The 144,179-nt window shown below is 32.8% G+C and overlaps 3 protein-coding genes and 1 long non-coding RNA gene across 8 annotated transcripts in view; 3 read left to right on the forward strand and 1 right to left on the reverse strand.

Annotated features, from left to right (window-relative positions):
* Positions 1-10,068: 10,068 nt before the first annotated feature.
* LOC126740286 (corticotropin-releasing factor receptor 2-like) lies at positions 10,069-39,105 on the forward strand. Of its 3 annotated transcripts, none has more exons than XM_050446241.1 (9): positions 10,069-10,276; positions 23,081-23,131; positions 23,292-23,471; positions 23,536-23,701; positions 23,754-23,876; positions 24,300-24,788; positions 24,848-25,055; positions 38,588-38,771; positions 38,821-39,105. In XM_050446241.1, the coding sequence occupies exons 1-9, from the start codon at positions 10,202-10,204 to the stop codon at positions 38,971-38,973; spliced, it is 1,629 nt and encodes a 542-aa protein (XP_050302198.1). In that variant the 5' UTR covers positions 10,069-10,201; the 3' UTR covers positions 38,974-39,105. The 3 variants fall into 3 exon arrangements, with proteins under 3 accessions (XP_050302198.1, XP_050302199.1, XP_050302200.1); XM_050446242.1 differs by lacking the exon at positions 10,069-10,276 and adding an exon at positions 18,186-18,322; XM_050446243.1 differs by lacking the exon at positions 10,069-10,276 and adding an exon at positions 20,744-22,421.
* A 340-nt stretch (positions 39,106-39,445) lies between these two features.
* On the forward strand, positions 39,446-80,500 carry LOC126740287 (cis,cis-muconate transport protein). Of its 2 annotated transcripts, none has more exons than XM_050446246.1 (9): positions 39,446-39,638; positions 48,380-48,541; positions 74,783-75,020; positions 75,076-75,296; positions 75,425-75,623; positions 75,684-75,811; positions 75,880-76,092; positions 79,992-80,189; positions 80,252-80,500. In XM_050446246.1, the coding sequence occupies exons 2-9, from the start codon at positions 48,397-48,399 to the stop codon at positions 80,431-80,433; spliced, it is 1,524 nt and encodes a 507-aa protein (XP_050302203.1). In that variant the 5' UTR covers positions 39,446-39,638; positions 48,380-48,396; the 3' UTR covers positions 80,434-80,500. The 2 variants fall into 2 exon arrangements, with proteins under 2 accessions (XP_050302203.1, XP_050302202.1); XM_050446245.1 differs by having other exon boundaries at positions 48,395-48,541.
* Positions 80,501-100,684: 20,184 nt separating this feature from the next.
* LOC126740234 (ubiquitin carboxyl-terminal hydrolase isozyme L5) overlaps positions 100,685-144,179 on the reverse strand; it is a 53,430-nt gene continuing 9,935 nt past the window's right edge. For both annotated transcript variants that reach the window (XM_050446168.1, XM_050446167.1), the window contains 3 exons: positions 142,901-142,964; positions 129,038-129,532; positions 100,685-101,167 (listed from right to left, as the gene is read on the reverse strand). In XM_050446168.1, the coding sequence (XP_050302125.1) occupies positions 100,831-101,167; positions 129,038-129,532; positions 142,901-142,964 (896 nt within the window). In that variant the 3' untranslated portion in view covers positions 100,685-100,830. The remainder of the gene's footprint in view (positions 101,168-129,037; positions 129,533-142,900; positions 142,965-144,179) is intronic.
* On the forward strand, positions 113,074-117,870 carry LOC126740235 (uncharacterized). Its single transcript, XR_007661848.1, has 3 exons — positions 113,074-113,319; positions 113,890-114,385; positions 117,488-117,870. It is a non-coding gene; the product is annotated as an uncharacterized LOC126740235 (long non-coding RNA).

Consider the following 144,179-nt stretch of genomic DNA (forward strand, 5'->3'; position numbering starts at 1 on the left):
TAACGCACAACAAAGTATAGAGCTAGAGGTAATTCCAGGCAGTTAATAAAAAGAAAAAGCGAACCAACATAATTAGTTTGCTGGTGAAAGAAATCATTTTTAATTTGCTGAGTAACAAGTGCTGACCGTATTTTACCGTACCCTTCTTTGGATTCTGCTTATTCGGGAATATATTTCAGAAATTTACGTTGAACAATTTCTGACAAGGTAAACAATATAGTTTTAATACCAAAGTGGAGCCGATTTTATTAGGGCATGTAGCTAATTTAATTTTTCAGCAAGGAAATTGACATCTTTTTACACTTTTGAATATTAAAAGAAAGCCTAATAATCTTGCACCAGTTGAAGATTAAATTAGGATCAATTTGGAGAAGCAAACAATTCTTAAATAGTTACAATACTAAATAGTTTAAAGTTTCAGCAGGCATAAGACTATTGTTTAAAATGTTAACAGATATGTCATTGATAATATAAATAATAATAAAGATTAGAATAAAAACCCAGCCTGTAAAGTTTTTAATTAAGAAGTCGAGGGTCCATCTTATAAAAGGCTTTCGCTAAATTCGTGTAAATTACGTCTAGTTGACATAATAACAAATTTTATAATTTAGCCTCATATACAGTCTGAATAAATGATGTTAAGTTAGTTACTGTTGCTTGGAGTAAAAGAAACCTTTTTAAAATTATCCATCTTTTTTTTAACCGAGATATCGCTTGACGAGGAATATCGTTTACACTCCGCAGTATAATTCCTAATTTCGGTTGTTACGTGTGAAGTTCATTTTATAATATTTAATGCTAAACATTTTTTACTTAAATAAGTTTTTTATGCATTTACTCCAATTTGTGCTATGTAATGACGCATAGCTCCGCCTTTGTTATATTTATATCATAAATATTTTTCTAATAATTTAGCTGAAAAAAAATATTTTAAGAATTTTTTATTTGCTTATTGCGGGAAGTAAAGAACCATACTCTCCAAAAAATAGGAAAGGTTGGATATAAATAGCTTCTCTCTATAAAAAAACTTCCTGAAAAGAATATTGTACAGCATTACAATACAGTTTAAATTTACTCTTTACAACTTAATATTTAAACATTTTTAAAGTTATTTCATAATTAAGAAAGATAAAGTTTAATTTTTTTACGGGATTCAGCCTGTAAAGTAGCAAGAACCTGCGCAACCAAGTAAATTTTACTCAAAATTATCAACGTAAGAAAAATACATGATTATTATTAATGCTACCTATGTGTTTTTAAAATTTTTAATTATTATTAATTAGTTGATAGATATATAATAGTATTCATATCACGTCCTAGCCTAGGGTTGCTTTTAGCACCATGTGGTCTTACTTTGGGTACTGGTCTGTAGTTTACAATTTTGTTCGAAATTTGTGAAAAGAAAATTGTCACTCAAAGTCAAAATGGTTAGCCCCAAAAAGCCTATTTCTATTAGCTAATAAGTTACCACTGTCTCTCGCTAGTACCATGCGCTTGAGAAAATCTTTACGTCGGCCGGCCCCAGAACGGTCGGAAGGAGAACATCACGAAATGTGTAGGATCGCTCCGGATGCCTCTTTGGTAGTTCAATAATAATTTGCTATTTTTAGATGGCTTTTAGTGAGATTTTCTCTTTGCAGTAATAATTTTAAATTTTATTTTCTATTTTTACCTAATAGTTTATTACTAAGTCTAGGAATTTTAAATTGAAAGAGCTCGTCCATTATCTCAAAGAGACCTACGTAACTAGGGAAAAAATGAAAACTAACTAAGTCTCAGTCTCAAAATGTCTTTTTAATTAATCAGGTGACATGTTTCGCTAATAAAGCATCATCAGACCTTATAGCTAGATGACTACTTCTAGATGAGTACTTAGCAGGTCATCTAGCTATAAGGTCTGATGATGCTTTATTAGCGAAACATGTCACCTGATTAATTAAAAAGACATTTTGAGACTGAGACTTAGAGTTTTCATTTTTTCTCTAGGAATTTTAAGCTTCACTAATGTTGCTTAAAGCGCTCTATAAAGAATATAATAAGCCTTTAATGTTTGAATTTCTCATCGCTAAAAAACCTAAATACAAAAATTCGTAATATTTGATTCAACTTCATCATTTGGATTATCATTAAATGCATTTTTCTCGAAAATGGTTGCTTTTAGGACCATCTAAATAGGTATTTTTAAGTCTGTCAATTTTTAAATCTGTCTGCCTTTTAAAAAATCTGTAAAAAAATATTTTTCCAATCGACAAGTGACATACAGCGAGTCATAAAAAGTTTTAGCCATTCAACTGTATTTCAATATCCGCTTGTCGCGCTCTCTAGAATATACATCTAAACCGTTAATAAATGTGAATTTCTTACCCAAAAAAAAAACCCAAATAGCAAAATTTGTGAAATTTGATAAGGCTATCGAAATATATTATTTATTTTTTAAAGTTTGACACCCTGTATCTCGCTTATTATTGAGTTTTGGACTAAGAAAAGTTAGGTTAAATCGATTTTTTCTCTTGTATACGATACCTAGTAGAAAGTTGTACGGACTCTTTTGGAATACTCTGCATTTATCATAAACCTCTTCAAATTAAAAAAAAATTAAACACGAAAATAACATGTTCTGCATCATCTTGGATATACAAGAGTTATATTAGAGATTCTTTGGATATTAGTCTTTGTCCATTACTCCTTTTACTATAATGACTTTAGAGGGCAATTAGGACATAGATTAATTAAAATAATGACATCTAAAGGTAAATTAGGGTGTATACGGGTTTTAAGGTACATCAAATGCTACCCTAACATGAAATCTCACGCATGGAGCTTAGATATTGTACAAAGAAGTTTTCAGAATGCGGTAAATTTAACTTTCGGTAAAATTATTAAGGTTTGGACCCGCCTTTCCACTTTACTTCACTCATTTACACTTAGCTAAAAAAACATATGTCGCATCCTCACGACTTAGTAGCATTGTCGTATGTACCGCCGTGATGGTTCCATCTAGTGTGAATTTTCAACCATCTAAGCCTGATATATCTTTAAGAAAAATTTGTGCTACTAGTTGTCATCTTCAAGAAGTTATTTTGGAACAAAATAATGTAATTATTTTATTAGAAATAAATACAGCGACGTGGCTGCGTATGGCCGAGGCATCCTGGTTTCGTCTTATTTATATTGTTTTTTATTTATATTTGTTCCCTCCGATCTGAACAATAAGGCAACGTTGTAAAATTAGGTATCTGACGATCGAATATAGGCTGACTAAACTTTCCACCATCACGTGTGTGGTGGGGATCTGAGCAATTTAAAGGTGCTTTAAGATTTATTAATCATTTAAAAACAGGTAATAGGGATTATCGCAACTCAATATTTATTTTGACTGGTAAATGTTTGTTCCTCTTTTTGATAAGTTTACTTAAAATATTTTGTTGACTACGTCATAAATAACCATATTTTGACGTGTTTTTTGAGATTATACGTCATTCTGTGGTTGCCTGGGTAAACTCGAGAATTTATTTAAAAACATAAAAACCAAAAAGGCAGTAGTTACCGTGAGCCCGTTAGCCATACTGTGTTGCGATAAACGGTTTTAATTGGTCGGCGCAAATTCCTATTCGCAAAAACCATTTACCAAGAGCTAGCGGTGGAGCTGACGGAATTCTTTTCGTTTCCTTTTAAATGTTAATTTGCTTTTAAGTTGGGTTAAGTCACATATATTTCATATATCACTTTTTTATTATTTTATTATATTATTGATACTTTAAACAAACAAAAGTGTGAAAGATCTTTTTTTTAACACTCTTTTTTCAACTATGAAATAAAAAAACTTGATTCATGAAAAAAAATTTATAAAATAATTTGGAATCGAACCATGTTATAGTTCAGTTCAGAGATCTATTAGAATCTTTGATGTACCGCAAATAGTCCGTGTGCCGGTGTTGCTTGTATTGTCACATGACATGCTCGTTTAAATCCCAAAATTTTATGCGGAAAGAGTCATAAAGTAATATTCTAAGCGATATTTAATCATTTCATTAAATAAATAAATGTTTTAAGCATTTTTTTAAGAATTTATACATTTGATTCGTAAAATGTGACTACATGCGCCCACGTACTATTTTGTTAAACGCCTGACCTTAGTCACAGCCACTCAAGCAAGGAAAGTTGCACAGGTTCGGCCTTAAAATTTATTTGTATTTAAAACTTTATTATTCGGGATTTTTGGGTTTAGTTTTATTAAGTTAGAAATTCAGGATAGTTGATAGCAAGATAATATTTAATTTAAATATAAGATTTAAGTACGTTAAACGAGTTTAACCAAAAATTTTAATTTCATAAGTTTAGTTTTTAGCGCCATCAGTCCCTTATAACAAGTCAAGTCTCTTTGCTTTGCAATATGTCAAGTTGGAATAATGTATTGACTACTGTTAACCCACTGTATAGCTTTCATCAAATAGTATTAAATAATTTTAACACTGCTTTTCCTGTTGTCAATATTAAGAAACGAAATAGAAAACCTTGATATACTAAGGGTTTACGAGTATCTGGGAAAAATATGCGCTCCCTTTTTTACATTAGGAAATACGCTATGAACAATGCAACATTTTTAAATTATTATAACAGATACCGCAAGATTTACAGAAACTCAATCAGAATGGCTAAGTGGACCTACTTTCAAAGGAGGATAAATAATTCCTCCAACAGAGCAAACGAGTCTTGGAAGATTTTAAATGAGCTTAGGGGTAAAAATAATGTCTTGGTTATTCCAAGTACCTTAGATTCCAATGTTCTCAATTCCTTCTACTGTGATATTGCTAGTAACCTTGCAGCCAATCTCTCACAAAAAATAGATCCCAGGAGCTATCTCAGCAATGTGGTAGTAGCCGAATCTCTCTTTTTTGCCCCCACAAGTGTAGAAGAGCTTAAACAGTTAATGGTTAATATTAAGAATAAGAGTTCATCAGGTTGGGATGGGCTTTCTCTTAAAATATTTTCTGTTTTACCTCTTGTTGCTTTGCAAGTCTTGGCCGAGTCAATTAACTTTTCATTTATGTCTGGAGTTTTCCCAGAGTGCTTAAAAAGAGCAATGATTGTTAAAACTCTTTGAAAGGGTGGCGATCGCGACTGTCCTTCTAACTTTAGACCTATAGCGTTATTGCCTACTTTAGCCAAGATAGTGGAACGGCTCGTTAAGGTGAGGATGGTTTCATTTTTAAATAGATTTGGCCTATTGAGTCTTCAGCAGTTTGGCTTTCGTGAGTGTGTGAGCACAAATGATGCTATCTTTAGCTTTCTAGAGCACCTGTACAACCGACTGAATGTTGGTGAAGTTGCAGCAGCGGCATTCTGTGACTTGTCCAAGGCATTTGACTGCATGAGTCACAGAGTGCTGCTGATAAAACTAGAGCTCTATGGTTCCAGAGGAACTGCCCTTGAGTGGTTTCGTTCCTACTTATCAAATCGTGTCCAGACTGTCAAATTTAATGGTGGTATCTCTAAGGAACTTAATATAAATGTGGGTGTTCCGCAAGGATCAGTACTTGGTCCTTTACTTTTTCTCATTTATGTGAACGATCTGCCACAACTGCAGGTAATTGGCAAATTTACATTGTTTGCCAATGATACCACCATCCTCTGGCACGACTCTTGTTGTTCTCGATGTTTCTCAAATGGAGGCCAATATACGTGCAGATTTGTTAATAATAAAAGACTGGTGTGATGTCAATTTTTTGACATTTAACATTTCCAAAACAAATATCCTTAATTTTAAATGTAATACAAATGATATATGTTTAAATAATGAAGCCATCAACATGCCACCGTTCAGTAAGTTTTTGGGTCTTTCCATAGACAAGTTCCTTAAATTTGAAGACCATATTGTGAATGTATGTAGAAAAGTCTCATCAGGCTGCTACGCCCTAAGGGTTATTGCCACCAGTCTTAATTTCTCCATCGCCAGATCTGCATACTTCGCGATTATCGAGTCGCACCTTCGATATGGAATTTGCTTTTGGGGTTTATGTTCAAATTCACTTTTTAGTTCAGTGTTTGTACTCCAGAAAAGAGCCATTAGATATCTATGTGGGGCCAAGCCTCGTGATTCATGTCGCCCGCTTTTTGTAAGTCATAATATTTTAACCCTGTGTTGTATTTTTATTTTGGAAACAGTTTGCTTAGTTTTTAGAAAATATAAACAGGAACTCCACTTAGGAAGCCACTATAATACGCGACAAAATTATTTGTTGAGGCTACCCATTCCTCATTTTGAACTTGTCCGTAGCTCTATCATATATGGAGGTAGAAAGCTGTTTAATAAACTTCCACTAGAAATAAGACAACTTAAGATTGAAACAAGCCTACGTACAAGGACGAAAATATTTCTTGCTAGTAAAGCGTACAAAACTATGTAGCACCTAAACTATGGTGAATTTTTTAATTATTAGCTTTTAAGCATTTTTCAAAGTTTTATATAATTTTATTTATTTTAAATTAGTTTCTCGTTTTTATTCCTTTAGTGTACAGTCTATTGGCTTTGTCTACAACTTTATTGTTTATATTGACAATAAAGCATTTTTGAGTTTAATGAGACAATAGGTGACAAATTACTTAGGCCCATTTATTCTGTGGATTAACGCATTAAATAGTTACTTTTTGACACAAAAGTGTAAAATATTTTGGTTTGTTTTCAAATTTTATATATTTCCTTTTTTTGGGAATTGAGATTTATTTTTACATGGTGGTGATTATTAATGGGGATTGTGGCTGCCATATTCAATGTCCTTTATTATAGTTTTTTTTTTAATTAATACATATTATGATATATTATTATAATAATATACTCATGAAAACCCCCCATCTCTATATTTAGTACCAACTTCTTTTGATAAAAAGTAATTATGTAGTCAGAAAATTGGAAGTATATTTTTGTAAAATAAACTTTTACATTAAAAATCATCTAGCTGTCTATACTTTATGCCTTTAAAAGACACAAGTTTTACTTATAAAAAAAACACACTTTACATCCTGACTGTAATATTTATTAATTTGGTTGCCTCGTATTTAGTTATTATGCATATTAGGAGAGATTAGATAAAAATTAACAAAAATAAATGCTTATACTAAAAACTAAAAATCTTATACAAAACACTACATTTTTAGTATACTGGATCCTAAAACTACAGTGAGGATACTAAATAGTTTTATAAATTTAACCACTCTTTTGAATCTGGCCCAACAAGTTAATACAAATTTTGTAAATTCTGTTTTTTTGCCATTGTTCTTTAGCAGTTTCTTCCATTAAGGAAGAAAACAGTTTCTCTGTTGCCGCCATGGATTCCAATTTCATCTCGCACATCAGCATATGGATACTAAAGCATTACATTATATATACTTTATTGTGTCGCTGAAGAACAAACAGGGGCAGTAAGCTGAAAAAAACAAAACTTTAAACTTGTTTAATTAATAAAAATAGGATTTTCTTACTAAAAAAGGGACTTTTTTCCAGAGAATGGAGGAAGAAGCAGTCTTCATTGTGTCGCTGAAGGACAACAGGGGTAGTAAGCTGTATAAAACAAAATTTTAGACTTGTTTTTTTAATAAAAACAGTGTTTTTCTTACCATATCAAAAAAGAGATTTTCCAGAGAATGGTGGAAGAAGCAGTCTTTATTGTGTCACTGAAGGACAAACAGGGGTAGTAAGCTGTAAAAAACAAAATTTTAAACTTGTTTTATTAATAAAAAATATGGTTTTCTTACTATGGCAAAAAAGGGACTTTTTTCCCAGAGAATGGAAATCATATATCAATCATAAATGTATCGTACCATGTTTCGGCTAAATAATATATGGATCTTTCTTGCTCCCAAATTTTTTTAATTTTCCTTAAATATTCTATACACCACCTGACAATTCCATTACAGCTATGGATCTTTCTTCCTCCCAATTTTTTTTAATTTTCCTTAAATATTCTCATATAGCTCTTTTGTTAACCACCTTAAGCTTAAATCCAAGTTTTATCAGGTATCTCCGCAAGGTTGAGACTGAGAAATGTTTGTCCCTTGCCGATAAGGTGTCTCTATGGTCAGAACCTCATTGTTTTTGTATTTAGAATACACACCTTTCCTTAGCAATTTGGCAATATCCATGTCAAGTGCCTTTGATTGTCCTGCATCTTTCCTTTTTATTCTGCCTTTAATCCTTTTTTTTACAGGCATATTGTACTATAGGGAACCCCTGTTCTGCAAAGCACTACAATCATTTGTGAACTGAGGATCATTCCTTAGATTGTTATAGATATTTAGATAAATTTGTTCTTTTAAAACTGCTTGATTTCCTCTGTAGCTTCTACTTCCCTTGCTTCTTTTTGCTTCCTCAATACTGGAAAATGAACTATCAGAACTATGTAAGTCTAAATCACTGTCCAGATCACTCTTATTGTTTTTATCACAAATGTTATTGTCTTTCTTGTACACCCACGGTCTCTCTAAGCCCGCACAAACACTTTCCTCTTCATTTGCCAAATTTTCCTGTCTATTTTTCCAGGGTCGAAACATTTTAAGGTCTTTAGGTATAATACCAAAACAAATCCACAAACACAAATAAAAAAACACAGTTCCTCACAGCAAAAACTGTAAAAAATTTAGACGAATACAGGCCAAATTCTAAATTCTTTACTTTCATAAACGTGTAAAAAGCATAACCGGCAAAACACATCAAATAATAACCTCACATGGCCCTCCCTCCGAACTATTAAAGGCGATAGACCCATCCTTAAAGATCTCTTTAAAAACAAGTCGAAAGTAATACAAAAACTGCTCAAAAATTTATTTGAGTACAGCCCCGTAATTCTTAAAATCAGTGGAATAGAGAGAGATACACAATCACTTGCACAGCCTAAAATAGGAATCGTCAGAACGCAGGTGTTTTATCTTTGTTTAATAGACTGGCTAAAAAGAGGTGACAAGTCTGTGAGTGCTGGAAGTGTTTAAAATATTTTGTAAGTTGCTTGGATTTTAGTCCGCGGTCAATTTTTTGATATTATTTTCTTTCTAAAAATTGACATTTTCGAAAGAAACATAAAAAATAGTATAAAACATGGGGTTTTACGTATATTTAAAATGATTTCATAGATAGACAATATAAAATTTTGCCATTTAAACATATATATCATGCAACAATAAATATGACATAGGCGCACGGACTAGTTAGTGCGGCATCTGCGACACATCAAAGATTCTAATAGATCTGTGAACTGGACTTTAAAGATGGCAATTGATAGTTTAACGGAAAGGTCAGTCTATTTAGCATACTGTGGAATGCCACGGAATGCATGTATTACTTCATGATTTAGAGGTAATTAAGTTTCTGGCTGGCTTTATGTATTGTTTTTCTATAAAAAAAAGTTTATCAAAAAAATAATATTTTTATTTATTACAGGATGGTTTGTGTCGGACTGTGGTTGGGTTTGTTTGGAGTATTTAAGAAAAAAACATAATAACAATTATTCTGGTGTCTGAAATGATACCTGATGATGTTCAGGTAATTATATGTTTGCCAAAATTACCCTTAATTATCTTAAGAGTAAGGCCTAATGTTTTACTTCATATTTTACAAAAGGCCTTAACTTATTTTTGTCGCCCTAAAGAAGGCGTAATATAGGCTGAAACGTTGGCATCACAAAAATTTAAAAGGCTTAGGATTTCATTTTGAAACTAAAACTGAAACCTCCATATTTAACTAAATTCACATATTAGATTTGTTTTATATTTAATAAAGTTAATTGTATTATAACATAATATAGACTATTTATTATTCTTTATTATTCTTTTATCATTCGCGTATTTTAAACTTCACATAATTATTATAAATTCTATCAAAGTCCTCGCCGAAACATTTTATTATATGCCATCAGTACTATAAACAATCATGGTGGGTAAGCTTGTTTCATTCGAGAAGTGTAAATACAGTACACCAAAAACAAATATACAACTATAAATCGTTCTTATTTAGATAAAGTAAACTTATTAATCTAAAAATAAGATGCTTAGTATACTGACTTCATTTTAGTAATTACTCAGTCGCGAAGGTTTTTACCTGTCATGCAAGTGTGTTACAAATAATTTTTGTTAAAATGTCTTAACGTTGGCAGAAACGACACGTGTTCAGTAGTGACCATTGAATAATATTTTCTTTTATACCAAAGAGACTATGGTTAATTTTTGTATTGCTATAAAATACATTAAGGTTTTTGTGCTAATATTATTGCAACTTTTTGATTTTGTGGTAAGTATTAGATATGTAGTTATATTCTATAAATATATATGAAAAATAATTATACGGTAAGCGCCAAAGCTACTTTTCCTACATTTAAATATGTACAAATGAAATTAATTTTTTGTTTCTCAAAGTAGAAAGTAATCTCTTATAATTAATTTTTCATATACATTATATAGCCTTTCGATTATTTGATAAGTTTTATTGAAGGTTTAATAGAGAGTATCAGAAGCTTAATTTCCTAGATTATAGTTTTAATGATAAGTCTGGAACTATATCTTGTTAGTATAAAAAATTACTTTTTGTTTAGACAAATACAGGGTAAGTCTCCAGGAACCGGATCGACCGATTGTCTGTAAATCTGTCCGAAAATCTGTAATTAAGAAAAATCTGAAAATCACCTCCAACCAGCAACCTAAATTAATTAGCAACTTAAATACTTCTTTTTGGTCGTTAGCTCATTTTGCAAACGACAAACGTCATTTTAAAAAATAAAATTAAATAGAAAGGGGGTCATGCGATACATCGTTTGAAAGCTCCCACTAATGTACTGTATGGTACTTATGGTCCTAAAATATTAAGTTATTACTTTTACCCGTAGCATAATGGCATATTATGCTACGGGTTCGGATATGGATATGTTCTATGTGGGGATTCACATCGATCTAATAACGAACATTTTGTCTATGAACATTACCATTCAGAAGAAACACATTCATCACTAAAACAAATGTTCTTCACACAAGCAGGCTGACGTCCCTCTCGGTCATTACTTGATAGAATTCCATACGTCGATCAGGATCATCTGTCAATTAATGAACCATGAACCAGCAGCAGAAGTTACATCAAATGTGGTACAATATTCATCTGTTTTTCTTCTGGATAGCTGGACGCCCTGGGTTCTTCCTACTGGCAACACTACCCGTCTCGGTAAATTTCTGAATTAGGTCGCGAATGTACTTTCGATATACTGGACGGTCAGGAAACCAAACATTAAAAATTCTTTCCGTCTCATGTACTTTGTGTCCCATTTTGCATGAGATTGCACGGTATCTCTGTAATTTCTTAAGATATGGCTTTGCGGTTTTCGCGACCCTATATCACTTTTTTTTGAAACTTTTAAAGCCACAAGCAGAAATATTCCTACTACTAACTACTTTTTTTCCTAACTACTTTTGTTCCTGAAATACAGGGCGAAAACGAAAATGTCCACTTTTCAAGATTTTATTATTTCTCAGTCCCTGTATAAGATAGAATAAAAATGAAAACTGCTTATAATAGATATTTTTACCTAAAAGTCAGTCGCGTATTTAACATTTTTTTTTAGAATCGTTTTTTTAAGATTGGGCACAAACTTGGTATTTCTTAAACGGAACACCCTATATATTCTAACGTCAGATTTTTGCATTTTTTTTTCTGAATACATTGATGTATTACAATCTAATCTTTAGTAAAATTTAGCTTCAATAATCAGTAAAATCCATATTTATGTTTCTTTTTTTAATGGTAGGCCATGAATTTTTTCACACATGCATAAAACTTGAACGTGAATAAAAAACGTTTTGTTTATTGCATTCATGGACACTAAGTCACAGTTAAGAGAAATCAATAATAATGACTGAATAACTCAAAATTTTTTAAAAATATGATATTATAAAATGTTTAAGCCTTGCTAACAAAAAACTCGCATCGCAGCAATTTTATTTAAACATGTAAATAATCGACTTATTTTATTTTCTTAAAAAATAAAATAAATAAAAAAGATCTTATTAGGTTTTCAGAAAGATGTAAGCCCATCTCGGGCTACAATATTCCGGTTAAAATCCAATCCAGAGTTTCAAAAACAAAAGTGCAAAAAATAAAAATAAGTAAATTTAAACCATATAAGGTAAATATTGTTCGAGAATTGCATTCTGACGATCGACTTAAACGATTGGAATTTTCTTATTGGTTTGTGACCAAATCTAACCAAGATCTGGATTTTGCAAGACAAATAATATGATCTGACGAAGCCCATATAAGCAGCAGCAGCATATTTAGTAGTCAAAATACAAGATATTGGTATCAAGAAAACCAACATATTACTTTTGAATGGCAGCAGTAAGGCCGATTTGGTTTTAGTGTTTTATGTTTTCTATTGGGCATTAAAATTATATATACAATTTTTGAGGGTAGCTTAACTGCCCCACGATACCTAAGTATATTACAAAATAATATGCCAGAGTTGATGGAGGACATACCTTCAACGAGCCTCAACCGAAGAAGCATTCAGAAACTTACAAAGGCAACCCTTTATAATTTTCAATGTCTTAAAGCGAATTGAAACTGTATGTGCTTCATGTATAAGACAAAATGTCTATATTGTAATTACAGTTTGTTAGATCTGCACCGATATATTTTTTTCAATATTTTTAAGTTTATGTTAAAGAGTAATATTTTGAGTGTATATTTAAAATATTATTAAATAAATAGGTTTAAATTAGATGGCATTTTAAAAAGTAATAATTAAATGCATGTGTGAAATAATACATGGCCTACTATTAAAAAACAAACATAAATATGGATTCTTCTAATTTTTAAAGCTAATATTTATTAAAGATTAGATTGTGATACATTAATGTATTCAGAAAAAAAATTGACGTTAAAATATACAGGGTATCCCATTTAAAAAATACCAAGCTTGTGCTCAATCTGAAAAACAGTGTTCTTAAATTTTTTTAAAAATACGTCACTGATTTATATATAAAAATATCTATTATAAACAGTTTTAATTTTTTTTCTATATTATACAGGGCTTCAGAAATAATAACATCTCCAAAAGTGAAACTTTTCGCCCTGTATTTCAGGAACAAAAGTAGTTATAAAAAAGAGAATATTTCTGTTTGTGGCTTTAAAAGTAAAAAAAAAAGTGATACAGGGCCGCGAAAACTATATCTTAAAAAATTAGAGAGATACAGTGCAATCTCATTTAAAATGGACGTAGTGTACATAACGATTTCCACCAAATAATTTAATTTTTTTCAACAAAGAGACGTGGATCATGCATTCTCGATTAAATCAAGGTACAAAGAAAATTGCAAAAATATTTTTTCCTTTCGGAATTATTAGCTTTTAAAAGTCTTAATTGGTAAACCAAATAAGTTTTTGTGTGGAACTGTAACCTTTATAATAATAATGTGACATTGACATTGACAAAAAATACAAACTCTACAAACACCAACACATCTACAAACAAATTACACCTGCACAGGTGTAGTAAAGAAAATACAAATAAATAAAAATGCAAAAAATAAGATTTCGAAAGACTGCCATTATGCTACGGGTAAAAGTAATAACTTAATATTTTGGGACCATAAGTACCATACAGTATATTAGTGGGAGCTTTCAAACGATCTATCGCATGACCCCCTTCTATTTAATTTTATTTTTTAAAATGACGTTTGTCGTTTGCAAAATAAGCTAACGACCAAAAAGAAGTATTTAAGTTGCTAATTGAATTAGGTTGCTGGTTGGAGGTGATTCTCAGATTTTTCTTAATTACAGATTTTCGGACAGATTTACAGACAATCGATCGATCCGGTTCCTGGAGACTTACCCTGTATTTGTCTAAACGATAATTTGTTAGTCGGTCCCAAGCCTCAACGGGCTATATTTCACTGATAAGCATTATTAGTTAGTAGTCAGGATTCCTGGATTGTGTTAATTAGTCTTAATTATTTGTTCGCTTTGAATTGCAAAAAAAAACAAGTAATAGGAGTTAACTGAGTCATTTAGATACCTCTTTGGATACCTCCTTTCTGTTTAAAATTTTAGGCTTACAATAGAAACATAGTAAGTATTTTTTAGTCTTTAAAATACGAACACTCAAAACGTGTACGAAAAAAAAAACATTTTATTCGATTTCGCTTGTATTTTTCACCCTTTAGAAATTGTTTAAATAGGTTTTTTGCCAGAAATATGCAAACCAATTTTTTGAAATGTGCGGAACAGAGTATAATAATTTTTAAGCTCAACACACGGTAAAACGTTTATAAAGATTTTTCCTATGTGAGTACACTTTAATGAAACTTTATATACATGTAAATGCCTTGAATTTGGTAGATTTACAAATTAATTCCCAATTAATCGCAAAACAGTGAAAACCGGTGAAGCAAAATACTGCTTACCAGGAAATCCCAAGTTTTTTTTAACTAAAAATTAGGCAGCGGACACATTTTGTGCACCGGACGTTGGAATATACACAGAGGCTCAAAATCTATGGATATTGAAATATTTTAAATACTAAGTGGTTTTAAATTTTCAAATAAAATATTTTTTTGTAACTATTATAAGTAGAGATACCCTAACCCCAAATTAATTATGACGTGATATCAAAGTACTAATTTTTGTGAGAAAAATTAAAATTTATTTACAATACATACAAAACAACAAAAACTTTATAATTAAAATTTTAGAGACAAATAGAAAATAAAAAAATTAATATAGGATGTGATCTACTCGGTTATTGATTGTGTCTCTACAATGCCTTTGCATGCTAAGGATTAAGTTATCCAGATTGTGGGGAACTGCGATCTCACAATGTTAAAGAGCTTAAAACAGCTGATCTCGGTTTTGAAGCTGATTCTGACCCCAAAGAACTCTTTGCTGAAGTATATTCTATGCTTGTGCTGGCCAGTCTAAGACACGAATGTTCTGGTCTTCCAAAAAATGTGTGATTCTAGCTGAGTGTGGAGTGGCATTCTACATGTACTCTTCGAGGATCTGAATGCAAGCCAAAGCAAGATTCATCAGTAAATAAAACATTTTGCTAATAATTTTGCTCTCAAGTCACATGTTTCTAAACCTCGAACCTGAAGTTAGTCTACTGGCGCGATTCGCTCAATTTAATCTATATATCTTTTATATAATATATTTAGGATTGGTATCTACAAAGCCTAGTAGATAACCTTTTCTCAACCTGTAGATAGTATGTTTTGAAACATCACAATATGAGCTCTGTGCAGATGACTTACTAATTGCGGATCCGTTATTGTGTCATTTCTTCACTTGACAAACAATTCGAGCCAAATCTGTTTCAAAGAAGCCTTGTCTACCAAAGTGTGGAGCAGAACTAAGATTATAAGTGCTTTTTAAAGGATAAATCTGCTTCGAACTCAAATGAATAGTTTTGGTGGTCCTGAGGATAAACAAGATAGGCCTTAGTATTTTTTGCCAGTCCTGTGTGAAGAAAAACGTTATAACGTTTAGTTTAGTGTTAAACGTGAGTAAAGACACTCATGGAGGTGGAGAATCGCCCACTAAAGTGGTAGTATGGTTGAGGGATTTGTTCTTCAGTCAAAAATTGTCCAAAAATAATGTGTATCGTTTGGATTCCAATACGTAATTATTTTTAACGAATAAACATAATTAAACGTTCGGTAAATAAACAACGACTAGGAAGTAAAAAGTTTATTTACGATCTGTTTTACGGAATGTTATGAAAAGCTTTAAGAGATTCTGATCAGTTAAGTCAAATGAATAAGCACCTATATACAGATAGTCGACAGAAATGCACCAAATAATAATCCTCTATAATTAAAATCATGTTCATGTAGGAAATTTTGTTTGTTTATAATTACGCTATATTTTAAAAACAAATGAGAATCGCAGGTTATTTTGCCTTTTTAAAATTATTTTTACATGTTGTTACAACAATTACATAGAGTTCCATTCATTCCTCCTCACTCACCCTGTCTATAGATAAGTAAAAGACGATCTAAGGGCAAGCTGAGATCGTTACTTTACTATTTTCTCAGATGTCCTCTTCGATAAAATTAACATTATTTGTAACTTTCTATCAAAAGCCTCCTCTTTTGGGGAGCGCGAATATGCTACATCAATTATCAGGATATCAAGTCATGTATGTACACTCCTGTGCGTATGGAATTATGTGTTGCTATTAAGACAAATACTATTGAATGGGTTTACCTGGAGTAAATCTTCAAATTATACGTTGATAAACACGCTTATACCCCGTTGAGTAAATTCCGATGGTAATGAACTACAAAACAAAGTAGTATGACAGGCAGAACATTCATTTTTCAGAGAGTTATATTTACCTATAAAAATGTTACTAAAAATTGTGTTAGATGCCTTTAACTTAGTCCCAGTATGCATAATATCGTTATTTTAAATGAAAGATCACCTAATAAAAGATCAATATTTCTGGGTTTGTTAAAAACAGAATCTGTAAAAAAAGGTGAGAAAAGGTGCTACGTTTATTACTAGGAACGAATTAAGGAGGTATATTATCACGGATTTGACTAATAACAATAGTCTCAACAAACAAAATATAGGATGAAAATTTTCTGCAGAGGGTAGAGACAAAGAAACCTCACTATATTTTGCCATGGACTTAGTTGGACCGATGCTTTTATTAGGAATACTAGATATAAAAGAGTGTAAACTTAAAAGATTAATGCAAAAATCTTTAATATCCATAGCAAAGAATATGAAAGATCATGCGGCCGGTTATTTCTGGCCGAAATGCTACTATCAAGAATCTGGTTGAATATCTAGGAAGTACGTTCGAGTTGGTTAAAAAAATTTACAGTCTAAAGAGTTTTTGCGAAATGGGTAAAACTTAAATAATTAATGCAGGCACTCTTAGCTTAAATAATAGAATATATCTTACATTTGTTAACCTTATTTGAAATATTTGCGGTCTATACAAGTAAGGACGCAACAGACCTCTGTTGATACATAGTTCTATTTTTTTAAATTGAAATATTAAACTTATCCAAGTATTTGAAAGTGCGCAACTATTGCAATATTTTAATTTTACTTTAATCCTTTTTTTTAAAGTAGTCAAAATGAAATCTCAGTGATTTGTGGCAAATCCAACTTTAGTTTTAATTCACAATTTTTATTAATGATGCTTTAAATGCTCAAAAATACCGTGAGTTGCTGCCAAATCAAGTTATTCTTCCTATTCAAATGCTCCCTGATTTAGACCTAATACCAATATTATTAGAGAAGGCGATATACGGTGCGCTCTTAATTGTTACCCCCTTCCCCTCTTATCTCTTGAATGCGTTTTATATAGACGCATTCAAAATAGTAAGTAAAGCTACCGAAACCGAGTTGATGGGTCATTGTAGTGAACGTTACCGTGTTCAGTGTAGTCGACGCGCAAAAAGAGAATGAAAATTCTATGTTTTGCAAATTAAATAATGACTGATTCGATCAGTGGATTTATGTTCCACTGATGGCTGCAGAATTGTGATACGCGCGACTTTTCTCGGTCAAAGAATGAGGTTGTCTTATTGTGGCGCGGTAAATAACGCCGCAAGAATTTTAGTGTTAAAAAAATCATCATTTTGAGTAAGATAAAAAAGTAACCTTAGACATATTGAAAAAGAAGTAGCGACGAAGTGAGCCTCGTGTTAATTATATAACATATTTTTCATTATATAATTAGTTAAATATTAAAAAAATAAATAAATAAATGACTATTTCAATTTCACGAAACATACCGCCCATCTAAAATATTTTACTTTAATTTAGAAAGAAAGATAAAATAAAAAATAATGCAAATATTATATAAGTAAAGTGAAGTAGATGGAATAACTTTTCTAAATTAGAAAAATTATTTACTGTAAAAAACATCTGCTAAATCAAGATTAAATCTTGATAAACCCTATGAAGTTTAATACTAAGTATAAATTTTAGAGGCGTCGTAAATCTAAGTAATCGCATAAATATGTATAAGTTAGACTGCTCTTATCCTGTGGTTCTACTAGTATCAATAATAAACATTTTAATTATTTTTTTTACGTTATAATGTTCAAAATTATCAAATTTTCTGACAAAACTTGGGAAATATTTTTAAGATAGAAAAAAGATAAGATTAACCAAATTTAGATCGTAATTCAGGTATTATACATGAGATTAGTTAATACAATTGAGAAGTTAGTTGGATTACACTTTGATTTTTAGCTGTTTAATATGTTTACGAATATTTTGCTATCAGTTTTTATGATTTTTGTAATTAAGTGTACCTTATTTTTACAAACAGTGAGTAATTTATTTTAATTAATATGTTCATCGTTATGCCTTTAAAATACCTCGGTAAATTATGTGTCTTTTATTAAATGAAGTTAGGAATGAATTTATTTTCAGCTTTGATTTCTCAGTCGATTTTTAAAATAACAAATATATATATACAGTGGTTACAGAATAAGATCATATTCCTTAGTTGCTTTTAAGAACATCTCTGGGATCAGAAAATAAAAATAATATAGAAGTTTCCTATTAAAAAAATTCTATAGGCCCTCTCTACGACGATACGACCCTTTAAAGACTTACTGGAAATCGGTTTGAATATTTTAATTTTTGAACAACTTTTACTTCATTTATTTTACCAGGGGTGGACTAGGTTGTATATTATAATGCTTAAATATTTAATATTTTGTATGATAGAGTCTCTAAAATTATAAATATGGATAGCTTGAACCTTAAACTAAAGAAATGACACTTTTGTTCATCATCGATAAAGTGAACCGTTTTGGAGAAAAAAAAGTAATCACTGTTTTATTTTAATTAAAAGAACCATGATATATTATTTTTTCAGCGATGCGACAGTTGTATAATCTAAAAAAGTACATGTTTTTTAAAATGCAGCGTGCTTCTTAAAAAAACAACCTAAAAAGAACGTTTTAAAAAACATTTATTTTGACAAGCTGCAATACAGTGTACTCTATGCAAGAACGAAGAACCTTAATTTTAATATTACAATTGAATGTATAAATTAAATCTGCAAATAAAGCATGAAATATGATAATACAATAGTAAGCATATACATAGGCAAAATAATATATATAGGATGGCATAATTGTGTACAAAACTAATTATTTTTGCATCTTTTAATCGGCGTTTTGTTTTTCTAAACTCACCATTCTTGCAAACGTTTCTATGGTACACAATAAACAAATCTATGTTTCAAAATTTGCCATTTTCACATTATTAATGATCCTTTATTTCGATACTAGGGAAAAGATTTCCTAATGGCACTATTCCAAATAAAAGACATTCCAAGGAATTTTCCAACGTCTAAAGGAAACTGGTAGGCGATTCCACTTATTAAGGTGATATTATTGACTTTCTTTATTGTGATTTTAGGAAGTTTTTGGAAAAAAGTACTAGTGCTGATCAGAAAAGAACAGTACATACAGTACAATTGAAGAAAAATATTTTGGATGCTCTAGCTGATACTCCTTCAACGAGTACTCGAAAATTAACCGGTCAGCTTAATACACCAAAAACAATAACACATAAAGAACTCCAGGAACAGCTGCAGGAACTGCTCTAGCTGATACTCCTTCAACGAGTACTCGAAAATTAACCGGTCAGCTTAATACACCAAAAACAATAACACATAAAGAACTCCAGGAACAGCTGTTGTACCCATATAATATGTAGATTATAGTTTGCGAACTGGGTATTAGATCAGCAGCGAACTAATCCAAACTTCATTAGCATTATTCTTTTTTTTACCGATGGAGCACGGGCATATATGGGCTGATGAAACTCCTCATGCCACTGTTTCTCATTATCAACATCAGTTCCAATCCATTAATATCTCAGCAGAAAACATGGCAATTCTTTGATTGGGCTATTCGTATTAGCGCCATAATTAAATGAAGAACTTTATTTGGAGTTCCTTCAAAACAATATTCTGGATTTAATAGAGGATTTTCCACATGCGAACCGCCGAAACAGCGGTATTTTACGCATGATGAAGCCCCACCTCATTTCAGCGTTGCTGTGAGGAACCACATGAATAACGTTTTTCCAAACCGTTGGATAGGTAGAGGAGGAACATTGCCTGGTTTCATGATCTAACGCCATTGGATTTTTATTTATGGCGTCAACTTAAAACCTGGTTGTATTCAACTCCTATCGATACTCGGGAGGAACTTTTACAGAGAAACAAGATTCATTGTGGTGCGATAAGGAACAATTTAGGGTTGTTGTCGCAAGTACAATAGTCTCCGATTCGTCGTATCCGCGAGTGTATCAGACGTTACGGAGCCCAAGCTGAACCTACTTATTAAGTTTTTAATTAATTGTTCCAAATTATTACCTTCTTGATTACATTCTTTTATCATGTTCTTTTTTCGTTGCAAGAAAAACATAGGTTTTTCTTTTTTTTAAGGTTAGGTTTAGATTTTTTTAAGGTTATAGGTTTACTTTTTCAGATAAAACAACTTAAAATCGAACTTCTCTACTGTTTGAATAACTGTCGCATCACTGGAAAAAAAACATATAATTCTTATAATAAAAATAAAGCAGTGATTCTTTTTCTTCCCCAAAACAATTCGTTTTATCGATAATGAACAAAAGTTAATTTTCTTTGGTTTAAGATACATGCTATTTGTTACTTCAGAGTTTTTATTACAATGTTCAACCTAGTCTGCCCCTGGTAAAAAAAACAAGATAAATGTGTTAAGGATTCTGTTTTAAGAGGTCCTTAGTAGTGTTGATCACGTAAAATTTATATTAAATTGTAATAAGTACTCAATTATATTCCATTCCATTCTATTCCAAATTATTTTAAAGAACATTGGTATAAAATATTTTTTAATGGATACCTGTCAATTTTAATATACAACACCGATATATCTTCTTATAATTTATAACTAAGAGACAGAAAATCTTTAAAATGATATCATACACGATATTACCTATTTTTTTAGCTTCTTTTTAGAAACACGTTTTTTCCAGTCTGTCGACCAATTAAATACAAACATTTCGTACAAATCTTCTTTAAAAGATACGAGCGCCGAGAGACTATTTAATGGTTGTTCGTGGGTTATGATCAATTTTGGATTTTTTCTACTTTATCTGTATAAGCATTGACACCACTTTCTGATATAACAGGGCCGAGATATTAAAAAAAAATTGGGGCATACTTTGGATTGGCGAAGCCTAGCGAATATCTCTTAAACATTCTTTAAATGTTACGTAAATATTTTTTTTCCTAGAAGACTGACGTCAACCAGTCCAACGGTGAACGAAGCAATAAAAAGTCCAAGAGATCATGTTTCTTGGACTTGTAAACTGCCAAAGTCTTGTTTCTGTCATTCATTTGCCAATAGTCCACAAAAAATCTTGTATTATTCTTTTCTCTACTAATACAACTAGAGGTGTACAAGACCTCTGAGATTGTTGTAGCATTCGTTGTATCTTTATGTCTTGTAGCACTAAATAAACTTTACCTTATTTAACAAAAGGAACTTTTCGAGGTGCTTGTCTTAACGGGGCATGTGTTATTACGGTGTTGCAACAAATCAATACTTCCCAGGTCATTATTGTGTAACAAAATACATCTTAATATTCTTCAAGAAGACTTCGGAACTTAGATTCAGTATCTTTCCATATTTTTCTTTAATTCTGCCATTAATCACCACCTTTAAATTAGCTGATATTGTTATATCTCTAGATAACTTAACAACTTTGGCGTTATCTTTATCTTCATAGATGGCGACCATGAGGACTTTTCACTTCCCGTTAGCAATATCGGATATTACACATCATACATAACTTTTGCAGTTACGTATCATTCTGCTCGAATGTTTTGAAGCCAGTGGATGCTTTTATCATTCACTGACTTCAGAAATAAATTTGGTGGTGGTGAAATTCAACGTTGATCTACCACAATTACACATTTTTTTGCGTCACTACTACGTTCGTTCCAGGATCAAATTTTCTCAAAGGTCAAAATTCAAATCAGTCAAACAGTCAAGTTTCAAAAGGTCAGATGTATTAGGAGAGGAAATATCGATCTTAAACTGTTGAAGGCCCTCATCAGGTGCTTGTCATCGAGATTTTCAAATGAGCATGGTATATATGTTTTGACTTTAAAACTCGATTTCGCTTTTTAAAAAAAAAAGTTTTTTTTAATAAGATAATTATTATTTAATTAAACTAATTATTAAAACTTCAAAATTCAAATGGACATAGATTAAATATACAACTTAAAACTAATCTTACAGAACTAACTTAAAATTATTATGCGTGCTGTATTTATAGAAAATAGGACAGCGGTGTCAGCGGTTCCCATGGTAGGAGCATCGGGCGTAGACAATGGTAGAGTTTATGTAGTAGTATAATGGTAGGTTTGCTAATCGGCGGAAATAGTAATGTTAAAAAAATTCCTAGAACTGCTGACTCTGGTTCGTTGCGAAATAACACGTGTGTGGTTTTGTATTTCAACATATAACATATATGCTATAGATGATCTTTGCCCTATCTGATCTCTAGGGTACGTCATAGTTAAGAATCAGACAAAGTAGTTTAGACTCAAAGTATTTTTTATACTCTCTAAGGTTTATAAAGTTCCTAAGTTTCCTTCTAGCAAGTTTTAATAAAATATTTAAACTAGTATGATTGTAAATAAATAAAAATAATAAATATTTTATAAAATTTTTAGTTTTTTGCATGCAAAAATTGCGAGTCACACGAAGAAGTTAAAAATAAATTATAAACATCGACTGTAAATTTTAATCATCTATACCATTTAATTTAGTCGATATTAAATTTTTAATAGAAAAGGGCTGCTGATATTTAGAGGGCGTGTCATAAATTCAAAAAAATGTTAAGAAAATTATAAAAGTTTAGCATATGTTAATATATTAAACTTATGAGATTATTTATTTTTTTTAAGTAACCTAAGAATTCACAATCTTAAAGATAAGTATTTTATTTTAAAACATTAAATATAAAATATTTCGGAAGGCATTTTTAATAATACTATGAAATTTTTATTTTCAGGAAGCTCTTCCCAATCAACCTTATCAAGAATATTGCCCACCAGAAGGTTACGTATGTATCTATATTAAAATTATTGCATATAATATTTTTGCGTGCAAACATATAAGATCTTCATCTGATATGTTTGCATGCAATATAGAATCTTCATCTACGTAAACTATTAAATTTTATAACTTTAAGCATTTACTGTATAATCTTAAGTTGTTTTTAGGATTCTTCTAAAAAATGTTCTGTTAGAGGAAATTATGTTTCACAGCCCATCTGGAATCACATAAGCGGATTTTACTGTTACATTTACACAAACAAAGCTAGATTTTCAAAAAAATACACATACTACACTAATTATCTATTTAATTGTAACGGAACTAATCTGAGCTTACCGGTTGCAATTGTAAGTTAATGTTTTCCATCAATTATTATAATATTTCGGTTCTTAAACAATTAAATAACACTAGGTGAATGATTATACGATAGCCTTGTACGACTACAAAAATACAGCTTCAGCGGAATTGCTAAGAAATTCTTTCAAAACACAGGACTTCTTTGACAATTACATAAAATGTTGCAAAGATGCGGAAAAGTGCTGTGCAAAGTTAATGACAAATGAAAACATTATTTCAGGTAAGTCCCCTACATCCAATTTTGTATTGATGTCGTAATAGAACCTTTGCAGATCAATTCAGATGTCCAGTTGTATGGGATGCATGGTCCTGCTTTCCTCTTACCCCAGTTGGTACAACAGCCACTTTGCCATGTAGCAGTCAAGCATATCAATCACCTGATAAGGTGTGTACATGTAAGTAAGCTAAAAAATTTTCTTTACTTTCTTATGTATTGTTCCTGTATGGTGCAGAAAAATATTTGGGACCACTGGTCACAGAAATATTTCGTAGCCTCACCTCGGCTATATCAGTAGATCTTGAGTACAATTTTCTTTTTACATAAACCTTATAATTTTGCTCAATAATTTAAACAAAAAAATTGAGCTAGAGCTGGTTATTTTTCTTAGGTTAGTTACAAAGTCTGAATGATAGTAATTTCCATGGCATCTTATCTATTTTTTATTTTTTGTGTCAAAAAGACGCGCTGATGCAGGTAACTTAAAGTATATTCTATTATTATAATATAATTCTCTTTACCTATTTATAATGAGGTATTAATAATTTAGTAGTATGAGGTATTATTAAGCTAGTAATGTTATTAATGATTTTTTTTCTAGTAGAAAGTAATAAAGTCTGTTACAAAAACCAGACCACAGGTTTAGCAGAATGGAACCAACAAACCGATTATTCAACATGCACAATAGCACCTGTATACCTCAGAAGGCACAACTACCATGTGACCGCCCTCTACGTCTGCACTGCATTTTCCTTTCCCGCCATTGTAATATTTTTGGTTATTCCAGTATTTCGAGAGACAACACGAGTGATTCTGCATAGAAATCTTCTCGTTGCAATTGTAGTAAGAAATATTTTTACAATACTGGCGAAAAAAATCGTAATCATTGATGCTTTATTATCGAGCTCTCTTAGTAACCACGTGATGGAGAGTAACTCTGTTTTATGTCGAATACTATCATTTTTTATGTCAGCTGCTACAAATGCAACATATGCCTGTATGCTAGTCGATGGATACTATTTACATAAAGTTATTGTAAGAACGTTTGCTAGAGAGCCTTCCCTGGTTACACTTTATATTGTTGTCACTGGTAAGAAATAACGATAAATATTATCTTTAAATCAATCCAATTATAATTTATTATTTAAGTATTGACCTTTCTTCCGTCAATAATCTGGGCTAGCATAGTAGCAGCTAATGAGCGCACTTCTTGTTGGATGGTGGATACAAATGGAGAACAATGGTCAGTAGACAGCTTTCGAGTAGCAATTTTAAGCATCAACACTGTACTCCTACTAGATATTATTAGAATCATGATTTCGAAAATGAAGCAGGGTGGACCAACCAGACAAACAAAGTAAGTAAAAGAATACTCATTTATAGATTTAAAAAAATCTTATATATACTCGGAAGTGATGTTTGAAGTACGGAAATCAATTCAATTACTATTATTATCTTACAATCATATAAGATTTAAGTAAGTTAAAAAGAGTATGATAGCATTTTTGCTACTTCTCCTAAACCAACTAGATTTGAACCCAAATTGAACATAAAAAAGCCGAGACATGTATATTCCATTTCTGATAGTGAATGATTGCCGTTCTCTTTTTAACTTAAGGCTTTGCCTATGAATATTTGACGTTTACCATGTATGCCTATAAAAACTTCTTGAAAAATTTTCGAATAATTTATTCATGGATCCTTGGACATTATCCCTGTCCAAGGGGTTGCAGATAACAGTAGGATAATATGCTTGTTTTTATTTCCTGTTCGTTTTATAAAAAAACATTTTCAACATTTTTTATTCTGTCTTTCGTTCCTAATATATAGCTATTTAATTTTTTTTTAAATTGTCACTCAGTATTCTAGTATTCTTATGATAAAAAAATATTACATTATTGTTTCATTTGAGAAAAGTCACTTAAAACGGTTTATTACATTTTATTTATATTCATTTTTTAACCACCAAGGAAACCAAGGAACTCAAGGAAAATTATTGAAATTTTATATAAAGTCTATTAAAATTGATTCTTCTCTATAAGGAACACTAACAAAACATAATGGTTAAGGTTTTCCTATCAAAAAAATTGATAGTTATTGTATGGTCTGCAAACTGGTCACTTTTTGAACCAAAACTTAAATATGTCAAAAACTTCCTTACGTCATGTTATGTCAGACTTACATAAATACAGTGGGAGTCTGTAACTTGGAATAAATTCGACAATAAATAAATAGCGTGTTCGGAAAAACGCTCGGACACGTCAATTGAGATTGTAAGTTTTTATACAGGGTGTGTCATGAGGGGCAGGGCTAATACCGACTTTCTTATTTTAAATGGCACACCCTATATGTTATTATATTTTTGGATTTTCCACAAAATTTTAAACATTTTGATGTATTACATGCATTACATTACCTTCGATTTTTATACGTATTCCGTACCATTACCGTATTCGATTGTTTTTCAAGATACAAGGCGGATTATAGGGATGAAATTTTCCTGCTTCAAAAACCCTTACTACTAAAAACTTCCAATTCGCACGCTACCTGCCTAGTGGAAGTATTAGGACTTTCTTCAATGGCTAATAACACGTTAGTTTTGGTGTCTTCATTAAGCGCTGATCGACTAGGACTACTTATTGTTCTTACATGATCATTTTCCCGAAACTGTTTTTCATTCTTACTTATAGTACTTTCAGATATAAGTGGTAAATCAGTATACTTTTATCTGAATATATGCAAAACTTCATTTTAACTTCTTGTTTTCCGCACCCAATCATCTTTAAGATTTCAATCTTGTGCTTTTCACTTAAATAGCGCATTTCGTAGAAAAATTAAAACAAACTTAAATTTGATTATCCGACAGTAAAGGCACGTCTTGTAGCAATGTCAAAATTTATAAAATGTCAAAATTATAAAAATATCACATTTTTATAGGACATTTATAAAATACATTACGAATAAAACTGCTTTTTACTGAAACGCATATTTTTTGAATTTAAAGCATTTTTAAAATAAATACTCAAAACTTAAAAACAGGTGAATAAAGGTATGGGATGTGATACATCAGAATGTTTGGAATTTTGTGCAGAATCCAAAAATATAATAACTATAATAACTTATATAAACTAATGTCACATTTAAAATAAGAAAGTTGAGTCAGTGAAATTCAAAACTTACCTTATTCAAAAATCTACATTTTGGGAAATCGCATAAAAACTGTATCTTTTGATCTGTTGGGAAAATGTCTAGCTAATTCTATGAAAATAGAAAACTAATCACAAATTAATTATTTAATGGTAAAAATTAATTCATCCAAATTTATTATTTAAATAATATATCTAAATAAAATTCATAAGAATAGTTTAACTACAAAAGCATTAATATAGAAAAAGGCACTAATAAACTAAGACGTTAAAACAACAATTAAAATAACGAAATTTAAAGATTTAAATTTCGAAAGTGTCTTTCTTCATGTCAATTCTATCAACTTCAAGAGGTATTTCATTTAAGTCTTTCTCATTTATTCCGATCTTAAGTTCCTCCTTGTAGTATTGCAATTTATTGAGTTCTTTCCAAATCACTCCAAAATGTTACTACTACTAAATGTTTTATTTAAGAGAATCATTCTTTTTCACATTTGCTATAACAGAAGATTTAAAATAAAATACTGAAACATCTTGCCCCAAAAAGTTACATTTTTCTGTATTTGTAAAAAACGTGTAAGCATTCCCGTTATTCAATGATTGTGTCTTTTTTTCTTAATTCTTATTTTATTTTATTAATACAGATATCGGGTAGCCTGGACAGCTATGAAGTTTCTAAGCATTTTTATTTCGTAAATTTCGTCTTCCTTGCCGTTCATTTAATATAGGAGTACTAATTTCACAAACTGAACAATATAAATATTTAAAAAAAATCAATATCTAAGGATGTCCTTCTCACAACCTTTTATTATTAAAAAAACGTTTTTATGTTCAACACTTGCAACACCGGACAACGAAATTAGCGTTAAGTTTTGACAGATAGGATAAGGCGAGTTTTGCTGCAAACGCCTACTATGATAAAAAAAATGTTTGTAAATATAAAATTTAATAATGCCCTCTATAAGGGATAAAATATGTTTTGGTACCAATAAGGTTTTAGGGTTATGCAGAGATAATAAACGATCACAAATGTAATAGGCTACTTTTGGAACTCACTGCTTAAATTATAGTTTTTCCACATTACTTTTTTTTCCTAGTACATTTTTATAGAGTATGGTTTTACATTTTTAAGAAACTGTGGAGAAATTTAGTTTTTACAGAATTTAGAATAAACATAAGTAATATAAAAAAATAAGAACAAACAATGGAAAAAGTATTAATTTAATTGATTTAACTAGCTTTTTGGATATCCATTTTAATTTTCTTCCCTAAGTCATTCATTACTTTTCGACTCGCTGGTTCGTTCTACATTAAAAGAAGACTGCTCAGCTTGAATCCTGAACCTAATCTTTCTTATTCCTCTATTTTTTCGTCGACTCAGTGCTATGCTTTAAACTTCACTTTTCCGTTTGGTATAAATTTTGGTATTATCGGTTGGAATCATAGTTAAATAAATTTTTGTCAAGGATCTTAGTTTGAGAATAATTGGGTTTGAACTTAAAAAACTTTCTCAAATTTATTTCTGCATTTAACTCAGCAAATAATGTCTATTTTCGATTCCTTCGGTATTGTCATGCATATTGACTCACCTACAAGAATACCTAAGAGCAGTTCTACTACAAAAGACTATGTCGTGTTGAATTCTCTAACTGTACTGTTTTTAATTCTGGTTTCTCTGATCATAAAGCAGCACTAACTAAATTTTGTATAAAATCAAAAAAAAGAAATAGAAACACGCAAATTACGACGTATTTTCGCAGATAAAAATTTAACTAGTAACACTTATGACAAACCACCAATTTGGGACTTCTTTCTGGTGATGTATGTTTTCTAGGTTTTCCAAGTCCTGAGAACATTAAAATACTAGAATTAGTAAGCAACAACTGTTTGAGTTCCATATATTCTCAGAGGCAAAGAAGTAATTTGTTTACAGATAAGTTATGGCCGCAATATTAACCACTCTGTATATATATTAGCTTACTATTATGTTAACGTTGCTTTGTATTATCTTTCGCTGTATTTGCTAGTTTAAGTCTATATAATATCATGTAACGGCCTTATGCCTCAATCTTCGTTGTACCATACTTGCTGCTTGTACTGATTGTCAAATAAAAACTGTTTTTTTAAAACGTGCTTCGCGATAAGAAACATAACTGGCGCAGTCGGGTAGGATTGGAGCAGTTTGTGTGATCCAGTATTCACGTCATCCGAACGCGGTGGTCACCGCAATCCTGAGTTTTAACTCTTCAGCTCCAAACGAACGTCGGAGCTGTGAATCAACCCTGAAGTGGTCTACCACGTGAAGAAGAACAGTCAAGGCACCATTTGGTAATCAAATTACAAAGAAGAGGTGGCTGAGACGGAGATTCACCTTGAGTAGGAAAAGGTTGACATCTCCCGTCGAGAGGTAAGTGCCCAATCCTCTCAGATCCTTTCCCTTTCTCCGGTTGAGCAAGTGGAAAGTAGTTTTAAGTTTATATTTATTTATTCAATTGTCTAAAATACAAAATGTATGATAATTTATGATATTTGAATTTGAAAAATATATTTTTGATTTATTAAGGGCTAGGTTTGCTGAAACTTTAAATTTAGAAACTATTCAAGAAGAGTCAACAATTATAAATAATTCTAGCCAAATGCCGAACATCACTGTAAATTACAACCTTTTAAAAATATATGTAGACACCATTCTACCATACAACGGTGATATTAACACTTTAAACAGTTTTATCAGTGCAGCTGATTTTTTTTTTAAACTTACAATAATGATAGTGATCCTATTTTAAAACATTATTTATTAAGGACCATAAGAATGAAGCTCATAGACCGGGCTCAAGTTTTAGTAGGTAGTCGCATGGAATTAACAGATTGGCTATCCATTAAGAATGCACTAATTACTTACTTTAGCGATAAAAGAAATTTAGAATACTTAGAACAAGATCTTTTTGTGGCTTCGCCCATACGTAATGAACATCCACTTGAAGTTGCTAAAAGATTACAAGTTATAAGAAGTAACTTAGCTCAAAAAATTAATAACTTTGAATCCCGCGAAATGGATGCAGCTACAAAATTAATACATTTACGTCAATATGATACCATTTGCTTAAGAATATTCATTAGAGGTTTAGCAAACCCTTTGCAAAGTTTTATAAGACTAAAAAACCCCGACTGTATTGAAACAGCTATGGCCATGATCACAGAAGAAGAAAACTTTCAATATACACAGAATTTATATAAACCTTATTCACAGCAATTCTCACAAATACAAAAACAACCACAACATAAACATAAAAAAACTATAATAATTCTAAACAGAATCAATATATTCATTCAAATCAGTTTACAAATTCACATAAACATCAAAACCATTCTTATAACCAACAACAGACAAAATAACCTCCAAAATAATCAAAATTCATGTCAACTCGTACAAGTTATACGATACCCAGAGATCCTTCTAACAGAAACTTTAGGTCTCAAGAAATCTTCTAAATAGATAACTCAAATCACGATGACTTCCAAAACCACGAATATGATGACCCCCAATACGATCCATCAGATTATCAGTCAGATTACCCTCATGAAAACGCTACTTGTCTAGGTTATAACGATCCAATTGAAAATTGCGATTTAGAAGAACATCAAACATCTTGTGAAAATAAAAATTTTCATACAAACCCGATTTTAGATCCTCAAAAATTACCTATGAAATAAACACTAGAATAACCAATAATAGTTTACCTTATATAGAAATAAAAAATTCTCCTATGAAATTATTAATTGAGACTGGATGTTATCCTTCCATTTTAAGACCCTCAATTGCTGAAAAATATTTCCCAGACAGAATTTATCAATTTTCCTCAAAATTAAAAACAGATGTAGGAGAAAAAAATACTTTTTTCAAAGCAGATATACCAGCATTTAACGATTTAAAAACAAATAAACCAATTTCATTTATTTTGTATGATTTTCATGAATTTCATGATGGAATAATAGGATTAAAAGAAATAACTCGATTTCATCTCAATATCGACCTGACTTATAAACAACTCATTAATCTAACTCGAAACCTTATATTACCCTTTAAATATCGCGAACCTGGGTCAAGTTTCAAGATAACGATAAATGCACATGAAATCGTTAGTGCAAAAATTCCTGTTATTCCTTAAGGTACTCTTGATAAATTATACGTGCCCGAAACGATATGTACCGCAGAAAACGGTTTTGCCCGCGAAGACATTTACAATAATACAGATGACAACATATCCGTTGATTTAAACAAACCTTTTAATTGTTATCCTTTCCCCGAAATTATAAAAGAAAATTATGACTTTTTACATGTAAACAAGTTTAGAAAAAAGAAAAATCTCATTTTTGTAATAATCTTTCAAAAAATAATTTCAACATAAAATCCCAAACAAGACACTCTCATCTAAATAATAAACTACAGTATGAAAAAGAAATCCATATGATAGAAAATGACTTAATAATTGGCAGCCCTGGAGATATTTCCAACGATATAGATTAATACCTCCCTAATAAAAATGTTACACTAGAAGAGTTATATCAACTAACTGAAGTATTTGATTCATCTTTAACACAAACTAATCCTCCAGAAAAAGAAAGTAAAATCGAAATTTTTACAAAATATTTAAATAAGACCCCCTAGTCCATTAACAAGTGGAGAAACTACACACCCTGCAATAGAAGACTCAATTCTAAATATACCTCTTACAGAAATATGTTTTAACACCTATACAAATCAAATTTTAATAACTCATGGCTTTAATAAAAAATATTATGCTTTTAAAACTACTCATTTTGGAAATCGATATCATTTAACCTTAACTGAAAACTATAAAAATAAAATAATTTACTTCTTTAAAGAATATATAAACCCCAAAGTTGTACATTGTTTATTTATTAAACAAACTGAAATCAATAATCTAGAAAATAAAATAGCTACTATTTTATCGAACACATTCAGACACAATTCTTATAAATTAGTGATATCTAACATCTTTTTAAATGATATAGTCGATACTCAACATCAAAGAAGCTTAATAGCAAACCACCATGAAAAATCATGTCATAAAGGTATTAATGAATGCTTAATGTCTCTAAAGAAAATGTATTACTAGCCTAACATAAAAAATGATCTAACTAAATATATTAATAATTGTGATATTTGTCAACAGGTAAAATACGATCGTCATCCCTTAAAATTAAAGTTTTCATTAACCCAAAGTTAATTAATTCAAAAGAACCTTTAGAATCAATTCACACAGATACTTTTCAAATATCCAATATTAAATTCTAAACAGTAATCGATGTATTTTCACGATATGCACAAGCATACCCACTAGAGCCTACCAATAATGCAATAACTGTTTTAGATAATCTATCGATATTTATTAGTCATCATGGAATACCCTAATTAATCACTTGTGACAATGCTACTGAGTTTTAAACATCTTTTATAATAGATTTTTGTAAACTTCATAATATCAAAATCCACTATACTCTACCAGGCAACTCTAATAGTAATAGCCCTGCGGAACGTTTATATTCAACCCTTTTTGATTCCATTCGAGTCTTAGTTAAAACACCCAAATACGACAACAAAACAACTCATGCTTTATGTCATTATGGGATACAATTGTTCTGTACACAGCGTAACAAAACAAAAACCCTTTGACATAATAAACGGACGTTTAAATGCTTTAGATCCCTTTGATTTGACAGACGAAATTATTATCAATAAATATGTTAATGATCGAAAAGAATTCATGAACAAATTTATAATCAGTCAGTCAATACAAAAACCAGATTAAATGAAAAGCAAAACAAAAATTGCGAAATACCACCCGAATTAAACCCTGGAAAGAAAATATATATAACGGACAAAACAGCCTTAAGAACCAAGGACAAACCCCGTAAAAGAATTGAATATGTAAAACAAGATGTAGGTAACAAAATAATAACACAAAAAGAGAAAGTCATTCATAAAGCTTTAATTCAAAAGCCTAAAACCTTTCCTAAGAAAGATTTTCTTCTCCCCAGGAAAAATGAACCTCCTGACGAGCCTCGCCATCATCCTACAGATGACAGCAGCGATAGCGAATGACCGTAACCTATTAATAAATCCTATCGAAACTCAAATACTCCCATTTCACTTAGGAAATGCCAAAGTTATAGAAAATAAACTTACCTTTATACATTATATAGAGTTAAAATCTCTACAACTAAAAATAGAAAACATAGAAAACGCTTTTAGAATTTTAGAAGCTTCATGCAATGAAAATAACATCATTAACTCTCTGCTTATGCATCATATTAGCACTATTGACCTGCTTACTCATGCTAAATATTTCATTAAGGAAGTTAAAATTAATCTTAACAATATTAAACCTCACAATATAGCTAAACGTGGCTTAATTAACATATTAGGAAATACATCAAAATAGCTTTTTGGTACCTTAGATTCAAACGATGGAGAAAGATATGAACAAGCAATAAATGAGCTTAAACTTTCTCAAAACTCTTATAAGAAGGAGCTTAACTTGCAAATATCTTTAACAAAAGACTTAATTAATAATTACAATAGCACTATCACTATTCTAAGCAAAAATCAAAACTCTTTGATCAAACATGTTGCTTTACTTGAAAAACATATGAACAAAACTGTTAATGTTCTTTCAATTTTATTAAAACTTCAAAATACAATAAATCAGCTAATAATAAATTGTCAAAGTTTCATAACATTTTTAGACAACTTAGAAGACGCAATAATGTTTGCAAAGCTCAATACGCTTCATAGTGCAGTAATTTCAGCTAGTCAATTAGAACAGATAATTTTTTAATTTAATTACTCTTTATGGTGAAGAAAAAGTTATAAAGTTTATAGATTTAAATTATTATTATCAAACTGCAGGATTACAGGTAAATCTCTCAAAAGACAAAATTATATTTGCCATACATTTTTCTTTATTTATAAAAGAAAATTTTAATATTTACCACTTGTTCACCATCCCTATAATCAATTCAATTATTGTTCCCGAATTACCTTACCTTATACTTGGGCCTTACTCGCACCAATATCAAGAAGAAGCTTGTCCTATCGTCCAAGATTAATACGTTTGCCAGAACAATTTAGGACCACCAAAAGCTGATTGCTCAACAGCTCTGATCCAGAAAGCTGAGAACTCACCCTGCAAGATCCTCAAAGTCAATGTGTCTACTCCTATTATACAAGCCATTACCAATGAATTTGTATTGGTAATCCCAACTTCCTCAAAAGTAAAAATCCAGATGCTCTGCGATTCGAGAAGAATTTTTTTCGCAACTAGACCCGGTTTGGTCCAGATACCATACAAATGTGGAATCCCAATTTTGGAATGCAGAAAGAATCTTAGATTATGTACCCTTCCAGTTACTAGAAATATCGTTTACTAACATTGAATTCCAATTACCCGTGGAAACGATCCAGCTCGACTCTATCGATCCGATCTTAATAAAAGCTCTTCAAGACCAGGCAAGAGTTATCAAAACCCTTCCAGAAGAAGATGACCAAATCCATCCACCTACATGGAGTTTTGCCACAACCCTTGGAGTCATACTGATACTGTGCTGCAAAGCCTTTGCAGTATACGAGTTATTCTTCAAGAAAAGAATAGTTCCAGAAGATCCGGAGGATCCAGAACAAAAAGAAGATACATTCAAGAATGTTAAAATAAACATGACATCCCTGTTGTTTCAATCTTAGGAGGGAGTTATGGCCACAATATTGACCACTCTGTATATATATTTGCTTACTATTATGTTAACGTAGCTTTGTATTATCTTTCGCTGCTTTAGTCTATATAATATCATGTAACGGCCTTTTGCGTCAATCTTCGTTGTACCATACTTGCTGCTTGTACTTATTATCAAATAAAAACTAACGACGTAAGAAACATAACTAATATATTCACAAATTTTTTGTTGTCAAGTTTACACACATTTTCAAAAGAGGAAATTTTCAGCTATATATTAACACATATAATAATGTTAATTTAACTTATTTGTGTTAGGTTTTAGATTAAAAAAAAACTAGAAATAGATAAATTCTAGTCTAAGCGCAAAAATAATAGCTTCAAATTCTTCAAACAAATTTGGAATGACAACACCGCAAGCAAATGTTCAGTGATGAGTAAAATGTCATCTTGTCAAACGGATTAATGTTTACATTTGACATTTGTGAAGTACTGTTTTTTTTTTAGTTTCTGGTTAAAAAAGGAAAAATATTGAGTCATTTCAGTGTTTTTGGAACTGTTACGACGGTCAAAACTTGTGCCGTTTGTACGGCACGATAGGAAAAAAGTGATTTAAGCCGATTTTTAAGTAATAACCGGTACTGCCATATCACCATATGATGGGAGAACCGTCATCATAAACGTAGAGTAGGGGATCAAAAAAATAAATCTAAATAAAAACTTGAAAGTGAAGTATGTGTAAAATACAAGAATTTTTAAATTCAGGTATCTTTTCGAAAAAACTTATCTATTAATAAAGAAAGAATATTCTTCCAGAATGCACCTTAAACCATCTTACGAATTTAATAAATGAGTCATTTCAAAATAGAGCTTTTCCAACCTGCCTGAACACTGGCAGTTATTCTTCTCCTATATAAAGAAGATGATAAAGAACCAATTTCGAATTATCGTCCAATTGCACTACTGCCCACGTTATCTAAGATCATTGAACAATAAGTTAAAAAAAGGCTTCTCTTTTCCGTTTAAATATAAAATACTTACTGCCCATTAATTTGAATTCTTGAGTAACAAATGCACTCCAGACTATACAGAATCAAAAGACCTAGTCACCATTAAGTCGTGGTGCAATTCTAATCTTCTGTGCCTTAACGTTTCTAAAATAAAAGGTTTGTCTTACAAAAGCATATTGGAACCTTTTGTACTTTATAACACCAGTTTAGACGTCGTTGATTCTATGAAGTTTTTGAGACACAATTTGAGCCAATTTTTAACTAAAAAAATAACTATTCGTTATTCACTGAGATTAAGTAGTAGAACTTCCTGTCAAGAATTCTTTAAATAATATAAAATATTAGCTCTTTCTTTTTTATTAATATTTTAATTCATTTGCTTAATTCGCAAGCATGTATCAACAAATCCCGAAAGGCCATCTCACAATTTGTCTTTAAAATTTGTAATTTTTTTTGACACTAAAGCAGATTATTGTTTATTTTTTGGTGTTTCTTCCAGAGTTACATTTAGGTTGAAATTTTCATTTATGTTATCTCCTATCGCAATTTTTGCTAATGATATATAGCATATTTTCTAATCAAACAACAGCAAACATCTGCATCTGCGCCGACGGTATAAAAAGTATTTAGAACTGTCTGATTTCACACTATACTCGTCCTCGTATAATCGTTAACCCTACCAATAATTTTATTATTTTTTGAAGTCGTTATGAACATTGTATACATGGAATTATTGGACTTTCTTGTGTTTACATTTCTTTCTGACGCATCATTTCTTTGTTAAGAAATGATGCGTCATTGAAAATAATTTTCAGAAATAGAAGTTATGAAATCTACTAATTCGCACACAATAAACACTTTACAGAACTGTATGCTTACTTTACAGCAATGTCTTTGAGAATGCGTATTGATGCTTGTTATATTGTTAGTGTTATTTTATTAAGTTAGTCTATCTAAAGGTGCGACGAACCATTCAACATGCCGATTTCATAAATGGTTTGTTTACTCGTTATTTTATCATACAATTTGGTTGCTTTATTTGTATGGGTTGTAAAAAGAACGTTACAAAATCGATTCATCTTTGAATATCTTTTCATTATGTTAGATTTATAATCTGTTATAAAAAGCCAAAACGCATTCTGTTCTACCGTAAAATCGCCGAACTGTTCTGGCCACATGATGATGTTATGTCTACAAATACCATATTCGCAGTAAGTACTACCCGTTTGATTATACATTAAAGATAGAAGTAACTATAATGATAATCCTGAGATTTTGTTTTCAGCAATATCAAGTAGCCTTTGGTTTTTAATTTTCCTTTCCATAATTTCGGGGAGATTTCCTTCATTACGATCGCCATACTTTTCGGAATTCATCTGTTCTACATGTAGTACACAGATTTTCAGAGAGATTTATTTGAAAATCTGATCTCTAAAATCCATTTATATCAGTACTTTTAAACGAGTCCAATATGTTTAATTTATTGTAGTTTTTGGCTGCGCAGGAAGTCATTTTACCGTTGAAGGGTATCTTGAAAGTTTCTTCGGTTTCCTAACTGCTTTTTAATAAACTTATAGCCTCTGCCACATAAACATAATAGCAATATTTAAAAACTATAGTCACTAACACATTATAAGACCTCCAACAATGTTTGTCATATCGAATAGTGCCGTTATCGTTAATTTTTTTAATTGCAAAGTCTATTTTTGCTTTCCAGTCTTTTTTACTAGAAGTTTTGCTCTTAATTATTTTTTATTAAACGATAAGTGCATATATATATATTTCGGAACTTAAGACGCTTTAACAAAGAAAATGTCTTGCGAACTATCCAAATGAAGTAGTAGTAGTTCATATGTTTTATTTGATTTTTTTAAGTAACCTGCAGTTTTAATTGCAAGAAATTTTCTAAACTGGCTTTGTCTACTTTTCTAAAATCTTTTGCCACTTGTAGAAACGCTGTTTGTTCCTTTATATGAGTAATATTATTTGCATTCTACCTTCTACTTTTCACAATATATTAACTCTTTTTAATTTTTAAAATAACTCAATATTTTACAGAAACCGTTAGTAGCAACTGACAAAGTATGGCAAGTTATATTATTTGAAATTATACCCGACGTCAATATAACATAGATTAGAACATATATAATATAGATTCAAAAATAAACTTGCGCCATCGGTTGCAAAATTTTTAAGCTAGAAATCAAATATGGCCGTTGGTTTATGCCGCGCCGCCTAGCTACTACAAACTACACTAGTTTAATGGCGCGTAAAAAGTTTTTCAACAGAATTTAAAGGTTTTTTAAAACATTTTCCCTAAAAGAAATAAAAATCATTTTTTTCTCTTATTTATGGCCGTCAATACTTGGAAAATGGTTCAAAACTTGAATCCTTCATATTTAATATTTGCTTATAATAACTAATAACTAATAACTAATAACTAATAACTAATAACTAATAACAACTAATAACAACTAATAACTAATAACTAATAACTAATAACTAATAACTAATAACTAATAACTTTTATTACCATTAAATCGAAAATTTTGTATAGTAGAAGTAGATTGTGTGTATTTATGCTTAAGAATCATAACGATAAAATGCTATTTTTCCTTTTTTGTCTGGTCTAATCTGTATTTTTTTACCAAACATTACTAAACTTCTGACAAAATTTGCATTCAGCAGCTAATGCATGAGTTCTTGAATTTGTAATGACGTAGACAGAACGGCTGTTGTTAATTTGAAAACTTGAAATTAAAGGTCTAATTTTTTTCTAGTTTTTATCGTTTCGTAAAATTTTTTTTCTAATTGAACGACCTAAGTACTGGAAATTATTGAAAACGGTATAAACACTTCAAAACTAAATTAAAACAACATACCATCAATTAACCATTGAAAAGGAAAATATGTTTAATTATGTTCCTTTAATATATGTTGTCAATTTTTCTGGTTTCTTCTTTAAAACTTTATTTCTAGGGCAGCATTTAGAGCAACGCTTTTTCTTATACCCTTATTTGGTCTCCATATTTTCATAACGGCAAAAAAGGTGGTGGTAAATGATAGTTGCCTAGCAGAAGACGTTTACGATTATTTCCGATATACTATGGAAGCTAGCCAAGGAATCTTTGTAGCTTTGCTCTTTTGTTATGCCAATTCAGAGGTAGGTTTAACGATTTTATAATTTTTTCAATAAACTTCATTTTTGATAGGTACATACCGAACTCAAAAACGCTTTTAGAAAAATAGCCATAAGATTGAACCAAAGGTTTGGATGGGAGTTTGGTCGCTTTACAAAATCCACCAAAAGAAGAACGACCACTGCTACATATGTAGCACCAAGAGGATCTATAAATGAATTTTAATTTTAACATAAAATGTCGTTTTTACACTAATTTATATAGAACTATATTTTCTGTAAGTTATCTTTAGACCTTGCAATTTTCAATAATTGCCATTATTTCCCAGAATTAGCTAATAAGTAAATTTTAATTAGATATTGTGTTTTATTCTCTTTACGTTGATCAAGTACGAACGGAAAAGTTCGCAAATAATTATACCGGCCTGAAGTAAAATAAGATTTCATTCAATAAAAAATACTTTTCTTGACGTTTTTATTTTTTAAATTATCTGATAATGTGGACTGGATTTTTACTGAAATATAGAATTAATAATTTTTTTTAAAAATATGTCTTATAGTACAAGGAACGCGATTAGTTAAGTCGCGGTTCTGAAAATAACAAGCGCTCTCAAGGACTCTTTAAGGTACTTTCTTTTAAATCTATGAAAAATTGCCGGCTAGGAGGGGATTTTATTAGCGAGGCAAAGATTTGCATGAAAGAGAAGTAGTAAAAAATGAGAAATGTTCAATAGAGTATATGTCCTGGGAAGCAATTTATTTCATTATCAATTTTTTCCTTTGCTTCTCCTAATATGTTAAACCGCATATAAATGTTTTATTTTAGTGAATACATACCATTATTAACGTAATTATTTTGTCATTTTAGTATTGCGGCTGTATTTGTTAAAGGTAAGCTTTTAAATTTAGTTTGTGAATATGAATAAATAATATTTAGAATTTGCTAATAAAAAATATGCTACTAGATGATTTAACATTGAATAATTAGATCTCAAAATATTAAATATTAAACATTGCTTTTTTAATGTCATACAAAAGTATAATTAAAATAGAGTTTAGAAATGTAATATTTTTTACAAATAATTGAAATTAAAATTATTTTTTGTACTACCGTGCGTAAAGCACTTTCACACTACACACTTTCCAGGGTTTATAAAATTTAACTTTTTAGGCACTAGTGTCTAAAAAAGCCTTTTTACGTACTAGTGCGTAAGGTAATTTGGTATTTTTTATTTTTTCTTTGTTTTCTGCGGTAGTAGAAAAAATTTTGTTTTCAAATATACATAATTTTATTCAATTATGCATAAGCTCTGTACAACGTTATTCCAAGTCAATTTTAAGCAACTTACTACACTTTATTTGCTTCGTTTAGGAGAAACAGCCTGGTGAAGGTTAAAAAAAATAGTTTTTTAGTTAATTTAAATTTTTACTATAAAAATTGGTATTTAGACGTTTTTTGAGATGCAAAATCCAAGTACATGGACAGCTTTTTGTTGTGGTCAACATAGAGCACCTCACACTATCCTTCTGATAGTTTAAAACAGCTAGAATATTTTTAAAAGCAATGTAAATCAAACTAATATTTAATCGGTTAATTTTTAACAGGCAAATAATTCTTATGTTGGTAATACTTCTAGGAAATTGTCAATCAGTTCCGCCCACATATTAACCGTAATCTCATGTTAATAATAAAATCCCTTTATAGCATGAAGATTAAGTTGGTTACACCACTTACTTTAGTTACACCAAAAAAAAACATGCTTTATCATTAAACAAGGACATGTTTTTGAAATTTTGCATAAACAAAAAACCTGCAGAGCTTTCAAGATCAAGACTACGTAAGACTTTCAGGAGACAATCTAAGAATAAATGTAGCCACCTTATGACACCTAAATACAATTTTAATTGCTGTATATAAAGGAGATTCGAGTTGTCATCTTTACAAAAAGAAAATCAAAAATTGTCTGACACACAATCTGCGCTTGCTAGGCACTGTGTCACAGAACGCACAAATATTTAAATTAGTGAAAATGAGGCACATAACTATGTAAAAAAGAAATAACAAAAAAATGCTAAGATAAATTCTCACTCTGTTGTCTTTGTTCGGTAATGAATATGAGACATATAACATAGGAGATCAATTGATTTTGTATATCCCTACATTTCTAGACCGCCAATATTTACTCTACAGAAACATATCTGTCTGCAGAAGTGCATTTTTCAGCTATTTTAATAAACAATAAATTAAAGTTAATAATATGCCATCTTTAGTATTCAATTTACAAATATCCTTCTTTTCTGTGAGTTATATGTGCGCCATCGTAGCCTTCCAAGCCTATCAAAATTTATCATTGACTCTTCAAATTTTCTGATAACAATTTCGACATTTTAAGAACGGAATACATGGGTGATTTATCTTTATGTATTGGGCTACAAATACCAAAAAAACAAAACTATAGAAACAATTTTGTTTGTACTAAATGTTATGAATATATTTTGAAATTTCTCCTTAATAAAATAAAGATAAAATATAATATTACATTAGGTTCCTTTTTGTTGTTTTTTACAGCAGATATTTGTCTCTTTTTGTTATCTTTTTCATTATCTGCTGCAAAAGATAACAAAAAGAGATGCTTTTCAAGATGTTTTTTAAGGTCACATTCCATTAAGTACTTTCAATGTGGAAAATAATGCATCCTAAGAACACACAAGCTATCTGGGTGATATAGCCTTAACCAGAACCAGTGTGTAACTTAGGTACTGGACATATGCCTAAAACAGTTTTAATTAGATTTTTTTAGCAGAACCTATAAAAATACCTTGTCAATATTAAAGGCGTCATTTACAATTACCACTCTCTAGAAAATTATTTAAACGTCAGTATTTTTTATATATCACGCACGTTAGCATCTGTCCTAAATTTCAAATTATTGCTTACTTCGTCGCTCCAAATATTATTATACAGTTTAAATATTATCATTTGCTTCATATGCATTACGTAACCAGTTGCAAAAAGCAAGTTGATACTTATATCGCACAAATTTGTGTTTCTTTAAAACCCACCATATAGATTACTGAGCTCATACCTTAAACTCTTGCTAAATCTCTAGTTGAGTTTTCCATAAGAGCTTCAAAATATGCCAAAATAGAAATTTCAACTTACTCGCTTACTATAAATTGGTTCCTTTTAAACACGTTTTCGTTATTTCTAAATTTTCTGTAAAGAATTAAAAAGTATCTTCGGTTTGAAAAGTTACGAGTGTTAAATCTCTGGCAGTACTCTTTTAGCGCTTTGTCACTATTTTTTCGGTATACAAGGTAACATTCTAACATATCTTAGTTTTCAATATGCGTAAAACGCATTAAACTAATTTAAATTTTGCAAAAATTATAAACTTTTAACTGTCAAAATTTATTTATTTTATTAAATTTCTATTGGTACTGTCATTTTATTACTCAAACAATAATTTATTTATTTTGGTAGGTATATAAAAGTTCAAAGCCATATTAATAAGAAACATTGCCCGAGTAAATACGAATAAGGCGAGATTTTTTTTTTTTTGAAAAATATGCGAATTTATACGAATATAAAGAGGGCTATGAAAATTTTCTGCCACACGCAAGAAGTACATTATAAAGTAGTATATTATACAATATCTTACATAAGTATAATATAACAGTAAAAATTGATTTATTCCTTAAGCACGTGATGGTCATTTATGCTGTATAATTATGAATTATTTTGCTACTTGCATATTATTGTTGAAGCAACTGATGAGTAATATACAAGATTAGAAACAAAAGAATCTTGTACATAATTAAATATGTCGATAAACGAAAAAAAAATTTTTAAAAGAAAAAAAGTTTGAAATCGGTGTCCAAATGAATATTTATAATTAAAATCGTATTAACCAAACCCACAAATCAAATAAAATTTATTTTTTAAATTTCCGTAATTCCATGAACTTGCCACGATTTAAAATATATACCAAGGTCTTGGTTTTACGCTTCACTTAGCGTAATATTTACTTCTAAAATTTGGAAGAAGGATGTATTGTTGTAATTGCTTAAGCAAGGCCAGGAAAATACTCGATATCTCGATCTGCATAATTAATACGTTGATATCGAGAGGAATTTATACAAAAAATATTTTCAGAAAACAATTAGAATTATTAGTTTAGAATTTTATCTGGAGGACCGTTAAACATAATGGCGACAAAGAATGTCTCGCTGTAGTGAACAATAACGTGGTTCGAACAAAATAAACATAATATGTGGTTTTAAGCGAATTGGTTTATAATCTACATAATTAAAATGCATTTGCATGAGATTTTATGTCATGGAATTGATAATTTTATTATCAAGAGAACTACTGATTATCTTTCTCTACAACTTGAATGTGACCTTAATTGCCATTGAATAATCAAGACTCCTTGAGTAGTGAATTTAGTTGTTGCAAGGAACTAGGACATTAAGGCTTAGCAGATTGGTTTAAATTAAAACCTTCTTTGAATTATTTTAATTCAATGCCTGTAGCCAAATTTCTCTATATTGATGCATAATCATAAATATCTTAGGATAGTATTCCAATTAAAAGAAGGTTTTTTTTGGTCTATTAAAGCAAAGATATGCTTTCTATATTTATATTGTTCAAAACTTATCATCATACCTTTTCGCAAAATAAGCAGCCCCAAAACTCGTATAAGTAAGAGAACTTATTAAGCTGCAGTTAATACAGCAATATACATCAAACATTTTTATCATTATCTTTTTTATGTATACCATAAATCCTTTCTATCATAAATAGTACATGGCTGTAATGTTGAAAACAAAATTTCTTTTAATTTTCAGAAGTGTTTTGAAAAAGATATTAAAATCTCTATTGGATATCTAATTTTAGAAATATATTTTTTAGGCTTTTGTGTAAACAAAAGTATAGGGTCCTTGCCCATATATTGAGCCTCCTCAAAAAGGTTAGGTGAAAAGTAAAAAAAATTATTTTATACAAAACTTTTGAGGTTTTACTTAAAATTTTTGAATCAGATGTGAAAAAAAATTTCTCTTTGATGTCAAATTTTTACAGAAGATCAGTTTTTTCTTATAAAATAGACTATATACGACCTCATAGTTAAAAAGAGCCAAATTTTCGGATTTCAAATATATACCTATACTGCCCAACTATGGAAAAAGGCAGTATCTGCTAATTAGCAAATTTGTGGGAAAAGGGCAAAAACTTTAAGATCATTTGCCAAGCTATTTTTAAAGGAAACTTTAAACAAAAATGTGTTCTTATATTAAAGACAATATCAGAAATGTTTTTTCAATAAGCAAAAACGATTTTTAGTTCTACAGTAATTAATAATTAAACAAATTACTGCTTTTCTTCGTTGTATTAAATATCCTTCTGAGGCAACCATAATGCAGTAAGTGTCACATACTGCTTTTCTGCATTGATTTTTTATTATACTGCTTTTAAGTGTTGGGTAATAATGAAAAATAATACAGGTAAACTTTGAACATTTTTATTTATTGAGTCACTCTTTTTTTGTTACATTTCTTTTTAATATTTTGTGTTTTTTGTGGAGCGGTAAACACAGGTAATTTAAGCCAGAATTCTTTTCGATTTTCGGTCATTAGGCTAAACAAATTTTTTAAAATAGTTGCTTTTTTTTCCTCACTAATTCCACATGGAATAGTAAACTTATTTTATATACATCACTCCGAAGAAAATTAAGTGTTTTAAAGTTTTCACTTTCTAGATCACATTGGACCATCAAGTCAAAAGATTCTCGTGTTGCTTTTACATGGACAATATTCGATAGCAATATCTTTTCTTTGTTAGTTGTCATGTTTCTTTTATTAACTGATGACAAGTCTTTAAACTCATAAAAATCAGTTATCATAATTTCTTTTGTTTCAATTTTTCCTCCGTTTGCTTTTTGAATAGCGGTGACGAAATCATTAGTCACAAGTTTTTTTTTGACGCTTAAGTGATAGTTCAATTTAATGGTGTAGGAAGTCGGCTGACATAAACGTATGACCGGCCTCAAAATAAAAAAAACCAATAGTCTGAGCTGCCACTCTTAAAGAATTGACAATGTAAACAAGAAATGTCATTATTGCCCAATTTTTAATTTGGGAAGAGCAGTTATCGAGCCAAAATATAAAATTTTTAGCGACTCTATGTCGAAGTATGAACTGAAAGAAACAACTTATCAACTCTTCTTTCCCTCTTCCTCGTATGGCTTCATGCCAAGTAACTGCAAATGGTAATACTTTTTTGGCATTAGATTTTTTTGAACCAAGGGGTGCAAAAGTTTCGTTGTAAGCTACTAACCTTTGAGTAAACAAAACTTTTTTAAAACTTTCCATCCTTGGAAGCATGATGATTTTTTCTAAATCTGCTGAAACGCAAACTGTTTTACAATCGTAGTCAGTGTTTGCATGTGCTTTATATAGATTTCTGGCGATTTTGGCCTTATTTATGTGATCTGACCATTTCTTGCAAACTGAGCACTCTGGGTTTAAATTTTCACTTTGGTGCTCATGAAGATTCATAACTTCGCAACTTTCACATTCTTCATGGCCCAGTTTTGTAAATCTAATGTTTTCTGCAAATAATATTTTTCTATATGCTTCATATCCACATTTGTGTTCTGGGTGTTTTTCTATAAAATCTTGATGCATAGATTAATATAATTATAATTATAATAGATAATTATAAAATCTTGATGGTTACATCGCTGGGCAGGTATTTCACGTAAGGAGCATGCTCACGTCGGTAGTGGGAAATGCTTGGATGAAACATTTCGATATGATTTAAAATCAATTGCTTATCAATTTTATTGGCTGGAGGATTATGTCCCCTGCGGTCTTTATTTGGTAATATTGATCCTGGTCCAGTTTTGTGCAAAACATTAAAAATAACTCTGTCATTTTTTGGATGGTATCCCAGTGTTGTTAAATAAAAATCTTACATACATCCACTGACATTCCACTGTCTTAAGTTAATTTGTAAAAAAAAGTTAAATTTCGTTGAGAATATCCAGCAGTTATAGTTCTCTTTTTAACTGACACTCGGCTACATGAATTAAGGATAAATTTTCTTTGATCATACCATGTTAAAGACCAAAAACTGTCATGAATTGGTTGTCTTTTTTCTTTTATTAATTTCTTGCACTTTTTGCTGCATGAATCTTTGCAGGCTTCTCTAAGTGGATGTTTTGTTATATTTTTAAGTTTAGACCTTTCTTTCCGTGATATTTTGTTTTTCTTCTTTTTCGTATTTCTCTTTCTCTGTATTTCTTTTAAATTAGCCAAAGGAATATTTTCATCTGGACTGCTAGAGTCTTCTTCATTTTCTGTTTGAGTAATTTCCATACCTTGCTCATCTTGAAATACATCTTGTAAAGAGTCATGCGATTGAATTTCTTCTGGATTCTCCACAACTTGCAAGTCGTGTATTATGTCCGAAATCTCATTATTACCGTCACTACGTTTATAAAGTACATTTTCCAATTGAGTCAAATTATTCTGGAGAATGGGTTCCTGAATTTCTTGAAAATCATTCCCCAGTGCCAAATCTGAATGATCTTCAATCGTATAAAGAGCAGGTACTGTAAAAGATTAGTTAAATAAAAAAACAGTTTAACCAGTTATTTTTACGTCGAATTTAAAAATAAAAAAATGTTACATCCATTTTTAAATATGCAGCTGAACATTCATTGAAAAGTGTTAATATTTCTTATACACTACTTACCAAGGTTCTCTTCAAAATTAATAACTCCGTTTTCAAATATATTTCCCAAATTTTGTGTCCACATTTCATCTCTGTTATTATAGGATTCCCCAATTTCGTCTGCATCTAATCCTACCAGTTCCGTCTGCATAGTATTTACTGAAAATTTTTTGTAAGAATACATAATCATAATTTAAACCTATTTTTTAATGCTTTTAGCGGACATAATATACTTAATTTAAAACATTTTTACAAGATTTTTAACTATGTCAGTACTTTCATTCTGCAAAATTATAAAGCTATGTTGAGACGTTTCTTCGATAATATTGTCAGGCTCCTCATGACATATTTCTTCCCCCATATTACTGGAATTTTTATTCATCGCCATTTGTAGAATCAATTCTGTTATTGTCAAGCTAAAAATAGCATTAATTATATTAACTTGTGTGCGAAATTTGGTTAGGATTGATTAAATATTTTAAAAGCTATGACAAAAAAAAAACAATTATTATTTGTAACTTTGACACCCTGTACCCTTGCTATAAATCATTTTTGAAAAAAATTTTTATTTATTTGACAACGCTCGTTGTCACTGTGCAAGTATGACTGATTGAACACGAGGTATTATTTTTGCAAGGGCCGCAGACACTAAATAGTAAGGTTACAAACTGAACAAAACCACCTGATGCATTGCAAGAAAACAGCATCTATTTGTTTACCCAAAGAAACTGCCCACTTGTGTTGTATTATACACTTACTGCTTTTTTCTGTCGTCACAAAAGTCACTTAATCCAACACAACAAAGCAGCAACTATTTTTTTACAAAAAGATACTGCCTATTTGCTTTGTATTATATATTTACTGCTTTCTTCTGTTGTAAATGCTTTACTTATTTAAAAGGCAATAAGTATTTTTCATATTTTTCTTATTAAGTAAATGATTTTACTGCTTTTTTTGCATTGGTTTAGGATGTAAAATTTGCATATCTTTCCAGCAAAGCAAAAATACGATTTTTACATTTTTTGGCAGTTACTGCCTTTCTCCATAGTTGAGCAGTATATTGGGTATAGTTGACCTATTTTTAGTTCGTTTTGGAATTATCGGGTGCCAAACTTAAAAAAAAAAATTAAGATCTCGGTAGGCGGCGCACTGTAAGTGTTGTTTGACGTTTATTAGAAAACAAATGATTCAGAAGAAATTATAATTTTTGCCGTTTTATAAGATAAGTTAAACAAGTAGAAGCAATAAAACTTTAAGATTAATTATTTATTAGGCGATATTTAGTTTTTTTTTGACAAAAATACTATAGTTTAATAATTGTTTAACGTTAAATTTAATTCAAATAATTATAACTGCTCTATATGACTACCACCATTATTAATCCAATTTATATAATCTTGTTTAATTTTTTGTATGGTAATAATTATAAATTGCCTATGAATTTGGTTAATATAGTTTTAATAGAATTATTTGTTCCTTACTAAATGTCAAATAATAATAATGCACCGCCTACCAAGATCTTCGAGATGGAAATTGGGGCATATTTTTGCTAAAAAAAATTACTTTTATTTAAAAAAGTAATTAGAAAATAAGTACATTAAAGGAAAGGACTATTATTATAAATAATATATTGTGTTAGTAAACACAGAGAACATTGAATGGTACATTTAGTGACCCGTTTATGTTAAAAATAAATGTTTATGGAAAATTTGAATATATGCATGCAATGTTCCCAACAAGACATTTTATGTCTTAAAATCTTAATTTCGTTTTTTAATCGGCGAAAAAAAATTAAATCATCTGCAGCATCATTTGCAAAAGTTTCTAGATGATTTCTTTGACTTATTTTCTATATATTTTATTTAATTGTCCGTACATGTAATTTATGTTTTAGTTTTTTTGTTAATAGCCATGATGCTCCGCATTCGAAAAAAGCTGGCTTCTCTCTACCCTGCATATGTCCTTGCTATAGTCTCTATAGGTTACGTACTAGGAGAATTGGGTCATTATATGATAGGAGTGACAAGTAAAGCTATAGCTATGGATCTTCATTATGGTAAGTATTATATTTCATAAGAATTTAAAGTAAATGAATTTTAGTATTTTAATTGTTATACGCTTAAAATATTCACTCTTATTCATGTATTACAAATTTAAATATAATTTTTACAGCATGATACACGTGCATTCGCGATAAATCTAATGCTTTATTAATTATTAATAAGGAACTAATTAAATTATAAAAACAGTCCGCTCACCCAATTGTTATGCATTTCAATGTAATTATAAAATGGAAAACATACATCAGCCTCGTATTTGATTCTGATAGATTTATTTTTATTATTATTTGCAATGTTTTACAATAAAATCTTTATAGTAAACTACAATAAAACGCAAACTGTAAAAACAAGCTATCCAGTCACTCATCACGCTAATTACATTATAATTTGCGTCAAAAACTAAATTATATAAAAAAACATAAAAAGGCAATGCTTTTGATATAAATTAAGTACTTAATTCCAAATTAACGGCCTTTAAAACCACTGCTGAGATAAAGGTATACCTTCAAGGTATTAAGCGAAATATTAATTCGTTCCGGATTAGTAATTTTAAAATAATAATAATTTTAATGAATTAATAATTTGTCACTTTTCACTCATTCATTATGAGGATATTTATTAATTATAAATTTCTAAATTCATTTCATGAGTATTTAAAATCCCTTTGAATTTCCTAATGTATGTCGATACCCTCAGCAAATTTCAGGGTATACTTATGATAATGAATATCAACGACAGATTCTGCTTTGGTGTCTGTTTATCTAAGGCGGTTTAAACGGCAGTCAGGTTTTAAAATTTGCCACACAAACACCGAAAAGATTTTTTTTAAAGATTTTTGTAAACACCACAAAGCTAGACTTAACCATGTGTAGAAATAAGCTCGACACTACGGAATTAATAAAGTCCCTATCCTCAGCTTTAAAAGGTGAAGCCGAATTGATTAGTATCAACAACCGAGAAAGATTGATTGGTTGGATCAGACTTTTTGGAAGTTCTTACAAAATGACCACTTCCAATATCCATTCCATTTATCTGGTAATACAAAGCAAGAGAAATTTAGCTACGTATAGATCTTTGATTAAAAAAATGCTCCATGGGGAATACTTTATCACTTAAAAAAAGATAAACTAATTATTCTTTTACTATTCTGCTTTTTTGGCTCGATTGGTGAAAAATATGTAAGAAGGCGTTACGCTAAAAATATTGTCTAAAAGATGCCAGAGACAAGTATTAATAGTAGTTTTTTAGTATGTACCAGTCAAATCTTAACTTTAGTTGAAGTTGAAATAGTTTTTATTGACCTTTTATTTTATTTGGTATTAGATGGTTTTGTATTGGCTAATGTTATTATTACAAAATATTTATTCTTACCTAATATTGCAGATGAAATTAACTCTAACATATTTTTTTTCTCGGGGCTAATTCATCTAACAGAGACAGACTTTATTTACCTATTGTCTAAATAAGAAATAGGTTTTTCATCTGTTTTCCCATAAAAAACTGTACCTATTGTAAATATCAAACTCATTTAAATTTACCACTGTTTCACCCAAATAAACTAGTCCATTAGACGTACCTATTGATTGAAACCCAAAAACGGGAAGAAAAAGTCAGATGACCGATTGATGATCATTAAAAGCCCATATAAGAAGATCTCGTTATTCTCCTATTTCTAACCCAGTTAGTTTGGTTAAGAAGAACGATACAAAAAGGCTGTCTTGTGATCTTTGTGGATTAAATTCTACATAATTTCGTTGCCAAAAAAAAATATTTTAAGTGCCCAAGTCAGCTGATTAATTAATTCGTATTGTTTTTCATCGCTTGGTATTCTAGCACGTTTTAATCCACTCGAATACTATAGAGAGCAATTTATAAGACCTTGGGAGAGTTACCAAATACTTTTGTTACTGCCTATATTGAAAATACCTTCCGCCTCATTACCTGATCTGTTACGTCTACAAATTGTTCTCATATTTTATTTAGTATTACAAAAGGTAGGTTTTTTAAGACAAAAATCGAAAAATAAGTGTACGAGCGGTTAATTACGACCTAATCCAAGCAAAGTATTGGCACTAATTAATTCATGAACACATTCTATCAGTCTCTTGGTTTGACTTCTCATTTTCGCCAACTTATGAACTAATGTCGTCATGTGCAATACAACACTTTGGACATTGCAACTCCTAAAATTCTTAAGTGTCAAACTTGATTACAAGCTTTCGAGTTTTAAATTATTTACAGGGTGTTTCAGAACTATGGGATCAAACTTCTGGGGGTTGTTCAGTGCAACAGAAAAACCCCTAAGACGCGTTAAAATTTATAAAAAACATTAATTACCTAAATAAGATCTGCCGCATTTATTTTACGACTAATTAACTTGATCTGTATGTGGCAAAAGCATATAATATATATTTCCCTCAATTTATTTATTTAAGTCGATAATTTGGAACGTGATAAGTCATGTACATACATATCTAAAACATTTAGAATTGGAGAATCCTGATAAAACGTATCAACTTTATTGGTCCTCAAGATAGTTATAACTTATTGGTGGCCGAAATGAGTAATAAAATAGACGTTTTAATGCTACATTAACATATTCTTGTAAATACAGTTTTTCAATTTTTAGTCGTATGTGCATCAAAAAAATTAAGTCTAAGAGCTAATGTTCAGATTAGGATTTAATTAGTCGATAACATACTCTAAATAATATATTCGTTTCTATAGAAACTTTTTAAAAAAACAGTTGCTGCATACGGAAAAAATTGAGTATTCAATGTTATAATTAATAAAATAATAAATAACTAATTAATTATAATCCCATGTGTTTATAATTATAACAACAATATTATAGGTCTATAATTAATTAGTTTTTAGATAAATAATAATAAAAAACTGTTTAAATTTATATTATTCATAAAAGGTATATTATCAGAATTGCTTAAACATACAATTATGAGGGGTGTATCAAATTCAACCCTCAACATAAGGATCTCCAAATATATAAGAAATAAGAAGATGGTTAAGTTGGGGCAAAGTTGAGAATTTTTGAGCTTAACAATTTGCCGTTTAAAAAGTTTTTAAAATTCCGAATATTTACGACGATATTCGAAAAAAAACAAAATTTTGAAAAATTGATTTTATTTTTTTAAGCTTATTTCTTAACTGATTTTAAAATAATTTGCACTTTTACACTATCACTTTTTTCCAGATACATGATGGTGTCTTAAGATTTTTAATACGACGTTTCTTTTTTTGCCAACGATCATCAACTTAGTTTTTTCTTATGGACACCGTAATGAATTTTTAAAATCTCTGCCGAAATAGCTTTTCAACAATGTATCATAAGTAATATTTCTTATTTTTAAAAACATGAATTTTTGGAGAAAATTAAATTTGCCGCAGTAGGCCGTGATAAACTGACAAGACAATATTTAAACTGTCATAAAAATCATATGTTTTCAATATTTGTATGAGTATTGTAGTATAAAGTGACATATATTTTATTAATAATTTAAGCAATTAAGGTTTTACGAAATAATCAAACCAGACATAATCAAAGCAAAATGTTTATTATTATCTTAGCAAAGCGCTTTCGGCGTCTGAGCCATCATCTAACTGAAAGTAAGTTAGTTGAACGTGTTTTTTTATTTTTTATAAAGGAAAAAGCATTTAAAAATTAAAGGTAAAGAGATAAAATATACCCTCTTGTCAGTTAAGAACATACTCTGCTTAAGTGGCAACCTGCCATCCATCAATATGCATCATCAGAGTTAATGTAAAGATGGCGCTACATGTATTAAAATTATCCTTTTGTTGACACTTTACAACACCTCCACTTATCAAGAAAAATCTAATATAAACCTAGTCTAAATTTAGAATTTTTTACACTTTTTAACCCTTTATTAAGGATTTCGGCCATCATTTCATCTGTACTTAAATACTTTCAAATCAATGACATTATTCTGAACAGCCTCTTTGATAAAATGGTGACGGATATCAATGTGTTTGGTTTTTTCATATATTATTAGATTTATACATAATTTCTGAGTCCCTTAATTGTTTTTAAATAAAAAAACAGAATCCAGTCTTCCTTGAATATCTGACAACAAATTTCGTAAGTAGATGGCTTCCTTAGTAGTCTCCCCTAAAGCTACATACTTCGCTTCAGTGCTAGAAAGTGCCACTGATCTTTGTTTAACACTTTTCCAAGAAATCGCACTTCCCGAAAGTTTAAAAACAAATCCCATGTAAGATATCCTATCTAACTTGTTTTAAGCCCAATTGGCATCAGCAATTATCGTTAAATCCAAATTATCTCTTTAATAAGTCAAACAAATATCTTTAGTCCTCTTCAAGTTCCTTAATATCTTTTTAGGCCACTTCCAGTAGATATTCATTATGACCCTTGGTAAAGAGACACCAAAAACTTACACTGAATGCAATGTCTGGTCTTATTAAAACCGCTAAAAACATTAAGCTACCAATTAATTTTTTATACAAAAGATACAAAAGATTTTCATCTTTTTCTGAACAACTACTTTTCTCAATTTACTCTGCAAAATCAAAATTATCATTATAATATTATATTATTAATTATATATATATATATATAGATAGATAGTAGATTATATATATATATATATATATAATATATATAATCTATATATATATATATATATATATATATAGATTATATATATATATATATATATATATATATAAAATTATATTATTATAATTAATAATATAATTTTGATTTTGCAGAGTAAATTGAGAAAAGTAGTTGTTCAGAAAAAGATGAAAATCTTTTGTATCAAAAATTAATTGGTAGCTTAATGTTTTTTCTAATATATATATAATATATTAGCCTAATATAATATATATAATATATATAATATATAGCCATCTTCACGTCCAAGTGAATAACATCCAAATCTAATTTCATAGATAAGGCTAATAACAATCGTAAACTTGAATACCTTATTACAGGAGAAAAAATGTCTTATCATAGTCCACACCTTCAGGGTGTACCCTTTCGCCACTAAACGAGCCCGATAACACACCTGATCCTCACAATCAACTTTGGTTTTAAAAACCCACTTGCAATCTACCAAAGTTCCACTTTTTGGAGTATCAACCCCTAATCCCATGCTTCATTTTCTGCAAAAGACAACATCTCTTCATGCATGGCCCTCTTCTATCTTGCTGAGTCTGGTCTGGATAAAGCTTCTGATACACTGGATGAAATATCTTCCAGATTCACATCTTGCTGCTTATGACATGCGAATGTCACATTATCTTTGTAAACCTTAGGTTTCTTCGTTCTGTTGAATCGTTTTGATGTGCTAGGTAGTTCTATTGTCACCACTGCCTCTGGAACATACTCTGGGTCACTTCTGTCATCTTCGAAGTCATTTATTAGAACTTCATAAAATTCTTCCTTTTCTGAATTTTGACCTTGGTCTGGATCCCTCACTTGAGGTAGCACCTCTGGTGTTGTAACCGTCAGAATTTGGTGATTCTAGAAAATCAAATTTTTTTAATAACTTTGACTTTTCGTTAATGACAACATCTCTACTGGTAATTACAGCTCGTTTGTTGGGATTATAGAGCCTATAGCCCTTTACATTTTGACCATACCCCACCAAAAACATCTTCTCTGTCTTCTTGTCAAATTTTAATCTCTTTTCTTTGGGTATGTGAACCATTGCCTTAGTAACAAAGACTCGAACATGACTAACATCAGGCTTCTTACTATAGACGACTTCATATGGTGTTTTACCCTTAAGACCTCTGACCACAGACCGGTTTCTTAAATAGCCAGCACTATTATTAATGACCTCTGCCCAAAACTGCTTAGAAAAATCTGCATCAAACAGTTAGCACCTAGCCTTTTCTACCAGGATACGATTCATTCTCTCCGAAGTACCATTCTACTGCGATATGTAAGGATTAGTTTTCTGGTGTGTATGCTATTCCTACTCAAAAAAGATTCAAACTCAACACTACAGAATTCTCCTTCATTGTCAGACCTAAAACATTTTACTTTGTCTCCTTTTTGATTCTCAACTAACAATTTAATTATTATTCCTTAAATTTATTTAGAGCTTCACTTTTGTTTTTTAAAACATAAATAAATACCATCTTACTCAGATCATCTTCTAGAACCAAAAACATATCTGGACATCACCTTCATAAGACCACACAAATCACCATGCACAACCTCCAGCAGTTCTGTAGCATTATTCACACTAGTTTTGAAGTCGAGCCTGCTTTCCCTCACAGCACACTTGACACAGATTATCCGAACTGGCCTTCCCTTTATAATTCAAGGCTACAGTTCCTCAACCCAAATCTTTTTAGTTGATGTGACCAAAACGTCCATGCCACAATTTACAACGATCTTGACCATTCTACAATATACATAGAGAACGCCACTGGCTGAGACTTGATGAAATTTAGTTTATAAACCTGATTTACCAAATCAGCTGTAGCCACACTTGTACCTTTATTATTACAAATTTCAAAGCCTCTCTGGTTAAGAAAAACCTTGTTATCGTTTAAAATCAACTGGCTAACTGATCGTAAATTGGTTGTGAGATTTGGTACACAATGAACATTTTTGACGTATCAAAGTTTTTATTGTTATTTACTGTGGTTAATTCTACTTCTCCAGCACACAACACAGGCATTTTCTCGTTGTTGACAACCAAAATTTCTTTGAGCTCCATATCCTGGGATGCATTTTTTATCCAGTCATTTCTTGACGTTAAATGCAGACTAGCCCCCGAGTCAACATACCAATCTGAATGATTAAACTCGTCATTTAGAAAAACAGTGCTTAAAGCATTCTTAACATCTGGTTTTTTTCTGCAGTTTACGAAAACTTTAAGAATTCCGTTTCAAAACTGGACACTTATGATAGTAAAAAGAAAAGTAAGGGTAACCAGTCCACTCACTGGTAATTTCGAAACCACTGCGTGTTAATTTCTGGGCTGTTTCGATCATTTACCCTAAATGTTAAAGTTTCATGCTTTGATAATTATCCAGCCGCAAGTTTATGAGTGTCCGGACTAATCCGATTTTTCGTGTGAAGCTTTTCTTACCAAAGAGTTTTTTAAGTGTTACCCATACATGCGTTGGATGCGTTGTCGCCTCTCGAATATGGACATAAATAGATGGATCAATGGCTAAACAAAGCGCTGCTCTAGCTTTATTCAGCTTTTCCACATTTATTTGACCATTTTCTTTCAGGCATTTCGATAAGCCATCAAGCACAAAAACGTTTTCGATTTCAAAATACGAATCATCATAGTTCTCGTGACTCATTAATTTTGGCACACTAGCTAATTAATTCTCCGCCACCATTATTACGTTTGTGTTTTTCTGTCCACCGAAGAACTGCGAATTTCACTAGAGTAGTAGTAGTAGACCCGACGCGACTACGTTATCAAAAACTTAAAATGTTTTATATTATTATAGTTGTGTTTTTTCTATTTTGCATTGTTAAATCTCGCAATCCAGCTCAGCTCTACTTTACTCAGACGTCGCATGGGCAGCGCGGCAGTTTGTTATCACGAGCGAAACCCATTTTTTATTCTGTATCAAACTTTCAAAATAAATACCACACAAATAATACCTAAAACGAATATATCAATTCAGTTTATAAAGTGCAACAAATAACGTTTGATTTGTATAAAAACTAATTTCATTGTTGGCCATACACGTCTATATCCAATTCGTTGCATCCATAAGTGATAGATGGTTATTAAAATATTAGCATATTTGGTAATAATTATAAGAAAGCAATTACAACATTGTGCTGTTATATTGTAAGAGGCCAATAACACCCGAATCGATGTCAAAATGACCAGATTATAGGATTTAAAAACTTGAGTCCTGGGCCCATAACCTGTTAAAAATTATGGTAGAAGTGAGGTTTTTTGGGGCACAAGATGAAATGACACAACGCTTATTTGTGCAATAGCAGGGACTGACTACCACAGATGTAAATAGCTCCGCACGAGCTATTACCTTGGAGATGATAAGGAGATATATGTGGAGCTATTTACATCTGTGCTGACTACTTTATTTTTAAGGTTAAGAACGTACTCTGCGTAACTGGAAACCTACCATATATCAATATGCATTATCAGAGTTTATATAAAGATGGCGCTACATATATTAAAATCATCCTTTTTTTGCTACAACACAAATAACAGACTACACAAAGGACGTACAATATTTAACAAAGGGGGAGACGTTAGTAACCTTCCATGTTTTTGGTTTAAATTGTGATAAAAGACAGGAAATACAACGTTAAAATATGTTAGAGCCATCCTACTGTAAACTTCACTTTAGAATCAGTGTCAAACCTGTCAAAAGGATAGTGACAATAGATCGGTCCCGAAACATTGACCACCAAATTGTCACAAAAGTTGGATGTTAAAACAAAATGGTGGAACAAATTAGATTTCAACAATGAATGTGTGTTGGGATAAAAATCCTGAAAATAGTTGGTGATCTATTAAACGGTGTAAAGGAATTACAACAGCATCAATCAGAAAAGATGTTGATTATAAAATTGTTAATTATGCATCTATTAGTAGCGAATCGTTGGAGGCTAAATAATAAAAAAATTCAATCACGCTCGAGTATTTCAAGATTATGTTTTTTTTACAACTTTGTGACTTGCTATTGATAGGCTATAAGGTTTCTTCTCATATGATTCTGACGCGCTTGAGTAACGCACAAAATCCACGCTTGGGCTCCCCTACTATGTGTAACGGAAGGTCTATTGAGTTGTTGAACATAAGGTCTATTGAGGTTTACTTGTATATTGAAACAAGAGGGATTATTATTGCAATTAGTGATATAACTATCTCACGAAATCCAATCGGATATAATTTTTAGAAGTAACTTGCTAAGTGGATTTTGGAATTGGACTAAAATTATAGTTACTAGATCTTTTATCATTACCTACATTCAGAAAAGAGTTTACTTAAGTGCTCAGCTATATGTGTTTTTAAGGGTCTATAAGTATTAATAATATCTTAAATTTTAAAATCCTGTTTACACCATAAATAAAAAACATATTCAACTCATTTTCGTAAGCATTGATGATGGCTCATAGCCGAAAGCGCTCTGCTAAGATAACAATAAACATTTTGCTCTGAATTTATCTGGTTTAAATATTTTCTACTCTCTTGCGAGCAACTTCCCTCTTTTAACTAAGCGAGACGAGGCTGCTAAATATAGGAGGCTCTCCATCCAAAGACCAACCATAGGTGTGGATATTTGGTTTATATAACTGCATTAAAGAATAAGTCACTCCAGTTTTTTCCACTTTAAAAAATGTTCCTGTTTAACATAAATCCTCTCGAGAAATTAAGATGATCAAACTTGAAGTCTGCAAACATTATGCTAGACTTGACTTCATAAATTGTAAAGGCTACAATATTAGAAACTTTTTTTTTAATTTTTGATGTGTAGAACCCGATTGCCGCTAAAAAGTAAATGATATATATTGAGACAAAAATTGGATAATCTCATCAGTCATAAGAAGATCATTCAACACAGGAAGGAACAGAAGGTAGGTATTTCATGGTAGGGTTAAGAACTTGTCTAACGTTAATTTTGATGAATTGATAGCTCTGCTTAAAACACTGTTTGAATAAAAAAAATTCCGACAGTGATTTACTTTAATTTTTAGTTGATCTTGATATAGTTATTGAGCAGATTTTTAATAGCATCAATTTAAAAATGTCTCTTCAGAATAATATGGTAAGTATATTAATTAAATTTAAATCTAATTTAAATAAATCAAAGTCTTAAACATAAATACCTAAACTCTTTATACAAGGTCCTAAAATCTATTGATAATAAAAATTTAAATATTATTAAAAATATTTTAAAATACAAAATTAATATCAATAATCTAGTTTTCTTAAGTACATTACTTAATTATTACTTTGCTGTGCCATCATGTTTTTATGAATAATTTGAAATCAAATTTTATAATAACTGACAACAAAGAGATTGAATTGGTATAGATACGTTGACGATATTCTTTGCTTCTTAAATTGTGACATATTGGGAGCTCAAATATTTCTTTTACACTAGAACTAATAATTTACAGTTTTTAGATTTAACTATAGATAAGTTACCAAAAAAATTTTAATTTTCATTCAAACAGACCACAGCATTTCAAATTATTTCAGCTACCTTCATTCACCTTCTTTCAAACGTTTCCCTAACTCCTCAAAATAAATATTTTTAAATAAATCGCTTATAATAACAACTATCACGCCAGCCTAATGAAGGTATTCATCAATCAAGAAAATCGAAGCTAAATTAAAAAAAATACATTTTTCCTCATGTTAAGAAAGACAACATATTAATTTCTTTACCATTGATTAATTCATATCTAAATAAGAAAATTAACAATGCTTTCATTAAACACCAGTCAGAATTAGAAATTTCTTATAAATTTAAAAACACCTTAGTTTTGATTTTGGTTAATACCAAGGATAAAATTGGTACATTATCAATAAAATAGTGGTATTTACCGGCTACAGTGTGATTCTTGTGACGATTCATACGTGAGATGTACGTGTAGACCATTAAAAAGACGCATAGCTGAGCATTAGTTACCACACACATTTTTTTGGCTCTACTATCCCATTCGCATAAAAAGCAGCAGAATTTAGTAGACCCTAATTGCAGACCAAGTAATAATAAGTTTTAAATTTTCGCAGATTTTAAAACAATATGTGTTATTAACTGAAGGTTTCCGTCTTGAAGCAGAACTGCTTTTAAGCTCCTTTTAGACGGTTAATAAACACCACTGAGAAGGATCGAAATCTAGGCCACGGCTATACATAACTGAGTTTATATCATTGCAATACACCAAGTCCCCGTCCTGAGAAAAGAAACTTTTAAAGTTTTCATCCCGATATAGAAAATAGCATATTTTGGTTTCAGGATCTCATTGGCGGCTTGCTAATAGGGGCGCAAGGGCGCCCCCCCCCAGTAATTTCATTAAAAATTACTTATTTTAAATTTAAAACTCGTATGCAGTAATTATTAATTATAGTAATTATTAATTATTAGATATATTTTTTATCAACCCGCGTTTAAACGTTTAACACAAGCGCCCGTACTATAGGAGATAATGCGATATTCAAATCAACAACCAAAGTGGTCCTGGCATCCTACGTATACCGCTCTCTGTCTCGCGCAAGGTACAGCTCATCTATCTTCCTCTATTTGTGGTGGGGCGCGCTCACATCTGCGTCCATAATTTGACCGAAAAGCTACTCTCGACGACCCATCTTCTCGGCTTTTATCACGCTCGTTACCGATAGCGAGGCGCGCAAAAATTTAGCGCCCCAGTTTTATGGTAGATTCGGCTTTTGTTTTAATGTTTTGTAAATCGGACCGCAGGCGGCAGGAAGACGTTTTTTGTTGTTTATTCGGCAAAATTTTGTTTTTAATCGGTTCCGTGTTCGGTGGTTTGTGTGTGTCTGAGTATTTCGAGAGTGAACAATACAAATAATTATTATTGAAATTTAATAATAAATCGTGTAAGCTTTTTAATTAATTGTAATTTTTCAAATCTTTCACTGGAAGAAAAAGTAAACATTAAGACTTTAGGCAGACCTTTGCCGGATTTAAATATTACTCTCTAAGATCTGTCGATATTTGAATCAACTTTGAAAGTGTCAAAAGAAGAAGAACTGACGATAACTTGAGAAGTATTATTGCAAAAGAGGTATGTGATACTGTTGTTACCCAAGCGAAGGACAGATTTTCCTATCGAGGCTATCTTCAAGCAGCTAACTTGTTCGATAAAGAAGCGTATCCAAAATATAACAAGACCTTTCCAGTGGATATTTTAGATAATGTAGTTACTTTTTATCCAATGTTATGTAAAATTAGATTAAGAACTGAACTAGAAGTCATTTACTCAAGACCAGTTTTCTCACAAAATATTGGAGCTATGAACTTGCTTTCATTTATTTTAGAAAATAATCTTGGCGAAACATTTGCCGAAACAATAAAATTATTAAATATCATTGTGACGACTCCAATGACAACTGCAGAGGCCGAGCGCAATTTTTCCACCCTTACGTGAATAAAAACCTTCCTGCGAAGTACTATCACAGAATAAACGATCTCATGAGATCGTTTATTCTGTGGTACTATGCTTAATAAAAGACTTAATGCTCTAGCCATGATGTCCATCAATAGAAATTTAGTGATGGAAATAAACAATTTTGATGAAAAAGTAATGGAAAGATTTATAAATATGAAAGACCGTCGAGCAGATTTTACTTTTAAGAAGTAGCTTAAGTACCTATTGAATATTTATTAATAAGTATAATTTTTCTTCACGTTTTAAAGTTACTTGTTATTGTTTTTAAAACCGCAGAGAGGTGGCAAAAATATTTTCGTGCGAGGTTCCGTGATGTGTAAATGCGATTGTTTTGTAACAATGTTCTTTATTTTTGATTGCCAAATTAAGACATTTATGTGCAAACTTTTTGTGATTGTACCATGATGACTGCAAACCGTCATGTCTAAGATATTATAACATATACTTAGGTACGTCCAGTTATATTTTTTTATTTATTATTAAGTATATATTTATTTGGATTTGCGCGCCCCTCCATAGTCAAATGTCACGAGCCGCCTTGCAGGATCTAATGAATTCCATCTTTTTAGATGAGACCCTAACAGCTCTGCTTGCTTTTTTGATAAATCCGAATCACGAACGAGACCACTTAAATCTCCTTGAGTTATCAAATGCTCATCTAAAATTTCTTCTTGAAAACTATCAGTGGCATCACAACTAATGGTCGAAGTGGAGGATTGTTCATCATCAAACAAAATAGATTGAACGGCTGGGATCGACAAACTTTCACTATAAGGGACTGGTTTTGTTGCTAAACGTATATTAGGATTTTTAATATTGTACTTCGACTTTGAATTTATGCCTTTTACGTTACTAAGACCAAAATAGCAGTCCGAAACATGATCCGTGATCCTTTTTTACAATCAGTTAAATTTTTTACACTTGTTATACAACAAATATCTGGGGCCCAAGTTTTGCCTTGATAAACCACTTCAAATCCATGTTCGTAGATGTACGAAGACTAATATTCCAACTCCAATTCATTTATTGGTGTAAACTTGCCAAAAGCCTAATACACGTCAAAGATAAACAATAGTTCTACTGAAAAACATTTAAATGCTAGTTACAAATAGATAAAGAAAAAAAAAATATATATATATATGTGTTTTTATTTATTTATATATATATATATATAAATAAATAAAAACACACAGATCAAAATTGAGATTTCAGATATTTTTCACTACTATAAAATACATTTCTTACTAAAATTTCCTTAACCTTACTTTCAAATTGAGCTGTGGGAAGATCTTTTATGTTACATGGCAATTTGTTGTAAAATTTAATTGCCCAATACCCTAGTCCAGTCTGTCACCTCCTTAGCCTCCAATAGGCCGGAACAAGATCACACCTGTGGCTAGTGTTATAACTGTGCACACCTCTATGGGTCAAAGTTCTTCTCTTAACAAACATAAGGTTCTCAAGGATATACAATGAGGGTACAGTTAAAATTCCCAGAGTCCCATAGGCCAGTCTACAGTCGTCCCTTAACTCAATGCCTGAAAGAACTCTTACAGCCTTACGTTGCAAACCAAATACTCTCGACATACCTGCCGAATGCCTCCAGACCAAGATTGCATGTCAGACGAGAGTGAAAATGGCATAATAGGCTGTTCATAAGACGTCGTGTGAAACGCTCGATGCTATGTTTCTGAGCACATATTGATTCTTTTACAGCTTTTTACTCAGATAGTCAATATGTTGACTTCAATGAAGCTTGGGGTCCAGGTGTATCTCTAGGAACTTCACACTAGTCACATCTGCGTTCTCAGCCTGGGTGTCTCTAAGAGCAAAAACAGCCCTGCAGGTCTTTGTCTCGTTGAGGAGGAGCCTGTTGGCACAGAATCACTCTTTGGTGCCCGACTCTGCAACAGACCTAGAACTCCTAAGAGAGTCCTCAAGTGTGTCAGCTACAAAGGAGACCGTTGTGGCATCGGCGAAGAGTGTGTATGTAGCGTAACAAAATATGTCCAAAATTATGGAAGAAAGTACCGCACTTTACATATAATAACACTCGAAAAGATTTTTCTGCAACATTTAAAAGTCGATTTTTCAGGAGCGTCATCGGTCGGCTCTTTACTAGACGAGGCCATGTTGATATAAGTACAATTTAAATTATTATGGTAAACAATTTCGTTATCTTCATCTTTTGCAACTCTCTATGCCAAAAAAAACTAAGTCTAACTGAAACAAATTAAATCCGGTTTTGTAGTTAGAATAGGTGGCCCAAATAAAAAAAAAACATTAAAGTCCGGGTGGCACATTCTTTGTTGACCAGTGTTATGGTTTTTACGAATGAAGAGAAGTAAGATACGATTAAAATATATTATAAACACGATAGAAATGCCATTAGAATTAGCCACTGAAAAAAATGTACTTGATTGTCCGGAGCGATAGCAACCGTACCATACTTTATTTAAAATTTTTGATACAAATCTTGGTATGTTTGGTTCTTTAAAAGAGCCTAAAGATGGAGATAGAAAGGATGAAGAAACTAAAGAAAAGTTACTTAATGCGCTATCGATTATCGATTTTTCTGCTTACTACGCTACATAAAAAATATACTTTGTAGATAAACATCAAGTCAAGTTTTCCAAAATTTTTAAAGGTGTATGTAAATCATTTTAAATTCATTTAATTAAAAAACCTTTTAACTAAATTAACAGCATACTGATGATGCTGAGAGATGCGTGTTTTTGATTCCCCATTTTTATGCGGAACACTAAAAAATTGACTTTGTGCGAAGGGGAATTTCAAAATAATGAGGAGATGCAATTAACTATTATCAGGGAGTTTTAGCAAATTAAGTAGACGCACAATGCCTAATATTCGTAAGAGAGTGCAATTGTGTCTTGGCACACAGGGACAACAATTTGAGCACTTAATATAATTTTGTTTTTAGATAAATGTTTTTTTTTTGTTAAATTTATTGTTTTACCAACGTGTATTAAATCCAATATAAAATAAAATTATTAATATTGTTTTCCTAGTTTTTTTTTGAGTAAATAGATTAATTTAGGTCCTTTTAAAATATTTAGAGGTGCTTCGAAAATAAAAAGTATGTAACCCTGAAGTAATGTGTGTGTACTACTACGGCATTGCATTGCTAGTATTTCTGTAACATTTATTGGCAGTTTAAATATTGTCTTGTCAGTTTATGCACAGGCTATTTTATTTTACCGGCAAATTTAGTTTTTTTTTTCCAAAAATATATGTCTTTTAAAATAAAAAATATTACTTAAAATACATCACTAAAAAGGAAATTTTGCAAAAATCTCAAAAATACAAAAATCCGATATGGCGCCCGTAAGAAAAAAGGAAAATGCAAATTATTTTAAAATCAGATTAGAAATAAGCCCAACAAACATTTTTTAAACAGCTTATTATTAAGCTTAAAAATTCTTAATTTTACCTTAATTTAACCATCTTAGTATCCCTTAAAGATTCAGAGATTCTCATGTTGAGGGTCTGTATATTAATATTATTTTGATTTCTCCCATAAATAACGGTTAATAATTCAGTAATAATATAATAACAGCCGATTCCATTTACAAAAAGAATGAGGATAAATTAAATTTTCCTAGTCCGAAAGTCAGAGACAACTAAGATATAGGGTGACAAACTTAATGTAAGTTTTCGGAATTTTGGCCATTACTTAAGCATTTATGCTTAGTTTTTAACAAAATTTGAACAATTGTTTTTTTATGTTGCAAACTTTAAAATTAACATTTTTTAACATTATGTCATAGAGGGCACTACTAAGTAGCTAACCGCAACTTTGTTAGTATTAAATAGTTTAATAGTTAGTTTTAGTTGAATAGTTTATCAATGACAATCATAAACTATTTAAATGGCTTTATTACACTTCGAATAAATACTAACACACAAAAGAAAAATTTTAAATAAAAATTATAAATATTTGCCAGCAAATGATCGACAAGACCTTCATTTGTCTTAATACGTTTTAAAATTCTTTTACTTCGACTTCTGCCTCATACCCAACAAATAACAATAAATAACTATAACTAATATAAACAATAAAAGGTAATATAACCACTCATTAAAGTAACTGATAAGAACACAAATCCTGACAATGACAATAACATTTATAAAAACTCATCTTGTCAGGCATAGGGACTTAACAGATATTCTAACCTGAAGTAGGAAAATAAAATTTTGTCTTGAGCGTATTGAAAATATTAAATATCTCGAAAAGAGTGAATCGTAGCGAGAATTTTAAAGTGTACCTTTTTTAAGCAAAACGGTTTGCACAATGCGTATTTGAAATAAAAAATTAAATTATGACAATTTTAAAAAAATTACGTCTAGTGAGTCTTAGCTGGCGGCGCGCGCGCTCTATGACAAAAATTTAAAAAGTATATTTTTCAGATTTGTCGTATATAAAAAAACTATTATCCACGTTAAAAATGAAGAATAAATGCTAAATTTTTGGCCAAAATTTCAAAGAGAGAAAACAGTTAGAGATAAACGCAAACTTGCTGGTATCTAATTGAAGATAAAATCAAATTAAAAAATTATTTATTTCCCAAAAAGTACAAATCAATTAACAACTTATAGTACAGTTCTGGAGCACAATGGACCAAAGTCTGTGTGTGCACCTTGAATTAAAAATTCTGGCCTAGAAATTATCGCACTTATTTTTTAAAAAATGTTAGTTTCAGTGACAAAATTTGCAAAGTTAACCCTATGCTACGTGACCAACAACCAAAATGATTACCTAATAATTTTACATTGATATACTATTAAGACATGTTACTGTTTTGCAAATATATTCGAAATTATTAATTAACTAAAGACCTATTTTATTTTTTATTTTGTGATAATTTTGTGCATTTTTTGTATGTTTACTACTTTAGGTAATATAAAAGAAATATGTCTTTGAGTAGATGCAAATAATATGGTTGGAATATTTTTATACTTGGCATTTTTAAGCGATCTTATTCCGATAGTATGGTGATATATAACTCTGGTAAAACTTATATTTCTAAAACCAAATCTAACAACATTCTTAATATACAATTATCTTATATTTAACAGGTTCGCCTCTCTAAATAGTAATACTGTTGGATGCAATTTATTTTTAAATAGAATAACTTTAAGAATATATTTTGTGTTATAAATAAAGGTCCCAATACACTCTTACATGAGGCGCCCTAGGCTGTAATTCCATATGTTGAAACTGAATCAACCAGTGCTTGATAAACTATTTTCAACAACGAATAAGAAACAACTTGACTAATCTCAAAAATATATGTATACCAAGTTTCTTTCTTAATTTACTATTTAAAAAGGTTATGTGGTTTTACCATCTCATGCACTGGTCGAAAAGTACGCCTAGATATTTAGAGTTATTTTTTCTAAGGATTTCTTGTGAGCAATTGCATGAAGATCTCTCTTACAATCACAGTCGTGAAGGATAAGTCCCTCTGTATTTAGCAAAGTTCTGGAGGACATTGCAAAGGTAAGAAAATGTGTTTTTTCGACATTAAGAGTTAAGAAGTTCGAGTCCAACCAGTGTTTACTTGTGGCCATGGCAGTCTCACACCTATCAAAAGCATCGATCCATGTCTGGTCCCGAATTAGAAGGACAGTATCATCAGCAAAACATATAGTCTTACCATCGGTTAAAGAATTCACGTAGATTAAAAAGAGAATGGGGCCGAGCACTGTGCCTTGTGGGTAGACATACAGAGGTTGACTTGTACTTTTTCCAATTTCTATAACTTGTATTCTTTTGGTTAAGTAAGACTTAAATAAATCCAGCGAGACCCCTCTTATACCAATATTGTCAAGTTTCATTAAGAGAGTGAGGTGTTCTACCGTGTCGAATGCTTTTGACAGGTCTAGGAAAACTGCTTATGGCTTAAGTCGTTTATTAAAACTGTCGACTACGAAGTATGTGACCTCTGCAATTGCCTCCTCACTCTTGCGTCCCTCTCTGAAATCATACTGAAATTTGGAAAGTAATTGTTGATTTTTTAAGAAATCACTTAGTCTCAATTTTATACACTTTTCAAGAATTTTATTAATATTACTAGTAACGACAATCGGTCTGTAATATGTTTTTTTCGTTTTTATCCCCACTTTTATGTATAGTTAAGTGTTATAGTTAATGTCTTAAAAATAGTTGGAAAAATGCCAGTAGCATGCTTTAGAGGTTCCAATAAAAAAATTTGATAATTCTTTAGAATATCAGCCGACACTCCATCATCACCAATCAACTGGGCATTTTTTAGTGACTAGTCATTATTAGTTCATGATTTGTAATAGACTTAAAAAACATAGTTTGGCTTCGAATAGGGTCGGTTATTTTATTTTTGGAACTTCTATTTTACTAGCCAATTTTTCACCTATCGTGCAAAAAGATTTGTTAAATTCGTCAGCCATTATGAGAGGATCAGAAATTTCTTAGCCTTTATCGTTTATTATAGTCTTTATACTTGTTTTGACGAATTACCGTTGGCAATTTCTTTTATAGTGTGCCACATTTTTTTAGGGTTTTTTCTACCCTCGATAAGAGAAGATTTGTAATATTGGATCTGGGTTATATTTATTAGTTTTGACAGCTTATTTCTGTATTCTTTATATTTATTGACAAGAGCAAGAACTTGGGGCTTTAGAGCCACATCTTTCTTTAATATGTTCCGTTGTCTTATAGAAGTAACAAGTCCCATGATTTAGGTGTTTAAAACCCTGGATAATCAAGGGTTTTAAACACCTAATACTAGATTTAATTCTAATGTTTATTTAACAAGATCTAATGCTTTCCTGAAGTTTAGTGATTAACTCAGCAGCATAAATATTAGGGTCCTTACAATGTACAATATTTTGCCAATTTATATTACTAAGTTTTTTTTTTGTCTAATTTTTCTTTAAAATGTATTGAGTGTCGATATATTTGGTTCTGTATTGGTTTCATTTCTAAATTTAGAAGAATATAAACCCAAAAGAGTGCAATATTAAAACGCGTAACTAGATACCGGATTTACCATTTAGAAAAATTGTGCAAAATTAATTTGAAAATATTAATTTTTTATAATTTTGGTGAAAATTTCTTTAAATTGTTAACTAGGCAACGTCGCATTTTAGGGCAAAACAGTTTTAGGGTTAAAGAGGGAGACTCCCATTTCGGAAAAAACATAGGTGGTTCTATTAAAAAAATATTAAATTATGTACCACGCTTTTCACCTGTATCAATCAAACTAATTTCTAAAAGTAGCCTCTCTAACTCAATTAAAATTACTCTTATTAAAGATTTTTTCCCTTTCAAAATTTAGCCGCAATCGAGCACCGCGATACGAAATGTAAGTAATTATATTAATCATCAAATTATCAATATCAGTGAAATATGAAACAATTTGAAGTAAGGAAAAAAAATCAATAAACTAAATCACCCACAAAACTATTTTTTAATTAATTTAGAAATAATATGATGCAATAAGATATTGGTCAAACCGATCAGAATAATACACCTAGTTGTCCTTGAATACACACTATTTTAAACGGTTAACTAACAATTGTTTAATTTTTAATTGATTTAAAAAAAATATATATTGTATACTCGTCAGAAAACAATTGATAAATTTTAACCATAAAATTTATTTCCTGATTTAAGGAGTATATACATAGTTAAACTGCATTATTACACATAGGAACTATACGCAAAAACAGATCCTTCTTTTATCCTCACTAAATCAAAATTATAAATACACATCAATAGCCTTTCCCTGTTCCCACCTACCCTTTAAATGAGAGTTTATGGTAAAAGTTTTAAATAACAAAAGATGTAAAAGTATATATTTTTTTTGTAACTTATAATTATTATTATCATAAGCAGATAATAGCATGAATTGGCAATAAAAAATGTAGAAAGTTCAATTTGACAGTCTGTTTAAATACACATATTATGAAACTTATACAGTGTGTCCAAAGAGTCTGGAAAAATACTTTTTACAGGTCAACGAATTACCTAGTATTATTTTGAATAGAATACTCCATTTATTAATGCATTGTTGGATTCTATGACAGATTCTAAACACATTTCATGTATAACACCCTATACTACTCTTGAACTGATTTCGAAGTATCAACAATCATTAAAATTATTAATTAAAATTATTAAAAACTTTATCTATGAATGTATCTGTAATCTGTCTGTAAAATATAAATGATTTAATTTGGAGAAATACGGGTCGTACTTCTCTATATTAGTTTTTCATCGTTTAACAATAACTTTAGATTTAACTGAAGCTTAAATTAAAAAAAAAAAAAAATTTCTTGTTTCAAAATATCAAGTAAATAATGCCCTTTTTTAATAAAGGTATTGGAATTAAAACTTTGATACAAAGCAAAACCACTTAATTAAATAAAAGTGGGATTAATAAAATGTTCAAAATGCTTTTTTTGCACTTTCTGACAATACGCAAGGTTGAAATAATGCGGAACGTTTCGAATCATGTTTTTATGCGTTATTTTAGGTCCTCTATATTTTCAGGTTTACTGACAAATACTCTATTTTTGAAATGTCCCCGAAAAGATAGTCTAAAGGGAAGAGGTCTGGGATTCCTTGCTGGCCATTCTATGGTACCTCCCTTCCTATCCTTTTGTTTGGAAAAATGAAATTTAAATAATCACGCACATCTGGACTATAGGGCGAAGAAGCTCCATCTTGTTGAAACCATACATGTTTGTAATTTGGACCGGCGAAACGTCTAAATTTAGGAACGAACATTAAATGCGGTTTCAAAGCATTCCTAAATAATTTACAGAAGTCAGGTTTCCCTTAATAAAGTACGGGCCAATTATGTCGATTCCAAATATAGCAGCCCACACAATAATTTTTTCGGGATACTGGGTATGCACTTGCCGCATCCAATGTGGATTTTCATCATTCCAGTACCTGCAATTTTGGCGGTTTATAATGACAGATGAAGCATAAACGTAAGTTTCCCCGAAATAATGTTATTTCATAAGTTCTGCTCTTGGTCTAGTTTTGCTATGATTCACAAAATTCGAACCTTCTGTCAAAATCATCTTCCAAAAGTTCGTGCACTAAGCGAACTTTATAAGGACGGAATTTATTTTGTTTTAAAATTACTTCAACCGATAGTTTGGCATGCCAATTTCTTGAGCGGTTTTTGACAACGAACTGTGGAGATTTTGAACGAAACATTGTAAAAATTCCAAACCTTTTTTTTCGTCAAACCTCTTTACTATTTTCTGAGCAGTTGATAAAGTAATTGGATTTCGATTTGGCAATAAATTATTAAATAAATTATCGACCTCTATGTATAGTCCAACACAACTTCCATAAGCCCTTAACCTTATTAATGTAATTCTTTCTCTTTCAATTAATTGAGCCATTTCGGATAATATTGAACTTAGCAAAGACGACAAATCTATTAGTCAAAATCAAAGTGTCCCACCTGTGATACAAAAAAGTACGAGAGCTAAAGAATTTAGATTTTAAAGCCTGGTAAAGTTTTTAAAACTTTTGGTTTGCAATTGTTGATATTGCGAAAACGGTCCAAGATTGATATAGGTGTTATACATGAAATGTGTTTAGAATTTATTATAGAATCCAAAAATGCATTAATAAATGCGGGGTTTTCTATTCAAAATAATAAAGTTGACAGCTGCTAGTCTTCTTGGCGCACTCTTTTTCAACCAGGTAATTCGTTTACCTGTAAAAGGCATTTCTCTAGAATTCTTGGACACACTTTATATATTCCCTAAAACATTTATCAGGCTTCTTTTTCAACGAATTTTGAATAACTGAAGGATTTTTAAAGTCGACGTTTTTCTTTCTAATGTTGTTCCGACATTATAAAAATGTTGTTTTTCTTTATAAAGGAAGTCGTTAGCTTCAGACGTATGTCACAGTATAAAGGTAAAAGTTTTTAGGAACGATGGATTACAGTAAGACTTAATTGTGACTTCGGCAGGTGATAGGTAATAAAATTCGTATTTGACATTCAAACTTGGTCAAAGCATAAAGTGTCTTTTTTTCGGATTAATAGTCAAAATCATGTCAATGTACAGAGCCGGGCAGTTAATAAGCCGTCGCCAGATACCTCTAAAGTTCAATAAAATGTAACTGTACGATCGCCACCAGACATAATTTATTTTGATCACCTGTCAAAGAATATGCTTGTAAATAGCAGGTGGCAACATAGTCGGGCCTGCAGTGGGACTCCATGCTAAGTGGATCTTAACCCCTAGCTCTTAATAGTCACAATCGACAGCCGTTCGGATATTCGACTAGGAATTTCGTGATTTCTAGGAAAATGTCACTTTTATTTTTGTAATTTCACTATCATATCAATATCAAAAAATTGGAATTTATTTTTATTTATCTTCATGTTTACATGGATAGATGTTTTGAGTTGCGTTTATATTTTTAGTTTCTACCTGTTTTCCTTGAAAACAAATTAAACTTTTTATTATTATTGGCTACGTTAATTAATTTAGTCTCTTGCGGACTTTAGGTACGAACCTTATTAAGAAAACAGTTATTATTAATTTCGTTTTTGATTGTATAGAGAGGGAACCTTTGTTGTTTATTATATGCAGTGCCTATTTTTATATTATATTTTATTTTTCTCCTAATATTTGCGACTTTGGTCTGCTGAAAGGAGCTATTTAGAATCAACAACGAAATGGTATAATCTTTATTAAATTGTATTTTGCCTCACATCGCATAAGGAAATAACCCTGTGGCAATTCGAAGTCAAATAACATTTTTTGGAGCATTATGTTTTTTATGCCACAGGAACCTACCAGAGTGTTTTAGACAGTTCCAGCAGCATAGTGTGGAAGGTTCCATCCACACACGCATCGAAGACACTGATAGTATGATGCTGCAGCGAGGAGATGTGAAAGGTATTTACTGAGGCTTGCTGAATACAGGTAGAACATCGGCCCTTTGCAAAACACTATCGATCAAAGCCTTTTCAATACTGTTTTCCTATGTCACATTTCTGGAACTACCACTTTATGTCCTGGCGTCTGTTCTCCGTTTACCTCCTTACTGATCCATTTGATTGATTCCTTAAAGTTCTCCTCTCCTAGGATCACTTCCCAAAAAGAGCCTTGCTTTGTTTGAATTCTTGGCAGCTTCGAATTCAAGAGCCCGTGTTAGTGCATCTACTAGTTTAGTATGTATATCTTCTAGTAATAAAGTCCGTCTAAACATGCTTGAGCTGCAAAAAAAAACTCAACTTAGGGGGTTTTTAAGACGCATCAGCCCAACAGATTCCGCATTGGAAGTCTGCAGGGCAGCTCATCGAAAGTGTCGATGTCCAGTGCTGCTATGCTAATTTAAACTTACTCGATCCTGTCCTCTATCAAAAAAAATTATCCGCTTTTGATTATGTGAAAAAGATTTTGTTTAAAATTGTCTCTTTTAATTCCTATTTCAAATTAGCACAGTTTTCCAAAATCTTTTCTTCCAACTAGCTTTACCCCAACCTCGCTTTTCTTCCCAGTTTCCAGCAACTTAGCTTTTAGGTTGGTGGAATTTTCTTACATCTTTGCACAATTTTCCAGAAATTTAGCTTCCTCAAGTAATGTGTTACTAAGCCGCTTTTACAAGTCCGCTTTATTTCAGTTCGCTATTATTTAATTTTTCCCTAATATTCCAGTTGACTGGGGTCCAGTTTACGTCCCACCCCTTTAAAAGCCGAGAACTTTAAAAGCCGCCAAGGATATTTACTATAATAGGAGACTGGCTAAATCTAAAAATGTGGCTAAGGAAACATGGTCGATTGTTAATGCTTTGAGAAATAAGCCTTCTTTGTCGAATACTATCTCCACTTCATCTGAGAACCTTAATGATTATTTTGTAAATGTGGCAAATAATTTAATGAGTACCATAACTCCTTCCTAGGATCCACTTTCATATCTTCCCATTGCAAATGAGAATTTTCACAGTTTCTTCTTTACGCCCGTAGTGTTACCAGAGCTTTGTAGTTCAATTAGGGAAATCAAAAACAAAGGCTCTTCTGGAATTGATGGACTTACTCTCAAAATGTTTTCAAATCTGCCCGAATGTACATTGTGTCATTTTATTACTCTAATTAATCAGTCTTTTCAAAAAGGTGTTTTTCCTAACTGCCTTAAGTTGGCGATAATAATTCCACTACATAAAGGAGGAGACAAAGATCAGTCTTCAAACTATCGCCCTATCGCTCTTCTTTCCACACTTTCAAAAATTATTGAAAGATTGGTTAAAAAAAGACTTTAATCATTTTTGCTAAAATATAAAATACTTACTTCCCATCAATTTGGATTTTTAAATAACAAATGCACAAATGATGCTATGTTTTCTCTTTTTAATAATGTATACTCTAGCTTAAACAACGAACACCCAACACCAACAATTTTCTGTGATTTTTCTAAAGCCTTTGATTGTGTTAATCATGACATCTTATTAAAAAAGTTGCAATATTACGGGTTCAGAGGAGCGCCTTTTGAATGGTTTAAGTCGAATCTCAGTAACAGAAGTGAGAATTGATTCGACTATGTCTTCTTGCAAGCCAATACAAATTGGAGTGCTTCAAGGTTCCGTACTTGGCCCTATTTTCTTTCTTATCTTCATCAATGACATTGCTAATCTTAATATTAACGGTAAAGTCTGTCTATTTGCTGATGATACTAGTTTTACCTGGAGTAATCCGGATATTTCTATACTTCATAGAACCGTATCAAGTGATTTAACTACTATCAAATCATGGTGCGGCTCTAATCTCCTTTGTCTCAACATTTCCAAAACAAAAATGTTGTCCTATAAAAATACCTGCAATTTTTTGTATTTGGTAACGCAACAATTGACGAAGTTGATTCTGTAAAGTTTTTAGGGCTAACTGTTGACAACTCCTTAAAATGGGACACACATATTGACTCTTTATCAAGAAAATTAAGTTCCGCTTATTTTGCGTTAAGATCAATTTCTAAGGAGCTTAGCCTGTCTACTTCTAGAAAAGTTTATTTTACCCTTTTTGAATCGCACCTTCGATACGCCCTTCCGTTCTGGGGTACATGTAGTGCAACTCAATTTGACCATATTTTTAGACTACAAAAGAGAGCTTTACGTTATACACTGAGACTTAAATACAGAAGTCATTGCCAGCATTTCTTCAAAAAATTTCAAATATTAACTTTTTCATCTTTATTCATATTTGAGTCCGTTTGTCTAATACGCAAACACGGTTCAGCATCTGATAGGCCTTCCCATAGTTATCTACTTAGATACACGGAACATGATCTATACCTGCCTACCCCACATTCAGAGTTGGTCAAAAGTTCCATATTATACAATGCAAACAAAATGCACATCATCTGCCATTGGAAATTAAATCCATCACATCTTTTTTTGCATTTCGTAAAGAATTAAAAGCATTCTTACTAGAGAGAGCTTTTTACACAGCACAACGATTTTTTTTTGTAATCATTGATTTGAAATTTCGCACTAGCTGATTATGTATTTTTACTATCCGTACATGTTTAGGTATACTGCTTTGTGTAACTATTTTAGGATTTTTTATAATTTTTTACTTTTTTAAACATTTTTTACATTTTTTTCTAACAGAGAGATTTTTTAATGATTTTTTTTTGACATTGTATACATTAAATTGTATATTTTATAATAATATTTTTGACTACTTACAATTTTGAAATTGTATTAATCTGTATATATTGTAGATATTCTATTCTATTTATTTATTTTTTTAAATTTTGTTTTGTTTTTATTTTCTTTAATTATGTTTTGTATGTATTTTTGTGTCTTTTTTGTTTTACAGCTTTGTCTACAAATTCTAACAATTTCTTGACAATAAAGCATTGATTGATTCATTGATTGACTAATGTAGTGTTTTTGTTGTTTTTTACATACTGATTTATTACACATACACCCTAAACATAATAACTACTATTCGATTTAAAACTCGTGTCAATATTTAAACTTTAACTAGCCCCCTTGCAGAAGTCTCGCAAAATATAATTTTATTTTTCTTATCAGGTGACATTGCATGCCAACTAAATAGCACAGACTACTATCTAAGCGAACTACCAGTAGTTTGTTCAGATGCCAATGACTCAGACACCTGTCAATCCCTGGTTATGGAAGGTGAGCCTTATTGCGAATGGACATACAACGGACTAGGGTTGGACTACCAAATTTTGGCAGGGCCTAGCTTCATTGCTGTATTTACAATTGTTGGGGTCTTCATGGGATATCTAGCAGACAAATTTAATAGGTTTGCAATAACTAAACTGAATGACGTGATTTTGATAAGTATTCTTCTCGTTTAGGGTAAAAATGTTGGGCATATGCACAGTGATATTTTCAATAGCTATTATAATAAGCGGTGCAGTGACAGAGTACTGGCACTTAGTGGTTTTGAGAATGATTATGGCAGCTGGGGAGTCTGCTTGTAACCCACTGAGTACAGGCATTCTTTCAGACATATTTCCAGAAAAAAAACGAGCTTTGGTTATGTCAATATTTAACTGGGGAATATACGGGGGATACGGTAAGAATTTTCAATGTTTATTTAATCATGCATGTTAATTCTTTCATTCATTATAACAAGTTTTGTATCGGAATATAACATTAAATTCTATTATATTAAGTTTGACTTATATTTTTATTATTTTAAAGGAATTGCCTTTCCTGTTGGAAGATATGTCCCTCCAGTAAATGCATGGGGTTTAGGATGGCGAGTATGCTACTATGGTGCAGGTATTGTTGCTCTTATATTTGGGTTTCTAACCATGTTTACCCTAAAAGAACCAGAAAGGCAATCGATTGGTGAAGATGCGGCTGGGGATAATACAGACGCTAAGAAAATTACCATTTGGTAAGTCAACATTATACTAGAACTGCATAGTTTATTTAAATATTATTTGTACACTGTCAGGACTGTAATGGCTGAACCCAGAATTATAATGTTATGCCTTGCAGCGTCTATCAGGCACTGTGGTGGAATGTGTTTCGCATATAACTGCGACTTGTATTATCAAATCTATTTTCCTGATTATGATTTAGGTAAACTACACATGTTTTAAATTGAACTAAAATCATTAATAATTATTTACTTTAATTTAATATTTAAGGTTGGTGGTTATTCGCAGTAACCATTATTATAGGAAGTATCGGAGTTGTAGTTGGAGGTATAGTGTCCGACAAATTTGTAGCTAAAATGGGAATTCGATCCAGAGTAATTATTTTGGCTGTGAGCCAAATACTAGCAACACCATTTGCATTTGGTAGTGTATATTGTGAACCTGTTGGAGCAATGATTACTTTGGGAGTCTCGTATTTCTTCGGTAAGTTGATAAATGTGTACAGCAATAAAATTTTGTCAAGTATAACAATAGTGACAGTCACAATAAACTTTACTTACCATTCAAATTACTACTTAAGTAGAATTCAAATACCTGATGCAATTTTACTTTATCACTGATGGCCATTAATAGACAAACATGTAAATATCCGAATAGAACTAAGGGTTGTGATTAAGAATCCTAAAGAGCAGGAAGCTCGTTCTTGTGCCCAACAAAAATTTAAATTAAAAATTTAACCATTTTACCTGCTTAACCAAATTTAAGTTATAGACAATATGTTAAGGAATAGAGCATGATAAAGGAACAGATGTTTATTGACTTATTATTATTAATCTACGACACTAAGCTGCTATAGAGCGTAATGTAATAAATTAGTCGTCAGTCCTCTCATAAGAGATTCCAGTGACTACAGGGGTAAGAATCAGATGGTCTAAAGAACTATCAAAATTAAAGCAGCCGACGAACTGGTAAAAGTCCAAAAGAGCCCAGTTTCACCTTAATTACCAGTTAAGCCAGATAAATAAAGAATCTCCATATCCAAAAAGAAGAAAAAGTTTTGCATAAAGAGTCTAGAATAAATTCAAAGGAAACAATACAGAAACTCAAAACAAAAGAAAAAAAGTAAAAACTATAAACGAAACCATCCTCCCTTAAAATAGAATCAAGTAGAAATCATTAAATTTATCTTACAAAGCAACAATTTGACATTTAGTATAATAGGTGTAATCAAAATATATTTATATTATGAATGTGAAAAATTTAATTAGATCAGAATGATATTTTTGCCGTCACAGAATCTTGGCTCTCAGGCTTTATTGATGATGAGATGTTACAAATTGAAGGTTTTCGCTGGGTTAGGCGCGACCGTACCATAGGTAGAGGAGGCGGAATTGTAGTCTATGTGAGAGATACCATAAAATATTCTATTTTAAATGATTTTGACTGCAATTTTTCTGAGCAAATATGGATACAGTTTAAAACTAAGGGTGTTCTAAGCACCATAGGTGTTTTCTATAGGCCCCCGGGTCTTACTAATATAAATGATTTTATGACTGAGTTTGAAACTAACATTTGTAGATATCTTTTATCGTGTGACAATCTCCTCTGTCTTGGCGATTTTAATATAAACGTAAATAACTTGGAATCTATCCATACGCAAAGGTTTCTTTCTCTACTTCAGGTATACAGCTTAAGTCAAATTATCAATGAGTTCACTCGGCCTGGCTTAGCTGGAAACGGCTCCCTCTTAGATTTGATTATATGCTCAAACTTAAATTTTGTACAGAATAGTAGTGTTGATTCAAATGTTCAGGTATCAGATCATTTTGTCGCTTTATGTAAAGTACGTCTTATGATTTTCAAACCTCCACCCTTCCTATTAACTTACAGGGATTTTAAACATTTTATACATGATAATTTTTACCAAGATTTATTAAATTTTCGATTAGATAACATGTTTTATATGGAAGATATTAATGCTAAAGTTGATAGGTTTAATTGTATACTTAATCTTTTTAATATACATGCGCCATTTAAAATGGCCAGAATTACTAAAGGAAGGAGTCCTTGGATCACAGATAATATCAAACATCTTATTTATCTTAGAAATGGGACCTTGTCCAAGTACAAAAGACAAAAAACTGAATTAAATTGGGAACACTAACTTCGGAACCAAGTGACAGCGGCTGTTGAAATAGAGAAGAAGTGCTATCTCAATAACACCTTACAAAAGGGTGACTCCAAAAATAACTGGAAGGTACTACGTCAGTTGAACATACATTGCAAGCCTCAAAACACCATTCCTGACCACTTGGGTGACCCTGAAATCATAAATATCTTTTTTATAAATGCTGCATCTTCCAACGCGCCTAATCCAAAAACGTTGTCTTATTATCTACTAAATGTTAAGGGGTAGGAAACTTCGAGTTTCAGCTAGCAACGCTTGAAGAAGTTAAATCTACTTTATTCTCAATGAAATCTGAGGCCATTGGGACAGATGGTATAGGCTTGTCGATGCTGCTCCACTGCGGTCCATATATTCTTCCATTTCTAGTGCATCTTGTTAATTGTTGTATTGAATCTTCAACTTTTCCCGATTCTTGGAAGTCCTCATACCTTATTCCTATTCCAAAAGTCCCTTCTCCAACTGAATTATCCGACCTTAGGCCTATTACCATTCTCCCTGTCATCTCAAAAGTTTTAGAGAGGGTATTGGAAAGCCAAATCCGAACATACGTAAACAGATTTGATATCTTGCCGGTTATTCAGTCCGGGTTTCGAAAAGACTTCAGCTGCTCTACTGCTCTTCTAAAAGTTACTGACAATATTATACAGTCAGCTGATTGTAATGAGTTAACAATCTTGACTCTACTTGATTACTCCAAGGCCTTTGATAAGTTAAATCACCTACTATTACTGGCTATACTAAAATTCTTAGGTTTTGGGGAGAGCGCTCGCTCTCTAGTTCGGCAATATTTGACCGGTCAAACTCAGATAGTGAAGCTCAATGGGAAGCAATCCTCGGCTATGGATCTCTCTTGCGGAGTACCACAAGGGTCTATTCTTGGTCCTCTATTATTTACCCTGTATACGTCTCAATTGTGTAAGAGTCTCAAATATTCAAAATGCCGACGATACACAGGTGTATTTCTCTTTTCCTCCTAACAAAATCTTAGAAGCTAATGAGACGGTATCTTACGACCTTAACATGCTAGCAAAGGCATCGGAAAATCATTGTTTGAGTTTAAACCCAAGTAAATGTAAGGTTCTTCTTTTTGGTAGGTGCATTCCAGAGACACATATGAGAAATTTGTTCAGATTAAATTGAATGGTCAACTAATAAATTGTAGTAATGTGGCTAGGAATCTTGGAGTTTTATTAGATGTTAAGTTGAGGTTCACTGAGCACATTGATCAATGTATTAAAAAAAGCTTTTATTAACCTTAAGCTACTTTATAGTCAGAGGCAGCTCCTTAATAAGGAACTAAAAAAAGTTTTATGTGACAGTCTTGTATTGTCCCATTTCACTTACTGTGATGTTTTGTATGGCTCCTGCCTTTTGATAAGTGATATAAAAAGAATACAGTACATTCAAAATTGTTGTGTGAGGCTAATTAATGGAATGAGAAAATTTGATAGAGGTGTGAGTAGTGAGTTACGCTTGATGAGATGGCTAAATATGAGTGAAAGGAGGTTGCTATATAGTCTTGTTCTCTTTAATAAAATTGTCTTTAAAAAATGTCCTAATTACCTTTATCAGAAAATTAAGTTTAGATATGACGCTCATGTTTTGGACTTAAGAAATAAGCATTTTATTACACTTCCTCTTCATAAAACTGTTTTATTTGAGAGGAGCTTTAGTTACTGTATTCATCTGCAATATAATAAAATTCCTCCTGAGTTAAAATATATTTCACCTTCTATATTTAGACGAAACATAAGCAGTTATATTACTGATCTCTGTTAGCCTAGAGTGTTGTTAAATATCTATTCTTTAACTTATTGTAAATTTCATAAGACTGTGTGGTTATCAAACGTTTTAATGTTAATCGGTTGTGCATATAGGCAGTTAGAACTTAATATTTTGTAACTATGCAATTATTTAAGATACATTTTGACATTCTTTGTAATATCTAACCTCAAGCTGATTTGTATGGTTAAGCTAGGAAGTAAGCTTCAACTTCGCCATTTAGAATTTACCAATTGTAAATTTTAATAAAGACATTATTATTATTATTATATCGTTGAAACATAATTGAAAGTGTAAATATTTGACGGTTGAGTTTATTAAATATTATCACACAAGAAATTACAATACATTTTTAATTTGATCCTAAGATCAAACCATAACAGAATCAATATTTTCTATGTTACTTTTTTAGCTGAAATGTGGTTCGGAATACTTTTTGCCATATTGGTGGAAATAGTACCTCTTCATGTAAGATCCACCACGGTTGGAGTTTTTTTATTTGTAATGAATAATATTGGTGGAAACCTGCCTATCGCCGTAGAACCAGTGTCAAAATCTATTGGCTATAGAGAAAGTTTATACATCTTTTATGTTGCTTTTTATTTGATTAGTAAGTAAAAAATACACTTTTGATGGTGCTAATTAAATATGTTCAAAAATATTATTTTTTAGGTTCTCTTCTGTTTCTTTTAACAGTATTTCTTATGCCCGGTACCACTCCCAAAGAACCACTCCCAACCCCAGCAAAAGATCTCTCAGGCATTGACAATGTAGTTTACACAAACGACGAGGTTCACTTACCAACCATTACTTCTCTTGTACGACGAAATGGTAGTGAGAATAGCAGGCTGTAATAAAATTGTAAATTCAGATGTAATAATTTTTCAGAATCAGAAAATATACATTCAATGTTCTTAAAAACATTTTATTTATATAGTCACCATAATATGATGTGAGTAACTGTAAAGTTGATAATTATTTTTTTTACTACATTTATTTGTTAAAACAGCTTTATTAAGTTCCACAAGCAGCGGATCATGAGCAAAACTAACAAACTATTTGCCATCTGTTTCAAGAATTTTAAAAATTTTGTAACATTTAAAAAGTTATTTTAATTTTTTTGTTTTTAAATCAAAAAAACGGGTACAGATAAAAAAAATAAAAGCAAGACGTTAGGTTCAATGTGAACAACTACATCGTAGAAGCCGTTAATTTTTCAAATATTTCTCAGTTGACTATACGATAGTAAAATAGCTTATTTATTATCGCTTTGAAAAGTGCCTCACTCAAGATTCAAAGAAAAAGTTAAAGAGACAAAATAAAAAAATAATCCCAAATATAAAAGTCCCAATTTTCTCAACAACTAATTTTAGTAAATACCAAGCAATATTTTGAATATTCTGTTATAAAAATATTAAAAATATTAAAGAAGGAAATAAATAATAAAATCATTGACCCCCAAAAACCGATGATAGAGGCAATTTACTGGCAGGGGACCCAACTTTAAGGCAATAAACGATGAGGTGTAAAGGATGATTCCAATTTTATCGGACCGTGTCTGAGCCGGGCCGTTATACTAAAATACAGTCTCATTCGAGTTTTTTTTAAACATGAACACAATGCCAAAGTTATCGCAAGTAGAAATACCAGCAATTGTAATTTCCATTGATGATGAAGAAGGAACAATAAATGCTCAAAGAGCTAGAAGACGATGGGCCGTGCTTGGCGGAAAAGACAATCAAAAGGAGAATTTGCAACCCTTTATAAAGAATTGCTGAACGACGAAAGCAAGTTTTTTGCTTATATCAGAATGAACAAACACTGTTTCAATATATTACTTCTGAAACTGAAACCGCATCATACAAAACAAATATTAAGGTTCCAGAAACCCGTTTGTGGTTGATGACAGGGCAAGTTCAAGCTACGATGAGGTCTTGACCGACGGCCATGGGAATGGCGGTGTAGGCACTGTTATGATTTGAGATGCTGGTGAAGTTGTATATAAAGTATTTGCTTGAGCGAAATTTGTTTTATTGTTGATGCTAGGCCATTAAAAAAAGGCATTAATGGGATGGATGCATTTCTGAGACTTCTCTTTATTATTCTCTAAAATATATTTCATCAAGGCATAGAAAGCAGGCTCGGTGTCTTTTCTTGGCACTTGTAATGGTGTGCGACGTTTATATTTTTGCAATAGTCTTCTATAGATAACTCATTCTGGGATTGTGAAGTAATTGCACTAATATTGTTATTTTTCGTTTCAGAAGATATAAAATTTGTTAGTCCCTGTGCATTAAGTACACCTTGTGAATCGGCAGAAGCACTGGTGGAGTGTTGGTTAGTGTCGTCAGTACGTTTAACGTTTTACTTGTTCTGAGTCTAATTCGTCGCATTCAGAATACTCATTTGCAATGTTAGATAGTATCTGTCTCCAGTATATGTGGTAACAAAAACTGAAGGGCATCTTGGCCACTTTTTGTTTTCCTTTGTTTTTTAATTTCTTTTTAACTGGTCCCTTATATTTGCCCACCTTTTCTTGCACATCACGTCTGTAACGATAATAGCAATAAGTAGGCATATTACAAAACATTAAATCTGATTTATATTATGATGTTGATGTTGGATCCTACCGAAGAAACAGTGATTATGGTATTTTGTCTCAATCATCATTAGAAAAATGTTTGGAAAATGGTACATTAAACATTATGGAATATTTAAAAAATATATTTAAAATCTACTTTGCATCACCAGTCGACATTACTTAAGTATTAACTTACGTACTTACTTACCAAATTGTTTTATTTCCTTAGCTACAATATTCCATATGGAACTCTTTAATTTTAATCCAGATACTTTGCATCACTCATATCATAGATAACGGGATACTTCCGTATACATTCGATCAATATTTCATCGTTCATTTTAATACCGATTATCAGTACTTGATGTTTCGTCGGAGCGAAGAGTAGGTACATGCATGTTCATGCTTACTGCAACGTGCCGGGAACGGGGCAGGTCCGGGAAAAAAATTTATACCGATATTTTTTTGATGGGGCACGGACGTGACAAGCCTAGGCTAGGATTTGAAAGGGCTTAGTATAAATGTACAGGGTGTTTCAAAAGTCATGGTCCAAACTGAAAGGGGGTGTAGGGAAGACTATTTGGAATTAAAATAACCCCCTATGTTGTTATCTGATTGTTGATGGTTTAGAAGTTATAATTTACTTCTGGCTTAAAAAATATTTTTTTTTTTAATTTCTGGGGATTTATTTTTTAAATATATTTTTTTAGTATTTTATTTAAGAAATGTCAAGTCTTTTTAATAAAAGTATATCATAAAAAAAATTGTATTATCGCTGCAGAAAATCATGTTTAATTTTTTTGTGGTTTCTTTAAAAACAAATTTTACCGTTTGAATGAGGCACCACAGTACAGAAAGGCACTGCAAGAATTTAAGCCAATGTTTTAAAAATTCTTACAACTTATAGCCTTTCAATAGAAACGTTTAACTTAAAGGTCTTTATCTGTTTAATATAAGTTAAGTAAATTTTTAGAAAAATGCAACGTAAAAGAAATAAAAGCTAAAATAAAACTTCGACGAATATTTCATTGGCATTTATTTAAAAAAGATGTTCAAAATGGCCGCCGCCGGCTCTTATACACAAACGACATCGTCTTCTTCTTAGAAACTTAAATTTCTTTTATAAGTTTCTAAATGCTCGAGCATTGTTTTGTAAACTTGTTGCTGCATCTCGCAGTTTTTCACGAAGCTGATTTTCAGTATTATTTTCCGTTTGGTATACAAGTTCTTTAAAGTATCCCCATAAAAAATAGTCAAGAGGATTAAGGTCAGGTGAGCGCGGCGGCCACGATACCACTCCTCCTCTGGCCATTTAACGATCTGCGTAAGCACCATTTAGATAGTCTCTGACTATTCATGCACTAGGCGCTGGCGCTCCGTCGTGTTGCAGCCTCTTGCCCGTAATTCCAGAGGCACATCTTCCAAAAAGTCATAAAGTTGTTCTAAAAAATCCAAGTAGCTCTCTCCATTTAATCTGACCGGTAACTCGAAAGGGCCAATCAGCCTACCACCGAGAATTCCTGCCCACAAATTTACACCAAATTGGTACTACAAGCGATCTTGCCTTATTATTCTCGGGTTTTCTACAGCCCAATAGTAAAGATTGTGAATATTAAATATACCAAGTCTTTGAAATGAAGACTCATCAAAAAGTCCGGGTCTTGCAGACAGCGTCGAAGCATTTCTCTGCAAAATGCTACTCTAGGCGCGTAGTCACGGGGTAAGAGGGCTTGAACACGTTGCACGTGGTATCGTGGTATGGATGCTGGTTGTTTCTCCGCAACATGCGATGTATCGTAGCTATAGCTAATCCAGTAGCTCTAGAAATTCTACGAATACTTGTAGAAGGGTCCGCCTCTATCAAAGCAAGCACCAATTCATCATCCAACTGCGATCTGCCTATTTGTTGTACATCACCAGGTATTTCTCCCCGCAAATATGAGTTATGTACTCGTATGAAGACTCTGTGATCGGGAAAGCGTTCACGATCCGGATAACGATCACGATACTCTCTTGCACCAAGGCGAGCGTTCCCACCGCCCAATCCATAATTGAATTGCATTTCAGCATATTCCCGTGGGGTATACCGATCCGGCATCTCGATGCAGATTAATTATTACTTTAATGGTATAATAGGTCAGAAAACAGAAAAAAAATCGATTAACACATTAGCAATTTTCTTAACATACATTGATCAAATAATAAACACTATAAGGTAAATGTTTTTATTGAAAGACTAGAAATAGTAGGAAGTTTTTAAACATTGGTTTAAATTCCTGTAGGTCTTTGTGTACTGTGTAGTGCTTCATTAAATTGTTTAAATTCATTTTAGAGAATCCAAACACAAATTAAACAAGATTTTCTGCAGCGAAACGAAATAAAATTTACACTACACTTTTATTAAAGACTCGACATTTGTTGGAATAAAAACAAAAAAATATATTTAAAAAATAAAGCCCCAGACATAGAAAAAAATATTTTTTTAAGCCAGAAGTAAATTATAGCAAAAAAGTGAAAAACAGCTATAACTTCTAAACCATCAAAAATCGGATAAAAACAAAGGGGGTTATTTTGATTCCAAATAGGCTCCCCTACACCCCCTTTCAGTTTGGACTATGACTTTTGAAACACCCTGTATAGTTGCAAAGATACCTCCGCCTGAGGAACTGCAGGGAAAGGTGACCCTCAAATGAACGTAGAATGCGCATACTGAGGTTCGCACCGAGCGGTAGCGATGTAATAACTAAGGTCTTAAGGGACTTTCTCCCGCCCGTTAGATAGTACAAGGGCTCACCCTTACCTTAGACAGTGTAGAGGGCCGCCCCATCATCCTTTGAAAACCAGCAGGGTCTTGTCTGGCGCCTCGGCAAGACCCTGCTGCGTAATCCGGGGAGGATATAATAGCGACCGCGGGTCAATAACCTCTAGTGGAGTCAGCCTGGTCACTTGAATTGAATTGAGTTTGAATTGACGAAACAGTGGACTGCCAAGGCAGTTGTGCATATAGGTCTCCTGATGGACCCGTCATGCCCCACAGGGGGTTACCAGAGCCCAACGGCCTTAGAGAAACCGATAAGGCTCTCTGGTCTGAAGGACTTAAAGTCGCTCGGTACACTGACAGTGTTACCCAAGTATTTGAACCTGGCGCGCGTGAGTGCTGGGCACTCCCCGACTACATGGTCAACGGTTTCATCCTCCTCACAGCACCATCGGCATTCCGGGTTGTCCACAATACCGATAGTATGGAGATGGCTTCTTAAGTGCCAGTGACCGGTTAAAAGACTTGTCACTAGCCGAATTTCGCATTTTTTTAGGCGTAGTAGATTTTTGGTGAGACAGGCAGAGGGCCCACCTATGTGCGCTTTGGCCTGTCTCATACCAGGAGACTTAGTCCATCTTCGGTGGGTCCACTTGTCCAGCAGACCCTTCATTGACGCGACCGCAACGCATTTGGCGATACCAATTATGGGTTCCGGCCCCATCGGCACATTCGCGGATCGCAGTCTGGCGAGAGAGTCCGCTTCCTCATTACCTGCATGGCCAGGTATCCAGACGAGCTGGACCCTGCATCCAACCTGTACCAGTTTTTTCAGGACTTTTATGCACTCTAGTACAAGCTTGAAGCTTACCTTTGTGGCCGTGATAGCCTTAATGGCAGCTCTGCTGTCCGAGCATATTGATACAACTGTATTGCGGTGTCCGCTGCTTAGGTTTTTCTGTCCGCATTTTAATACAGCGAATACTTCGGCCTGGAAGACAGTGGCGTGCTCCCCCAGCGAGTATGCCCTACTGGTATGTGGGATCCCACCAATAAGCCCTGATCCAGCTCTGTTATTCATTCTGGAGCCATCTGTGTACCAGATGGTCCCCCTATTTAGCAATGCAGGTCTTTTGGAATGCTGCCACTCCTCTCTGCCTGCAATGTGCGTCACGAATCCCTCGCAGTCCACAGTCACTGGAGCCATGCAGTCACTGCCCTCCACTGCCAGGAGAGGACATTCCTGTATGGCCCGTGACCAAATTTTTGCGTGACCGGTCTCGCCAGCACGTAGTTCGCCGAGGACGTATAGCCTGTACGCAGTCCTCATTGCCTCGAATTACACAACGAGGTCCAGAGGCGGAAGGCTCAGCAGAGTCTCAAGCGCTCTAGTTGGCGCCGTCCGCATGGAACCCGTTATGCTGAGACATGCAAGACGTTGGACTCTGTCCAGTTGAGCACGAATTTTCGCTTTCTCCGTACATGGCCACCAAACGATAGCCCCGTATGTGAGAAGAGGTCTCACAATGTGCGAGTAGATCCAGTGGAGGATCTTAGGAGACAGACCCCAGGTATTGCAAAAAGCCCGCCTGCAGGCCCATAGCGCGCAGGTGGCCTTCTTTATTCTGGTGTCTGCATGAACGTGCCAGGAGAGTTTGGGATCCAACTTGATTCCCAGAAATCGAACTGTCCTGGAGTATTGCAGCTGCACGCTACCTAGAGATATAACAGGGGGCGTGCCAAAGTTACGTCTCTTCGTGAATAGTAGGAGCTCTGCTTTTTTGGGGTTAATCCTGAGACCCCCCGAGAGGCACCATATGTCCACCATACGCAGGGCTCTCATCATAGGGCCCTGCATTGAGACGGCGTCTTTCCCTGGGCAAAGGATTACCGGATCATCAGCGTAGGCCTGTGTGTATAGGCCAGCATTGTTTAAAAGATTTATCAGGCTGTCGACCACAAGGCACCACAAGGTAGGGGACAATACTCCTCCCTGCGGGCAGCCCCTAGCCGCCAACGTTTCGATAATCTCGTTGTTGAGCTGGGCAGATACATGACGTTTCGAGAGCATGGCCTCTATCCAGCTAACCAAACAGGGTTCTGAGTCGCGGCTCTCGAGTGCTTGGCAGATTAATGCAAAATGGGTGTTGTCGAACGCCCCTTCAATGTCTAGAAACACATTCAGGCAGGCCTTGCCACTACCCAGAGCACGCTCCACCTTCCTAACGAGGTGGTGTAGGGCCAGGTCCGTAGATTTGCCCGCCTGATAGGCGTATTGGTGCGCATGCAGTGGTTTGTTGACCAGGATGCTTTCCTTAAGATATCAATCAATCAGCCTCTCCATCGCCTTCAGCATAAAGCTGGTAAGGCTGATAGGTCGGTACGATTTGGGATCTGTAAAATCGCTTTTTCCGGGTTTCGGAATGAAGACGACTTTCACTTGACGCCATAACTTTGGGACGTAGCCCTGAGCAAGAGACGACCTGAATAGCCTGGTCACTTATCGACGCGGGATGTGGGAGGACGCTGGGGCACCGTCTGAGCCCGGCGACTGAAATAATCAATTAGTTCGACAGCCAGGCTGCGTTAAAAGTCATTCAAGCACCCAGGACCAGCTCCAAAAAATGCGCAACTACACTTATCACGCAACATCACTTTTTAAAAAAACCCTCATCGATTATGGCACATTAGAGTCACCCCAAAGTAAATAAGGGAAAGAAGAGCCGATGAACTTGGGAATTCCTGCCCCCACCCACGAAGAAACTGATAGAGAAATATCATCACGAAACGAAGTGGAGTTGCTAGGTTCCAGCCAAGTCAAGTTAAATAATTACAACACAGCTACGCCGCTACCGCTGAACTGGTTAGTGTCGTGGTTGACAAGAAAAGAGAACTTGTAATAATCCAGGAACTTTACTGCTTTAAGGAACAAATCAGAGGGCTAGAGACATCCGGTCTGAACATCTGCGCCGGTGCCTAAACCAACACAGGAACACCTAGAACGTGAATAATGGCATCCAAGGAGCTGCAGGTTACACCGCTGACTCATATCGGCTGCAAGGATGTAGCGGTCGTCCTCAAATACTGTGACAGTAAGAGTAACCACAAGTTAATTGCGACAAGTTTATATCTTCCGTATGACACTACACAACTTCGCTCTACGGAGGGATTAGGTGAGGTTAAGCAGCATGTCCTCTTAGAACAGAAGGTACAAGGCAGCATGGTGGAACGAGGCTCTCGATAAACTCAGGAGGGCGCACCACCCAGCACTTTTCAAGAGGCTTGAGATGAGTATAAAGAGGTGAAAAAGCGCTTTAAGAAAGAGATAAGAAGAAACTAAAGAGCTAGCTAGCAAAGGTTCTGGGACTGAAAAAAATGTCCGATTCTGTCAGGCTAGTTAAACTTCTCAACGCAGTAGGAAACGTAAAATACGCTCTCTAAAGGTATACCGTATAAGGCAATACCGTTACGGATGCGGTCGAAAACCATCAGGAGACTGATTGGTGATTGACTCGAGAAATAGTGACCGATAGCGCTATGATTGCTAAATGGACAATAAGTGAATTCTATCCTTACAAGCCAGCTGGGCCAGATGGAACAATCCCAAAGATGCTGGAGTCGGGCCTGAATTTAATCCTTCCTCAACTGAAGGATATTTTTGGGACCAACGTAGCAATGGGACATGTACTGAAGACATGGCGGGCAGCGAATGTGATCTTTATACCCAAAGCGGGCAAAAGGACTATAGCCTGGCCAAGTCTTATAGGCACATTAGTTTAACGTCCTTTTTTATGAAAACCTTAGAAAGGTTGATCGATAAATACTTAACCATGATGATTCTGCAGGCAAATCCACTGTACATAAATCAACAAGCCTCCACAAAAAGGTGGTCTACTGAAACTGCTCTACACGCCGTAGTTGAAAAAGCAGAGAGAGCCATTAACAATACTATTAAAAAAACAGAGCTCATACTTTTCACAAAAAAGAGAAATGTTGCAGGACTAAGCCCGCCATTAATATATCAAGTATCTAGGTGTGTACCTGGACAGCAAGTTAACTGGCAACTTCAACTTCTTCTTCAACTTCTCTTATGGCAACTTCAAAGGGTACTTGACAGGAAGTGGGTATAAAGCCGAACATCCTATACTGGTTGTACACTGCTGTGATCAAATCTGGAGTGGTGTATGGCTCGGTGGTTTTGTAGACGGCAACAAACGCGTCTTCAAATGCTCAAAAACTAGCTAGACTGGTGCAGCGCTTAATATCCTCCTGAGCGCGCCGGAACTCCCGCTGTGGATTAAGAGTATAATAAACTTAATAACATATGTAAGGATAAAGGATAGTGCCACATGATAGCATCAACCCGGGGTAGCAGGGCATACATCCATCATCAAACTGGTAGAAAAGGAAATTCCAATTCTGCTGCTCCTCAATGCAAAGCCATAGGGCACTGTATGGTTCCTTTAAGATTGACATAACAAGCAGGGAAGAATGGCCTAATATAGAGGGTTCACCTCGATTGGATTGCAGATATGGTACACAGGCGGTTCAAGAATGGCCCACACGGGGTGGTCAGGAGCTGGAGTGTATCGTAGCGATACCGATCGAGGACAAGCTTTCTCGCTTGGAAGACATTCGTCAGGCTTTCAAGCCGAAGTGTTCGCCATTCTCAAGGTGACTACCAGAGAACAAGTCAAAGAGAGCCCGGCGACTGAAATAATCATTTAGTCCGACAGCCAGGCTGCGTTAAAAGCCATTCAAGCACCCACAACTAAATAAAAGACACATTTCCCATATCCTAGACAACTGCGCATGCGAAAAGACCAGGCAAAACTGGAATAGGAACAGCGATTGTCGACAGGCCAAAGAACTGGCTGCTGTCCCGGCACAGACGGGTTAAAGCAGACCGACCGGAGTCCTAACAGGGCACTGCAGACTCAACCGACATCTGCAAATCTTAGGCGTGATGCCCAGCCGGTTGTGCCCTAGGTGTGGTCTGGCGCAGAAAACTGCATATTATTTTATAGAAGAATGCGAAAGAAGCTAGGATCAGGAGCGAAACCATGGGTGTTTCGTTCCTGCTATTAGAGGAACTAGAAAATCTTAATTTGGAAGGCTTGCTCTACTTCATGGTCAGCGGTGATGACGGGGTTGGTGAAAATAGACTTTTATACCTACCCGCCGGACACTGTACCCCCACCTTTACTACTACTACATATCTGCAAAGATAGCTGACAATGTTTGGCCGTGCCATCACCGAGGCACGAGCTGCGCCCGTCCCGGTGTATCGTGAATCATGCTTTAAAGGGACAAGGCGATGGGATCACAACTTTGGAAATAGCGGAAGAAAGTTAAGTAGCGATTTTATGCAATAGTCCTCCAATTACGAGAAATAAATTAAATTTGACTGATTTTACTGCCACTTCACTGTCTTAGTGAAGTTGCAGTAAAATCAGTCAAATTTTATTTGAATTGAGGCGCAGCTGGTAGAATTAAAGTAATGTGTAGTTGGTCAGATGCTTGTTTTGACAGTTTATGTAATTAGGTATTAACGATAATAACATTCGTATCAGAATCGCTGAGTATATTAGAGCAGTGACCACTGATCATGCCTCAAGTTTTAGAAGAGAAAAACAAAAGTAAGGACACAAAGTCACGGTCTCATCCAATCTATATAATTTCTTAAAAAAGCCACGTGTAGCTTACGTGTTTCGCTCCTGTCGGAGCATCATCAGGCCTAGACCTACACAGATCACATTACAACTCACATTACAATGTTGTAATGTGATCTGTGTAGGTCTAGGCCTGATGATGCTCCGACAGGAGCGAAACACGTGTAGCTTTTAAGCTTTTTTAAGAAATTATATAGATTGGATGAGACCGTGACTTTGTGTCCTTACTTTTGTTTTTGTTTTCGTTTGGTCTCTTAGAGAAAAATGGATGATACGTTTCTATTTTAGAAGAGAGATGCGATTCGATTCGCACTGCCTTTATGGCACAACAGACAAAGAGGCAAATAGAAGCATTTAACAATTTGGCACTATGATATCGCCTTAAAGATATATTGACTAATCTACCATGAGAAAAGCGTTTTAATTGCAAAATGCGAAACGAGGAAAGATTTCTAATGACCACTAAAGCATAATTAATGACTAAATATGAAACCACGGACCACTAGACATGATTTCTAATGGCAGCGATAACCTGATCACTTGAAATTATAGATGAATAGTTTTTAATTGCGTAAGCGAGAAGATCAGACAGTGACTTCCAAAAGCTATAGCCTGGGTAAGGTTTAAGATCTGCGAAGCGCGACTCCTAATTTTATCACTATTAAAAAAGTTTAGAGTATTTTTTGGAATAGTTCGTGATAATACCATAGTAACTTTTAATATTTATGTTCCTAAGTCAAATTTATAAGGTAGAAGCATAGGTAAATCGTCGTCGATATATAACATAAATTTTAATTTAATAACAAATAACAGTAGTTCATCCAAGAATTATTTTGTTTTAATATAAGGAATTTGAGTAAAATCTATATTGTTGTGACGAATTCATAATTAGTTACCTATTTTGTTGGGTATTACGACACTATTTCAGTATATATCTATTTATAAAATAGGGTCGTTTTTAAGTATCTGCGAGTTACTAATATTTTAAATCTTCAGTGGAAAGAGTACTTTGAAGATTAAGAGAGAAAAATTTGCAGATTATTCACATAAAACGCTAAAAAATAATATATATTAAAAAATATATATATATATATGTGATATCTATTTTAGTGGATCTGATGATCGAAATTCTATTGATATTGATAATTACAATATTGAACTTTTGACATATGGACTCCCAGTTCGCAAAAATGTGTATGTTTTCCATAGATCTTTCTATTTCTTAGAACTTCTTGAGGAGTTGCTCTCCATCACTGTTGAAGCTGGAAACAGCTGATTCCGGTTTTGAAACTGATGAAAACTGCCCGGAAGAACCCTTCGTTGAAGCATATCCCAGATATGGTCTATAGGATTGAGATCAGGTGATTGAGCTGGCCACTCTAAAACACGAATGTTTTGCTCTTCCAAAAAAAATCCGTGTGATTCTAGCTGTGTGTAGAGTGGCATTATCATACGTTAAAATAAAATTTGCATCAATATTTTGAGCTTACGGAACAACAATAGTTTCTAAAACATATCTAACGTAGCGGTCATTAATAAGAAACGATCCAGAAAAACGATCTCAGTTCAACTCCCAAGAGAAATTCCTGCCCTTACCATAATTGTGCCTCCTCTGTAACTGTAAACCTTCTGTGTATGATGGATTCGATTTTTTGTGCGAGGTTCATAAGTAAATAAATAATAGTATCGTGTTTCTGATCCCAAACTAGTCGACTCCAAAGCCTCCGGCTTACTAGAATAACTTTTCTCAACCTTCATTCACATCAGATCAACACAAATTTTTAATTAATATTTAATTAAGTCTTAGTAGGCCTGTTTTTGCGATGTATGTCTTAAAACTGTGAAATTATGAGCTCCGCGCAGATGACTTATTAATTATGGTGTTGTAACTGTGCCCTTTCTTCTATCTGAACATATCAATCTATAAAAGTAGTCCCCCTTGGTCTACCCAAATGTCTTTCTCGTGTGGTGTCAGTCTCCCGATAACGGCTACAGCGGCGAGAGATAATGGAATCGGCTTCATCCATTTGACTCATTCCAGCCTCAAGCATCCCACAGCTCTTAACATCTCGTTATGCACCAAATGACGTCTAGCCATATTTAAATAATTTAAAAAACACCTTTGCAGTACTAGACTTGACAAAAAACTAATGGTAAACACATTTTTACATACATGTACTTGGATGTACGTAATCGACGTGTGCCAATTATTATGAATATGCACTGTAAGCAATATTGTATTATTATTGTAACACCAATTAAAGGTATCTAGGCATCCTAGTGATAGGCGGTCGAGGTACAATATACGTATGCTACTCATGAGGTTGTTTCCTTTCGACCCTTTTAGAACGTTACGTTATTAGACCATTATAAATGTAAATACGTTAATTATTCTCTTAATTTTTGTACTATTTTATTCCTTTTCTGTAGTTAAAGTTGATTCGCAGGGTTTCGTTAAGGTTATACTTATGTTTGGTTTAATATTTTTATCAAGTGTCTAGTTTTAAGTAGTTTATCTTGTTAGCGGACCCCATTTTGGCCTCAATCTGGGTTATATTATTGTAAATCCGTATATTTTAAATTTTCTTGCTTGCATTGACTGTCAGTATTCTCTTAAAATCATTCGTCTCTTTTTTGGCAAAAACAATAAAGGGAATTCTAAGTATTTCGAAATTGTTCCGTAAGGCTTTAAAAGGGAAGAGTTAGGTTAGAAGTAAAAGATATTTGGAAGCCCATTTTAGGGGATGCCTTTAACAAGATGGAAACCGGGAAATTGATGGAACTGCTTTCAAGGAAGTTTAACGAGCAGAAAGTAGAACAAGAGGATCGAGACCGCGAAGAAAGAACAACAAGAACGAGACAAGAAACAGAAAGATTTATTAAAGACAATTAAATCCGACCCTGAGAAAGAAAATGAAAATCGAGACAGAAAACAAGAATACCTTATAAAGACCATGAAAGAAGACTTACTGAATTTAAAAGATAATCTGAAAAAGGAGCATGACGAACGAGACAAAAAACAAGAGTAACGAGTTTTACAACTTAGAGAAGATCTGGAGATGAATCAGAAAAAGTTGAGACAGAAAATGACTAACTTCGAAGCAACAGTGGAAGAATTGGGGCAAGTACAAAAAAAGATCCAAGAATTAGAGAAAGTAAAGCGGGCCCCGCTTCAATCAAAGCCACCAAAATTCGACGGCAAAGAAGCAGGGAGTACCTACTTGAATCAATTTAAGGCCGCTGCTAGGGGAAATCGCTGGGATAATGAAGAAAAGGCAATAAATTTTAAGTTATCCTTAGAGGAGAAACTACAGAAATACTAAGAATGGTGCCATCAGAGGATCAGCTCAATTTCGACGTACTGGTGTGGACCTTAGAGATAACATACCTATAGTAAAGCCCATCTACAACAAGTGTACCACGCTCAATTGAAATCTAGGAAACAATAAATCGAGAAAGGACTCCAACAGTTTGAGGCCGATGTTGCTCGATTAGTAAATCTAGCTTACCCTTCAGCCCCAACAGAGTTCCACGAACAAATTTCTATAAATTGTTTTGTTGACGGGGTTCGAGATCCAGATACCAACCATGCTCTAAGGATGGCTCATCATAAAAGTATTTCAGAAGCTTTGGCCCATGGACTAGAGTATGACGCAGCTTTTTAAGCAACTAGAAGGCAGACACGAATAAGACAAATCAGAACTTCGGAAAGACATCTCAAAGACCACCTAAAGAAGATAGAGTAATTTTTAGCTAGAGAACCTAAAAGACCATTCCAATGTTAGAATTGTAATAAGGAGAGGCACCTTAAATGTCAATGCCCCAAACTTTAAGAAGACCCTGCATTGAAACTTGTCAACATTCTCTTAAAAAGAAATCAAAACAACATCTAGAGATATTTATTTTGTAATCGTATTGGCCACAACAGTCCTGAAGAGTGGGACGCAGCTAGTTTAATCCAGGATCAGTGTGATGATCCAGCATTTGGTCTTGTTTACGAACTCAAGTCTCGAGAAATTTCAATACCAGAATGGAAAGATATTTCTGACAAATCTCCAGGGCTGAAACCCTATTGTTCGCAATAAAACTTGTTGGTTATACAAGAGGGATTGTTAAAAAGAGTCTAGGAGAGCGTAGATAGAAAAAAAGAGGACATTTTTGGAGTTAGTCTTTCGTAAAAGTGAGAGAACGTTTTACTGGCTGAACAGTCATAAAGATGTTAAACGCTGGTGCTGACAGTGTGAGCAGTGTTCGTCAAGCAAGAGCCCAAGAACTGGGACCAGAGGAAAAATGTAAAGATGCAGTATCTTGTTGGTGCACCCTTCGAACGAATTGCCATATACGTCCCACTAGTACCTCAAGAAATCGATATGCTCTTCTTGCTATGGATTACTTTAGTGAATGGCCCAAGGTTTATCCGATTCCAAACCAAGAAGCAACAACAGTAGCTGAAGTGCTCTTCCAGAACTGGATATGCCGATTTGGTATCTTCAGAGAGATACATTCAGACCAACGAAGAAACTTTGAGTCACGAATATTCTAACAACTATGCAATAAGACCCGCACCACCCCCCTTTACCCTCAGTCTGATGGAATGGTTGAAATGTTTAAGCGCACATTTGAAAATTGTGGTAAACTCTAGGCAAACCAACTAGAATACCTGTATACAACAATTCCTATTGGCATATCATCTATCTAAGTGAACTGGAAAAAGCCCGGCAAAAGTTATCTTTGGTCATGAACTTCGTTTACCTTTACACATCATTACAGGACGATCCCACAAGTCTGAAACCCTTAAGGAGTACGTCAACCATCTGCAAGAGCGTTTGCAACAAACTTCACCTAGAAAGTAACAGAATGAAATCACGTTATGACATAAAGGTAAATTCTACCGGTTTAATCCTGAGATAAAGTCTGATTATACAATCCACGGAGAATAAAGGAGAGGTCATCAAAACTGCAGAAGGATTGAAAAGGTTCGTTTCATGTGGTCACGAGAATCCACGACGTGATTTACTGGATCCAGTGATGTCCGACGACAAAGATGAAAATTGAAAATGTCGTCCGTCTTATCATAACCCAGGTAGCCCTGGAGGTGTTGATTGATCGGGATGTTTCCTTTAGCAAAAAATATGTAGAAAATTCTAATTTTTTCCATGGGCCTTTAAAAGGGATCGCGTTTTGTGATCAATTTTTTGTTTATCTCGAAAACAATTAAACGACAATCAACGCGAGTCAGGTTACAGTTTTGACGTGGTTAATAAAAACTGTGTTCTTGACATAAAGGATATTACTAGGGGGTGTTCCTGACTTACGTTCAAATATTATTACATCTTTAAATTTTACATCATAATTTAAATCTTTTTTGTGTATAATGTCTTATCTTATTAAGTTTTACGTTTTTTACCTTTAACAATTATCAATTTTTGCTATAAGGAAACCTTTTCTTTGTTCTTTTTATTTTCGTCAAGCTCGTTATAGAAAAATGCTCGGTGGTCACAAAGGAAGAATATACATGAAATTTAATGAAGCGTATAAGGTGACCTTATTCAGCTGCAAACCTTGCATTTTTATAATTTAATCAGACTAAGCATTAAAAAAAGGTACACAGTTACCTTATAAAGATAATTATTTCAAAAATTTGTAGTTTTTGAATTGTTTGCAATTTAATATTTTTCTAATGTAAGAATACTATACGCTTCCTCAATTGTAGTAGAGGGCTTTATGAGACTGTAAGTGGTGAAAACAGAGATCTGGGAATGAGCTGGAACGTTGGGTAAAGAAGGATGCAGGACCTTATTGTACTGAGGATTGACCAGAACCTGTTAAATCATCTGCTGTCGTGCGAAACGTCTTGTGATATGTGAACAAATTTTGAGAGAAAATCTCAGTAAGCATATATTTTATTTACTTCAACAAAGATTTTTCAATATCTTTTAGCGACAGTATGACTGTTTCTGATTTCATTTTGCAAATTGAGAAGCTAAAGACTAAACTGAAACAAACCGGGGAAAATTTATCAGATAGGATCATCATTACTTACGGGTTAATGTCCCGTCCAGATAGATTTAAGCATTTTTTCGAAGTACCTGGGAGTCTGTGCCAGAAGAGAGTCAAATATTGACAGAGCATAGCTTCAAGGTTGTTGGTCAAGGAAGACAGGTAGAGGTTTACAGAGGAGCATACAGCTGCAGCTGCTGATTTTAGTAAAATAAAACTGAAATGAAGCGAAGCCAGGAAGTGTTTTACGTGCAATAAAGTAGTTACATGACAAGGCAGTGCCCGTAAAAAAAAAGGTGATCCCAAAAAATTATTTTTTTTTGTCAAAAACCATGATAGAAAATTGTTGGCACCGGAAGAATAAAAACCAGAGTGACAAAAAAGACGATGACCAACCTATTGCCTTAGTTGGTAACTCCAAAACCAAAGTATGTGAGGACTAGTGTCGCGACACAGGGGCTAGTGAACATATGTGGAAAGATATAAGCATATTTAAGACTGAGTGAACTTAAAAGTAATCAAAAAGTAAGGTTTAGAAATGGAAGATAATTGCTTTGCTTGGAGGTTAAAGTCATTGCAGTTATAAGGGCTCGAGCTCATACAGGAAGTATATGGTGAGAAATCATATTAAATGAGGTGTTTTATGTGACGCAGCTGAAATTCAATATTTTTTCCGTGGGTCGTGCTTTGGACAAGGGCTTTAAGATGGTCTCGGATAGTAAAAGATGCAAAATTGTTAACAAGGACCATGATATTTGTGGTATAGCAACCAGAGACAATAATATGTACATAAGTAAGTTGTACGTAATATGCGTTTGTAAGTTGAAGTTTTTAAGTGCGGGGTACACGTAACTTTGTAGTGTCATCAGGCCAAAAGTGTGAAAAGTTTAAGTAGCTCGCATAGGAAATTGGTGCATAAAAGCTGACAAAATTGGACCTGCGAAGAATCTACCAAACAAGCACTGCATTCCTTATGTTGCAAATAAAGAATTGTGTGAGCAATGTTTGGCGAGTAAGCAATATAAATTTCCCTGTGTTAAAAGCAGCTCTAAAGCTACCAAACCAATGGAACTAGTTCATGTTGACGTTTGTGGTCTGATGGAGGTGACATCTTTGGCTGGTTTCAGGACCTATCTCTTGTTGAAGGATGATTTTTCGTCATATGTTTTGTATTTTTTAAAACACAAAGTGTCAAAAGGTGCATTGAGGACTTCATAGCTGTGCTGCAAATTTTACCGGGTGTAAGTTAAAGGTGCTAAGATAGGACAATGGTTTGGAGTTCCTAATCCATTCCCTTTCTGAAGTTCTGAGAAGTAAGGGCATTATTCATCACAGGTCAGTTGTTTACACCACTGAGCAAAATAATCGTGCTGAGAAAGAGATGCAAACTCTAGTTGAGGCGGCCAGAACTTTATTAAACGGAGGTCAGAAGAAGGTATGGGCTGAAGCCATAAAGTGTACAGTATAATGCACTCATATGTCAGGAAGCACACAAAAAAGTACAAATGACCATGTGGTCGAAGCAAAAATGTGAGTTGTCAAAATTTAACATTTTTGGGAATAGACTGTTTGTTCATGTTCCAAACGTAAAAGGACTAAATTGGGATGCTAAAAATGAAGTTAATATATTTGTTGGGTATTGCCATGATGTTAATGTTGCCATGGGCTTCAGATTATTTTTTTCTTTTTAGAAAAAAAGTTGAAAGTTACGGAAAGATGTAATGGTTTTACCAGGTCTACAGTTCTCAAAGAAACACCAACCAAGATCCCTATTATTAAGTTACCCAAGCCACTTATATTAGAAATGTCGTATAGTGAAGTTGCAGAGGAGAGTCATAAAGATGGTGGCCAAGAACTTGAGATAGCTGAATTTCAGCTTAAAAATTCAGAGTATCACTCAGCCGAGGACTCAATTGTTGAAAAGGGTGACAGCATTTGAGTCAAGGAGGTGATGCAGCTAGAGCGAGTCAGAGATGACTAAGGCAGATACAACTTGAGGAGTAATTTGACCACCACAGACTTTGAGCAATGACTAGATACGTAGCTTGTATTATTGAGGGTACACCTGTGAGGCAGCCATTGATAAAAGCGACGCTGCAGAATGAACCAGAGCTATAGACGAGGAGATGTACGTGTGATGTGGTTGAAAAGTACGTGTGATCCAGTGCAGGTAGATGTTTAGAAGCGAAGAGGACGATGCTGGAAATATTGTGAGGCATAAGGCAAGACTTGTTGCTAAGATGTTTCAACAGACTAAACGCAAGTCTTTAGATAATATTTATACTCCTGTTGCTCCTAAGTTTGAGTACTATTTATACACTAAAATTACTGAAAAGATCTAAGGTGTTTTTGCTAATATACATGGATGATCTTTTCTTATCAGGCAAAGTTTAGAATGCAAAGCGGCAAACCTTGTAAAACTCCGATAGACTTGAATTTTAGTCATGATGTTTTAAAAAAAGATTGTCCTAAGTACAGAAACTGAACATAAATGTAGAATGTTAACAATGTCGATAATGTACGAGATGTTTTGCACAAGACCTGATTTATGTCTTCGTAGAAGTGTCTTAAGTAGATATCAATTTTGTGCTTTTTTAGATCTATATCAGGCGCTTAAAAGGGTAATGCGATACATTTAGCTACATTATACTCTAGACTATAATTTAGTTAAGAAAATCAGTGACTGAAAAGGTGTCATCGTTATTGGGTACGCGTACACGGATTGGACCGGTGCTAAACTGGACAAAAAGTCAATTTCAGGTTATGTCTTCAGAGTTTTACTGTGCGTTTCATGGTCGCCGCGAAAACAGCGTAACGTGGCCCTTTCGTTAACTGAAGTATATTATGTCTCGTGAGTGACGGGTATTGATTAAGAAACATTTTAAACAACTTTAAGATTATAAATGGCCTTGTTTGTGTAACTATCTATGAATATAATTAGGGCGCGATGAAACTTACTAAAAATCCTAAATTTTATAATTTCATTTTTAGGGAAAAGATAAATACTGGTATTGTTAACATTAAATGAACTAAGTAATCTTCAGTTGGATGATGTTATGACACATATATTTTTATAAAATGTTAGGTTAAGTAGTTCTCTTTCTCTTTGGCGGGAGTCTGCCAGTACGGTTCGTGTAGAGGGGCATTTTGGTTACTTTCTTTTTAAATAATTCAGTTTAGTGATAAACAACTGTCTTTATTTCATGCTCCAGGCAAATCAAATTGATGCCATTGAGCTTCTAGGCGTTTCTCGCATTTACGTAGAAATTCTTCATGGGTGGATTCTCCTTAATGACTCAGAGTTATGTTCTTATGACATTATTACCTCACCTGATTGTTTTCTAACGCCGCGCCATCATAACCAACTGATATACTTTATATAGTATTCTTATGACAAATATTACATTGCAAATAATACAAACACCAACAATTTTCGGAGTATGCATTTTTATACAAAGATACTTCTTTTGAATGCTTAATACAATTAAATTTTATACAAAGTCTATTAAAAATGGTTCTCCTCTATAAGGAACCATAACAAGACATGATGGTAAAGATTTCCTTACAGAAAAAATGATAATTATTGTAGTCTGCAAATGTCATTTTTGACTTAAAAAGAAATTTAGATTTAAATATAGGATATTATACACAAAAAAGTATTCAGATTCTGAAGTAGGATTCAAAAATGTTTTAATACTCGTAAATACGGTGTTTCATTTAAAATAACGAGTTGACACCTACTTCCGATATAACCGAAAGCGCCGACATCTTGAAAATATTTTAGCCGAGAAGCCCCTATCGACTTATATTATGTACATTATAAAAAGTAGGCTGTAAAACTAAAACACGTATAAATTCAGTTTCAATATATTTTGAGTATCAATGTTGAGACTATCAATTTTAAATAAGACTCTGGGAAAGGATAACCAACAACCGCCCACTCGAAATAGAAAAATAAACTGATAAATAATGAAATTTAGTAAAAAAATATTTAATTATTGTATTTAATTTTTTCTAATAGTTTTAAATATTTGTGCATTCTTAAATATTTTTCAAAAAACTTGTGAACTTTAAAACTAGATGCCTTTAAGTCCTTGATTTATAAAATACTTTTATTGTTTTTTTTTTACTTGTAGAACCATAATTAAACCACACTATATATTTAAATCTTAAATAATTACAATTAACAAAAAAAAAGAAATCAGCAAAATACGAATCTACAATAATATATGCATGTAAATTATGCATTAACTTTCTGTTTTTTTAACGCCCTCTCTTTTGCTTCCTCATACAAAGGCATTAATTTACCCTCTTTTGCCAACAATTTCAAAATTTCAACAATCAAAGGGATGTAGTTGTGTTTTCGTCTGATATTTTCAATTTTGTACTGGCGTCGTTTGTTTTCCTCCTCTTCAATAAGAAGTTTCATGGTGGTCAGTCGATTTTGTAGAGATGGAATTTCTGCGGCTCCAGCAGTTTCCATTTTCTTCTGCAGCTCCTCCATACGTCTTTCGTAAAGCATTTTTTGATCGCTACATACGGCCATAAGATTGAAGTGAATTTCACCTTCCGTATACCTGCAAAGATAATATGAGTGCAAATAAGATAATGCTATCAAATCAATACTATTTACATTACATTATATTCATTGATTTGATAATTTTACAATATGTAAAGATACTCACAGAAATCACAAACTATTATAATTGCTAACCTATGCTAAATATAGAAATATGCTGTACAAAATATAGGGCTTTAAGCATAATATGCCCCTGGGCATATTAAAAAACGCAACATGTGAGCTTTATACTAAGAAATTCCGTTACAATCCGATATTAATAGAGATTTTTATAGAATAGCGCATTACATTATTGTGGTAAATGCCAATATTTCTATTAAAAGCCTTGGATCTTAAAAATTTATTTGAGTGGAAAAATTATTGCTTAATTCTCAAAGGACATTGAAAAGTGAGAATTAAATTGTAATATAAACTTAAATTACCTTTTTTGTAGCTAAAGCTAACATTTTTGTGAATAATATTGAATCTGTAGCTTAAACTTATAAGTTTCTTCTGCTTGCATTAAGTATGTTTTTTTTTTTGTAATAAACGCTTATTTAGATGTGAAATAAATACAGCATTTACTACAATTTTTAAGAAATAATTTAAAAAATGAATTTTTCAAGCCAGCTAATATGCAGCATTAAAATTTGCTTTGTGTAGAACTTTAATCCAACACGTTAAAAAATGGCTCAATTTATGAACATCAGACGTCGAAAATATTATTCTCAACGAACTGAGTGTCGAGTTGAGGACTCATAATTTATATCGATCTTCTAGAATTATCTGAAGTGGTTAGCTAAAAATTTCCTTAAATACACTCGAGAAACAAGGAAAGGAGCATTAAATTCCAGACAAAAAGTGTAGGTATTTCTTCGATTTTTAAGTGATTCTGGATTTCAAATTAAACATGGAAAGGCGGAAGGCGTTCAACAACAGTGAATAAAAATGTGAAATTTGTTTCGATTAGAATAATTCAAAAATCATATATTTAGTTATCTTTTCCTTTAAATAGCATTGCAGAGCATAACAGAATAGAGTGGTAAGTATCAGTTTCCTTGTGCATTTGGTGCTATTTATTATACAAATATAAGAATTCCGAAGCCATCTTAGCATGGAGAAGAATAGTATAACAGGGAAAATATTTTCGCATAAATGTATATGTAATGTGTAATGCAAAACAATTCACTTCCATAGACGCTCAGTGGTCTGGGTCAGTCCACAAAATTAGAATACTAAAGCATTTTGCAATTTGTGTCCAAATGAATAATATGCGGCATAATAATATGGTGTTAGGTGATTCTGATTATGGAATCAGGCGTCAACTAATGACGCCATACAGAAATCCCGAAAATCGTAAAGAAATTGTGTCAAACACCCCCTTTAAGAAAGAAAGTGTCATAATCTTGGTGCTTTGGTCAACTGAAGACAAGGTCTCTAATTTTACAATATATGATTAGGGTAAAACTAGACATAGTTGCATCTGTTATTATTAGTTGTGCTGTACTTCACAACGTATTAAAGTATTTGAATGATCCTCTTCCTGTCGATGAAGAAGAAGAGGACTCCAACAGAAAAAAGAAATCAAACATTTAATTATATAAATTGTTATACTTATAATTCAAAATAATATTCAAAAATTGTTAAAACAAATAAAAATGTAGAGGGTCTACCTTGTTTCATAATTAATAACATTGTACATATTTTATCTAAATATAAACAAGTTAAAATTTTGGGACCTTGGGTTTCCGGTAGACTTCGACGTAGCTTGTTCAAAAAAAGTTGTTCTCGCCTGATGCATGCATGCGCGTAAGTTTTAATTGTTCAGGAAATACCAGTCTTTTTTAGATCTGCTGTGCAGTATTATCTGTTTCTTATTTAGCTTATTACTTTTTGCTTGTGATGGTCTAATATAAGAGGGAAAAGGTCTGACTAAATCGTGCATTGTTTCCGCTGGTTTTTGCATTTCTAAATTTTCCAATAGCTTCAATCCCGTTGTCGCCGGTCCAGGAATTTATTTAAATATAGAAATGTCCAACATTAATTTATGAAAGTATGGCCCAATAATTTTGCCTCCTAGTATACCACACCACACATTGGCTCCAACGACTTTGGTGTTAAACTTCACGCAATCAATGCGGATTTTCTGTCTATATATTACTTCTAATCGATGCGGAGACCAGTAATGCATATTGTGCATATCGGCTTTATTGTAGCTATTAAAGGTGGCTTCATCGGTAGAAAGAATTTTGAATACGAGGCATGTCCAGAAAGTAAGTGTACTGAGCCTGTCACGGCGGTAGGGAATTGTTTTTCCACATGTTGGCTGCACTGCCGCATAGCGTGATTTCTCCCCTCCACAACAAGACCGCTTCGAGGTCAGTACGTTGAGAACTATAGACGCAGCAACACGTTTAGTGAGAAATGTCAATCCAATCTCCCGCCAAGTGTGAAATACGCGGCGTTATCCGTTATCTCGTTTGGAAGGGATTAACTCCGGTTGAGGTTTGTAATGAGGTACAAACTGCATATGGTGATAAAGCTATGAATCGTTCAAGTGGTGTCGCGAGTTTAAAAATGGTCGTACATCTGTGCATGATGATCAGAGGAGCGGAAGGCCTTCAATTGTGACTGAAGAAATTTTGGGAAAAATCGAAAATGCGATCCGTGACGATCGCAGATTGACCGTGGATGAATTTTCTGCAATGTTTCCACAAACCTCGAGATCTCTGGTACACGAAATCATCACAGAAACCCTCGGATATCGGAAACTGTCGGCGAGGTGGGTCCCAAAACAGCTGACAGACCAACACAAATTGAATAGAGTTGAGTCCGGGCAAGAGTTTTTGAGACGCTACACACTGCATGGCGATGAATTTCTCCGCTCCATCGTTACTGGAGATGAAACTTGGGTTGCCCACTACACACCAGAAACCAAAAGGCAGTCTCAACAATGGCGTCACACCTCTTCACCCTCTGCCAAAAAGTTCAAAACGACAATTTCATCCAAGAAAATCATGGCATCCGTGTTTTGGGACTGTCAAGGCATAATTCTTATTGAATATTTGCCTCAAGGGGAGACCATCAACGCTGCAAGATACTGTCAGACCCTAAGAAAATTACGGAGGGCAATTCAGAACAAGAGGAGAGGCATGCTGACAAACGGAGTCTGCCTGCTGCACGACAATGCCAGACCACACACAGCTAACGCCACGAAAAACCTGCTCGCCTCGTTTAAATGGAATGTCCTGGACCATCCTGGCATTCCCCTGACCTAGCACCGTCAGATTACTACCTCTTTACCTCCCTGAAGCTGCACATGGGTGGAAAAAAGTTTTCAACCGACCAGGAGGTGAAGGAGGAGGTGGAGAAGTGGACGAAGGGATTGGCGAGAAACTACTTCGAGGAGGGCATCAAAAAACTGATACCCCGGTACACCACCTGCATTGAGAGGAATGGTGACTATGTCGAAAAATAGTTTAGATATGTACTAATGTAAACAGATATTTTTTTTGTTCAAATAAAAAAAATTATAACCTATAAAAATTTAGTACACTTATTTTCTGGACATGCCTCGTAATATTTGATATGCCAAACTCAAAGGATAATGTTCTTGTGCTTAAACATGAGGATTTCCTTGATTGTATCCCAGTACGTATTCGTTGCCGTTGAAATGTAGTCCAAAAATCTCATCCATTATTCTCTAAGATACCAACATACAAAATTAACGAAAAACAAAGAAAAACACAAAGTCAAGGTCTCACAACATGTAATAAAACGGACTACACGTGTTTCGCTCTAGTTAGAGCATCATCAGGCCTAAAATAAAAATATTACTTAAACAAAACTAAAAACTTACATAAAACAATAAAAAACCTTTAGAAGCCATCCACACACTTCACAGTACATAAATAAACAATAATTTTTAGGTTATAACTGTACAAAGCAAAAAATAAAAAAAATAAAAAAGTGGAACTCAAAAACATAGACTCATCGAGAATCGAACCCACAAGGTTAGAAGTATAAGTGTAAAACCTATCGACTATACGGACCTAATGCTAAAAAAACTTAACACGTTAGCCAATGTAAGTTGAAGAAAGTGACTAAAAGGAAAATGTTAAAAAAATACTTAGCTAAATTAAATTGTTAAAAATTAAGTTAGGTTGAAAAGTGAACACGTCATTCACACACACGAGAACAGGATTCCTTTTAGCTTTTGTAATTTCCATTTTCTCCAGAAGGTCAAGCTTCTTACCTTTAGGGCATTCATGAAGCATTTCAGCTCCCACCCCCGAAGAAAAATTATGAGTAGAGGCCAGCAAATGGTTCGCAAACGCTGATTTGGTATCACTGACATTGGTATTTTTAATTTTTTTAATTTTAGGCCTGATAATGCTCTAACTAGAGCGAAACACGTGTAGCCCGTTTTATTATATGTTGTAAGACCGTGACTTTGTGTTTTTCGTCAATGTTGAAATGTAGGCCGAAAATTACCATTGGCTCGTAAGTTAGCCACTAATCGGAGGAAAACTCTCACATAGCAAGGATATCGAGCTGCATAAACTCTTTTTTGCTACTGCGGCATTCTAAAGACATTCAAAGTAAATCGCAAGCAAATCCACAGCTACATCGTTCATAAAACGCATTATTACTATAAAAATCCTATAAAGGTAACCGCAACTATTGGTAATTTGAAGTATTTTTATGTTTTGTTTAAAAATTGTTTTTTTTTAAATTTCCATGGCTTCCATGCCCCGCTAATAATAGGATTTCCGTATAAAATTTTCTTTGGTCTAAATTTTAGGTTAGGAATAAGATATCGAGATGCGGTTTTCGCGAGCCTCTTTAGGCATCATTTAGCTACTTTTTCATGAAAAAAAAATCATACACTAGCATTTAATTTTTTTGAGATGTTCAAAAAAGCTCTCTGGCGGCGACATCACGACGGTCAAACTAACAAAACCTATACTAAATATTAAAGCAGTTAAGGCCCAAGAATAACTCTCTTTCCAGAACACAATTGTGTTAAAGTCGACTACGGAAACCTTTGAATACTCGGTCCTCACCACTTTATTTTCACAATTACAGCAAAAACTGTCCAACAAAAAAGTTTCAGATTGTCCTCTACTTTAAAAGCCAAGTATTTCTTTGTTAGGTTAATATATCGAAATTCACACAAATTTTACTTTTTTAGATTCAAGATCGCAATTACGCTCCCTAGCGGTCATTTTAGAAACTTAAAAATCTTCTCCAGGTTTTGTTTTCGGCCGTTTCGATTAGTACGTTCCGAGATACAGTACCTCGCATTCTTATTTGGCCACCCTGTACTTATGCTATAACTTAATTCTTAAAGTAAGCTAATCTACAAAATATTTTAGGTATTATAGGCATCAGTTGTGTTGCGGGACAAAATAAATATTTTAGAACATAAATAAATAATTAAAGACTTAAATCTCTGTTCAAATAACTATTTAATTTTTATTCAAATTACTGATCCAAGATAAGCCAAGTAAAACTTAACACACAATAAAATCTTAAAATAAACAAAGAATTAAAATTCAATAAAATATTCTAGGTCTATCATTTTACCTCGTTAGATTTGATATTTATTTAAAAACAGTGAAAAAAAAACCTTTTAAATTCGTTTTTACTTATGTTTTTTTGCATTTAATCACAAACAGCACAATATACACAAACCAACCAGAAATGCTAAATTGTTAATAAGTTCTACGTATAAACTTACTAGCACGAAGTTTTCATATGTTGGCTATCGTTTGTGGTTCATGTGAAAAGCGTAAAATCAAAGAGGAGGGAACTCCTGTCGTTTTTTGGAATACTTAAAATATTTTTGGATTTGATTTTCTGGCTAAGCGGTAAATCCTACCAAAAAAATTACATAATAAAAATGTAGAGAATTCATTTCTCTGATGAAAAAATGAGCTTTTTTCTTTTTACTGTCGGCGATATTTTTGGTTTTACTGTCCGCGAAATTTAAAAAATTAATAAGACAAAAAACTTACAAAACTAATATTGAATTTTTGCCTACGATTTACCGTTCTTCAGTCAAGGTGCATTAAATGTGGAAAATGATCCTTTAAACAATGTAACTTACCTGAAGAGTGTTTTAGTTTACAAGAAAATTCTTCAGTAACATTTCGAATGAAAATTACAAAAAAAAATCAGGGAACAAAAAAGTTTAAAAAATTGAACTATTTAAAACTATCCATACAGACAGATGAGAAATATGAAAAAAAAATTCGCTAGATTTCTCGAAATGAAATATTGTTTTCAAGACGTAATAAACATATGTCAATCTCCAATCAATATCCAAACCAGCGTTGAATGTCATGTAGGATACCGTTACATAGAACTTAACTGATGATAATTTTTATATCATGCAAAAAGATGAAAAGATTTTGATCTCACAACAAAGACTTTCATCCCAACGAGAACAAAAAATGCAATTGTATTTTGCGATTTTATTATCTAAGTTTGACTTCTATCAGGGACTTATTGTTTTAATATTAAAAAATGTAGAGCTATCATTCTTTGAAATGTTACATTTTGATGATATTTGATATTTCGTGTCAATAATTTCCATTACATGTTGTTCGTGTCATTCAACTCTGAAAATGAGTGCGGCAACGGCGCTCATAGCAATATACACGCAGAGCAACATATCACGTTTGTACCGCTGTATCTCAATAAGTTTACGTCGTAGAAAAGAAATTCGATATAAGTTTCACTGTTTTTTTGTGTTTTTTTTTTCGCAGTTGGTTGTACAGGGTTTGCCCATATATTGTACCCCCCCTTTATAGGGGTTAGGTGAAAAGTAAACAAAGACATTATCATTATGCCGTTTTTTAAGATAAATGAATTAAGTAGAAATAACAAACCTTAAAATTTAATATTTTTTAAGCAATATTTAATTTTTTTTGACAAAAATACATTATTTTAATAATTGTTTAACTTTAAATTAAATCCAAATAATTATAACTGCTTTATATGACGACCACCAGTATTAATACAATTTATATAATCTTGTTCAATTGAAAATTTAATTATATATTAAATAATTTATTTAAATGAATAATTAATTATATATTATCATATTAATTATAAATTGTTTATGATTTAGCTAAATAAAATTTATAATAGAATTATGTTTTCTAGTAAATGTCAAACAATAACATTGCACCGCCTACCAAGATCTTTCATATTACATTTTTTTAGGTTTGGCTCCCGATATTTCCAAAACGGTTCGCATTAAAAGTGGTTAAATAAATTTTAAGAGGTGATTTCTTGCCATTTTTTAAGTAAAAAAGTTCATATAGTCCGGAAACGTTTTCGAGATACAGGGTGTTAAACTTTTTTTTAAATCGATTTTTTATTAATATCTCATAAACGCATTTACCGAATTTGTTGAAATCTTTACATTTTGTTAGTCACTTTATAAGGTACCTTTTGGAATTCTCACATCTGGCCTAGAAATTTCAGGGGCGTGCCCACGGGCTAAGTCGGATGATTTTTTTGTAAAAAAATATCGCCCGGTACATTTTTTGTAAGTATGATAATTACAAAATATATATATATTTTTTAAATAAAGCATCTAAAAATGAAACTTTTTTGTCTCTTAATTTTTGTTCGTATCTTGCTTCGTTTAGAAATAAATTTTAAAAACTTATGCAGGTATGTATAAAAATTTCTCTGATAAGAACATTCCTATGTCTTACATTAACATTTACCGGGTACTGGGTACTATTAGTTGAATATGTTTTACTGTGCAGATAACTATGAATAACGCCGAATTAGCTCAAATGCATTTCATTTATGGCCTTGCAGATGGAAATGGTGCAGAAGCCCGTCGAATTTATCATGAACGCTTTCCCGATAGACCAATTCCAGCAGAAAGAACTTTCATAAGACTCCATGCCCGTCTGTGCGAGACTGGATCTGTCAATGCTCATGCTGAGCGCGTTGGTAGACCGAGGGTAATAATGACGCCACAACTAGAGGAAGCAATTCTGCAAGCAGTGGAAGACGATCCACGACGATTATGCTGCCCCTTTGTTATACCTTACCTGACCCACTTAATAAATTGTTGTTTACGAGATTCAGTTTTTCTAAGTGATTGAAAATCTACTATAGTGGTTCCGCTTCCTAAAGTGAGTAATCCTAAGACCTATAGTCAACTTAGATCCATTTCTATTTTACCATCTATGTCTAAAATTCTGGAAAAGGTTATGGCGTCCCAAATTTCAGGCTTCGTGTGGTCCAACAACCTTTTGCCAGAAAAACAATCAGGATTTCGCCGTGGTCACAGCTGTACGACAGCACTTGCGGATGTTACGGATCAACTTACTGGTGCACAAGACGAGAGTAAGGCAAGCGTATTGGTGCTCCTGGATTATTCTCGTGCTTTTGATATGCTAAATTATGATATTTTACTAGCCATATTATCTTATTGTGGTTTTGGTGTTAATGCCCAAGCTTTGATTAAGTCGTTTTTAAGTAAAAGGACGCAAAGAGTAACGCTTGATAGTACATTTTCCAAACTTATGTCTATTTTTGCTGGTGTTCCTCAGGGAAGTGTCTTGGGCCCTCTTCTTTTTACCATTTATACGTCTAATTTTATAGCATCCTTAAAGTTTTGTAAATATCATTTTTACGCCGATGACACACAATTAATATACTCGTTTAAGCCGGAGGATGCTGTAGAGGCAAATTTTAGACTAAACATAGATCTTAAAACTCTTAACGCACTATCGGAAGATCATTTATTAAAATTAAATCCACAAAAGTCAGTGGCTTTACTTTTCTGCAGTGAAAGACTTCGAGAAATAATTTATAATAAATTAAGACTCACTATTGGGCAGTGTAATATCTCTTTTAGAAACTCTTCAAGGAACCTAGGTTTAATGATTGATAATAAACTTAAATTTGATGAACATATAACTTCATGTATTAAAAAATCTTACTCAGCCCTGAAATCCCTTTTTCCCCACCGACATTCTTTAGAAAGGAAAACAAAAATAGAATTGTGTGAAGCACTTGTGTTGTCACATTTTAATTTTGCTGATAGCGTTTATGGGCCCTATTTGGACACAACTCAGGCTAAAAGAGTGCAGAAAGTACAAAACTTTTGTATACGATTTATATGCGGCATTAGACGAAGGCAGCGTGTATCACATAAGCTCAGGGAACTTAATTGGCTTTCTATGTACAATAGAAGAATATTGCACTCGGCTTGCTTTTTTTATAACATTGTTAAATATAAATGTCCTATTTATCTTAATAAGAAAGTAGTATACCGTACGGATATCCATAATCTTAATATACGAAGAAAACATATTTTTACAATCCCAAGACACAATAAAGAGTCTTTCAAAAAGGGATTTTCATATAACATAGCCTCCACCCTTAATAAATTCAAAATTAATACATTTAATTTTTCTGTTGTGTATTTAAAAAATAAAATCAGGCAGCAACTCCTTTAGCAAATTTAGATTTTTATCATTGAGTTTAGCAGATCTAGGGTAGATGTAGATAATAATATTATTATTATTCGTCCACATTGTTAGTTTGGTTTAATGTAGGTCTTTTTGCCTACTTTATATATAATTGGGTTACTGGCAAAAATTGAGGAATTATTGTGAAGGTTATTTGAGTGCTATAATGAAAAGTGTATAGCAATGCATGGGCTTTAACAGCCCCTTCCTTGGGAGGAATGCTGAATAAAAAGCCTTTTGTTCCAGTATTATATGTATGTAAATATTATAAACTATGTAAATGTTATGGAACAATAAAATGATTTATTATTATTATTATTATTATCCGTCAACTAGCACGCGAAGATTATCGTTACAGTTTAACATCAGCCACGAAAGTGATTGAAGGGTTTTGCACACAAATTTACTTTATCCATTCCACATTCAGCTGGTGTAAGCACTGTTGCCAACAGATTTTCCTGCACGATTAGAGTTTTGCCAGTGGTTTCTTCAAAAAACTGCCCAGAATCCAAATTTTACGGCTTAAATTCTTTTCACAGATGAGGCCTGTTTTTTACGGGAAGCCATCAGAAACTTCCACAATAACCATCTTTGGGACTTTGAAAATCCCCATGCCATTGGAGAAGGTGGATTTCAACAGCAGTTTTCCGTGAATGTTTGGGCCGGAATTATCGGTGATCATCTTATCGGACCGCACTTTCTCCCTCCTAGGCTGAATGGTGATACTTACAGACAATTTTTAGAAGAAATATTGCCAGATTTATTAGAAGACGTACCACTAGCAACAAGAAATACCATGTGGTTTATGCACGACGGTGCACCTGCTCATTTTAGTCTTGTCGCTCGAAACAATCTAAATGATACTTTTGCTCAGCAATGGATAGGTCGGTGGGGACCTCAGCTATGGCCAGCACGATCTCCAGACCTGAATCCTTTGGACTATTTCTTTTGGGGATATCTGAAATCCCTTGTTTATGCGACGCCAGTTGTGGACGAAAACGATTTGTGAAACCGGATTGTAAACTCTTCTAATGTCATACGCAACACACCAGGAATTTTCGAACGTGTGCGCCAGTCGATGGGAAGAAGATTCCGTGCTTGTATTGACAGTCGTGGTTCTCATTTCGAGCAGTTGATTTAATAACATTTTGATGATATTTAAAACTAAAGTAAGTTTTTATTATTTTTCACAAAAATTAATCGATCGTATTTTTAATTGCTTAAATTTGTACAAATATCTCGCACAAAAAAAAATGGTGGGGTACACAAACAACAAATAAATTTTAAATAGGTAACCATTTGCGACGCCATTGCATTAAAATTTAAACATCAAAAATAGCATCTTATTAATTTTTGTTTTCGGTCAAGTATGCGTTTTGCAAAAAAAATTATTTAAGGTTTCTTCTTAGTTGTTAAATAATAAACATGCTGGTAATTTGTCAGTTAGTTTTAAAGCATTTAATTTTTTTTTATGGAGGCCCGAGACGTGCTGAGATATGATTTTTAATTATTTATTTCTAAACGAAACAAAAAATTCTATGTTATACGCAAAAAATTTAAGAGACATCTAAAAATGAAACTTTTTTTGTAAGAAATATCATACTTACAAAAAATGTACCGGGCGATATTTTTTTTACAAAAAAATTATTTGACTTAGCCCGTGGGCACGCCCCTGACATTTCTAGGCCAGATGTGAGAATTCCAAAAGGTACCTTATAAAGTGACTAACAAAATGTAAAGATTTTAACAAATTCGGTAAATGCGTTTATGAGATATTAATAAAAAATCGATTTAAAAAAAAAGTTTAATACTCTGTATCTCGAAAACGAAGCATTTCCGGACATATGTTTATAAGAACTTTTTTACTTAAAATATGACAAGGAATCACTCCTTAAAATTAAAGTCATCACTTATGTTACACCCTGTATATTTAAAATCAGAAAATTCCTCTCTTTTTAATTATTAAATCATATACAGGATGTTCCATAAGAAAAAACTTACCATCTATCAAAATTTGACATTTCTAAAATTGAAAACAATTTTTTGATATCGGATTCAAAAATTTTAAGTAAAACTCCAAAAGTTTTGTATCATTTTTTTTGTACTTTTTACCTAAGCTCTGTAGAGGGAAGGGTCAATATATGGGGACAGATCCTGTACAGCTACGCGTCTATGGAGTTAATTGTAGATAATTAAGAATTAGAGTATTTATTATTATAGGAATATTTAACGTTTTTTTTAAGATGAGTCCTAACAATAGAGAGTCCTACAATGGTGGAGAACCCTCCTTTTTACTTTAGGCTTTTCACATGAACCACAAATGGTAGCCAAAATATAAAAACTTTGGGAATTTTTTGAGATTTTCCTTTTTATATGTCAGATTTATTGTACTATTAGCTTTGTTCGCGGTGACAATTCTGAACGCATCCCGGATCAGTCAGGAACTCTTCATCCTTTTAAGCATATGCGCATGCGTGATTCATAACCGGTTCGGAATTTATTTCAAACGCGAACGATCCACGGACTGTCAACTCTAATTTTGTTTGGGTTAGTATAGGTTATGTTTTTCGATTGTTTTGTTTAGGAAGGAGTTTTTTTTTTAAATTTTAACAGTGAAGATTTAAAGCAAAAAAAAAAATGGCTAATGTGAATTATGAAGAAGGTAAGAAGGTGTTTTATCTCGATGAGCTTTTTTTGTTTTAAGCTCTGGGTATAAAATCAGAGCTAGTAAACCAATAAGGTAATTGTTTACAAAACGGTTTTCAGCTTTTTATGAATTTTGTACTGATTATAGGGATTAATAATCTGTTGGTGAAAATACGAATATACCTAAAAAAAAACTTTTTTCTTCAAATTCCCAAAACAACAAACTTAAGGCATTCAAAGGAAATGTTGGGTTGGGTTTATTTTGTTCAAAAATGTCCTTTGGCTACCTTTTATATTTAGGTATGTAATACAGTTGCTGTCTCACTCTATTTTATAGGTTATTTACCCCAACCAGCATCCCTATTTACTCCCAGATCCCATAAGTTTAAAACTTCTAGGCTAAAAAGACTTGTTACACCTGTTTTTAAAGCAGTGCCGACAGTTTTATGTTTAAAGATATTAGAACAGGCATATACAGAGACATTTTCTTATAATAATAAAATAGCAGAAAACCGCTTTGTAAACTGTTACCAACAATAATTAGATTACTTTATGGGTAAAATGTCTTATATAAATTGTTTTTTAGAGTTATCCCACTTCTTACAATTTAATGCGTCTGGCTCTGCCCCATCGACTTCTGGCCACCCCATTCAGGTGGAACCATCAAAACACTTTGTTTTTGGAAATATATAAAAAATATAAATCTGTGGTTGGCTCTTTCAGTATTAAAAGCTTTAAAAAAAATATATGAGGAGATTGCTAAAGAGCTCAGAAAAAAGTTAATGTCATAGCTGGAAAATTAATGCAAAAAAAATTGGAAAATTAAACAAATTAATGTCATAGCTGAATACTGTGAGAATAGGTGGAAGGTACTGGAAAGGGTATAAAAAATTTGTTGGCAACAACAGGCAGACAGGCAGGGGAAGACAGGATTTTGAATATGCCGATGTTATGGAAGCAATCCTGGGACATAGGAAAAAATATCAATCCAATAATTTTGCTTTCAAGTGAAACAGTTTCCCACCCTAAAACTGTTGAAGAAAACACAGAAAATGACGACCCACTTAAAGCTGATTTACAAGGTAATATAGTCACACTATGACATATAAGACAATATTTTAAGATTTTTTTGCCTTAATCTCATATTAAGCAACAAATATATTCTGCCAAATTATTTGGTCTTGCCAATTGTTAATTCAGTTTGATTCCCCAAAAAATATTGTGAAAACTATGCATTCAGAGTGCCTATTCAAAGAGACACCAATAGCTAAAAAATAATATATTTCTCGATATACCCTTTAAAAAAAATCGCTGATATTATTTAGAACATTTTTTTTTCATTTTTATGCCACCAATAAATTTCTTAAAGGGCTATACCGTCAAATGGGGTAAAGTGAACACTTTGGGGTAAAGTTAGCTTTAACAGTCCGAACTCGTTGATCGACCTTCAACGTCACGGTACGACAGTGCTGCCGCACCGCGACTTTATACAAGTTTACACAACTGCGCGAGGCGAATATTTAGTCTAGTGGATGGCATGTTTGAGGCTGGTAGCGTTCGCTATTGCAGTTTTGTTTCAGTTCGTGTTTGCAGTAAAGTTGTTGTTGGTTGAAAAGATTGACGTGCAGTAAGGAAAGTATACACCACACGAATTTTTTGGCTATTTGAGGTAATTATGTACTGTACGTAGATCACAATATTCAGTGCGAGTTTACAAAGAAAAAATTACACTATTATTTTTTCGCGGAATTATAAAAAATATCAACTTTGTAGGGTAAAGTGGATCACAGAATTTTGAAAGAAATTAGACATTAGATTGGAATATGTTTTGTTATTCATGTTATTGTTGTTTTCATAAATATGCCAAGAGTATATAAGAAGAAAATTGTGCCAACCGGCAAAAAAAATTACAATGAAATATTTCTAATAAGGGCAGTGGCGGCGGTCAACAAAAGAATATTAAATGTCCGGGAAGCTGCAGAACAATATGGCGTACCATACACAACCTTGTTCAACCGGGTTCATGGTAAGCATCCTTTAAAATATGGCAGACAGCCAGTTTTGCCAAAGGCTGAGGAAAATATACTAGTTGATGGCTTACTAATTTATGCAAACTGGGGGTTTCCATTAAAAGCAACCGACATAAGATTAATTGTTCAGCAATATCTAAATAATCTGGGGTGCCGAGAGAAAAGATTTACAGATAATTTACCGGGTTTGGATTGGTTCAGGGCATTTATGGTAAGAAACCCTAATCTAACAATAAAATTGGCTGAAAACACTAAAAGAGTTAGAGCATCCGTCGACTATGAGATGCTTAATAATTATTTTTCTGAGCTTCAAAAAACTTTGGAAAATGTACCACCCTGTAACGTCATAAATTATGATGAAAGCAATTTTGTCGATGACCCTGGCTCAGTAAGGGTTATCGTAAAACGCGGGGTAAAACATGCACATAGGATAATAGATACGTCTAAAACAAGCACCAGCGTAATGTTTGCGATATCGGGAAGTGGAGCATTATTGCTCCCATACATAGTTTATAAAGCCAAGCATCTTTACCCTGGGTGGTCAGAAGGCGGCTATCCAGGAAGCAGATACAGCAGAACCACCAGTGGATGGTTCGATTCTGCAATATTTGAAGATTGGTTCCTCAATATTCTTATCCCCCACACAAAAAATTTGGTTGGGCCTAAAATGTTAATAGGCGATAATTTGAGTAGCCATCTAACTCCTAGCGTTATTCAAGCATGCGAATCCAATGACATTTATTTTGTATTATTGCCCCCAAATTCCAGCCACTTGATGTGGCCTATTTTCGGCCCCTGAAGGCTGCATGGCGAAATGTATTGGAGGCATGGAAGCAGAAAAACCGGGGGGTTATTCCAAAGACCGTGTTTCCAAGGCTTTTAAAAGAGGCAATCGAGAAAGTTGGTGTGAATTCTGAAAAAATTCGATTTCAGGATTTAGGGCGTGTGGAATAATTCCGTTTAACCCCAACGCTGTTCTTTGCAAAATTCCTAGAAATGTAGGCGGAAATGTCCCTATGGAAGATCCTATGGAAAAAGCCTGGTCCGATGCCCTTGTAAATCACTTAGATTCTTACAAAGCAGGACCCAAGGATGGTATCCAAAAACGCGGGTTCCAAAAAAAATTGCGGTTCCTGCAGGTAAAAGCATCTAACCAGAGATATTATCAGGTCCTTGGAAGACGAAACAGACGAAGACAACATCCTGAAAAATCCTGAAAGCCCATTGAAAGCAAACTCATACTCTGACGGAGAAGAGGATAAAGAAAATAATGGTGATGTGAGTGAAATTGACCTACCGTGCTTTAATCTTTTGAAAAAATTTAGAAATCGGTGATTACGTAATAGTGAATTTTTTTACAAATAAACGTGACAGAAAATTTGTTGGCAAAATAGAAATTTTGGTTGGAAAAAATGAGTTTGTCATAAATGCATTCAAAAAACAAAACAGCAAAAAAAACATATTTTTTGTTTACCCTGTTGTTGCTGACATAACAACTGTCAATAGGGAACAAATTGTGCAAAAGTTAACTTTAAGCAGTGTCAAACGTGGAAAACATTTATTTTTGAATGCGGATTTCTCTTCAGTACAATAATTTTGTTGGGTTTATGTTTAATTTTGATTATTTATTTTTATTTATTTTGAGTTAATTTTTTTAATTTAATTTATTTTATTTAAATCTTTTGTTTTTTACGGTTTAAAGTTTATTAGCCATTAACTTTTCTATTAAGACTAAAAAGTTTGTTTTGTATTTAATCAACAGTTTAAAACCCTATAAAGTTTGTTTTATTTCTTTTTTACCAAATTTTTTTTGGAAAACTAATTTTTAAAACGACATTTAGTTATCCACTTTACCTCACACATTTTTAAAATGAATTTTACGTGAAAATTTACATGTGAGGTATTACAAGTGGATCAACATTTTAACATTCATAGTTTAAAAATTATAAACAAAAAAAAGTTAAAATTTGGCAATATTAAAGGGAAGGTACTAAAGATTCTAAATATTAGTGCTCCAAAGATTTGTGTACGTCTTTACCGAAATATTTTTAAAAAACCTAAATTTTTTATCCACTTTACCCCATTTGACGGTACTTTTAAATTCTCTGTATATTTGAATTTAAGTACATTATAGCAGTGTTAATGTAATTTTAGGTATTGAGATTCCCAGTAGTCTGCCACAAAGTTTAGTAAAGAACAAACTCACTCAAAAGTTCCCAAATAGGAAACTCAAAAGTAATATTACAAAAAAGGCGAGAAATAGAAGAAAAGAAATCTGCAGAAAAAAAAAGAAAAAATTATTTACTTCAAGAGAGGAACCAACTGTTGAAGCAACATTTAAAAAATAATATTAATATTGATACCATTCATTTTAGTACCTAGCTCTTGTTATTTTTTTTTCTAGTTTTGAAGTTTTTTTTTGAGTTTTCTTTAGAAATTTAAACTTTTTGTTTGTTATTTACTTTAAATTTATCTACTTTTGTTTTTTTTTTTTAATTTCTATATGTACTGTGATATCAGATAATATACGTACCTGAAATAGAGAGTAATGTTTATTTGTTTGCTTTAAATTATTTAGTTTTGTTATTTGTGCATACTTTTAAGTGTCAAGAAATATTAATGTAATGAATAAGTAATGTTAAAAAAGACCTTTGTTTTATTTTAAATAAAAATATATAGATATTTGTTTCAAATTTTATTTATATTTTAAACTTATTATAGTATAAAAGGCAACAAATTCATTATTGCATTCTTTCTCATAACGCCATTTCTATCATCCTGATCAGCTTCAATAACAATTTGTTCTCTAATTTGTGTATTTCACCTTCTAGCAATTGCTTATCTATGCATATATTATGCAGAACTGCACAAGCTCGGATTAAATGAACAATATCTTAAATATTCTTAATTTTGACGTTATACAATTATGTGGATTTCTGCTTCATAATACCAAAACTATGCTCAATTAGATATCTATTTTTCTTCTTGTTGCTTCTTGGGAAGTCCCTGCGGTCATGAACTGACCCAGGATATCCTACAATTAGTCCCTGATTTTTCTTTGGTGGTTACACACCACTTGTGCCAAAAAAATTAATTATAATTAGATATACAAAAAATGAAATGAAATGAAATATATCTTTATGAAGTAGGTACATCTAATATACATAAAAACAAAACTATACTAAATAAGTAACTTAACTAGGTAACAGCAAAAAAAAAAAAATAAAAAACAATAATAAGCACAATTTCACCCTCTTGAAAGAAAAACAAACAAATAAATGAATTTCCACCAACCACATTAGTTTATTGCCCTAATTCGCCAATTTCCAAATTAATTTATATTATTCAAACTAATTTATATTATTCATATAATTCTTTAGAACAGTTTTAAACCGATCAAGAGATTGTGATTCCTTTATTTCTCGAGGAAGACTATTATATTTTTGAAAACCCTTAAAAAACAAAGAATTCATGGTACTTCTAAAATTTGCTATTGGAATAAAAATATCATCACTATTTCTTGTAGGGTAATCATGGACATTTCTATTAAAAGTAATGAACTGTTTGAAATAAGGTGGCGCTAAATTATTTACAATCCTATATATAAAAATCATAGAAAGAAAGCAAAACCTTCTCTCAACAGAAAACCAATTTAGAGTGTTGAGCATAAAGGATATTGGTGTAAGGCGGTGTGCATTTAATATCACCCTCATGCCCCGATTCTGAAGTTTCTGAAGTCTTTTAGTCTGGTTTATATTAAATAAATACTGTACTGAGGCACAAAAGTCAAAATGTGGTTGAATGATAGTATTATAAACCATTAATTTAGATTGATAAGATAGACTTCCTGATATTCTACTAAAAAAGAATATTTTTTTGCAATTTTCTTTTCAATGTAATCACAATGAGTTTTAAAGTTAAGCAAATTATCAAGTTGCAGACCCAAATATTTCATACATGTTACAAATTCAATTTGTTCATTGTTAATTAATAATTGAGGACTAATATCCACAATTTTCCGATATTTATACTTAGATGTAAATATTATTGCTTTAGTTTTCGCCACATTTAACTTTAACTTATTAATATTTAAATATAATGATATCTGTAACAATACCCCATTAATTTTATCTACTGCTCTGTTAAGACTACGTGCAAAAATGTGTCATCAGCAAAAAGGTTTATAAATTCACAATTTGCAAAAAGCCCAATATCATTCATATACAATATAAATAGAAGAGGTCCCAAAACACTTCCTTGAGGTACTCTTATATTGTTATTTAGTTCAGTAGACTCATTTCCATTAAACCTTACTCTCTGTTTTCGATTACTTAGATAGTCAACAAACCAGTTATAAACAATACCAGCAAAGCCATAGTTCTTTAATTTTTGTAATAATATGTCCCTATCAATAGTTTCAAAAGCTCTCCTTAAGTCCAAGAACACCCCAACCACATATTTATTATTATCAAGATCAGTTTTTATTTTAGATAAGGAATGCCCACGACGAAAACCTGATTGATTAGTCATCAAAATTTCATTACTTGTAATATGTTCCAAGATTTGATCATATACTGCCATTTCTATAACTTTTTCAATAGCAGGTAAAGTATTTATTGATCTAAATTCACTGGCATTTATTGTATTATTGACCTTTGGAATTGGAATAATTGTGCTAGATTTTAGTTTTTCAGGGATTTCAGCAGAGCTAAGAGATGTATTCAATAAATTCAATATTACATAACCAATAGTTTCAAATAAAGATTTTAAAATTTTTGCATTTAGTATTTTATGTATTGAACATTTATTGTCAAGTTTATTAATTATTTTTTGAGCATCAGATAAAGTCAATAACCTAAATTTAGACATTTCGAAATTTAAATTGGCATCAATATTATTCCATTTCTGTTGGCTTGGTATACTTTCATTAATTTGTTCAATACTAGCAACAAAATAAAAATTAAACATTTTTGCAATTTCCGAGCTATCTGTAAAGACTCTCTGTTCACCCTCACCATTAAAGAAAATTGAATTTGGAACTTTAGAAACCCCTCCATTAATTACACTCTTCAATGTCCTCCACATTTCTTTGGGATTACCCTTAAACATGTCTATCTTTTCAAAATAGTAATGTTCTTTCTTCAATCTCAAAAGATTAACAACTTTATTCCTATGAGCTTTGAACTCCTGTCATTTATTTGGTCTTTCAATATCATTTGAATTTATAAAAATTTTATATGCCTTGTCACGAATTTTAATTTTATCAAAAACCTCATTATCAAACCAAGGCAAATTAGATTTGTATTTGCAATTCTTGATAGGAGCAATGTCATTAATCACCTTATAACAATTTTCCAATAATTCGTTAAAAATAACTTTGACAGAGTTCAAATTCCAATTACATTCAAACAATTTTAACCCTATAATGCTAAGATTTTTCTCACTTATATTTTTATACTTTTTGACCTGTTCATGTACAGGGTGGCCAAATAAGAATGCGAGGTACTGTATCTGGGAAACTATTCATCGTAGAAGCTTGCGATAAAAAAATTTATTACTAAAATGGCCAAGAGAATGACCTGGAAAATATTTTCAAGTTTCTAAAATGGCCGCTAGGGGGCGCAACTGCAATCTTGAATCTAGAAAACTGATGTTTCTGTAAATTTTGCTGAATTAACCTAACAAAAAAATAGCTGATTATTAAAGTAGAGACTAATCTGAACCCTTTTTATTTGAATAGTTTTGCTGTATCTCTAAAAATAAAGTGGTGGGGGGTGTTCAAAAGTTGGCTCAAAACACACCCTGTATACTAAAAACGCCTTAGCCGATTTTATCAAACTTGAGCTAGTTGAAAAGAGCTATTATTAAGCTACGAATATTATTATATTTCATGTTTTTTTTAGTTTTACATCTCGCCGCTAGAGGGCTTTTTTCGGTTTCTGACACAAATGACTAATTTTCTCAAAAAACTTAAATGCGTTGATATAATTTTTTTTCATAGAAAAATAGCTAAATGATGTCTAAATAATCTTGCGAAAACCACAACTCGATATCTTGTTCCTAACCTAAAATATAGGCCAAAGAATATTTTATACCCTTAAATTTTAATTTTTTTATACTAATTATTTTGGAATTTTTTAAAATTCACTACTTTTGAAAACAAAATTTACCATTTTTGAAAATATTACCTAATATCACTAAAAGGTAAGTATTAATAATGCTTATATCAAAAATCAGACCTATTTTATGTTATATATTCACTATGGATATAATGTATATGGATAAAAAAAATAATTACTAGAAAGCAGGCCATGGAATGCAACAAAACAAATGTCTACTCAAATTATAAACATTCCTCAAATTGTCAATAGTAAGTTGTCAAAAGTTTTACGTTACTTGAGCATTTTTTGTTTTTGCAAAATGCGTTTTACGAACGATGAAGCTGTTGATATGCTTGCGGTTTATTTTGAATGTCTTCAAAATGCTGCAGTAGCAAAAAGAGTTTATGCTGCTCGATATCCAAATCGAAGTCCTTGCGATGTTAGATTTTTTCCCCGATTAGTGGCGAACTTACGAGCCAATGGTAGTTTTCGGCCTAGGTTTCAACGGCCAAGAATTAGAAGAAATGTGGACAATATTAACAGCGTACTGGGATATATTGAAGGAAATCCTCATGTTAGCACAAGAGCATTATCCCTTGAATTAGGCATATCAAGAACAAAGATTCAAAATATTTTGAAGGACAATAGGTAAATTCTAATAGCCATCGCCATATATGGATTTATTTAAGTTCAGCTTTTTTTTTAATATATTTATAGAATGCACCCATATCATGTTAATTTACATCAGACATTGGAAGAAGCAGACTTTGACCGTAGGTTGGACTATTGCCATTGGATATTAGGCATGATACGCGAGGACAGAGATTTTTTATTTAAAATTCTTTGGACCGATGAAGCCACATTTAATAGTGACGGTAGAGTCAACCTGCATAACATGCATTATTGGTCTGCAGAAAATCCGCATTGGTTGCGTGAAGTTCAGCACCAAGGGCGCTGGAGTTTAAATGTGTGGTGTGGTATATTTGGAGGCAACATTATTGGACCATATTTTTTTGAGCAATCTCTAAATGGCAATGTTTTTTTCGACTTTTTGGTAAATCAATTACCGTTGTTGCTGGAAGATGTGCCACTGGAAGTCCGGCAAAATTTGTTTTTGCAGTTGGATGGTTGTCCAGCACATTTTGCTAGGAATGTGCGAGAGCATATTAATAACATTTTTCCACAGCGGTGGATTGGAAGCCTGTTTTCGTGGCCTCCGCGATCCCCAGACTTAACCTGTCTTGATTTCTATTTATGGGGGCGGTTAAAGGACATTGTATTTCAGACTCAGCCTACGACTAGAGAAGATATGAAAAACCGCATTCGTAATGCAATACATACCATACCGAGAGCCGAAATTGAAGCTGCAGTTCTATCTACCCATGAGAGGCTTCAGCAATGCATAGAGCGTGATGGTCAGCATTTCGAGCATTTACGGGGCCATTAAAACCCTTTCTTTTTAAAATCGGTCCTTTATAGGGCCACAACTTACATTATAAAAGAAATTCGAAATAAATTATTTTGTAGTTTTTATAAATATTAAGGGATTTCCATATAAAATTTTCTTTGGCCTAAATTTTAGGTTAGGATGAAGGTATTAAGATGCGGTTTTCGCAAGCATATTTAGGCGTCATTAAGCTATTTTTTTGTATAAAAAAATTTATACCATTGCATTTAAGTTTTTTGAGAAAATTAGTCATTTGTGTCAGAAAGCCGAAAAAAGCCCTCTAGCGGCGAGATGTAAAACTAAAAAAACATGAAATATTATAATATTCGTAGCTTAATAATAGCTCTTTTCAACTAGCCCAAGTTTGATAAAATCGGCTAAGGCTTTTTTAGTATACAGGGTGTGTTTTAAGCCAACTTTTGAACACCCCCCACCACTTTATTTTTAGAGATACAGCAAAACTATTCAATTAAAAAAGGTTCGGATTAGTCTCTACTTTAATAATCAGCTATTTTTTTGTTAGGTTTATTCAGCAAAATTTACAGAAACATCAGTTTTCTAGATTCAAGATTGCAGTTGCGCCCCCTAGCGGCCATTTTAGAAACTTGAAAATATTTTCCAGGTCATTCTCTTGGCCATTTTAGTAATAAATTTTTTTATCGCAAGCTTCTACGATGAATAGTTTCCCAGATACAGTACCTCGCATTCTTATTTGGCCACCCTGTACATATAATTTATTGCAGAGGTTAACACTAATAACAGAATGGTCAGTAATTTTTGGAGTATCATGCACCTCCACCAATAAGTTATTTTGATTTGTGAGCACATAATCAACCAAGGTAGCACTAACATCCGTTATTCTAGTTGGTACAGTGATTAATTGACTCACTCCATAGGATGTAAACAAATTTTTCAACTTAATACTATAAAAGCTGTTATTAAGAAAATTAACATTGAAATCACCCACTAAAACACATTTATTATTTTTAGAAAGTACAGAATCACATATATCTTAAAATCCCTCAATGAACTGTGAATCTGAGCTTGATGGAGAATGATATATGCAGCCAATAACCCAGACAAGAGATCCTAAATTCACCTTAATAAATTTACACCAAAAGTTATCCTTCAGCTCAATTTTTTTAATAGTTATCATTAATGTAAATCAAAACACCACCTGTATGTCTGCTGTTTGAGTCACACCTAACACATGTATACTTTTCAATATACAATTCGCTATCGCCAATGTCTGTTGTTGTCCGCGTTTCACTTAGCAAGATAACTTTTGGATTAAAAGACGCAATGCTCTGTTGTATTTGATCTATATTTTTTTTAAATACTCTGTGCATTAAGATAAATTATGTCTGAGGAAAAAAGTATATTAGATGTTACTGCGAGTTTTTTTGATTTTCTTTTTTGTCCACAATAGTTGGTTTATTGTTGACAAATTTAATTATTTTGGTAGTTTGAATAACTAATAACTTAATATTAGCATATTGCATAGCACATCGCATTAGCATATTGTAAGAAGTTGTATTATCTAAATGGCATAATATGCTTTTATAAACAAGGCTAAGGTAATAATAAACAAGTCAATATATAACAACAGTCAAATATAAATACTATTATGAAAATGTAAATACGTTAATTATTCTCCTAGTTTTTGTACTATTTTATTAGTATTCAGTAGTTAAAGTTGATTCGTAGGGTTTATTTAGGGTTCAACTTACGTTTGGTTTATTATTTTTATCTAAAGTGTCTAGTTTTTAAGTAGGTCATCTTGTTTGAGGGTCAATGTAGTTTTAATTTTCTAAAATTTGTATACTTGCTTGCTTGCTTTGACTGTCACTATTCTCCTAAAATTATTGGTCTCTTTGGGCAAAAACAATGAAGATAATTCTAAATATTTCGAAACTGTTCAATCGGGCTTTAAAAAGGACGCGCTTCGTGACAATTCAGTCAGTTTTTATTGTTTAGTCATCAAATTGTGATTTGAAAAGTGTTGTTCGATTTCCACTTTTTCCTCGTTACCAGGCCACTTAATAATTTGCGGAGACAAGTTACTTAGAAAATATGACACCCTTTTTACAACCTTAAAAAACGAGCTTTTAACTTAGATTAAATCGATCCCCAACATTTCTAAAAGACTCTGCTAAACTGCCTCATTTCCAATAAACCAAAGAAATATTGTAATAAATTTTAATGGAGTTATTTTTTATAAGTCTCCTTCCTGTTTTTTTATAATATTGGGATGCAGCAAATCGATCTGCAGTTCGTTCATTAGCGAGTGCTGAGCTCATTTGAAAATGCAAATTACGGGATAATGTTTTCAAAATATCCAAAATTTTTGGGAACTTCGGTAACTACTAAGAGGTTCTCCGAGTCCTCATCACTGGAACTTAAATGATCAGACATGGTAATTTTATCATTGACAACTAATCTAAAAAAAATCGATTTAATTAAAACAGGAATTGCTATTTAAGCATTAAACTACCCATAAAACTAATAGAAAACAGTAAAACAAGCAATTATTATTTGTAACAGTTGGGTATTGGTTGTAAATTGAAAAATAAAATAAAATAAGCACCACTTACCGGAAAATAAACACAAAAATAGTACAATAACAGTCGACATACATCAAATATGTCATTAAAAATCGACTGCGCAAGTCCAAAACTCAAAATTCTAATGGGAGTCCAAGGTTTGATTGATCTAGTTACAGATTAATCCTGAACGAGTAGCAAAACATTCGCGAACGGCAGGATTTCGAACTAGCACCACTAACACCGCGAACGCTCTTTTTAACTTTTTAATTCTGAACTTGTCCAGGACTGTCACCGTGTACAAAGTTATTATAGTCGCCTTCGCTCTTATCGTGCGGGTTCAAAGGTCACCACGCAATATGAATCAAATCTAAAAATCAGTGGTTGCCAAAATGTTATTTTCTTGAGAGTTTGACAATACATTGAACGCCGTCATGTGACATATTAAAGCCGCGTATACACCTTAGATCATAATTATTAACTGACGTGATACCTTTAACGCCGTAAAAATGTCTGCGGAATACTACGTATCCGAGATTCGACATGTAAAACATACGTTGGTTATTTCCTTTCGTGACGTGAAAAAGCCCATAAGTATAAAGCCCGTTGGGTATACGCCTCATCGGTATATGCCTAGAATCCCCGATATTCTGCTAAGTTGCCAGACTTAATATGTACTTTTCTTTTTTGAAAAATTGTCCGAAATAGACGGAATTCTCAATAACAATTTTTCTTTACGCAATAATATCTAAATCTAAGCATTTTATATTTTTTTATGAGAGCAAAAATGCCTCCCTAGCCTTTCATTAAAATTATACATATTTCATTTAAAAATGGTTGTTACCTAAATTTTTGAGAAATTAGTATACGATTTAGCATGACCCTATGTATGTGCATAACATACTAATTTGTCGATTTCAGGGGACAGCGTCTAATTTTTAACGATTATTTGATCTTGTCTTCTTCTTTGTTTATGTGTGATTGTGTTTTTTTGTAATAATTATTGGGAAACTATACATTTTGGTATAATGACAAACAATTAATTTGTATTGTGTGTGATGCAGTGCAGTCAGACCAGAAAACTACTTTCTTTGTTTAAAGGCAAGTTCATGTTACAATCTCACTTTTAAAATTACATTTTAATTTTATGATTTATTATTTGTCATTCGACCCAATCTATATGTTGATGCACAGAAAATTAAAAAAGTTGTGTTATCTTTTCTTTTATATCAGTTAAAAGCCAAAAAAAGATAAAAAATAACTAAAAAAAAACTGGTGAATGCGGCGGGCATTTCTATCTCCCAGGGCATTCACCAATTTATTTACTTAGCTTTTTTTAAAAAGATAAATACGAGGGGAGCTACGACAGTTCTTTAAAATGTCGTTTTCTTATGAATATTTATTTATTTACACATTACAAGGCAAAAAAAGATTGAAACTAACTATTAAAAAAATTAAGAATGCGCCGGGCATATCTATCTCCAAGCGCATTCACCAATTTATTTACTTAGCTTTGTTTAAAAAAAAAAATTTTTGTACTTTTTAATCATACCTAAATAATAAACGAAATGCAAAAAGAAAACTAATTATTTTAATAACGAAAAAGAAAATAAGGGATTGCTTAGAATGTACAAGAAGTAGCTAAAGCGCTTGGAATTAGTTTAAGAATGGTGCAAAAGGTTGTATATGAAAACAACAACAATCTTATTTCCAAGCAGGAAACAAAGTGTAAAAGGAAGAAGCAGAAGATTTAAGTGAATGTGTAAAAATGAAGTAACAAATTTGACTAAAAAAGAAACTAATTATAACTATCATTATCACTAACAGAGTCGGAAAACTCTTCGTCTTTTTCCGAATCTTCTTCAAATGGAGCAATGATCAATGGTTCAACTTGGATATCGAGTACTTTTTCTCTCTTCCACCAGGTTCTAATAATGTTTTCGGTGTGATCCACTGATTTCCGCCAATACTCCTTTGTGATGTGATTCAATGCCTCATTCCAAACAGCTTCAACCTGGTCAGATCTAAGCCCAGCACCCACATGCTTCTCATAATAAGATTTTGACCCTGCCCATATAAGCTCAATGGCATTAAACTGACAATGGTATGGTGGCAATCTTAAAACTTCATGGCCATATTCACGTACGATTTCGTCAACAGCATATATTTTTGGTCTTTTCAGCAATTTTGCAATTGAAAGAAGTTAGGATTTTAGCGTATATGGCAAGGGATTCTGATTTTCTTTTACTAACAATTCATAAATTTCGCTTTTTCTCCAACTTCCATTTGGTTAAAAAACCAAACTTGGTTAAAAAACCAGTTTACACTTGATAACGGTTGGAGATACTTACCAACCGAAACGTCGTGTTACATTAAATAAATAAGACAATGCAAGTCCGATAAGATGTTTTCACTGTACCATTGTCTACCACCTTCAAAAAACAGATTCCATTTGGTTCTTTATTCAAAATTCTTGAATGATACGACGCATTGTCTAATACTATTAAGGAAGGTTCTTGCAAGTTCGGTATTAACTGTTCCTTTAACCATTTTTCAAACATTTCGCAATTCATATTGTCATGATAATCCATACTTTTAGACTTAGAAGAAAAAATTAAACTTGCACCTGGAACGAATCTCGTTGAAGACCCGGCATGTAAAATAATAAATCGTTTTCCCTGACCACATCCTTTTTTTCTTTTCACGCTTTTCACAGATTCATCTTGCCAAGATTTTATTCCACTTCCGTTTGAAAATATCCAAGTTTCATCTAAGAATACCACTTTCCTTAACTTTGATTTTTCATTTTGTGTATATTGTCTTAAAAATCCTATTCGTTGGCTCACAATATTTGGTAGTTCACACAAATATCTTCTATTGCAGTCTTTTTTATAGCGAAAACCTATGCTTTTAATTAATTTTGATAAAGCAGAAAGTCCAATTTCCAAAGTGCCGCGTTGCTTTAAAACATCCCTCAGAAATGACAGCGTTATATTTGTTTTAGCCTATATAGTTCATAAATCCCATCCCTTACTTCCATTTTTACACATTCACTTAAATCTTCAGTCTTCGGCTTCTTCCTTTTACACTTTTTTTCCTTCGTGAGAATAAGATTGTTCTTGTTTTCATATACAACCTTTTGCACCATTCTTAAACTAATTCCAAGCGCTTTAGCTACTTCTTGTACATTCTAAGCAATCCCTTATTTTCTTTTTCATTCTCGAAGGAATTAATAACATTAAGTACCATTTTTTTGGCTTGAGGATTTAGAAATCCACAAAAAGGCTTTTTCTTTTCCATAATTTGAAATTTAATTATCTTGTGACAAATAATGTCATCCGTCAATCGAAACGAGACAGGCATGTTTGTTATGAAAGTAATTGTTTTAGAACCACTGACATTTATCATTTTATCTTCTTTTGATACATTAACGCTGCATATATCTGTTTCGTTTATCTGACGCGTTGCAGTTAAAAAACGTTGTTGCGCAAATTGAAATGAAACGTAACTACAAAAGTTTGTCGTTGATAATCCGATACACCCGCACGATAAGAGCGATTTTGACTATATCTAATATTCAAATCAAATTATTAATTAATTACCAAATTCTTACCTTTGCATTCGCTTTCCAATAATCGGTTTGACAACTGTCATCCAATCAGTATCTGCAGGAATAACACCTAAATCGATTGGTCCTTCCTTTAAGCCATCTAACTCATACAGTCGACCATCAATGGGCACATAACTAATAAAATGAAAGGCGTCTTCTTCCTTTTTATTGTACTGAGGGTCAAACTCAAAAACTTGTTGCCTGGCAAAAGAATTGTGCACTGAACTGATTACTTGAGAATTGCTGATTGTCAGTCCTTTCATGTTCGCATCGAACCCTTGACAAAAGTCCTTTAGTTCTGATAAAGTGGGCCCTAATTTTACGTCTGGATGACGGCAGTTTAGTAAAACACTAAGAATGGCTTGGGTTGCACATGCATTTTCAATTACTTGCTTAGCAAAGAATATTTTGTCCAGGCGGCTGTCTTGAACAATGGAACCACTGGGCTGGCAGGTATCTTTCGTCCATTTGAATAAAAAAATTAGGCCATGAATTGGTCTAAAATACAAAATGTCATTTTAGTTATGTGTGTATATTTTCTTTGTTATGGGTTATTACAGGCCAAAATTTTTTGGCTTGACACTTTTAGTAAACAGTAAAATAGTTTTTTTATTAACTCAAATATACTTTTTTAGAAAGAAATAAATACAAGATTGCATTAATTGAGCTTAAAAATTTTAGACTATAAAAAAATCTCAATTCTAATCAAATCTGGTATACTACAGAAATAAAAAAAGTATGGCTAATATCACCAAATAATGGTTAATCTAAAACCTGATACTGGAGATACTACAGACTATATTAACTTTTATTAATTGTTCAATTTATCAATTAATTGTTAATTTTTATTATATTTAAATACAGATAAATGTCATTTCATTTCATTTACTAAAAACAAATTAAAGATTAAATACGATTATAGAATTGACGGTGTTGCTCTTAAAAGAGTTCAAGAAGTTAAGGATCTGAGTATTACATTTGACGAAGATAAAAAACAAATAAGAATAAATAAAAAAATAAATAAACAAATAATTTTATAAACAATTTGGTTATAAGCTCATATCAAATGCTAGGATTTGTTAATAGACAAGCAAAAATACTAAAATCTTCTAAATCATGTATTTCATTATATTACGCATTTGTTTATAGTAAACTTAATTTTGTTTTGTGTTGTTTGGAGTCCTTTTTATTCGGTGTATAAAAATAGATTAGAAAGTGTGCAAAATAAATTTTTAAAATTCCTATCTTATAAAAACAATTTTCACATTGTTTCCAATGACCTAAATCTGCTACGTAGTCATTTCGATGTACTTACTCTAGAAAATAGAAGACAGGTTTCAGATATTTTTCTTTAAAAACTATTAACTAATAAAATTGAGTGTCCTAATTTAGTCCAATGTCTAACAATCAATATTCCACCAGGCCAAAAAGGCACATCAACTTTCTCCATATACCTTTTAGAAACACCAATAGCTGTCAGACATCTCCTTTATGCAGAATGATGAGATTTTCAAATTTTTGCTATGAAAATATAAACATACGTTTGTTTTTTATTACTCAAAAGCAGCTAAAGGTTATATTGAAAAGACATTTTTTGTACACTCATTTTATTTTTCTCATTCGCATATAGTTTGTAAGTGGCTTTGTAATATATTACTAAGTTACATTTGTTTTTTTTCTTGACTTTTCTTTTATAGTAAATTATCGAAAACATCTTGTCGGACTTGTATTGTCTTATTTATTTATTGTAACACGACGTTTCGGTTGGTAAGTATCTCCAACCGTTATCAAGTGTAAACTGACAACTACTGACCAGTGGATATTGTGTCCATTATGCCACGCGTGCTCTGCTATTCCGGATTTGGAAACCTCTCCTCTTTGGGTCCAGCTGCGATGTTCCTTCGCTCTGATTTCTAGGGGGCGCTTCGTTTCACCTATGTATGAGTCACCGCACTCACATGGGATCCGGTAGACGCAATTTTTGGTATCCAACATGCCATCTGGTTTGGTCTTTGATACCACGCTTCTGATAGTGGTGCTAGATCTAAAGGCAGTTCTAATATTGTACTTGCTGGCAATGCGTCGGATTTGTTCCGATGTACCCCTAATGTAAGGTATGGGTAGAAGTCTGGTTGTCGTGGTGGCCTCGTCTCTGATTTGATTTGGACGCGTCCTTTGGATGGTCCTACTTATTAGCTTCTTTGGATATCCATTCTGTTGTAGGTCTTTGTAGATGGTATCCACTTCAGTCTTGAGATCCTCGTCGTTTCTACAGATGGTTCGAGCTCTATTGTAGAGGGATCTTATGATGCCTACTTTGGTGGTTGCAGGATGGTTGGACTCATAGTGAAGATACTGGCCCGTGTGTGTTGGTTTTCTATAAACTGAAGTTCGTAGATTTCCACCGACCTTTTTAACGAGGACATGTAGGAAAGGTAGAGCTGAGTCCTTCTCTGTCTCCATCGTGAACTTGATTGTTGGTCTGAAGCTGTTGAGGTGAAGCAGAAACTCTTGAAGTGCTTTTTCCTCTTTGTCCCAGACGATGAAGGTGTCGTCCACATACCGAAGCCAGAGCTTGGGTTTGCAATGGGAGGCATCTATTGCATGTTCCTCGAACCATTCCATAAATATGTTTGCTACTACTGGGGAAAGAGATGAACCCATCGGAAGTCCTTCGTCTTGGGCGTAGAATCTATCCTTGACCTGAAAGTAAGAATTACGAAGACAGATCTCCAAAAGTTCCATCACCCCGTCCAGAGGCAGTGTGGTCCGAGTTGAGAAAGCTGCATCCTTGCTTAGTTTGTCTCGGATGATGTTAAGAGACTCTCCTATGGGTACATTGGTGTAGAGACTTTCGACATCAAAACTCACCAATCTGTCATTGGTCTCGACTTCGATCCCTCCAAGAAGGTCTACAGGGTGGGCAGAGTTTCGCACGAAAGACGCTGCATTTCCCTGGATCGGTCTAATGATCTCCAAAAGGAATTTCGAGAGTTCTGATGTCGGCGAATTTCTAGAGCTCGTGATGGGCCGCAGAGGCATTTGCTCCTTATGAATCTTGGGTAGTCCGTATAGGTGTGGAGGTTTGCTATAATGTGGTGTCAGCCTAAAGCGTACCGCATCCGACAATGTTGAGGAGTACTTTTTAAGTGCTCTGTAAATTCGACCTTCTATGGTTGTCGTCGGATCCTTAGATAGTAGCCTGTATTCGCCTTTGTTTGTCCTCCCCCCCAACTCTTCTCACGGATGACTTTCCTTTCCACATCGCTGCACACATCTAGTATATAAGCCTATAGAATAGTACTTTGCTGTCAGTTTACACTTGATAACGGTTGGAGATACTTACCAACCGAAACGTCGTGTTACATTAAATAAATAAGACAATGCAAGTCCGACAAGATGTTTTCACTGTACCATTGTCTACCACCTTCAAAAACAGATTGGATAACCGGTACGGACCCGAAACCAGCAACCTATTTAGAGGCTTTGAGAAAACCAAGATAAAGATGATCAAGGAGGAGGAACACATCAGCTTCCTGCGAGAGACGCCAATGTCATTCCTACTGGTCTACGCCTCAAAACCGCTATACCAGGTGGAAGATCAGAACGTATTCTTGAACGTGCTAGTATGGAGCTGCTGCGATCTCAATTTAGCTACCACCGTTGGAAGAAAGCACAAATAGAAATCGAATGCATTCAGCAATTCGAAGAAATCAAAGAAGTTACATTGGAGGAAGACTATCAACCAATCTTTAACAAAATAGACTTCGCTTGCCAGAAACTAAGAGAAAAGCTAAGAGCAGGCCACCTTTCAAAACTCCAAAACCTTAAATCCAGACGAACCAACAGGACTCAACCAGCACCAACCTCTAACCTCCCCGCCACCATCATTAATGTGTCAAAAAGAACCCTTACCGATGCTGAACAAAAGGTGTTAAACAGAGGACTAAACTTCGCCATATCCTCAAAACCATCCTTTATAGACATAGTGTCTTCAGTAGAATCAATCCACCTACCACGTCCTGAGGCCGATGAATTTCGACACGAGGTAAGGGTTGCTCTGGACTCACTTAAAAAACAGAAACCTTCGCAGAACATCAGCAAAGAAGAGGAAACAGCTCTTAGGAATCTCAAAAGTGAAAAGAACATCAAAATTCTTCCTGCAGATAAGGGCAATGCAACTGTGATTATGGACCTGGAAACCTACGAAAACAAGGTTGAGGAAGTTTTGAACAAAGGCGAATACAGGCTACTATCTAAAGATCCGACGACAACCATAGAAGGTCGAATTTACAGAGCACTTAAAAAGTACTCTCAACATTGTCGGATGCGGTACGCTTTAGGCTGACACCACATTATAGCAAACCTCCACACCTATACGGACTACCCAAGATTCATAAGGAGCAAATGCCTCTGCGGCCCATCACGAGCTCTAGAAATTCGCCGACATCAGAACTCTCGAAATTCCTTTTGGAGATCATTAGACCGATCCAGGGAAATGCAGCGTCTTTCGTGCGAAACTCTGCCCACTTTGTAGACCTTCTTGGAGGGATCGAAGTCGAGACCAATGACAGATTGGTGAGTTTTGATGTCGAAAGTCTCTACACCAATGTACCCATAGGAGAGTCTCTTAACATCATCCGAGACAAACTAAGCAAGGATGCAGCTTTCTCAACTCGGACCACACTGCCTCTGGACGGGGTGATGGAACTTTTGGAGATCTGTCTTCGTAATTCTTACTTTCAGGTCAAGGATAGATTCTACGCCCAAGACGAAGGACTTCCGATGGGTTCATCTCTTTCCCCAGTAGTAGCAAACATATTTATGGAATGGTTCGAGGAACATGCAATAGATGCCTCCTATTGCAAACCCAAGCTCTGGCTTCGGTATGTGGACGACACCTTCATCGTCTGGGACAAAGAGGAAAAAGCACTTCAAGAGTTTCTGCTTCACCTCAACAGCTTCAGACCAACAATCAAGTTCACGATGGAGACAGAGAAGGACTCAGCTCTACCTTTCCTACATGACCTCGTTAAAAAGGTCGGTGGAAATCTACGAACTTCAGTTTATAGAAAACCAACACACACGGGCCAGTATCTTCACTATGAGTCCAACCATCCTGCAACCACCAAAGTAGGCATCATAAGATCCCTCTACAATAGAGCTCGAACCATCTGTAGAAACGACGAGGATCTCAAGACTGAAGTGGATACCATCTACAAAGACCTACAACAGAATGGATATCCAAAGAAGCTAATAAGTAGGACCATCCAAAGGACGCGTCCAAATCAAATCAGAGACGAGGCCACCACGACAACCAGACTTCTACCCATACCTTACATTAGGGGTACATCGGAACAAATCCGACGCATTGCCAGCAAGTACAATATTAGAACTGCCTTTAGATCTAGCACCACTATCAGAAGCGTGGTATCAAAGACCAAACCAGATGGCATGTTGGATACCAAAAATTGCGTCTACCGGATCCCATGTGAGTGCGGTGACTCATACATAGGTGAAACGAAGCGCCCCCTAGAAATCAGAGCGAAGGAACATCGCAGCTGGACCCAAAGAGGAGAGGTTTCCAAATCCGGAATAGCAGAGCACGCGTGGCATAATGGACACAATATCCACTGGTCAGAAGCCAAGATTCTGCATAAGGAACAGCACTGGCGGAAGAGGAAGTTCATAGAGGCAGCTTTCATTTCACATAATCAGGGGATCTTCAGCCAGCCAAGCGTCGATATACCCAACATCTGGAAGCCTCTACTCTCAGGACAGTGTAGGATCTAGAGAGAGGCGTGTCCTCCCCCCAACTCTTCTCACGGATGACTTTCCTTTCCACATCGCTGCACACATCTAGTATATAAGCCTATAGAATAGTAGTTTGCTGTCAGTTTACACTTGATAACGGTTGGAGATACTTACCAACCGAAACGTCGTGTTACATTAAATAAATAAGACAATGCAAGTCGGACAAGATGTTTTCACTGTACCGTTGTCTACCACCTTCAAAAATAGTAAATTATCCTTATGCACTTTAAATTATAACTTTATTTGTATAATTATTAAAAAATTATTGCTTAAGACATAATATGTTAACATTGTTAGTGGGTACTGTAGTGAATTTTACCTGTTTGTATCCTGAATATTAATAATAAATAAAACTACTTAAAAGCCAACTCGTTTTTACTACTTTAAACTTGACTCAAATTATGGCTCGTAGTCGCTGATCGATACGTCGAAAAGTCTTTAAATTAGCCAGGTGTCTATTAGGCAATCTGTCGGCGTACAATCTTCGTACTTTTAAATCATTAATTACATCTTGCCAATGCGTACATTAAATGCATATCAGAACATTCAACAAACATCCCCTCTGATGGTAATACTAATACCTATGATATTATTATTATTATTGATTTCATGCCAAACGGCCACCGCACTGCCCCATGGGGAAGGAGGGATTATTCACTTATCCCAGATATCAGAAGGATGAAGCTCTGATGAAGTTCTTTCCATGTTATCAGACTCTTGTTCAAAAGTTTGACATCCACCTGTGACATGCTGAATAGACTCTCTTGTCTCACATCCGTACTTGCATCTGCCACTTTGTACCGTCGGGTCACCTACGACAAACTTTATATAATTTCTTGTATTACTTGATCTTGGCTAGCCCCAAGAAACCCTTCAGTTTTGGGGAAAAGCTGTCCCGAAGTCAACCAGTAGTTCGACGCGGCTATGTCGATATACTCTTATTGAACCTCGTGAACATGTAGTGGTTTTCCATCCAAGCTTGCATTTTTTCTTGCTCGGTGCGATGGTGTATGGCAGCTCAATTATTATTATTTATTACTATTATTATTATTATAATAGTATAACTTTTAACAAAAATATAACTTTTTTTTCACACAGATTCTGTATCAGTGGCGGCTGCTCATTAGGTTTGCAGGTTTGTGCAACCCCCAAAAAAAAAAAGACTAAAAAAAACGAAACATATGTTTATTTATATTATAGCATCTTTTGTAAATTGCAATCAAGTATTAATTTAAAACTTTACCAAAACACCCTTAAAAAAACAATCATTTCCTATACTACATCGCGTCGCATCGAGATCGCTGACGGACGGTCGGCGGTGTGCACACAAACTGCAAACCACTCGATTATACATACATTGTATTACGGCGTATTGTAAGTTGCCTACGTCGGAGGAGGCGGCTATAATGTTTCTCATAAGGTGCGTGTGGTTGCAAGAATAGTGCAAACCTTGTTTATTTTACCGACAAATTTAATAAAATCCGATCATTGATTCAGTTTATGGCGCGGTACGGTGTTGTGTTTTTATGTGTTGAATTGATTTACTGTTTTGTAAACATAATTTATATAAATAAATTTTAATTTAAAGCTTTAGTGGTAAAAATGAATTCGGTGCAAAGTTTAATTGCAGAGCCGTTCTGTAGCCGATCATTAAATGATAAGGCTGAGATAAAAAGACTTGGCAGGCCTACTCCGCCTTTAAAAATAGAACAATCTGTGTCTAGCAAAAAAAGGACTTTTATGAGAACGTTTAATCCTGACTTGTACAATAAACATACGTGGCTTTGTGGGTGTCCAATAAAAAATGCTTTGTTTTGTTTTCCTTGTTTATTGTTTGGAGGCGAAGTTTCTTGGACAAAAGTAGGTTTTACTGATCTTAATCACTCAGGAGACCGCATTAAAAAACATTCATCATCGGCAACACATATGAAGAATGTCGTACAATATTCACTTTTTGGAAGTGTCAATGTAGCGGCCCAATTAAGTGGTGCATATCGTCGAAATATTGACCTGCATAACGAACAGGTAAAACAAAATCGATATATTTTAAACATTATTATTAATTGTGTACGTTTTTGTGGAGCTTTCGAACTCGCGTTAAGAGGACATGATGAGTCTATGTCATCTTCTAATCCTGGGGTTTTCCGAGGCTTGGTTGATTTTAGTGCTGAATTAGACGGTGCTCTAAAACAACATTTACAAAAAGCATCAGTATTTAAAGGTACATCGAAGACAATCCAAAATGAGATTTTGCAAACAATGTTTAATGTATGTCAAGAAGAAATTTGTAAGGAAATAAAACAAGCAGATTTTTTGTCCATAATAGCCGATGAAACTAGTGACGTATCAAATATATTTCAAATGGCAATTGTCTTTCGGTACATCGTAAACGGTAAGCCAGTTGAACGTTTTTGGGATTTTTTGGTGCCTTGTGATCATGACGCCAAAACTTTATCTTCGGTTATTCTGGCAGAGCTTGACAAACATGTTAAAGATAACAAAACCAAACTCATTGCACAAACATACGATGGTGCATCAGTTATGAGCGGGTCGTCTAACGGGGTGCAAGCAATAATTAAAAAATCTTATGAACATGCTGCTTCTGCAAACAAAAACGTTCGAATTTTCTTTGCCAATTTACAAGGAATTTGTTCATTTTTTTCCAATAGTCCTCAGAGATCGTTAGTACTGGACCAGATTGTGAAAAAACGCTTACCACGCTCAGCCCCGACCAGGTGGAATTTTAATTCTAGAGTCGTTTGTACTGTATTTGAATACAAAGATGGCATTTTAGAGACAATGAAACAAATTTTAAATGAAAGCAGAAATATTAGCACCACAAACCAGGCATCAGGGTATCTTCAAAGTAGAAATTTTGTTTTTTGGCTCAATCTATTTTATAAAATAATGCCTCATGTGGATATTTTATTTAGTAAATTTCAATCGAGGCAAATTGACGCTGCTCTTGCAAATACCTACATATTATCTTTTGAAAATAAATTAATGGAAATTAGAAATAATATCACGGACGCTATTGAGCCATCCACGTCCAAACGACGTAGGCTGGATGACTCTACAGAATTTTGTCGAAAAGCAAAAGAAGTATGTGACATTATTATTTGTCAAGGAAAGGAGCGATTCAGTTTTACCGGACACTTAGTCGCCGCTAGTCTTTTTTTTTCGGAGCAGTATAACCAATATAGTATTAATTTTCCTGAAATAAAATTTAAAGAAACAATAAAGTGTTACCCATTTTTTATAGAACAAAAGCTCCGAACAGAATTAAAAGTTATTTATGAAACACAGGAATTTAGATCAATCTCGGGACTACTTGTGCTGTTTGACTATATTTCTCAGAATGGTGAGCTTAGTGAAACATTTAGTGAAACTATTAAGATTTTAAAAATTTTAATTACCATTCCAATGGCTTCAGCTGAAGCAGAACGGTGTTTTTCTACTCTCAAAAGGATAAAAACATTTCTACGAAACACCATGAGCCAAGAAAGACTTTCTGCTTTGGCAATGCTTTCCAAAGAAAGGGATCTTATCGAAAGCATTCCTGATTTCAATCAAAGAGTAATTGATAAATTTGCCGAGTCTAAAGAACGTCGGATGGATTTTCTTTTTAAATAATTTATAATTACGACATACGCTTTTTATTTATTTTTAGGGTATTATGTCATTAAAGTTTTTTTTCTTTCGTTTGTGTTTTTTTAATTTAATAATTGCACTATATCAAAAGTTCCAGTTTTTTTGCTTATTTTGGCCGTTTAAAAGTGGGTATGACACCGAAAAATGTTTTCGCCTCCGCCAAAGCGCCAGCGATAATCTTTTTAGTCTTTCATTCGCGATCACCGACGGCCCCCTACAGTTGCAACCCCCAGATTTGTAAAGCACGAGCCGCCACTGTTCTGTATATAAGCTCGTAATTTTATGATATTTGATATGGTTGCTACCATGTGCATTTTTTTGTAATTTTTCCACAATGAAATTAAGCTAAATTTTAAGTCACTAATAATGTTTAGGTTATAAATTAAATATCAAATAAATGTCATATTTACTTTAGATTAACTTATTACACACTAATGAGTAAAAAGTTTAACTTTATAAACCTTGGAAAGTGTGTAAAGTAAGCACTTTATGCGCGGTTGTAGCAAAAAATATTTTAGACTCGCAAAATCATGTAATTAATTTATCTAATGTAATAAATTATTTATATTTGCTTTAAATATAAATGCATATTCTGATCCTGAAAATAACTTGGACTCGAAATATAATAGCAGTGGCTGTAAAAGTACTTAACTATAACTACACTGTGTACCATAACATCCTGTTAAATAGCTTGAGTATTATGGAGTTTGATAAAATACGTTTGGCAAAAAAAAATAAAAAAGTGCCTCTATGAGAGAAGACAACTGTACCTAAAATTAAATGATGAAATGAAATAGTAAAAAAGGAACACTCATGAATCAGAAATAATATATATCACAGGGAATATTCGAACCAGGCGAAATAGTTTTGCAGATGATATGACCTCAATATGAGGTGACACATGGGAAGAAGTAGAAAATACCCTTTGTGTGGGTGCTGGACAGGTCAAAGATTCGTTTTTTAACCATAAAATGATATTTTAAATGGAAAAAACTAATTATATAGCTTTCTCAATAAATAGTAAAAATATACCAGCCTTTACTAATATAATTAAACTAATCCGTGAAACCAATTTAACTAAATATTTTGGAATTATAATTGATCTAACTCATAAAATGGAACGATGACATTTATTTTCTTTGCGAAAAAACCCGAAATTCAATACAAAAATGTGATGTTCTTCGAGAAATAACATGTAATAACTTATATTTAATTACTTCTAGATCTTTAGTCGCGTCTTTCCTTTCTTATGGCATGATAGCAAAGGTTCTGTCAATCACCTCCTCACCTCACTTTGATCTGTCAAATCGGAACCTTATCGGGTGATACATAATTGTAAGCAGTATTAAAATGTTTATTATATAAAAGAAAATTAAATCGGTTGACGTACCAGCGAATAGTCACCAAAAATATCTGGGAATAATGGATATTTTATCGACCTTAAACTTTTGTACTTCAAACGGATAACCTAGGTGTCATAAATATAGAAAATATAGAAAATAGAAAAAAAACTAAATCGTTTGACGTATAAGCGAATAGTAAGCAAAAATGTGTGTTAATAAAAGACATTTTATCAACTTAAACTTTGGTAGGTCAAATGGTTGCCTCATAGTTATTTTAAATAAAATTACAAACTCTTTAAGAGTTTTGGTTCGTGGTAAAACTGTCTCGTAACTTGAATGGCACACCAAAGGTTCCAACCATAGGACTATTATTTTAAATGGCAAACAAATATCCATCTTACTTCGACAAAAAAATTGATACTGTGAAGTGATTTACCAATAAAAATGTATGGTAATAAACAGTTCATTGAGTCCAAATATTTTTTTTAAAATATGCACCTAGTATTTGCAAGAAAATAAGTAATGCTATTTTGAAATTCTTCCCAAAATTTTTTGCAGTACCTAATAGATGCAGAAATAACACTTCCGTAAGTAGAATTTTTAATACATTTAAAAACCAGATGATTAATATTGTTACAATTGTCAATCTGGCTCTCAAAATTCAGGTAAAAATTCAGTTCCAGTATTGAAAATGGTGTATACGTTAGCCGAAAGAATAGAAACTATTTTTCTTTATGACTCTGAAGATTGGTGCGGTCGTGAACCGCAAGGACATTTAATAAGTGTCATCCAGACAAGAACGAGGGCCATAAATATATACTAAAATTGGTAAGGTAGTTTGAGGAAACAGGATCTGCTTGCAATAAAAAATATGCTGACAAAGGGGTTGTTAATGAAGCATGTCAAATTGAGGTACTGGGATAATTCGCAATGGATCCAACATTATCTATCCCCAAAGTCACAGAGTTAACTAATATTTTAACTGGTTTTGTTGTTTTTTCCCTACAAAATTCAAATCCTTCAACAATTAAAAAAAGATAATTTTGATAGGAAAATTGAATCTTGCGAACTGATGTGCCAGCGAATTAATGAAGACCGACTCTTAGTAAAGAACATGTGCTTCAGTGGCAATTCATATTTTTTTCTAAATGGTCTGGTTAACCGGCATAACTGTGGATACTGGATAATGAAAATCCACAGCTTTTTCGAGAAAAATTAATGTCAAAAATTTATTAAAAAATTTTTTTTTTAAAAAAACTGGACAAATTTATTTAGACTTCTTTGAAACTACAATATATTCTTCAATCGTCCAATCTTTAGAAAACCAAGTAGATGAAAATGGTGTTGAGATACTAAATGAAAACAATTTGTATTTCCAACAAGACGGAGGTCCTCCGCATTACGCTTTGACAGTTCGAGAGTGACTTAATGAACAGTTTCCAGGGATGTAGATTGGCAGGAGTGGTGCAATTTAATGGCCCGCACAGTTGCCAGATTTAAAACCAACAGATTTTTTCCTTTGGGGGTATTTAAAAGGCAAGGTTGAAGTGAAAATATTAATGAGTTAAAGAATCGAATTACTCATGTAGAGATATTAGTGGAGAAACACTTGCCAATGTTCGTGAAAAATTTCAAAACTTTCAGGTTTTATTATTATCTCTCGAATAACGGAGCACATTTTGTGCACTTAATAACATAAATTCTGTGAAGTGATTAAATTGTTTATTTTTTAAACACCTTTTTACACCCTTAGAATTTATAAATCTATAGACTTACATTACTTGTCATACACTGTTGGGTGGTAAATTGTCATGCCCTTTAAAACGATGTATCACACTATAGGATAGCTATTTAACATACCAAAGTATGATGGCGATAAAATATGAATTGGCGAAACAATATGTTAAGTCATTATAACGTAAAATTTTGTTCCTCCTGATGAGCCCTTTTATGAATGGTCTCGCTGAATCGATTTACACTTGCTTTGAGTTAAGGACTTCAAACCTTATCTTTTGACGGAGATTTTTTTATATAATACTTTTCTTACACAGATTGGTGTTATTTGCAATTTCACTAGAGATATTCACGACTGATATTATAACATTCAGATAGGTGTGGATAATTACACTACTCAAATTATCCGCACATGAATTTAAGGTGAATCAATTCAGATAACACATCGGCTTGCAGATGAAAATTGAAAAGAATGGTCTCACGACTACGTAATAATTTATATGAAAGTCATAAATGATCTAGTGTTAGCTCAAATATGAAGTAAAATAGTATTTTTATTATATGCAACAAGGTAAAACAATGTTTGCAGTGGGGGTTTTGAGGTTTATTATACAAGTAAGGTTGGAATAGTATGATTGCGGTTGCCAACTGATACTTCGCAACCTCGTAGATAAATTGTGCCCTTTACCTAAAAATATCTTAATAAGTAAGGTATAAACTATTTTTTATGTGCGTACTGTCTCGGATTTAGTCTCCGCTTTGATGGGTGAAATGTTTGGAAATCATTGTATTCTTTATCTTTATCACCACTTAATATATACATATTTTGCATATTCAATTTAATGGCATTATTTTATAAATCTAAATACGAATCACGAATCATCCTTTTTATTTAAATATGCGTCTCATATGAGACACGAAGAAGTCATTTCAACGCCATAGATACAGGACAGTACTATTAGAATAATGGCCACTTGCTTAACACAATTCCGGCCGCTCGCTCTGCCTATGCATTATAAGTGCAAAGTAACATTGAAATACAACAAACTGCTGTGCTAAACTATTACGATTATGGTGGTTGTACTAAACGATTTCAGTCGACATACAGTCAGTGAAATATTTTGCTATCTTTTGCCATTTAATATAATAATTTCTTTATTTTAAAAGTGACTCTCCAAGATACACGAAAATAATATTTATTAAATGTTGTTTCAGAATATTATTCTTTTAGTTCATTACACTTATTATCATTAAAAATACCATCAATACATTCACCTTTTATGGCGCCCATTTTTCCTTAAAATTACTAAAATACCATACTTACTCTAAATATTTAAAGCACTGGCTTTCAAGACTCCATAATTCTTCAACCTGCACTCCCTGGCAACCTAAAAAGAACAGATATTGTAAGACTAAAAATAAAAAATGTTAAAAAAACTTTTTGTATTTTTTATTAAAGTGCTTATCTTTTAAAGAAAAACACCTGCAGGAAAATTTGCATTAAGAATTAAAATAGTTCTATATTATATAGGTCCATTTATTAGGCGCCTTTGATACATATTTTAGAAACTCAGGTTTTAATAAAGAAAATACTATAACTAATAACGAAATCAAATAGGAAATATTTAAATAAATAATAAGTACCGGGTGTACAACTAAGAGAGGTTGCCGGCCATATCTGAGTAACTACTCATCGCACAGCGTAGGGAAAAAAATGTTTTTAATAAAAGCGGCAAAGAGAAATTGCTGGAAATTATTTACAAGTTTGTACGATAACCGCTAGGGAGCGTAATACAACATTGAAATAGAAAAAATTGGTTTTATTGAAAATATTCAAAGTAAATCCTAGAAAAGAATGCTGCCATTTAAAAGTATTATAAATTCTAAGCATTTTTTATTTCAAACTTTTTTTTCTAATCTGTCAAATAATAGGTGGGGGAAGGGTTGACTATTTATATCTAAAATTCTTGATAACTTTGGATTGGTCTAACGAATTTCAACGAGCTTACTTTTGTTTTAAAGGATAATTATTAGGCTTTTATGTGGTATAATTAATTAGCCGTTTTAGTTGTTTTGTTGAGCGCTAGAGGGCGGTTTGTTTTAATTTGTACTTTCTCAGCGATTTTCTGGCAAATATTAAATACAACGATATATATTTTTTTTTACTTAAGCTAAAAGAGCATAAAAAAACATAAAAACTGGCGCAGACCGCAACTCGATATCTTATTTTATTCCGAAATTATAAATTAAAATGTTTTTGAACAATGAAATCTGTCGCCGCGCTGGCATTATTGCGTCACATAGTCAATAGTAAGCTTTGGAAACAAATAAATTTGATAAATAATTTCGGGGCCATGATAAAACGTTTATGATCGATGTCAAATGTAACGTCGAAGACAGATTTTGAAATCATCAAGTTTTTAAAAATGCCAAACGTAGCTAGCAGTGTATTTTGAGTTAATGCAAAATGCACGCATTGCAGCCCATATATATGGCCAAAGATATCCTGACAGAAGACACAATAATCATAGAGTCTTTACCGGTTTAGCTACCAGGCTAAGAAATACTGAAATTATTCGCGGCAATATTCATCGAAGATGAAG

The sequence above is a fragment of the Anthonomus grandis genome, chromosome 9, assembly GCF_022605725.1.
Source record: "Anthonomus grandis grandis chromosome 9, icAntGran1.3, whole genome shotgun sequence".
NCBI lineage: Eukaryota > Metazoa > Arthropoda > Insecta > Coleoptera > Curculionidae > Anthonomus > Anthonomus grandis.

Coding starts and splice junctions, on each gene's coding strand:
- LOC126740286 (XM_050446241.1), top strand. CDS start 10,202: ATGGTTAATTTTTGTATTGCTATAAAATACATTAAGGTTTTTGTGCTA. Junction 10,277..23,080: donor TGCAACTTTTTGATTTTGTG/GTAAGTATTAGA, acceptor TTTTATTTTCAG/GAAGCTCTTCCCAATCAACC. Junction 23,877..24,299: donor ACCTGATAAGGTGTGTACAT/GTAAGTAAGCTA, acceptor TTTTTTTTCTAG/TAGAAAGTAATAAAGTCTGT.
- LOC126740287 (XM_050446246.1), top strand. CDS start 48,397: ATGATGCTCCGCATTCGAAAAAAGCTGGCTTCTCTCTACCCTGCATAT. Junction 75,021..75,075: donor CTAGCAGACAAATTTAATAG/GTTTGCAATAAC, acceptor CTTCTCGTTTAG/GGTAAAAATGTTGGGCATAT. Junction 76,093..79,991: donor GGGAGTCTCGTATTTCTTCG/GTAAGTTGATAA, acceptor TTACTTTTTTAG/CTGAAATGTGGTTCGGAATA.